Source organism: Scleropages formosus, chromosome 15, assembly GCF_900964775.1.
Source record: "Scleropages formosus chromosome 15, fSclFor1.1, whole genome shotgun sequence".
NCBI classification, from domain to species: domain Eukaryota; kingdom Metazoa; phylum Chordata; class Actinopteri; order Osteoglossiformes; family Osteoglossidae; genus Scleropages; species Scleropages formosus.
The window spans coordinates 5,211,900-5,356,078 of NC_041820.1; the positions used below are offsets into that span (position 1 = coordinate 5,211,900).

General features: G+C 41.6%; 3 protein-coding genes across 5 annotated transcripts; 1 reads left to right on the forward strand and 2 right to left on the reverse strand.

Moving 5' to 3' along the window:
* Positions 1-49,609: 49,609 nt before the first annotated feature.
* kiz (kizuna centrosomal protein) lies at positions 49,610-80,035 on the forward strand. Of its 3 annotated transcripts, XM_018753368.2 has the most exons (16): positions 49,610-49,727; positions 50,498-50,560; positions 51,410-51,572; positions 53,733-53,813; positions 55,773-55,979; positions 56,172-56,343; positions 56,490-56,787; positions 61,692-61,811; positions 62,620-62,784; positions 64,414-64,564; positions 65,398-65,563; positions 67,181-67,243; positions 68,654-68,749; positions 69,005-69,086; positions 78,315-78,349; positions 78,731-80,035. In XM_018753368.2, the coding sequence occupies exons 1-16, from the start codon at positions 49,663-49,665 to the stop codon at positions 78,823-78,825; spliced, it is 2,022 nt and encodes a 673-aa protein (XP_018608884.2). In that variant the 5' UTR covers positions 49,610-49,662; the 3' UTR covers positions 78,826-80,035. The 3 variants fall into 3 exon arrangements, with proteins under 3 accessions (XP_018608884.2, XP_018608800.2, XP_018608968.2); XM_018753284.2 differs by having other exon boundaries at positions 55,773-56,343; XM_018753452.2 differs by lacking the exon at positions 51,410-51,572 and having other exon boundaries at positions 49,715-49,727; positions 55,773-56,343.
* A 23,710-nt stretch (positions 80,036-103,745) lies between these two features.
* On the reverse strand, positions 103,746-106,301 carry nkx2.4a (NK2 homeobox 4a). The gene is made up of 3 exons (XM_029258648.1): positions 105,617-106,301; positions 104,452-105,202; positions 103,746-104,244 (listed from the first exon to the last, which is right to left on the reverse strand). Exons 1-3 carry the CDS (start codon positions 105,984-105,986, stop codon positions 104,061-104,063), a joined length of 1,305 nt encoding a protein of 434 aa, XP_029114481.1. The 5' UTR covers positions 105,987-106,301; the 3' UTR covers positions 103,746-104,060.
* A 29,081-nt stretch (positions 106,302-135,382) lies between these two features.
* nkx2.2a (NK2 homeobox 2a) lies at positions 135,383-143,288 on the reverse strand. Its single transcript, XM_018731226.1, has 3 exons — positions 143,225-143,288; positions 136,704-136,962; positions 135,383-136,026 (listed from the first exon to the last, which is right to left on the reverse strand). The coding sequence occupies exons 2-3, from the start codon at positions 136,957-136,959 to the stop codon at positions 135,470-135,472; spliced, it is 813 nt and encodes a 270-aa protein (XP_018586742.1). The 5' UTR covers positions 136,960-136,962; positions 143,225-143,288; the 3' UTR covers positions 135,383-135,469.
* Between the last annotated feature and the right edge of the window lie 891 nt (positions 143,289-144,179).

Consider the following 144,179-nt stretch of genomic DNA (forward strand, 5'->3'; position numbering starts at 1 on the left):
TATTTCACACGAGAAAGACTACTTCTCACTAACCATTTTGTGATGAAAGTAAGAGGCACTAGGAGTTCACATACTTTCAAACAGCAATGTATATAGATAGAGAAATACAGATGGAACAAATAAATACAAAATTAATAAGTGTGTCTTTCTGTGTATGTATATGTGGTAAGTGGAGACGGCTGATGCTGTGTATAGAAACAATATTGGGTTTTACACTTTTTCCTTATTGATTTCAACATGAACCTGGGAGATTTGGGGGGGCGGGAGAGAAAGAGAGAGAATACAGCTCAGTTGTGTCATACGAGCATTTGTTTAATGAAAGAAACTATTCATTGTTTCTTGCTTATCTATAGAGCAACTGTCACGTGAAACCATTACATTAGAAATAAATTGCTTCATTGTCATCAGTAATGTCTCAGAATAACCTGAAGTTTAGGAACAATAAACTAATAAACTGCCATGTATTGTAGCTGGTCTGATTTTTAAAAACAAATAAAATGAACCAAACACATAAAGTAACATAAATAAAATAACTAGAATTTTTGCTAAAATGATGTTTATATACATTCCCATATATACACTATACAAATATGAATGTAAAATAGATATATATTTCATACATCAAGTTAATATGTGTACATATATACATCCCTAAGATGAAATGAAAACTCGAGGACAGTGACATTTAATAGTACAGATCATCAAAAAAAAATCATAATTTCTAAAAACCAAAAAAGCTGTTTCTACATTACTGACGCGTGTACAATTTTGACTGCATGAGGATAACTCGTTTTATGTTAATGCTGCCAGAATTTTCAAATAGTGAATCCTTTGCTCTACAACCACTACATTAATTTACCCGTCCCTACATGTGGGAATAATAAAAGTCAGTCTTATGTGGATGACATAGACATACATCGCTGAAAAGACTCCGCCACTTTGTACTTTTGTTGTGTTACACTGTAATTACATAGTAACTGAAAGAGATCATTTCCAACTGTCCATACAGAAGAAAATATTCATATTACAGTTTTCTGCTTATTTCTCTTTAAAAATATCTAAAGAAATAATTTATCTCTTTAAAAAAAACAGTGAAACTAATTTACTTTGAAAGATATTTCTAAAAATGGTAAAGAAACGGTAACGAAATGTATACATAAGGTGAAACAAACCTACTCATCATGAAACCTACTACAAACCTACTACTCAACATGAGTCACTAAAGACCCGTAAAGCAACTAAAAGGTCTGTCAGATGACCACCGCTGTCCCCTTTGGCAGGGCAACATCCCTCAACTCATTGGCCCTCCACCCCATTGGTCTATGGACTCAAGAGCCTCCAACCTATTGGTCTACGGACTCAAGAGCCTCGACCCAATTGGTCTACGGACACAAGCACCTCCACCCCATTCATCCGCTACATCAGGACCATCTGCCTTACTGGTCTACAGCTGCAGGGCTCTCCACCCTACTGGTCTATGCCTTGTGCCTGGGACTCGGCCAGAACCTTCTAGGGTTCCTGCTCACTTTTTCTGTGCAGTAGAAGAAGCTGAAAGCACCATTTATCATCACTTGTGTGGGCAGCGTTGCCAAGGCAACACTCAGGCTGGCAAATGCCACTGCTCAGAATACAAATGAGGCACTTGGCAGGACTGTTTGGCGGGGACGATCGAGGCGGCTGTTGTCGCCGTGCTCTAGGAGTCTGCTGTGGAGGTAAACAGTCGAAAGGAAATCAATTAAGTGTTTCCACAGTGTTTGGCAAGGGGTCTAATCTTCTGTGCCACATTTAAAATAATACAAAATCTGCCTTTAATCCCCTCTGCATTCTACACAACAGACGTGATAAGAAAAAGACAAAAAATAATAAATAAATTTAAAAAACGAGAAAATACATGCCAGAACAGGACTACTTTCACAAGACCATAATTCATATAACCCAGAATTTACTTCATCTGTTAGGGGTCTCTAAATGATGGTTTTTAAATACGTTTCCTAAACCTCACATTTTAATGTGACATTTTATACAAAACCCAACTAAATATTTGCCCATTTCTGAACCCTGCGAAACCCAACTAAATATTTGCATATTTTTACACCTGAGTTTGAGGATATGGGCTATAAAAATGTTGACAGCAGTTCAAATTCAGACTGCATGAAAATAACAATTGGGAAGAAGCACATCATTTTTTTTTCATTTTTTTTTTACAGTTTTACTGTAAATGGATATAAAAATTTTGTGCCATTTTAATGAAAAAAATTCTTAACAGTATTCTGCACCAACCACCGCAACTGATAATCCGTATTCCAGGATTTGGGTATTGCTATAATAGAACTTAATTATATTTGTCATGGGGGATTTGCAAATCATCTCCGCCAGGGACTGCAAACGAGGTGCGCAGACAAAGGGAGGTGCACACCCGGGGAGAGATGCGACGGGTAACCAGCCCAGGGTTGTGGGAGGGGGGAAGACCCTGCATACCCTGGCATTCCAGAACTTGCCATAGGCTTGTGCTCCAAGCAGCGCCCGGGCCATTTTCACCTGGTTGACCGCAGCACCTCTCGCCTCCTCTGCCGGCTGAAAAATGCGGTGAATTATTTGGGCCGAGCGCAGCGTCCCTGCTCATTACGTCCCTTTATTGATTCAGGCACTTTGATCGAGCCGGGCCCAATCAATTCTTCAGAGTCGAGACGGGGGTAAAATCATTCTCAGGCAAACCCCTTCAAATGACTTGTCATTAATTTGCCTCTTTGCTGGCACTTGTTTGCTCAGAACGAGATGCGTTTGGCTGTCTCTGTCTATTAGCGAGGTTGTGCTCTTGGGATTTTCATGGGCCGCTAGGCAGAGGGAGGGGGATTCAATACACCATGTTTGCTCATCCTTACAGAGTCACTTATTAGCACTAATTGGGAGGGACAGTTCAAACAGGCGCAGCAAGTGCCTGCCACGCGAGCGTGACATGGGTGCAGAGAGCGCGCCGTCGCCCGGGTCGGGCCTTGCCAACTCGGGCCGTGCGCTCGGCGTCTTGCGCTGCGCATAGGCAGGTGCCCCCCATAGTTCGATGCGGATGACCCAACTGCTGGCTGCACAGGTGGACGGACGGATGCGCAGCTGCCCGAGAGCAAGGGAGCAGCAACGCAGGCAATGACGCATACAATCGGAGTCATTCCGTCCCTCCCCTGCACTCATCCTCATCACATACATGCACAGGATAGAAATCACAGGTCACGCTTATGACGTGACTGCTGACTCTCAAAATGCCGTATTGAACCTAGAGCCAATAATAAACCATCTAACTCACACTGAGCCCTTTGATCTCCGTACAACCCTAAAGTATGAGTTCCAAGCAGTAAAATGGAATAGAGGTAAATGCTAATTTCAAGGATTATTTGAAAGCATAATAGCTGTAATTATATTCTGCACAAAGCGATTTAAGGTACAAGCACCAATTAGAAACCGGTCATTATCTTCGGCGTTTGAAACTTTGACTGCGGTAGCAGGCCGAAACAGCTTTGGGCAGAGAAGCCAGCATCAGCTGCAATTACAGGAGGGGTCCGCTTGTAATTGTGGGCCTCGAGGCCCACGGGGACATCGCAGTCACCAGCACTGTGTTGATGGGGAGCTCAGGGCAGAAGTCAAACCCAACGGTTCTCCAGAAGGTTCCCAAGGAACAGAATCCTGCTCTTCTGCCCAAGGAAGGGAAGCGCTTCTTAACCCAAAGCCTTTCAACAGTTTCATTACGCCTTGCGGTGTGTTTCTCGCCGCATCACCATGCTGCCATCCTGAGCGGCGACACTGCGTACGCTATTGCGCCGTGCGCGGAGGCGTTTTCCAGGGATTGTCTTGAGCACTCTGCCAGAACAGTCCTTCCCTCTAGTCGCCTGACCCCGGTCCCCTTGTCCCCACATACTTTGTTCTAGTCTAAGCCTTAACATGTATCCACTGAAAAACTGGGTAATAAATCAACCGTTAACACAACCATTTCATCATATTATTTGCTCACTTTCCTCCAAAAGATAGCATCGCAGTAAGCGCTGCTATCTTTACAGCTGAAGGTTGCAGGTTTCAGTCCCACCTCCAGCTGTACTATCCTTAAGCAGGGTACTTACCCTAAATTACTCCAGTAAAATTACCCAGATGGGTAAATAATTGCAGGTATATGAACACTGTAAGTCACTTTAGAGAAAAGCATCAGCTAAATGAACAAATGTAAATGTGAATTGACAGCAGGCCTATGTTCCATGTGTCCGAGATGCAAGAATTACTGGGGCTGAAATACTCGGTGCACACACCTATGTCTTTAAATGTATACAAGCAAGGCCCAACATTTCTCCTTTTCAAATATTTATCTTCAGCTATTAAAGAGAGTCGTGCAACGTCTACACACTTCAACAATGGGTCTCCATTCAACAAATGTGTTCAACTGTAAATCATTGTATATGCATTTAGTTAATTTACCGGCTGACACTTTTCTCCAACGTGACATCACGGCAACTATTTACACATTTATATGGCTCGGTAACCTTTACTGTATCAATTCATGGTGAGTACATTGATCAGAGGTACTACAGCAACAGACATGATTTGAACTGGATCCTTTGAATGCAAAGTGGCAGCTCTAAACTGGTACGCTATGTGAACCCGTAAATCAGTGAATTTCATTATTATTATTATTATTCTTATTATTATACAGTTTTCATGAGGAAATACAGTGCTATCTTTATAAATGTTAAAATGCTCATTTTTTTTAAAAAAAAAAAAACCATAGTAGTTTACATTCTTAGTGACTTGACAGCTGAGTTGAAGAGCCCCACATAAATGAGCCCAACACAAAGGGTCTTGCTAATAGATGTTTAACTAAACCCCTTCTTTTCAGAGGGTTTGACCTACGATTCCTAAAACACAATGTGAAAACTCCCCAAGGATTACTGGTGACCCAGCGGCGAGCAGGCCAAGCAGGGCAATAAAAGATCCTGCCATCTCGCTGTCTTGCTCTGGGGAGGAGGCTGTTGTGCGGGGAGGGAGTTCATGGCGGTGGGTGGAGACGGGCAGTTGTAACGCCATCTTGATGCAGCATCATTCACACCCACTAAAGCTGCACTGGGCTCTCTATGTATTTTAATTAGGCTTTGTGTCTCCCTCACAGATGCCCGGCGCTGACAGGGGACATGTTTGCAACATGGCCGTCTTTGTCATCCGGTCCAATCGCATAATCTACCCGTTGGCTCGATTTATGCTCCTGCCTGTGTGTGCATGCTTTAAAAAAGAAAGGAAGGTGCAGGAGTGCCGTACGGCGCTCGGTTGCCATGCTAACCAGACGAGGACTGTTGTGTGCATGTGCTATTGACAGAACCCCTCGCACGCGGCGGTCCGTGTGAGTCAGCCTGAATGAGGTGGCTACTCCTTTAACTAAACTACTAATTCACAATTTGCCGGGGTCATTTTAAGACAGCGGTCCCGGAACAGAATAATTGTTCTTAAGATGAAACCGCCTTTCATCTCGCGAGCTCGAAACAATCGTTTTTGGTTTTAGACACTGCCTTTTCTTTTAGGAGAGCTCCAATTGAGAACACGTTGAATGTATTCAATACCGAACGAGGGGAAAATACAATTTTTCCGCAGGGATATTACAGGCAGCGTCACACAATGTAAGGAGTGCTGGAATGGAATGCAGATTTTATTTTCTTAGTTACTGACCTTGATGTAAATATCTGGAGAGTCAGAGACTCTCCAGTCACCATTGTTCTGCAGAATAGAATGTTAATGGATTGGTGTGCTGAATACTAAAATGGGGGCCCGCTTTCAACACGTAGTCAAACTGCCGCAGCATGTCGAGTGTCTTGGCCGCGAGACGCGCTGAAATCCAGTTTAATCGGATCGGTAATTGCCAAACGGCACCAGGCTGAAGCCGTTCCTAACATCTCCAGCAGGGTGGGCCTTTTCTTCCCTTTCCTGCATTTGAAACCATCCTTCTCGTGGCGCAAAATAAGGAAGGGTTGGGGGGGGGGGGGAAGACAAATTGACACTAATCAGTGCCGTACAACATTGTTGATTATGGTGCACAATGATGCTTTCAGGGCACAACAATTTGGGCCGGCGGCTCCTTTCGGATGCGGAAGTCGTTCATTTGGTCCGCAGACAGCTGCGCGGCCCGTTTGCCTTTGACATTTTTCGATGGTTTGGCATGCTCCGGTAGTACACACCTCTCCGTAATTGCACATACAATCTGTCATTGTATCAGCAGAGACCGTTTATGGTCACGGGGCTCCTTTTTCCATCCCCTGCCAGCGGGTGACGTTCCCTCAGCTCCCGGGTCTAAAACAAGCTCACTTATTTGCAATCACCCCCTTGCTTAATGTAACGTTTTTCCAGTTATTCCAGCGGAAATATGGAATGACCAATGATCAAAATGAATGACAGCAATCGATCAGTGGTGGTCAGACAGCCATGAATACCAGCTTTTATCACTTCAGGCAATATGGAGAACTATTGCATATTTAACGATATATAAATTCAAATATGTCTATTTGAATAGTACATTTAAAATATATATATGAATACCCGGAGCTGCAGTCATAGTGGAATGTGAAGCTGACTTACTTGCCAGAACTCCTCTCTGTCTAATCTTAAATGATTTGGTGATTTGCCGCTGCATAATTCGAGAAAATAACTAAAATTAAAATCATGTACACACACATACATTATAACGTTAAATATATTTACAGCCACATCTTTCAGCCACTATATCGGATTACTGATATTGTTATTATTATTGCAAATGCTACTCATGTATTTATTATTAAAGATGTTATATCTTATTTTATCAATCCGTACTCACCGTACGGATTACGAAAAAGCATTTAAAAAAAGCATCAACACCTTAAAAATTAGTGGATGCGGCACAAAATTAAAAAGAACAAAATAATATTATTCAGGGAAGCTGAAAAGCAAACAATTCACATAACTTTGATTAAAAAAAGTAAAATGTTAATGTTCTACATAAGGACAAATTTGTGCCAGATCTGCTCATCAAGCACTTTCAGAATGTGAGTGTCGGGAATGAATACCCGGCGCCGGAGTCATGGTGGAACACGAAGCTGACTGCTTGCCAGGACTCCTCTCTGTTTGATCTTGAATGATTTGGTGATTTGCCTGTGCGTACTCAGAGATAATAACTAAAATCATAAGTGGCTGCAAATTGTTCTCTAACTAACCCCGGAAAGTCAACCGTGCAGATGTGTACGTAGTTTTCCTTCGGCAAGAAGAGGGGAGAGAAGGGGGTGCCGTAACGTGCGCTGAGGGGCGCGTTCGTTCGCCAGGCGCCCGAGGCCCAGCTGGGCGGAGCCGCGCCGTGGAGCCGCGCCGTGGAGCCGGCGCACGTCGCGTTCACGTAACGAATCTGCGCCATCCGCTCGAAGCCCCGGAAGCACGAGACACTCCCACACCGGATACTGGAGTGAGCTAATTACCAACATACATCTGCGGAAGTACTTTTATGCAGCGATAATTCGGCACCGTTACAGCGCTGCTTACCTGTCGTGCTCCTTGAACGTATAGGAACCCTACAAGAACAGCTGTTATTCTTGTATAAAATATTAGAATAAACTTATTAAATGAATAAATGATTATGATTTACACACCTGACTACTCGCCTACTTGGTTTAACCAGCGCAACTTGGGATTCGCTCATTTTTGCACCTGCACTACTTCCATGTTTCTACTACATGCCTGATTTAGTTGAAAGCAACATCTGTAACTGGTCATTTCACACCTGTTATGTCAGACGAGAAACACCACTTCTCATTAAATAACCATTTTGCGGTAAAATTAAAGGACACGGGGGGGGGGGTTCACATACTTTGAAGCAGCGCTCTAACTAGCAGACTGATGGGATCTTTCGGGGCCCGGTTTGGCTTCATAGGATACGATCGTAATCCCCACCGCTATTACTAATATTACTATTACTATTACTAATCCCTGCAGGGAAAATCGCGCACAGAGCAGCTAATGAGGACACGTAACGACAAGGCCCACAGTTATACCCAATTCACGCACGTGTAATTTTTATTAAATAATTACTGATGAAACGGAAGACAAGAAGCAGAAAACCGGAAAGCGTTCAAAAAGCAGCTGCCGAAGCACTCCGCCTTATTCGTGCCGCATTTGCATTTTCAAAGGTACCTGACATCTCCGTGCCTCGCAGCCGGTGTGCCGAGTCCTCTAAGCAAGGGCAAGACCGTCTCAGCGTCTGCTGCAAAGACCGCGGTTCAGACCCCATCTAAAGACCAGCATGAGGCAGGAAAAAAGTGGCAGTCAAGTTTCTTCGCTCACCCTTGCCGTACTATTGATTTTGAAGAAGCTATGGGGAGAAAAAAAGTGTTAAAAAAAATAAAGAAAATAAATAAATAAAAATCCTGAGGACTCTCTCTTCCCTGCCTTTCTGTCAAGTATTTCTTTTTGACGTACGTGAGGTGCGTTCAAAGGGAACGCGTTCCGAAAGAGGGCAGGAAGCAACGGAGGCAGGCGCGGACGGGAGCGCGGGAGAGGGGGAGAGAAGCCGAGGCGACGCGAGCCCGCTGCTCAGCGGGGAATCCTGGGCGGCGGACCTCCTCGGGGCGCGGCGCTCCGGGCCGTGGCGCCGGGCCCGGTTCGGCCCGGCTCACCTTGAACCCGGCCCCGTCCTCCCTCTCGGTAAACTCCTTCCCTCTTCGTTCTCCCTAAATTTTGATTTCGCAAAAAACCTGAATGAAGCTGAAGTGTATTTAAAAAAAGAAAGAAGAAAGAAATACGTATCGGACGCCAACATCTGAAGATGACGATTAGCATGTAGAAATTAGCAACTCGAATTAAATCTGGACGTCTTACAGGCGGCCTCCTTTCATGCCTTTCCTTCCCTTTCGCGCTCTTTGCTGAAAAGCTAGAGGTCGACGCTTTGTCCCCAAATCGGTAACTATTTGAAGAAACAGTTTCTCCTCGGCTCTTCCTCTCAGCTTGTTATGATGTGTAATAAGAACAAGAAAAGGACACCATTTAATTGTGCAGAATATGAATAGCAGTATTTGGTTAACTGGTTTCAAAGGAAGCGGGTTTGAAGGAACTTTCTCCTTTCTTTCCACTCGCGGGTTTTTTTTTTTTTTTTTTTTTGGTTATCAAGATTTTTTTTCTTCCGTTTTTTAAATTCAGAAAGACGGTTTCTTTGCTGTATTATCTTATGTATTCAGCTTTCAGTTCCTCTTTTCGCCCAGATCAGGCTGAGCTTAATTGGGCTTCTTCTTTAAAGTCTGTAGAGCTCTCCAGCAGCTTATAGAGACGCATTTAGGGGCTGCTCATTTGCCTTGAGTATGTGTTAGATGTACAAATATTATTTACTTTTATAATCAAAATCAAAAGGCCTACTGCCACTACTCTGTGCAAGTTATCAACTAGAGAAATTTCAACCATTTCCTTCTCGAAAATCCTACGCAAAAAGTACGTTTTTTTTTTCAAACCACATACAAGAATAAGGATTTAATGAAACATATATTTATGTTAATCAGCGCTATACATTAGTTTCTGTTTGGTGTCACACAGACAACCATAATTAGACTGAGTTGCTGCAGACATTGGTAATCCATTAATGCGAATGAACTAAAGCAATGATAAAATTGATTTGTTTTCCCTCCCAGCTACAAATGCTTTAAATTAAGGTTTGATTAAACAAAATTAAGTATTAGTGCTCGTCAGTGTTTAATTGAAAAATAATAGCTGTAAGCGTGTAACCATGGAATATACTACTCCTCACATAAAATCTTTTTAATTAGCAAACTGTGCTGAATAATTATTTTATTGAGTCGTTTAAATATCAAAAAGCAGTAATATATCTCAATTACTGTTCTTAACAGAACACAGTCCATGCAATGGAGAAAGGGATTTTAGATACTGAATATTTAAGATTGTTATAAAAACATTACAATGCAGCTTCAAAAAAAATCTATATGTATACGTATATCTCAATAAAATACTTCACCTTTACCACATATTAAAAGTGTATTTTTTCCACTGTTGGTAAAAATGTACAACCTTCATTTGAGGCTTCGGCTTATTTATTTGTGCCTTCCCAGCAGGGCACGGCTGCCTCGCTCCCGTTCCCCCGTTCGGCATCGTCGCAGGATGAAAGTGCTCCTAAAATGCGAGCGCACACAAGCCGATGTGTTTTATTTTGCCTCTGACACTTACAGACACAGTGTGGATACAGCCAATACTGGTAGACAAGGAGGGCTACTGGCTTCCGCCGCTCCTCCGCGAACAAAATAAAATACCGAAATTAATTATGTATTAAGAAGAATAAAAAAAGATCCCTGGCAATCTGCATAGCCACCGAGAAAGAAGCCTGGAGTCATTGTTAAGTGAATGATGCCAAGTGAAAGTGCTCAACCCTTATCTTGCCCATAACTTGTTGGCTTCTTTTATAGCGAACATATGTGCGGTTATGTGAAGTGCCTTCCATACAGCGGAACCTCGGAGGATATTTAAGATGGTGATGGTGATACTTTGTCCCTTAACTTGAGCTGGCAGGCAGACACCTCCTCATTAGTTTTTGTCATCCATCGATGAATAAATCAGACCGCCTTGATAACTCGCCTTATCTCATTAGGTTGAACATCAAAGTTAATCAGAAATGTGAATAGTAATTGGCGGGACAGACAATGACATGGATCATGGGGCTTCTCGGTGCATGTCATCTTGAAGCACGGGCAGGCTGGCTGCAGCAGATAGGCTGAAACAGGAGAGGTGGGGGGACAGAGGGAGAAGGAAGATGGGCGGCGGCGCAAGCGTGTGTGCGTGCGTCCGTGCTCGTGTGTGCGTGCGTGAGTGAGTGTGCGCAAAAGAGGGAGACAGGGCGAGAGGGAAACAGGCATAATGGAAGAGGCATAACAAGCAAGCTGCTCAGAATTAATGAGCTTACCCAATAAGAAAAGAATAACCAATCAGTGTGTGTTGGGCAAATATAATTTAGGAATAATTGCTTGATTGCTTTTCTATAGTAGGCTGATTTGACCACACACAAGAACTGAGAATTAAGATGTCAAGACAAGAATTAATTTGGCTGTGGAGGGCACGCAAATTCTCCCTCTCCGCTCTCCACCGGCCCGGCACGCCGTTATTGGAGTTGTTACGCACTAATGATGAAAACACAGAGGTAGATTGCGCATTCATTTCCCTGCCTGCGTTTTACATAAAATGTGGCATGCCCGGTGCCACAGATGCGGCCCCCGATATCATGGAACGGTTCACGCACGCGAATGCGTATAATTGGCGTTTTCCGCGTGTCCCACTCCAAGGCGGATAGCTGGCTGCCGCTGATTGTTCGTTTTACCTCTTTTATTGATTTCTGTTTCTGACAAAGTGCAATCTTGTCATTTGAAACTTTTTCCATTTTTTTCCAATCCACAGAAATGTAAGTTTCATTCATTCATTAATTCATTCAGTGTTAGCTGTGTATTTAATTTTTTTGTCATTTACCAGCATAAGCCTATTTTGCAACACTTGTAATCTGGTCGCAAGTAAACAAACTATGTTTTCCAGGACAAATGAGTATCTCTCCTCAGAATCTACATCTGTGAATGGCACAGTAATGTGGGCGCAGATCAGCACTAATGGGTGCGTCGCTTTTACAACAGCAAAGGCTGTTTAAAATAACATATGACCTGAACAAATCACCTTGAAGCATAATCAATAGCTCGGTCAAAATAGCAGGCTGATTACAGTGATCACCTTGACTTTCCACGCCTTGCCCATAGAGATGAGTCTATTTAACCTAAACTGAGTTATTAATTTTCATTACATTGTGAACCACTGGCCAAAACAAGGAAGTGTATCGAGTCTTTGGGCCAGAAACAGTGGACAAATGCAAAATAGAGGGGTAAATAATAATCACGGTATCCAATGCAAGAAAGATTCTACCATCGGTGTTGACGCGTCTGAATTGGGCTCGAGCAATCCCAGTTCAATTTATATTTAAATAAGAGATAGGCCCAAATGCGAACACATGCATATGAATATTTCCATATATTTGCTCCCACATGCGGATGGTACTTAGTTCCAATTAGGCTGACAACAGCGCCGCTGCGACGGAGGCTGCTCACAGTTTCCTAGTTATCAGTTCTCTGCAGGTTCAGCTGATGTGTGTTTATTTTTAAATGTGCCATGTGCGTGAGTGTCTGTGTGTGCGTGTGTTCGTTCACGGAGTCGTGGTGATTGGGCAGAGTCAATGAAGGAGATGCAATAAGAGGGCCGGTTCTGTGGGGTGGAGGTTACCGCCACCCTGGGTTAGCCAGCAGCATGACGGGGCAGGTGTTCTACCGGAACCCCTGCTTGGACCGTCGGAGCAGCCACAGCCACAGCCACAGCCACAGCCACAGCCACAGCCACAGCCACAGGGAGTGGGTTGAGGCCGTGGTGCAGGGGTGTGTGTGAGAGAGAGAGAGAGAGAGAGAGAGAGAGAGAGACTGATGGGGGGGCTACAGACAGAAGGTAAATTTGCTTTGATCTGCATTACACCTAATTGAGTCACAGGCGATGTCTCTATCCCGGCATCAAGGAATTTGAAAATGTTAGATTATTTCGCTGGGGATTAAACCTAATTTTCGTGTGTTCCGCATTAACCTATTAGGCCAGCTCATCTGCATTGCTAATGCACTGCGCAGACAGCTGTCACAGCCGAGGAAAAACATGATCGCGCAATCCTTGAATGTGTGATTCCGGCTCCGATTAGTGGGGAGTGGAGTTCGCTGAGCCCGAGTGATAAGGCTGCAAAATTCCCAAGTTGCCAATAGCTCTGAAAATTATCAGACTGTAGGCAAAGGAGAAATTGTGCCTTCCAGCTCATAGGCTTCAATCCAGGGCCAGCCTAGACTGACATTATTTAAAGCTATGGAAATGTACGCAGCCTATCTGGCTGTTGCAAAAATAGGAATTTTTCCTTCTATTTTAGAGAATGCATTTTGCGGGAGGGGACAGCAGAAAAAAAGAATCGACATTTCTGAAAACAGCTAAAATTTATTTATAACTATTTTTTTTTATTTTTTTAAACTATATAAATAAACAAGTAGGAAAATTACCCACAACACTGTACTATCCTGAAGGCTTATTTTTGGGGAACAATTTTTATTTTTTTTTTTTCCCACTCTAGGCTCTATTAAAACTGCTTTAATAAGAGGATTTCTGGAAAAAGTGCATTACTCTAAAAAATATGGAATTTTTTTTTCCCCCAGTATGATGACTTCATTGCGTTTTCAGCAGTGGAATTGGCCAGCGTGTATGAATGTTTATGCGTGTGAGCATCTTCGAAACAAAACACCGACACAGAAAAGGTTCGGGCGCCAGAAAGGAGGGGTTGAAGGGTCTGCAGCACCGTGTTCCCCCTGGATATGTGGTCTCCGTGACGGACAGCGCCGCGGCCGTGCGTGTGTGGCTGTACCAATGAGGAGGACGTACAGCTGCTGAGCACCTACTGAAATTAACGCAAACATCAGTCAGGGGTGTCGCAGCACTTCAGGGAGATACTGCAGCATCGGTCTCCTTCCTCGTGCCTCATGCTGTGCGTGCGCTGTGCTCTAACTACTGCATATTACTGTGGCGTGTGCGTGATCTCATGTCCCTTCCATGCAAAAACAGCGAGGCACTTTGCTTAACCTCCCTGTCAAACGTTAAAGGTGTTTACGAGAGGCCTACAATTACACAGATTTCCCAATGTAATATTGCACGCGTTAAATTGTGAAATCACTTGCTTTGTTATTGTCACAAATCAAGGTCTGTGCCAAAAATGCAATGCAACCAGCCCTGCAGGTGGAGTCGGTTTCTTCCTTGGGTTTACCGTTTCATTGTTTACGCTACATCACCTGTCCTCTCTGGGGGAAAAGTTATAGATACATGGTCCCCCACACCCATGTGATGTTCACAGACCATTAAAAGCTGCAGCTTTGCCCCATTTGAAGAATTGACTTGTCACCCAACACTGCTCCTTAACCTGAATTCGGCACTGAATGGAGGAGTCACGGAGTAACAAGGGCGAAGCGAGATTCAGCACGGCCACCGCAATTCGACTCGCCTGCTCTGTCTGCGCTCCTCCCGATCCTGTGGCCTTTGTGGACATTGTAATGAGCGCTCACATAATCCTAGGATTTTCCAGGGACCGACCCCCGCCTGCCCCCTCTCTGCCCGCTCGCCGGGCCTGCGGTCTGCCTCGACAAGGAACGCCAGGGGAGGAGGGGCGCGGGGGGGCAACAATGACACATCCCCATGAGATGCTTAAATTTAGGGATGGTTTGGGGCTCTCTGTGATAGAACTAGTAACCCATTTAATCCTATTAGAGCCACCCAACAAAGAGTAAATCTGGTGGCTAGCAAGTCAGGGAGACACTGTGGATCACTGCTGCTGGACGGATTTGAGCTGCTGGAGTAATGGAGGGTTTGCAGTGCAGGCTCCAAGATGACAGGCTGAGAAAACAGAAACAAAAAAAATGTACAGGAGGAGGAGGAGGAGGAGGAGAACAAACTGCCAGCAGGAGGTTCCCTTCTCGAAATATTGACTCCCGAGAGGAGCATGGACGGCAGGTGCCTGTAAGGATAGCGCAGCAGCCCAAGTCGAAAAATGCTGAAGCGAACACGTTGAGTACGAAGAGCAGGAAATAGTCCAGTGCCTTGTGGATTCTGGCACATCCAGACACTGCTACACACATGCACACACACACACACACACACAAAAAAACAAGCAGCCCAGGGGGCCTCAATGTGCTTTTGTTTTGAGCTGATTACGGGCCCGATGTGGGCCAAGTGTGCTGGTGGTCTTTCTCGTTGCCCCTGGGATGGGCTGCTTTTCACATCCAGTGTGGCAGCTTAAAGTCCCCCATTGTGACAAATGGGGGGGGGAGACAGGACTCTTACAGAAGGAAAAGTGTTCTTTTAGCCCAAACGAAGCAGGATGTGACTCTTTAAGGGGCTGAGGGGTGTGAATAGACAATGAGCTCCCTGAAGAAAGGACTTCTGTGTGGAATCACTGATACTGCGCTTCCTTGCTAGGTGTGCGCTTTTTCTCTTGCTCCATCACATGTCATACTCTCTCAGTTAACCTAGTAAAATGTCAACAGTTACCATCTAAAATAAACAGGCAGAGCATATGCTTATTACAAGTCATTGAGACCTGCGGGGCAGCGTACATCCATGGAATTAAAAAAAAAAAAAAAAAGAAAGGATTTTCAGGTTGTCCATAATGGTGCCAGTGTCATTATTTAGTAGTATTAAGACGGGCATCTTCGTTCCCAAAGCTTAGCGGACACAATAGAGTACCGTCATTCAACTTCTGTCTGTCTCGATGTTTAAATTATGAGAGGGCAAAAAAGGGCCTGGGATGAGCGCCATTGATGTGCCACTCCTTGTGAACCTCCTGTGAGGTCTCCGCATCCTGCTCCCTTGCGTGCAGCTTTACCTCTGACCAGGGAGCGCTGCAGGGCCGAGTGAATTCGTGTAAAGACGTGACCTCTTCCTTAGCGAGCGCAGCTCGTAACCGCTGACCTAAAAGCAGTTCTGCCCACCATCGTTCGCTTGTGAGGTGGCGCTGAATGTATAGTGTGCTGTGATACGAGAAGCAAATGAAACAGCACTTAATTTATTTTTTTTGTCATCCTCCCCCTGTACCCTCGCTTTACTTTATATAAAGCTGCAGTCTAAGGGATTAACTTTTAAGTATATTTAAAGCAATAAAATAAATTTTACAACAGCAAAACATTTTTTTGTTATTCGTCTGTTTAAATTTTATTTAACAGCAACCCTTATGAAGGAGAGCGGGCAGAAACTGACTTGGAATTTATAACTGGATTTACACAATATATCCTGCATCATAATCTGCTTATTACAGTGCTTGTAATGCCTCTCTAAAGTTTTGAAATGTTTGATTCAAATGTTGATAAATATTCAGCTCTTTCTATATTTCCATAAAAAAAATTCCTGCTCTTTTCATCAGTAAAAATAAATAGTAGACATCCACTTGATTCTAATAGAGGCTAGTTTGCTGTTTCAGAGACCTAATGGTGATATTGTACCAGTGAGTGTGGTATTTTACTATGCACATTAGTAAATGCTCTTTGGTGTATATATTTCAAAATGTTCCCTGTTGAAGCACATGAGAGGAGCGGGCTTAGTTTACTATAATGCAAGGTACACTCGATACCAGCCAGTAAGGACTGCACTACCTGTGCTCTGAGCTATTATATTTTGTTCCAAGAGACTACAGGACAGCTATTAAATCCAGGAAGCAGCAGTTATTATTTTATGGATTCAGTTTTTTTGGTCTCATACAGGTATTTAATGCATGACGCATTTCACAGGCTCGCTCTGTTCACCTGTATGTGTGGTGGTTGTCAGCCGCCCTGTCCGGGCTACATTAGGAAAGTACGCCGGTGCTCGTTGCAAACAATCAGCTGGTATTTTCCCCCCCCAACTGCTGTGTTACCGCTGTCACTGCCTTTCTGTGGGTCACAAAATGCACTTGACAGAAAATATGCAAATTGAGTGGATGCCTCTCCTAGGTTTTCCATTTGCTGTGTGCATAGTTTTTTTTTTTTTTTTTTTTTTTTTTTTTTGGAGGAAGAGGGGTGCGGTTATTATAATGTCATGTGTAGGATGGAACCTGCTGCAAGTCTCCTGGGATAGGGGTGGTTTCAGAGGAAGTTTGTTGTTGATGCTTTTCCCTGTGACCACAGAGGCAGTGGTGGTCTGTCTTGTGCAAAGCAACAAAATATGACACATACAAGTGTATGCAATACAAGTATATCCTCTGCCAAATCCTACGAACACAGACGTGAGGCATCGGTAATATGAAAAAATAAAAAATCCTTTTTGACCTCAAGCAAATAATGGACCAATCTTATTCATAATGGGGCAAAATGTAGAAAAGACATTTTTACTATAAAAGTGTAAAACATGCATTCTGTTATAATTCAATGTATAAGTCTATACTTAAATCAGTGTTGTAATGCTCTGAGGTGCCCTGTTGTGCTACACAACATCCCGCCACAAAAGGCAGTTCAGCCACATCTCATCTGTCATGAATGTGAGTGATGTCTTTATTTTAATTCTCCTATTCGCTGCATTGTTTTCCTTTAAAAATGGCAAATATGTACCCCTGGTAATATGATGGTTATCGCCCAGCTTGCATATAAAACTATTAAACCGTGACTCTAAAACACACTAAATCATATTATTGTCGTGGTCACGCTCACTTGGTTCCAGATAGAGATTATTTAGCTGTCAAGGACAGTGCAACGATAAGCTGATGTTTGGTCTATAAATGAGCAGTAATTAGGAGACTACATATCCAAAGATGGGCACAGACATCTTCATTCTTCCTGGAGAGGATTAAAATTCTCACCTGGGCTTTTGCCACAAAGCCCGTCCGAGAGGATTTCGGGTGTTTCAAGCTCAAAAATGAATACTTTCCCTGCTTTTTCTTTCTTGACGGAGGATGGATCTCCGTTCTCCAGCATGCCGCACGGTGCTCTACGTTAAAGAGGAGGCCCGAGCATCAGCGGTGACAGTCTTTTAAAGCGCTTAATTTTCACCGTTGTTTACCTTCATTGTAACCAACAGACATGCACAAACATTAATGAGATTAGGAGGGAGCAGCGTGCAATACTTATTAGGCCTAACAAACACTTCTGGGCTTAGTGCGGAGAGCATAGGGGCCACACCGTGCCCTCATGGGCAGAAACAAGCTCTGCTGGAGGGACAGATGTGTCAGACATGCGTGATGAGGCGTTTGCGGAGGCAACGGAGAACTCTGCGATAGCAGGGAGAGTGAGAGTGAGAGTGGGATGCGTTGGGGTGCGTTGTTGTTTTTAACTTAAACAGGCACAGCACGCGGGAATGTCTTGATCTTTGATGAGGACCCCTTTGTGTCATGCGTTAACCTCTATTAGGCAGGATTACCAAGACAGAGGCGTGCTGGCATTTTCCTAAGTGTCACTGTGACAGCGTCTGGAGCCGGAATGGCCGCCTGTCACTGGGTGCTCCGTCGCTGGCTCTTTCTCCTCAGAGTGTGGACTAATAAGCCCAGAAATTACAATTGCCTCCCTGCTGAATCCCTGATAGGCGGAAATAATGATATCAGTGCCCCGCTAATCTTCTTGGCTCCACGCTTGGCATCAGCCTATTGAGTCACCTGTCATAGCTGGCTGTGATGAGGCGAATTTAATCTCTCTGTCCGTAATGACAATAGGGGCATTTTAATGCTAGGAATGATATTTGTCAAAGTTTCTTTTTTGTCCCCCTGTGTTTTAGCAGGCAGCCAATCAAAATATTTTGTGAAATATTAACGTTCCTAGCTTTATTTACTGACCTTGACACGAGGTTACAGGATGTTTCCGTTTTTGTACCGGATGCGGCCTATAAAGTTGCATCCCTCAAAATTTGAGAGTTCAAAGAATGAACGAGTTACAGTTTGCCGAAACTAAATAAGGAAAACAATGACTTCAATTAAGGTTTTTGATAAGGCCTTTTTGGATGACATAGCACAACTCCTGTCCTTTGACATAATCACTTTAAAACAAAGTTTCTTGTCCGTATTCATGACTATTACTCAGAAAATACTAAGTGTAACATCAGTGGTTTGGCAGAAACTTCATTACAATGCAGCACCCCAAATGAATGCTATTAAGAGACACAGTACACAGAGTAAATACAGAGTAACAAAACATGTCATTTCCTTAAAGATGGCAAGTGAAAGACTGAAATACGAGTCCACATACTGAAAAACATAGATTTTTGACTCATTTTAAAGACAGACATAAGAAAAACATCCAGCTCCGTTTTTAGTTTTTTAGGGGGTACAGATGAAGAGCGAGAGGTAAAAACTTCACACAGGAGTACCTGCACTGTTATTAACTGCTGTCTATTATTCATTCTGGTTGTTTCGTAAAGATTCCATTACTCACGGGATGCTGGGCTCTGGACCAAACAAACACACAGCCAGCCAACATTTTCCTTGATGTTTTAATGAAAAACACATGCAGGCCTCAGAAAAATTCTCATTGTAACAGCTGCTGTTATGACAGTGGAACATGATGCTTTTTTCGGAGGAAAGTTTACAATTTCCAGCACAATTTGCTTTTTTCTTCCATAATATGCACAGAGAAAGGCATGTCCTTAGTTTGACTCTACTGTCTCCAAGGTTGGACAATGCCTGCTGTAAGGTGGAGGCTCTGGATCAAGGAGAGGAATTAATTTTAAATCACATGTTTTTAATAATGGACACGTTCAAGGCCATCTCTAGGTGGTGACTGACTGCGTACACTAGCTGCGGCTCTCCAGGGACTGGAATTTTTCTTTTTTTTTTTTTAAAAAAAAAGAACAAAAAAAAAACATTGTTCTGCTGTATCGAGAGCACAGAGCAGAAACGAATTGACCCGCATGGCACAGAAAGAACCACTGAGAGCGTTTAACTAAATGTTTTTGAGAGTCTTCTGAAAGAGGTGCCTTTCCATTTACAGACGAGTACTAAAATGATTTGTGCAGCTTAAATTTCGCTTTAAAAATTTTCCAGATATAACAATTTCTTTCGCATTAATTCACACAATCAAAACAAAGCAATATTTTCTACAATTTGGGAATGAGGACTCTATGCAGACACGACACGAGCAAGAGCACAAAGAAGAGACATATATAAAAACGTCACTTTTTTTTATCCTTCAGTGTGCATGAGCCATTAAATAAAGGTCTACATACTCAAGCCATGAATGCAAATATCAACTTGTAAAACTGGAGAAATTAACAGTGAAATGTATTCCTAGAAGGTTTTTCCTCTCTGAACCCTCTGTGAAAATATGAGTGCTTCCTGTTACGTCAAGTCTCTTTTTTTTTACCGTTGTCAAGGATGGATCATCTTCAGCACAACTGCACCATCAGATAAATTACTGCTTCCCCTAGCTGTCGGATTAGCGCTGACAGAACAATCCACACTACATTATTTATATCTGCGCGACAAAGAACCGTTTAGGCACCGTGTATGTTCCGTACCAGCCGGCTCTATCCTTCTTCAGTTGGTCTGACAGGAGGACATGGATTGGGAAATGAGCACTTTCACTGTTCCACACGCTGAGAGTACAACTTTTTCATTTTTTAATTAACACATATTTTGTGTTTGTATTTACTATCTGGACTCTGGAAAACTAGTAAACAAGGACTTGAGTGATTAAATAGCAAGGTATTATTCAGTGTAATCTACATGTGAGCAACAGTACAAAAGCAAGTGTTTCATATTTATATGATTATTACAATCTTGAAGTTAAAGTCACAGCTGAATATAGCTGGTTCCAAAGAAAAGAAATAACGGATAATTTATTTTTAAAAAATCAATATATGTCATAATCTGCTTCGTTTTGAGGGTTAATGATGAAGTCCAAGCAGGGGCATAACAACAATTGGGGAGCCAAAATATGTTAGCAATAGTACAACATGAAATTGTACACAAAAACCAGGAGAAGGACCACACTCCCCACCCACCATGCTCATGGCTCTAAGCAAAGTTTATCCAACATTTTATGTGCACACCAATGCTTTAAAAGAATGACGTTTTAAATTGCCACCAACAAAAACATGAGTGGTAAAAGCTGAGTTGAGCTATTTTTCAGGTGCAACAATCAAAAAAAAATTTAACATTTCAATCATTCTTTAGGACTATGTATAGAGCTGCATAGATTCTAGAAGATCACATTATATTTCCTAAATGATGACTGCAGTGGCTTTACTGGTCTTAAAACAGAAGGTCCCACATAGATTATGAGTATACTCAACAAGTGAGCCAGAGAGTGCACTATGACTTCTTAACAGGAAGAGATTCGACCGATTTCTTCGTATTTCAAATGATGTGTCGCGTTGGACATGCACCCTTGTGGCAGCACCTTTCCTCCTTTCTCTGGAAGCCCATGGTGAGGTCAACCATATTGACACTGGGGAACCAAGTGCCTTCAGCATATAGTATTCACTTGCACACAGCCGCAACAAGACCGTGAAAGGATGTCTACAGCCACCAGAGGTGAACAACTCGCCTTTGAGTCGTGGTGATCCTCGTAACCTCCACGATAGATGGTACAATATAATTATACTTTCTCTACTTCATGTTTTGACGGGCTAATTTCTTCTCCTCCCCCTGACCATATATACACCAAAAGCCTGCGCTGAGCACCAGTATACCGTGGTCTGCGAATGTGGAGAGACTCCAAGTAGGTTAATGCCCGTCACTTCTGTCGGGTTTCTCTCACTTTATCAGACGCCGAGGATTACTGTGTAAACTGGAGTGAGCTGAAGATTGTGTGACAGTGCCGACAGCAACGATAAAATTCTTTGGTGGTTTCAACCAGGGAAACCTGCAGCCTTGAACAAGGTGGTTAAACCCAAAATATTCAAGCGACTGAGTCAATAGTTCTTTTCTTGACTTTCTCTTGAGCACAAGTACAAGACAGCTGTTCTACATGCAGTGTATTTTGTGTTCTGTTACCTACTACATGCAAAGCCACGCTGTTCATCCCTTCTTGGGCAACAGCTGTGACAGATTTTTGTACTCACTGTATGTATATATTATCATGTTACATGACCTAACAATTTTGTCAGGAATCAGGAGACGCAAAGATCTCAGCAATAGCACTCTAAGGAGACACACAGATATAGGAGGAGATGCATCAAGCTCGCATGGACTTGAGACCCATAGACCCTTATTACATCTCCGCAAGTTACGCAGACACCCATGTATATATAATCAGGCAGTGAAAATATGGTTATTAATAATGGATGGATCTTAGTTTTATCTCCTGATATCCAAAAAAATAATCTAAATATAGTACTACATTACAGTTGTATGGGGTAAACAATATTTTCACGGACCGCTTCCTTTTAAGAAAAAGTGGTTGTAAAATTACGTATTAGTAGAGATGCAGATGAATGCTCCTAAAGCAAGGCAGCATGCATGCACTAGCGCACACACACACACACACACACACACACACACACACACACACACACAGTCCTGGAGCAGAAGGCCACATCTCTACAGACTTGCATTAAATATTTCACCAGAAGTGATTGTCGGCTGTCATTTGGCTCTCATTTAAAATCTGTTTGGCTTCCCGAAAGAAGAGCATTGTTCCCTTCAGTAAAGGCGGCTGTGCTAATGAGAGCGGTTTAAGAACGTCATTATATTTTAAGTATCGTTCGGTTGTTCACAGCAGGGAATGTCAGAAATCTCAGTAATCTGTTTTGCCGTTTTCATATTCAAAGTGACAGCAGTGGCTGCTACTTTAATGTCGAGAAATTAGTACTGCAGACATCTTTGGTGTGTGGAGAAAAAAAAATAATAAACAGTAATGAAGGCGTATTAAGTGTGAGTGATTTGGTGGCGCTTCGGCTCGACTTCCGCCTCGCTCGTGTTTGGTTTCATTCGCGTTCGTGTCTTTTCAGAAGTAGTTCTGCTTCTCGAACAAAGGGGCTGCCGTATGTTAAGTGCTTTTCAAAATCACGAGCGTTGCAGACACAGAGGGGCTGCAGCTCATGAAAAGGGTGTGAAATAAAATGTGGAAATCAATTTCACTGTTTTTTCCTCCCGTTCGTCCTGGTGACGGCGGGCACGTGCTGCATCGGTGTGCGCATCCACACATTTATCGCGTGTACAAAGAAGGGGGTTGAGAAGGCATAAGAGTGCTGCAATGGCCTGCGAAAAAAAACGTAGCCCGTGCGGAAGAAGAAACCCTGATGACAGCGTGATATTTACACAGCATCAGGGGAACAGAGCGTGAAACATGGATGCTGGACACTATAGCGAACAACTAAAAAGGCATGATTTAGACAGTATTACAATTTGATTTTAAAGTGTTCAATTTCATCTTTATATGGAAACACAGAAAGCCAAATTTTTCAGTACACAACCTCGAAACAAACCAGATTTAACAGAAGAAAAGATTTTTTTTTTAATTTGTCTAATCCTTTATTATTCCTCATTGATCACATTTCTGCATTGTGCATCTGCCTTTTTATGACCTGCATAAACACAGAACATTTGAGGGACTGTTGTGTTACAGAAAGCGTGGATATCAGAGAAGGAATGGGTAGCCAGAGAAGAACTTGTTTGTACCATGCTGTCCACACCATCTGTGGTCACAGAGAGGAGCAAAAGCACACAACAGGATTAAAAGGCCAATTTATTTGTGATTAATGTCTGCAATATACATCAAACCCCTTCACTATATATTACAGTACTATAGGGGTGTTCAGCTGTTGTATCCTCTCCATCATGAGAGAGAGAAAAGAAGGGAGGAGGGTGTTGTCACGACGCATCTTTAACATTTATGTTACCAATACCATTACCTTCATATAATAAGATGCTAAAGGATGCGACTTAATTCCTTTTTTGGGGAAAATTTTCATTTTATTTGACTGAAGCATGGAATAAGATCAGAGCAATTGAAAGGCTGTGTCTTGAAGATGACCCAGCCTGTGAATAAAAGGAAACGCTCCTAGACAGGTCCTTGAGGTCAGCTGGGCTACACTCCTATCATGGGTAACTTTCTTTGGTGGCACGGTCAAATTAAATAAATACAGAAATAAAGGAACAGAAGAAAATACACACACACACACACAAAAGCCCTTTTTAGACATCCCTGGGCACCTATTATATTTGGCTACATTATGCCAGATCAAATTGCTACTGATGACCCAGTGATGTCTTGTTAAGTGACATTGTTTTCCCTCAGATGCCTTTGTCTCTGTTTTAACGAGAGACAAGAAAGTGCGGCCCAGGGTCTGCGGCGATCTCCCACGCCTCTGCCTTTGGTTCTTTCCCTGCACATTCTGAGACACTCGGCGGGCAGATACAGCCCGTGTGAACATGCCAGAGTGGGCCTGCTCAGCAGGGAGCGGCCTTTTGATGAAGACCCCCTGGGAGTCAGCCACTGAACTGGCAGTGCATGTCACAGATGCGACAGCTTTCATGTAACAGCTAACTTTTCCTAATTAAAGTAGCCGCTCTAATTAAGCACCATTATAGGCGATATTTTGTTCGAAACGACGAGCGGCACAGGCACCGGGTAGAGCGGATCAAAGATTTAGGGAATGGCGATTAGGAGAGCCGGGTTCCGCTGCCTTGTCTGGGATTTCGGCTCACCTGGGTGTGGGAGCCCGCAAGCGTCGCAGCCACGTGTCCCACCTCATTTGCACCATCGCCTCCTCTGAATGTGGAAACATAATTATGAAAGTGGAAAAAAAATGTTAAAGAAAAAAAATCCCACAATTAGTGAGGCAACTCCAAGCACAAGAAATGGAAATTAGTCACAGTGTAATAAATTAGCCTGTGCATACATTACATGAAATGAAGACCCTTGGGGCCTTGTATTAGCAGTCTTGGCTGTGCACCCTCATCTATCTAAATAAACCATTCACTCCTTGGTTATTATGTACCAGTGGAAAAAAAAAAGAAGGAATTTCCCCAACTGCAATTTCTAACAAATCAGCCGCACACATAATTTAAGCCAAGGTTTTTTGGACATGATGTACATTATCCTGTTCTTACACGCTTTTAAACCTGCTCCACGTTCGTGCAACTGGAGAACCATTATATACTTTTTAGAAGAAATTAGTGCTGCCATTTTCCCCAGATTTTCTGCAGACTGGTAAAAAACGTGGAATTATAACTGCTTACACACACTGTGTAAACATCTCCATCAAAATAATACAGCATTCAGCGATGCATTGTAGCCGGAGTGCTGCACCGAGAGTCGGCAAATACAAATTGAAAGGCACAATGCTAAATTGTATTTTGACATTAAGCTTCATTGGCCTTTTGAGGGAGAAAAAAAAAAAAACATGCAAAGCAGCACTGCCATTTTTGATGAGTCTCATCCAGTGTGATTATTCATACTTGTGCTTCTGCTTGAATTAAAGCAAGAGTGTTGGAGCCTGTTAAAGCTAAATACTTGAATGGCTAGTGAACTCTCACCTTCGCTTGCATCCATTTAGTTTGCAAATGAAAGCCAAGTACAGTCGGTGCATGCCATAATGGGCCTTTCTTCTTTGCGGAGTGTGGTCATTACATACTAATTTCTTCTGGAAGCTCTTCAGGAATTTAAACACTTGGCTGGAGCAGGCTTGCCTCGTGCTGAAATGCCGAGGCCGGTAATGCCAGCACGCAAGGTATTAGTGCGACGCGTCCCCATGCCGAGTGACCGTAATTGTGCAAAACAGAAGGGGTTGATTACCATTTGTTGCTCTGCCTGCTTTCTGCTAAAACTGATTAAATCATTATTTATTTGTTTCATTTTCCATTTTAGTAATGTGTACTGTGGGTGACATCAATGCAAATTTTTGTTCTGCAGTGGGTGAACTGTCAATTTTTATAAACAGTGACTGTTAAATATGCCGTGTATGCATACGACAGCTGAATACTGCTGCGCAGCAGAGAGCATAGTGCTGAGAGCCCCCGCCCTACACCTGAAGCACCCAGGTTCGAATCCCACCTCCTGCTGTAGTACGCTTAAGCAAAGTAACAAATTTCAGCTGGTACAGTTGAGTTGGATCTTTTAAATACAAGCGTTCATTAACTGCACGATATTAACCAGCACTATTTTTTTTTTTTTTACTTATGTCCACACAGCAGCAGACTGTGGATTATCAAACTTACATGACATCACACAGTTTTATAGTTTGGCATCTATGATATTCTTTTCAACCTTTGTCTCAGAATTTGAGCTGAGCTCCATGAGCACACCTATTTTGTCCAGTTCAGCTTTTTTCAGACTTCTGGGTTGGCTTCAAGGGTTCAAGAAACTAACTTACCCTGTACACTCAGCCCTCATATAACAACGTCCTGTACAAGGGAAAAACTACAACAGCTTATAAAGACACACCCCTTTTTCAAATAGGATATTATTATTCAGTAAAGCTGCATTTACTGGATAAACCCCACAACCCCATAGTGAATGAGTAGATATTGATAGTGAATCGATGAATGAAAAAATATTAGTAGAGAAAGTATACAATTGTAATTATTTTTGTTACAATTATAAAAAAAGTTGGTGTTATTGTTATGCATAAAAACTTTTGTTTCGGTATTTTACTTAATTTTATGTGACATTATTTTTTCCATAAAAACAATAGTAATTAAAACTTCACAACAGGAACTGTCCCATTAGGGTAATTTCAAAGAATGACTTAACCCAGTTACGTAAAGAACAGGTGTACAACATGTAGTGACCAGCAGGAAATTTGCACTAATTACTATAAACATGCTGAGTGAGTGGTGTTTTATGAATTAAGATGATTGGCACATTAATGATGTTCGTACCCTTTATGTCAATGAGACAGACAATACCAATGTCCATAATCCCACATCGTACTGGAACCAGATAACATATTATTAAAAGACTACATTTCTAATGATATCATTTTTTCTAATTTCTATTATCTCCAGATTTATCCTGAATAATTAACAAGGCAAGAGTATCATAGCCAACAGAGACCTAATTTTAGTTATCAACTCCACTATATACCTGCACAACAGATGACATCAAATTACATTTATGGGGGTAAAAAAATGTGTTATATGTAGATATTATTTTAGAAACTATAACCAAAACAATGCTGTGGTCTGATAATTCTTCAGATGGAAGTCAAGATCACCTCATCAATTTCCCATTCTCCTATAAAGCACCAGTCCCTTTCTGACACGTCTGCAGTATCACCTGAAATTCTCCTCCAAGTAAACACTGATAGTGCAACTTGTCAGTCTGCCATGTCTCCATTGAGATGTCAGCTCAATCCTTGTTTACACTCGGCCTCTGCGTGTCATGACAGACTCAACCCGTGCCGACAGTCTCCTGCTCGTACCCGTGCTCTTCAGCTGGACTATGCCTGGGCAAAAAGCCAAGCACGGCTCTTCTTTCTGCGGACTTTCATAGAAAATGCACAATTACCAAAAATCCAACACTGAAAACCAGAACAAAATGGGGAGGTGAACAGGATGCCGGTGGGGAACTTTTTGGGATCACCATGGTCTGAATGTCACCCCCTTGTCGTCCTCCTCTCCTCCCCTCTTTCTTATTCTCTGTCGGTATCTCCCCGACCTCCCTCTCTCCATCGCTCACTCAGAGAAGCTGTCAGCGTTTTCTTCCTCCTTCCCTCCCTTATCCAGGTTACTAATCCCTGCCAGTGAAAGACTCCACTAAATAGGTGCAGTGAGAAATAAAAAAATAAATAAAATAAAATAAAATAGCAGGGACAGGCAGAGCCATTAGAGCAGAGTTTATCAGAGTCGCTCAATCTGTTATCACTGCTGTCCCTCTGTCCCTCTAGTCAGACTCCCTCCCTCCTTGTCACAGAGCAGCTGATTAGAGCGTGCCTAGCTGAGCGCTGCCTGCCTGTCCGCTCGCCCACCAATAACCGTACAATTGCCTGTGTCTGCGTGTCTGTGTGTGTATGTGTGTGAGTATGTATGTGCTGAAGACAGTTAAGAGTACAGCCTTTTCTCACATTTTTTTTTAAACCTGCCCAAATGCACACAGGCACATGCACCTATACACAACTCTACAGGCATGTTTTCCAAAGCTGCTTGAGTGCTGAATTCAGTCTGTTTTTTCATAGGTAGTGGAGGCTAAGATAGAGGGAGGAAGAGAGGAAGGGTTTGAGAAGGAAGATACTTGGAAAGGGAGGGGGGTGTGCTTGAGTTTACCCAAAGGATGAGAGTCACTGGATTGAGAAAATGTGTGCCCAGTATATTAATTAAGATACTAATGCCTGCAAATCAATCCACCTATAACTGGGCATGCATCTGTTGGCTACACAAACTCATTTTTTTGTGTTTTTTCTACAGCCAAATCGAGAAAGTGTCTGTGCAGTGAGTGATCCTTTTAGTTCAAGAGAGCAGTAGTTTTGGAACTGAAGAGTCGGGTCAAGTGCTGGAAGGTAAACACGGAGGCAAGACATCTTTCTCTCCACTTAGACTTGATATTCAGTCCCAGCAGAGAGATGCCGGTTTTGACCAAGTAATCAGCTTAACCGTATGTGTTTACATTTATTCATTTAGTTGATGTTTTTTTTTCCAAAGCAACTTACAACGTTAAGGTACTTATTATTTTACCCATTTGTACAGCTGGGTAATGTTATTGGAGCAATTTGGAGTAATAACCTTGCTCAAGGGTACTGAACCTGCAACCTTTGGGTTCAATCGCAGCAGCTCTAACCACTATGTTCCCAGCTGTTTAACAGTGCAACTTACATATAATAATATATATATATAGAGAACATTTTACCAATTTACAGTGTCCTAAGAGAGTGTCTTACATGGAATTCATGGCACAAATACTTGATGCCTTAATGCAAATATTTAGTGTATATGCTGTCAACAGAAGTTCAATAACAACATGGTAAAACAGGATCTTTGCAGCAGTTAACAAGGTGCTAGTAGACCAGCCCACTTTCTCCAGACACACACACACACACACACACATATCCCTCCACCCCTCTCGCTCGATGACATGCCATTCTGTGGATAAGTGGCCCTCCTTTCTTTAGAGAATTAGGTGAGTCCCGTTTTCAGCCCCAAGCAGCACGAGTCACACCACCCGACCCTGAGACAGCATACCTTTGTTGCCAGTAGGGGCCGTCCTAGATGGCCATTTATGACAGTCAGCCAGCGCACTCAGTGAGGCTGTACCATCAGTTCTTTGGTCATCCTGTATTTTGTGGTAGGAACACTGAGTTTTTGGTTTTCCCCTTTACATACAGATATCTGCCTACAAAGAATATGTTCATAGGACAAAAACATGCAGAAGACTAATCAGGCTCATATCTGTCTTCTTATGATATACCTTCCAATAGGAAAAATAATATATAACGGGCATTAGGTACAGGTCTGTTCTGTGTAGAATACATTGGGCAGGTGACTTGTCGATGTGTTGTAAAGACCTCCACCATCTCCTTTTGTTCAACTCACTTAATAAATGCTGTTTCCCCCTGCTGCATACAGCCTTGACACCGACAGCCACCTCTACTGTCGCTTGTGTTCGTTTTCTGTGAGACTAATGGTCTCGTGTGAGGATTTCTTTCGCCTGCCTCACCGTAGCAAAAGAAATATTTTCAGAGCACCTGTACCTGTGGTGCCATTCAGGACTAATGAATGTTAAATCAACGTGAATGTTTGCGGAGCAGTGCATTTCCAGGGCGCAGGCTGTGACAAATAACGAGAGGCGGGTCCTTGGAACCCAGCTAAATTTCATTAAACGTTAACTTATCTTATCTGTTCCAACAGAGGGCAGCAATAATAAACCCTGACAGGTATCTGAAGGTATATATTTGGACTATGTACAGAGAATTGTGTGCTGTTGCTGAGGCCAACACTGGCCCTAAAGAAGCAACATATGTTGTGGGCTATTAAAAAAAAAACTAAAACAGATGTTCGGTTTATAAAAGTATGACTGGAGACGTGCACACAGCTTTCACACAAGAACATCAAATAATTTTTTTTTTTTTTAAATCAATACATTGGAGTAACTGTGCAATGCAGTGTATACAGTGTGTGTTACACTGAATCACATCTTCTATTCTTTTGGATTAACTGCCAGATGTAATTCAACATATGTCAGTATGCTGCATTGTTAGATGTCATTGAAAAGTTATCCTTGCAGCACAAAGAAGAACTGTGATTCCATAACAAATTCAATTTCCATCTGGCTTTAGGTGCTTAGGTTTACAGTGCACTGTTAAATTACATTGTATGCATCAACCAACGTGGAAAAAATAAAATTCTTGTCGGGCGACAGCTGGAGCCACACTGAGGCTTTTGCACCTCTTTTGAAGGCGTTCACAGCCATGGTGAGCCCAAAGTGCATTGGATAAAGAGACAGAAAGGAGAAAGAAATGTGGATCTGAGACGAAAGTCGCAATAGGTTTACGTCTCAAAAGGACAACTGCCCAAGGCCAACGTTAAAGCATGTCAAAATGTGCCTGGAGAAACAGTTCATTGAGTCCATAGAACCTTGTCCACCAAGGCCACCAGGTTTGAGTCAAAGATATTTGGAATGTGGGGGGAGAAAAGAAATAGTTACAGCCACAAAAAGCCCCTGAACAGGGCATTGTGAGGGGCTGAAAGGCCCTATCTGCGCCTGGCGAGGCTCTCCCGGCGTGCAGGAGAAAGACGGCGGAGTAAATAAAAGCCAAGGGTGAGCATACAACGCTACCTGCATGAATATATACATAAAAAAAAAAAAAACAGACACTATAACAGTACACATTACATACTCAGATGGATTGATTCATATGAAAAATACACTCCTATATACTTCTTTTAAATGCGGTAAGTCTTTTTACACACCGAGTGATCATGCACTTGCACAAAAACGGGTTCTAATTAATTTTTTAATAGCGCAGCAAAGGAAGATGTGCACAACCGTGTTAATTTAATTAATGTGCTGCTATGTGTACCTTGTAGGCAGCACTGACATGGCATTTTTATGTGGGTGGCAGGAATATCAAGGTTTTTTTTTTTTTAAACTGATTAGAATGCAGACGTAGGGAGGGAATGCGGGCGTCTCTTCCGACTCCAGGGGATTGCCTAAGGATTGTGCAGCCTAAACTGGGCGATCTGGGCAACGACATACAGGCTCCCCAGCAGAGCAAGGCAGAGGTCCCAGATCTGTGCCCTTTCATGTTGTATTGTGCCGCGTGAGAGCAGTCAAGGGGCTCCTCTGGCCGAACCGGCCCTTCGGTACGAGTGGGTGCAGCTGATTGCCACATGCCCACAAGTGTGGCTCCACTCAAGGGGGGAATGTTGTTTTATCCACTTTTCTGTGGGTCTGCGTGTGTGTATGTGTGTGTGTGTGAGAGAGACAGAGAGATTTTCAAGTTGGAGCAGGGAACTTTAAGCTCTTCCACAAACATTCTACAGAGACGACATCTGCCCCCTCCCATGACAGCTTTCTTTCCTCACTGTCCATTAACTGTTTGGCCGGGGCTGCTTCTCAAGCAGAAGCACTTCGGCATCTTAGAGGAAAACACAAGCAAACACGCTTTCCACTTCTGGCTGAAAAACCTGCGACAGCATGAAGGTATTACAAAACAGGGAAATGTATGAAAACAGCTCAGCTGAAACGAAAATTCTCCTCATAAATTTAACAAGACCCTCTTTGTTCAGAAACCCAAGAATGATCGCAGGAATATTCTTGGGTGTCACAGAGGTTGTCGATATCAGCTTGGTCACCACCATCTTCCATGTGATTGCTAACAATAACAAAGAAAGGATAACAGGCAAAATTCTTTCAATATAACATTTACCACTGTCAATTTGCTATCGGCTATATTTAAAAAATAAAAAGCTCAGGTTTAGGAGCGGTATGGAAAAAAAACTGTATGGAACATGATGTAAAGTGTGCTGTTTTGTCTGAGGAAAAAAAGGGGTTTTTCTGTGATGCAGTTTAGATGGTTCTGAAATGGGGCCTGTTTGACTGCACAATGAGGGACGCTGCGCTTAGAGCAAAGAAAATCCATACTCTCCAGACACCTGCTCTGCTCTGGAGAATCGCAAGATATTGACCTTCAGTTCAGGCAGCATTCAGAGCTGATGAAAAGAGATAAGCACTCTAATCTGCCCGTCGTCTCAGGATACTCTTTATTGACTAACTGCCACGCACTTATTTCAGCTTGGGCTATATTGCAACAGCACAGCAGATGTGATACATAAACCTAATAGATGTTTATTTGGAAGGGCTAATATGAAAATTGCCGCTAAAGACATCTGAATCAATTTTCAAAAGCAAACATAATTGGATATTTCAGTTTACTTATTAAATCTGAATTGGCTCAGGTCTTCCTGGCTGACAGGAAGGAATTCTTTTCTCCTAGGTTGCATTGTGTGACATGTTATTATGCTCCGTCTCCTCTGTCAGCCTAGCTGATTTAACAGATTACTCACTGCAGAGAGAGCCTGCTTCAGTGACGTGTTTCTGAAGTCTACAGGCGTGTTTTTAACGGTGGCCCACAAGCCAAGCAGCCTTGCAGCTACATTGCCACCCCTGTCTGTGCCCTTTCTGCATTTTCCTAGGGCAACGCCCATAGGTTCGAGGTACTTGATGGCATCTTGGGGTGTGACACAACGGATGCTCGATGCTGCCCGTCGGCCTGCGGGGGATGCAGGGGAAGGAGTCGCTGTGCCTACATTAAACCTGCTGCACAGGCTGGGATCAGCAGGTACACCATGCAACACAATTAACAGGAAAGTGGGTTTACCAGCACGAAGACCAGAAATGCATAAATACATTAAGACTCAAAGTCATGTTCACACATTCATATACATACACACACAGCCAGCGAACCAAGTCCAGCCATTCTGACATTTATATTTACATGTGCCTTCACTCTCAAGAATATATCTTTAAATTCAGCTGGAGCCATAAAAACACCCACGTCGGAGGGAAGTGGCATATTTTTATTTGAGTGACATTGTCTAAATTGAAGTTTGACACTCTTCACCACTCTAACCTTTATGCAAATGTGAAAACATCTAAATGTGATGGACAGAATTCAATTAACTGAGATGACAGAAAATAATCTACTGAACTGAATACATCAGGCAGTTGAAAGGTAACATAATCATCAGGGTTTCAGTGGCAGGGGGGTTGGTGAGGAAGTAGATATAACCTATTTCCACCCGTCTTCTAATGGCACAAGCTCTATTTCTCCAAAGCGTAGTCTCCAGTCCAGTAAACTCTTGATCTCAAATGAGAGACCTGAAACACTGTTGCTAAGCAATTAGGGGGCTTCATTGAGCAGCTGATTCCCCCACGCGCCATGTCCATCATTACAATTTTGCCTCACCTAATAGACTTTCCATACTGATGAACAGCGGCTCACTGCGCAGAAGAAAATGGGTTTGGGCCGGACTACAAATTAAAGCGTCGGCACGTCTGTTATTTTGACAACACCACGTTGCTGGCGCGGAGCAACTGTTGTGGGTCTGGTGACATTTCTTCTTCCCTCAGTTCTTCCTTCAGCTTCTACAGCTTGACTGCCAGGTTTACAAGACTGAAGCTTAAATTAGAACACCTCAAAAAAGACATTGCTAAATAAAATTGTATGATTACATTAATCAAATTATCCTAAACAGAAAAAAATAGATTGAAATATAGCAGACCTAGTTTTTTATTTCTATTTTTTAAAGCTGTTTCATGTTTTTAAGTATGTGTTTAGTAATGTCAGTGTAGGAGTTAACATTTCAAGCACAGTAACATACAGAAACTATAATATACAGCTTCAAAAAAAAATTTCCATAAATATCACTAGTATAAGTCACGGGCAGCCCTTTAAAGAGAGTCGATAACATGCAGCAGGCCAGGTGGGGGCGCTCTCAACCAATTTTTGAATCTATTTAGCATTTAGTCTATTTGTTGGTCAGTGGGGCAGCTGCAAGAGGTAAATATTTTACACACACCAATAGTTTTTGGCAATTTTCATCAAATTATGTAAAAACATCATACTGTAAATTGCATAAATATACTGTTGATGAATTATTGCATAACTTAAAACCTGCTGTAATTACATTATAATTCTGGACAGATAGAGCAGGTCTCTACTCATAATACAACAAAGAAGGTGGAGAGACCCTCTTAAAACTCTTAGGGTACATGTTCAGTGGCGCACAAAGAACAGGTACAGTATAGAGAAGAACAGATACAGTACAATGAACCATCCAGTTAAAAAGCTGTGGACAAAAAAGTGTTTCTATGTGAGGCTCTTCAGTTTGTCACTGGGACTCTACAGTAGGGAGGGGCATTTTCAGTCCATTGTGGCCCTGCTCCCAATCTCTGCCCATACCCGCTGCGCTGTCCTTCCCTGCACACTAACACTAGGTGGCCCTGTCGGGATACATTTGTAACTTGATTGTCCCAAATTTTTTTTGTCTCATTTCCATAACATTGAGTATACAAGGCAACACCAAGTCTTACTCAAGAATGATGTTAAAAAATACTGAGGTTTCCTGAACACCCTGTCTCAGAGAGTGTATCCTTGGCTGCCCCTAGCCTTTCTTTTTGGTCCATGCATATGTATGAAAACATCAAAAATCCATGTGACTTGAAGTTGAAATGAGCCAAAGAGCTGAGCAACTGCACACAATACACACACAGATGCCTCCATACAATACACGGCACTACAATTCAACTTGGACTTGGCCAGCATCTCTCAAAATCTAACGTAATCTAATAAAATCCCTTAACTTGTACATTAAGTGCACTGGGACTGTGTTAAAATTAAGAAATTGGGTAGCTGTATAAAGCAAAAGCAAAGCTGATAATTGCTGCAGCCCTGAATATTGCAAATGCTGAAGAAAATCAATGATGATAATATACAGTATGTTTGCAAATACAGAGAAAGTTCATCTATTGAAAGGTTTGGCAGAATGTCAAACAAATTTTCTTCCAGAACTCTTGCATCAGCACGCAAAAATTTTAACAAGGGCTCGGTTTTACAGTGTGCCTGTACTTGTATTTATAATGATTTTCCAATTATAAAAACAAAATTCATTAAGAGGCAGTTTAATTTGCATTTCTAAATAGATTTAATCAGGTATATAAATGAGCCACAAAGAAAAATAATGCAGAGTAAAACATACCCATTATAGATTAAGTGATTTCTCACTATATTTGTTACATATAATGTAAATTCCATTAGCCTTCAAACCTGGCTACAGTATGGCATTTAATTAAATATACCCTTTCAAAGAAACCCACTGCAAGCAATTTGGAGTGTAGCACATTTGAAGCTTCTGTGAGGTTACTAGTGCTTTTAACCACTGCTTAAAGTGCATAGACTGTTAATTAACATATTTAGAATTAAGTAGATTTGCTGTGCACTAATCATTCTTTAATTCAGTAAGAACTATACCCCTTCAACACTGGACAGTAATCACAGTCGCAAGAGCCCCAATATTACATAATCACTAATTGTATTCTGAAGGAAAAAATGAATAATTAAATAAATTAGCGAAGGCCCATCGATATGAATTGTTAACAGCAGGCCAGCCCCGCTATTTTCCTGTTTTGGCTGCAGGGAGATACAAACATCGAACCATCTTCGGACCACATTTAAGGAGAACACAGCATCTATACGCCAAAGTGAAAGCATGCACAACAACTGAAGCCATTAGCTCAGGGGGTTTACCTGGTCTGAGTAACCAAAATTAACGCAATCAAACTGCTTTCTGTCATGCCCATCAGTCTAAAGAGCTAAATCAGAATAAGATCATTATCATTCTGCACCCACTGCAGCAAAGAACACTGCAGTAGCTAGCAGAAAACTTGCAAAGTAAACTCTCTAGGCATTTTTAAGTTATTCAGCAATTAAAATCTTCTGCATTTCAGGATATTAAGTCATTATCTTACTGAAACTGAAATAAAACAGATTTGCAGCTTTTTTTATCAATAATATTCTGATAATACTTATTCATAAAAGTTCTTTCGACCCTGAATTCTCCGAGTCAATAGTTTTGAAGACAATCAAGACAACTGCAAAACACAACAACCAGCACAGAGTTGATGAAAAGGGAACAAAGGAATACATACTGTTATTTTGATTTTATTAAAATAAAAAAAAAAAAAAAGGGGAAAAAAAGCGATACTCCAAAGTCAACAGGAGATCCTGACTGACTTCATCACCCCTGGATATTTGTAACAACCTCAGTAGCTGTGATTTACGCCTCAGGTATAATTAGGAGGTCCGGCCTGGCTGCTGGGAGACAGAGAGAGTCAACACTCCAAGTCTGTCCCCTCCTAATCCCAGGAACCCTGCTTCTGCTGACTTGAGACCTAATTTGTTGCCTTTACGGAAGTGCCAGCTATTGCTCCAGTACCCTATTAGCTCCACCCTACCGCTCCCCACCCACATTGAAACGATATCCATACTTCAGTCGTGCACAGTAATCTGTTACTCTGTACTCCGTCTTTTCTGAGCCATTCAGTGCGATTCTGCTGTGCGCATTTCACCCCATGGCAATACAGACAGGCAACACATCCCACCACCCCCAAGCCAGTCTCAGCAGACACACAGAACAGCACCTTGTATTGACTGTATCTGACCAGGGAGCACCTCTCTTGGATACCAGCTGTACAGGGGCAAGTCCACCCAGCTGACCTCAACTGGGACAGATCACACAGAAATGTAAGAGGGTGGGAAACATGACTGGAAAATAATGGCTTTAATCAGCCCACTGCTTCTGTGCTTGAGGAAAAATTGGTTTCTTAACTTGAAGGTTGAGAAAATAAATAGGTACAAAAACAGACTTTTCTTGATATGTACTGAAGTACCTTGCAGCGTGGCCTCAGTCGGTGCCTGGTCAGTCCCACACAGTGGCAGGCAGCGACTGTGCCGTGGGGCTCAGTGAGGCCTAAGAACATGAGCGTGGCCCAGAGCACAGCAGGTACACTGGACTGCAGACACATTTCAGAGCAACATCTCCTCTGAACCATGCCTTCTGTGGCCTCCACGCTTTGACGCGAACACTAATTAGGAAGAAAATACAGTGCTGCACTGCAGCATGGTCTGCTTTTAATGATCTGTTTCCTGGCAGAAGACGGCAGAGTTCTGCATCACTTCAGCCTCCCTTTCCGTTTCTCCCCGTGTACAGAGCCCAAACCGGGCTGCTGTTTTGGGAAGGCTGAGGACGACAGCATTTTTTAGCCCCCTTCACTCCATTCTGCTGCCAAGTGGACAGGCATCAAGGTTCATGACAGGTCTCATCGACTGACCTTCACAGAAAAATGGCACGCTGTTTGAAAATGCTGTAAGGGCCTGGTAATTGATCTGCACACGTTTGAAAGAACAAACACCACAGATAACCACTTCTATGGCAAAAGCAATAAAACCACTGTTGCTAAAAATCTAATTTCAAACAGAATGAAATACTAATTGTGTTTCGGAAGGGAAAAGTACTTGCGAATGTTTAAATGTCAGACTGAAACAGAACTTATTCCATAGCAGTTCTGGAGTCCTTTCTTGAAAACACTCAATGTGTTAGATGCAACTAATGACTAAGGGAGGAAAAAAAAATCAGTAAGGCAACTTTTTTCTTCCATTGAAATTAAGCAAAAACTATTTGCAGTAAACCCTAAAAGAGCTTTATCTGAAGATATCCAGTCTTGGAAAATATTCATGAGGAGCTAAATAACATTTTTGTAGGATTAAAAAAAAAACAATGAAGAGGTCAGGAGTGACCAAAAATGTTGCCATTTTATTGAAGACAAAAGTGTGTGTGTGTGTGTGTGTGTGTGTGTGTGTCCTGCAATAGACTGGTGCACTGTACAGGGTGTACCCTGCCTCATTCCCTATGTGTCCAGGATAGGTTCCAGACCACAGGGACTCTGTACTGGACAAGAGATTATTGATAATGGATGAATTTGAAAAATATAAAAAAAATATTTGAATGCTATTTGAGTTAAAGAGAGCTCAGCCCTGCACTGAAGTTAACATTGTAAGGTTGACCAACACTTGACTTTCCTCAGAAGTTTAAGTTCCAACATTTTGCATATTAATGTAAAACCAGAATTCCTGGGACGAGTCTTGCGGAATAGTCTTAAGTGTAGCAAGGCAGTTGTCAAAGAAAGGGAATAAGTATGGATATTCACAGGAACAGGCCCTGCAGGGGAGCCATCTTAAGAGTATTTATCTCATGTACCTTGGCAGAGGGAAAACAGACACTTCATAGATAGATCAGCACCTCATTACCAATAGAATAAGCCTGCTATTTTCCCCCCATGCCCCTTCTTGTATGAGCTTAGCACTCCATCATGATGACCATTGCTCTAGAGCCTGAGATACAATCAGAGGTTTTGGACATGGGGGATGGACAGAACCCAACTGCTGTCTCCTGCCAAAAAAGCACTGAGGAAAGGAGGTTGTAATGTTGAAACTAAGAATCCCAGGCCCCAAATCACGATAATCTGCAAAACCAACCAAAACACCCGAAGTCCACAAGGGTTGAAAAGTTACAACAAAACAAGTTGTTTGCTGACTGACACGCTTATTTAAAACAAATATAGAACACAAAGTCTGAGCACGAGTAGGGCAAAATGGCAAATCACAAATGCTGCACTAATGCCGCACAGTAGTGATGGCTAGGACAGTCAATGGCGTCAGATCAGTATATACACAGGTATCCCCCGTAATATGGACCTAATCTGTTACTGAAAACACTCCATATACCAAAAGTTTATAAACCAGGCGGTCCTATCCCATTATTTTAAACGGTGGGGTCGGGGGGTGGGGGAGAAGTGTTCCTGAATTTTACAGGCATGCTAAAATTTCCACAGACACCCTCCGAACACTTAAAAACTGAATCAAAAAATAGTAATCAAACATTAGGATAAGATATTAAACATAGTAAAGACAGAAATTAACAAAGACTAAATTAGGGCAGAAATTTAATTTTTTTTTTACTAAACTACTGTACCAAAGTGCATGTAAACATATGAAAAACACATACAGTAGATTTACATTTATTCATTTAAAATAAAAGGGAAAAAGATCTCAAAACTGCAATAAGTTCAGAAAATTATTTTTATTTTATTTGTAAAATTAAGAGGAGGTTATATGCTGTTAAAAAGTCTGTGCCTCATTGGCTCATGACCTCTCTATCATTGGGAAAAGTCTGACCCAAACACTGGAAAAAGTACCTAATACCAGGCCCAGTCAGTCTGTAAACTGAAAATGGATAGCTTTTATAGGGTCATTATACTGAAAATATGTAAACTGGAAGTCCGTATACTAGGGTATACCTGTATGTATACACTTGCATGCTAGGGGGGACAAAAAAGTTAAAACAAATATTAACAAAATAAGCAGAACTAGGCAGCAGATACAAGACTCACATTGAACTAGCATCTAATGTTTTCTTATTTGCAAAGAGTGGTGTTTCATCACAACAAACACTGCTATATTATTTACCTCTAGTTCAGGTGAAAAGTCACAAAAAGCAGCACAGACTACTGGAAATTATGGTCTTGAAATAACTGCTAAACATGCCCCCCTTCTTGTCATTCTGCTACTTACTAGAACCAACACTAATATGAAAAAGCCATAAAAACAGGGAGAAATCCCAATCCTATGAATTAGTGGCACAGGAAGCTCTAAATCTTCTGTTTTATTCATGAACGTGAAGACTATCTGAGCACAGAAACCCCTAAGGTCTCCCTCCGCTTTATCAAGGTTAGGATGGGTGATCCACAAGCTTCTGTTTTTTTTTTTTTCTGTGACATGCCAAAACAACACCAAATTAAAAAAAAAAAATAAATAAATAAAATAAAATACCTGGGATTAAGTGACAGCAATTCTCAGACTCATAAATGACAGCCTACATATTGCCTGTGCACTAAATGCAGCCACAAAGCTGTAATAAACATGCCTTTATTCAAGTCACGGAAGGCTGCTTTAACAAAAAATGTCAGGCAGGTTACATTTTTGGCAGAAAAATTGAAGCAAAGTTTGCACTTCGGCTGAAGAACTGCATTGTTGTTGATAATCCTTTGAAAATTGAAAGGAAGGGGGGGACACTGGCTCCTAAATGCATGGCAGTGCCACAGTATCAAACTCTTTCTATAAAAGCTATTGTAACCGACAGAGAAGTTTGATAGCAACAGCAGGGGTCCACCAAAGGGCCCCCGGCAGGAATAAGGCAAACTACTGAAATCCATCCTAGAAAGGTTTGCTTTTCCACTTCATACAAAACTTTTTAAAAAAGCTATTGGCAGTTTATTGTTACAATGAGTCAGTGAGTTTGTACTTCTGTCAGAGTAATGACAAGAATGCCCCAATAACAATTAATTTAAAACATTAATTATATTTGTGAACTCCATGCAATCTGAAACAACCGGCACAACGAAAAAATAAAAATGGTCATGTGGTTCTAGCAAATGCATACAAACACACAGACAAGATGCCGGACTCATGAACCTGAGTGAGACCTAATAAGCCAGAGAAACTAACTCAAATGACTCATTTTGCAAATGAGTGGTAAACCAATTAAATTGGATACTTGCCATTATGCTAATAAACAGCCAATGATGACAGACACCAAATCACAGTGATTGCATGTTCCTCAGTGGGATGTCACAATTTTACATTTTTATACTTCCTTCCTTCCAAGATGGCCAAAATATTTTTCACAGAGAAAACAAACATTTTTTGTGTTTTAGTAGGACGATTATGTCAGTTCTTTGGGCGAGAGTATTTTATAATTGCCTCCACAAATTTAGCGACTCTGGCTCCAGTCATTACGGGACCATTGAAGTCCAAATGAGTGGAATTGTTATCTAAAAGACGGCCTTTTCCTGCTGTGAAACTGCATTAGATCCAGACAGCTCATTTCCATTCCCCCTGTCATCTCTCTAGAAATGACGTGCAGTGCTTGAAACTGTTTATTTCCAAATTCAGACCTCCTCCGCAGCAGCCATCGGCTTCAATTACCAGTTTTCCTGAGCGGCGCCATCAGGCAGTCTGACACTGAGGTCCAACCTAATTCCCACCTTCTCCAAAGTCAAGAGCATAATGTGCAGATAAAAAAGGTGGAAAATAGCCTGGCCTTCATTAGCATGCAGAGTCTGGCTGTTCATTTGCTTGCCGCGAATGAAAGTTCTGACACTCGGCGCCTTCTACAATATGAGAACAGTCCTCTTCAGACTATATGATGTCCTTACTGTTAGGCAAAGGTCACTCAGAAGGCAGACACCAGCCTTGCTACCTGCTCCTCATGGCCAGGGGTATTGATTCTGGGAACACCTCATTACCTGCTGAATCAACATATTATTGCCATGTTCGCCGACTGAATTGTTTACAAGTGTCTCAGCCACGGGCAAAAGCCTCCTCTGGCGGGGCATGATCGCACTCATTAGTGCATGACCTGGCAATTACGTGTTATCCGATATGCGGCGATCTGCCCGGCCGTCTGACTGGGTCCACTGGCCTGCATCGGCCTGGGCCCATTACAGCTCCTCTCTCTCCCTGCTCCCTATGAATATATCCATTAGCCTGCCAATGTGTAAATTGTTTTCACCTGCACTGCAGGCAGACTGGCGGCCGGTGTCACCACGATTTCCTATGCATGAGCTTTCTAATCAGTTCCGAAGGAAAACACGATTCCCCCGGCTTCATGTGAAAAAGACCTGCACAATCTGCAATCAATATGCATGTAGCATTATTGGGATATTGGGGGGACGATTGTGACAGGGTTCATTATAAAAGCAGCTTGCCTGGTGAAACTGCAATGGCTTAATGTAGAGACTCAGGGCTGTGGCTGATCCTCTCTGGCTTGGGCCTCGCAGATGGGGGTTCAAATTGTGAGTCCCCCATATCATTCGAAATTGAAGGATAATCTGACCCCAGGAGACAAAACACACGGAAGTACGATTTCTGGTGGTGGTGTCAATCAGGTGTGACCCTTAGCTGGTGAAAGGCATGTGCTCCCTTGCTCAAACAAATTAAGGCTGCATGTTGATGAGATGCCACCTGACCTGTGTGCGTGTGTTTCGTCTCACCCCCCCAAAAGATGGGGTGAAAATGTCAAAAAGACAGTCTTGAATTAGGCAATATTGTTCATGCACACGTATTGCCTTGTGGGATTAATGGACAAACCATCCTAATAGCTGTAAAGGAGAGCAGAGCAAGTCAAAATGTAAAGAAAAACAAAAATTATTTGAAAAAACAAAATTTCAAAGACTACTGTATTTTAATTCCAAGTAGTATGAAACTAAGTAGTAAAGCAGAAATGCTCAGATTATGACTAGAAACTTCTGTTCGAGGACTGTTATAGTAACACAAAGTTTACTTTCTCTTCTGAGAATTCAATGGAAATAAAAAAAGCAATATTTCTGTTTCTCATTGTACACTCATATGCTGAACCAGTGGCTGAAGAAAACAGGAAGTTAAAAAACCAAATACTTGCACCATTCACAAGAGCAAACATCATGACATGTGGCATGTCTACACAGAGGCCAAATCACACCTATCTTTATCTACACCAGAGTGTCTATCAGTAGGTAGCTGTCCCTCACCTTTGTGTGTGTCTGAGCCACACACTGTCACCATATCCACCAGTGTCAACAATGACGCTGCAGTCAGCTGTCACTCAAACTTCCAAGCATGGTGTCTGTCCAAATGTACTGACATGCTGTCACGTACCTCTCCCCCATTTGGTTCACCCGACTGCTGCCTTGCAGATGTGGAATAAATCCACGGGACACAGTCCGATGCTTCACGTCAAGTAAAAACACAGAAGCAACAGAAGCATAGTTTGGTGATTTGTTTTTCCATGTGCATTTATAAAGCCTCCTATACATTTCCCAGACATTTTTGCAAAAAGAATCCTGTTTACTGGAAACAAAACATGAAAGTGCATGACGTCTGAAATAGTCTTATCCACTTACATACTTGCAAGTTTTATTGGAAGCATTTATTCCCACTTCTAGCACCTTCCATTGCAAGATGTGACACTCGTAAAGGGTTACCAGATGGAGCAGTGACAAGAATACATTTCAGATGCGTTGGCATACAGAGAGCTGGTGAGGGGCTCCTGCTATCTGCTGACTCTACCTCTCTGACCTCAACCGGTGGCACTACCCTCCTCTCCTCATGAGCACTTAAGTTACGATTGCTTAGTGCAGAAAAAGCAAGCTGTCATTTTTTTTCCTGTACTCTGCTATATGAGATGTGCTATGTACATTTTATTGGGATTTGTAACACAATACAAATGATTCTTTAAAGAGGGAAAAGCACCATTTGGTGCTATATACGTTAAATATCATGGCTATTAATATTGGTTGAACCCTTTTATAATCTCATCTACAGAGAAGGATTCCTTCTGAAAATTTTAAAAGGTTCAATCACACTACCTGTATAGACATTCAGAGAAAAGTTGATTATTCTGGGTTCCAAAAAGAGCAGACTTTTCCCAATCAGTACAGTGCACCAGTTTAAGTAGCTGTAGGTATGGTAACAGTGTTTATTTGGTTTGACTTCCTTTCAGCATGGATGCAGAGACCAGAAGTGAAGCATGGCTTCAAGACATTTAGAACACAGTACAAAATATTGGTCTCGAGTCTGCTGGGACCAGAACTATTACCTTTACAGGGAGCCTCATTAAGTCCACACATAAGTTTGTTGCACTGTAACAGGTATTTACACCTAAGAAAAATACTGAAAAAAGAACACCAAAACAAAATCACAAATATTCAACTTAAAATAAATGCAGTGAAAAGTACAATTTACATTCACATTTATTCATTCAGCAGACATTTTTCCTCAAAGAGACTATAGCACGCCGGGGCGGACGCAGAGGGGGGAGGGGAGAGGGAAGGAGTCGCACATCTGGGGCTAATAACGAACCCTATTTCTGCCCCTGTACCCGACAGCGAGGGAGAAAGATGGACAAGGAGACTTAGAACACGTACACCGAGCATGAGACAGTGACTACCTCACCCAGCCCTGAACAAACCCAAAGATCCCCCGCCATATCAGTTCCCGGTTCCCCCCTTTCCTCCCCTTCCTTCCTGGTGATCCAGTGTCCTGTCGGTCTGTCTCAAAGGACCAATGTACAGACACAAGAGTACACACCTGAGGTCTCTGGTGTCTTGCGTCACAGAGACTTATAATGAATGTTGTGCAATATAGCTTTTCGCCAAAGGTTACTTAGAATGCAAGATACACTGCAGTACACTACACTACCTACAGTCACTCATTCATCTATACACCAGAGCAACACACTCTCACACTCTCTTTAACACACACAGAAGTCAATTTAGAATAACCAATACGCTTGAAACACACACCTTTTGGATTGTGGGAGGAAACCCGAGCACCCAGAAGAAACTCATGCAAACATGGGGAGAACAAACAACTGTTCATACAAATGCCACACAGACAAATTCAGCTGCAGCTTATCCTCAGTGACAATTGCTAAATAGCAATTTCCTGTTTCACCCACTTTCCAGGTCTATTCACCATTCAGTATGTTTCACATTAAGCTATTCTCTAGTAGTTAGATGTAAACGGCTGGCAACTTACTTCATTTTGAGAAGGTTGCCGTACACTGTGCATGTTCAGATTATCATAACAATAGACAGAATCTTAGTTAACGGAACATATTAGTGTAAGTTCTGTATACTGCCAAATGTGAATCACAGGGATGCATTCAAAAAAATTATTATGTTAATTATTAAATCAATGCCCAGTTAACAGATAATGGCCAAACATGTTTACTATCAAAAGGCTTTATTTCCAATGTTTATTTTCTGCATTTCCCTATTAATGGCCTGCTAAGGGCTTTCACACTTACATGTTATCAGGCAGACTTCAGGGAAAGGCCATCGTCTTTTTCACCTCATGCTTTTAACAGAGTGCTTTCAATTCAGATCAATTTAGCACAATTAAACTGCTTTACATCCACTGGAGCATGTTTTAGTGGAGCATCAGAAATTATTCTTTACAATTAGGTACGATGAAAAGATCCACCGTTGGGAGTCCTTTGTTTTCAAATTAAATTTAAACCTCTCCCATTCATACTCTAGAAAAAGAGGCACGATCAATCTCTGTAAGGACTCCCTCATTTGGAATCATCATCATCTTTGGATCATCCAGCAAAAATCTAAATTAGCAGCAATTAATGTTCACCTGTAGTGTTGGCTCAGTGTGATGACATATGTTTCTGAGACACCGCCATGCCCAATTCCTCCCAAAATCTTAGCCTTTGAGGGTTAGATTTCGGAAAGTCACCCTCATCAACATCCACTCCATATTACTTTATTAACTTTACTTGCCATGAAATTGCAAAAAATTGGATTTTGTACCTTTTTATCCACTTGACAGCACTTAACTAATTGCTTTTACCCCCCCCTCCCCCTACACCAGACTGTACACGAACTGTTTATATATTACTTTCAGAATGATGAGGGCTATAGTGTCCATCGTTCCATTTACATAGAAGAACTAAATTCCCTTCTGACCTGAATTTAAACATCAAACATTCACTTATGAAGCAAACAGGTTTATGAAATAATGCACCCATGCATGCTAAGGTGGATTACTTAGTACTGGATCAGAGGAAGGGGCAATCAGACTTCCTTTCTTGGTGCCTATCAGTCTCCTTGGTCACCAATCAATCTCCCTGGTCACCACTATCCAGGCAAGTTAGGTTAATAATCAGAGAGCACTTTTCAGCTTCAAGGTTGGTTGACTGGACGGACGGACGGACGGACGGACGGAAGAACATAGCTCTTTTATGGATGTTACAAATTTTAATTATTTAATTAAACAAAAGAATAAAGCTTTTCAATATACAATTATTGATATTACAGAGTCATAAAATACATATTACGTATTCATAAAATGAAGGCTTTTCATGCAGGTTTACACTAAAGTTGGATATCCAAAGTTGGTCTGAAGGAATAATTTTCTAATTATTCAATTGCTAGTGTTCTAAATTACAATTTATTAATTACATGAATATAATTTAAACAGAATATGTAACAAATAAGGTGAAAAAGTACAATTTTTTTTATATTTGGCAACATTAAAGAAAACACATAACCTATTTCTAACAAATTCTATTTTCCCTAAAAAATTTTTCCCCACTGTGTACTATGCAGATGATAATTAAGGGAAAACTGTAATTTATATTTAAATATTTTTCCCTTCAGGAAATTGGAATGTTGCTGGAAACTGAGTGTTTCTGTATATCTGCTTATATCTTTTGAAATAATATGAATGGCAATTTGTCAAAACAAGATACACTTCCATTCACAAAATAGATTACACCCTACTCTATGGTGAAAGCAAAGGCCATCATCACTTCTGAGTATCACAGGGATGCATGTGATGTGCAAGACATGTGACCACATCTTTCATAACAGTTCTTAAACATATTAAGGCCATTCCTTAAACAGAAACTTTAGATAATTTCTCTTAAGCAATGTTATATTGCATAAGTAAATTTTAATTTGAGAAAAGGTGCTGCATTGATGTGTGAGCCTAGAAAACAGCACTGGCATATCTCAAGTTGGTGACACTGTTTATTTTCTATTTATTAATGAACGTAAAATAATTAAATGAAACAATGCAATCGGATGGATCCCATCCTCTGACCTTTCCAGGACCCCAGCAGTGAAATTATCCTCCAACTCACTCTCCTGCTATCTCTCCATTACCTCCAAAGTATTGCCTTTCAGCACTCTGCAACGCAAACAAAAAGATCAGCAACAATATCAATTAAACATGCAGGAGGGGATTCATTCCACAACAAATAGTCCCACAGAGGGATGGTGAATGGGGGTGATTAGCATGTGAAAAGGAGAGCAAAACTCTGCAGTTGAACAGCTAAAGAGCAATTTGATGGGGCTGGGATAAGGGAAATTGCTTGATTAGGGTCTGCCTATGGAAGGGGGGGGGGTTGACAATTAAAGCACCTCAGCTGTGGAGCATGGCAGGCAGGAGGAGTGTGACACACTAGCAGTCAAAACATGACATTAGGGCTGACAACGCTGACCTTCTGTAATGCAAAGCAGCTCTCATGGATGTTGCCGCACTTATGAAAAATGAGCAAGAAGTCAGTGAGCTACACCTCTGTCGGACCCTACAGAAACTCAACTTTATCACGGCTGATATTGGCAATATGTCAATTACAAGATGCACAAACAAGAGGTGTGTGATTTGTCCCATTGTACCAATGAATGCAAATCCTGTGCTCTTGGTCAGGAAAATTGCACTCAGCAAAAAACAACACACAATTCCTCTCACCTTGTCATAAATGTGGAGAAAGCCACATCTGTAAAAGACTGCATGGGCACAATTTCTGCTGGAGTACTGGATAAGAGGTTAATAACAAATTCATTGCCTACATGGTTTGTGTAACTTTATTGGCTACCTGTACCTTTCACTGTAAGACTTACACATAAAGTTACTTACAATGATATTAGAATAATGGGGGTATACTCAAGTCCATAACATTTCCTCACTTTTATTATTAATGAAGGCATCCAAGAAAAAAAAGACATATTCCAGAGAACAACTAACTTTCACATGGAAAAAAGTAAATCCACAGAGATATGTAATATATATCACCAGTTTATTATTAGGTTGTAAAAATTGTATGGTTTCTACACACTGCCTAAATTATTACCATTTTTATATAAAAATGTGACTACTGTCATACACAGGTGTGTCTATAAACAGCAAACAAAAACCTGCTCCAGACAAGAGTTGATGTGGTTCCATCTGCCCTTGAAGTAAGGGAATTTACATAATAGTGAACAGCTGGCAATGAGAGCAAATAGCAGCTATATATCACCTTGCTACAGAACCATGGATCTGCAAGTTTTCTAGCAATGAGAGCACAGTGAATGTGGCCTCCTCTAGCTATCCAAGGACAGCTAATAGAGCGCATTGAAATTAATTAGAGAGTCAATAACAACAGTGAATATAAGTAATTGGTTTTGTCTGCGGCATCTGGTCAATTCAACTCACTTTGATTTTTGAATTAAATGTCTTCATGGTAAAAACTACAATTTTGGCTAATTTCCAAAAAGGGACCCCTGAACAAGAAATATTTGAGAGGTCTATTAGATTTTAACACATGGAGCTGGATGTAGGGCTAACAAAGAATAAGCATATACTGTGCAACTGTGTTGTACAAATACACTTCAAGTATCAAAATGCATTGTATGACAATTCTGTTCACACAAAAAATTTCTTTTTTTTTTTTTATTTGGTTAAATTTGATTTACATGTTATAACTAGGCAATATTATTTTTAGATTAAAGGTTATTTTTAATGAAGCATACATTTAGGAAAACTTTAATATTACAGTTTAGGTATATTAAACAGGTAAAAGCCTGTACTGTTCAGACAGTTTAGTATCACAACTACAGTGAATAGCTGGACTGATTGAACTCTGCTTTCATGTGATTTTACCTGAAGACAATTGCTTTTTCTATTACTAATTATTTTATTTGTTATTAAAATAAACTGAGTTATGGGGATAAGTAGTAAAATTCCTTTCACAACTCAGAGGAACAGTACTGTAACTCTGAGGGTGTTGCAGGCAGACACTTTCAGCTGCATTATATATTTTGTTTCACTTTTTTTAACAGAAAAATGTCTGCCTTAGCATTTACTTATTTAGCAGATTACTAATATTTGGCTGTCAACTAGAGTAATTTTTACTATATCACACACACACACACACACACACATTTTCAGAACCGCTTGTCCCATACGGGGTCGCGGGGAACCGGAGCCTACCCGGTGACACAGGGCGTAAGGCCGGAGGGGGAGGGGACATGCCCAGGACGGGACGCCAGTCCATCGCAAGGCACCCCAAGTGGGACTCGAACCCCAGACCCACCGGAAAGCAGGACTGTGGTCCAACCCACTACGCCACTGCACCCCCTCTTTTACTATATCACTTAAAGATAAGTACCTTCAAACCAGGGGTTGTAAGGCAGATACTCTAATAACTAGTACTTGTTGTGCCAGAGTTTGCTGTCCATCCCTAATATATTCTAACAGCTATTTTTAAAGTGAGAACTGTCACGGAGAAAGGTAAAACAGAGCGAGTAGCACTGACCTGGGCTGTGCATTCAGATGTGGGTTCAAATACAGATCAGTCTGTGTGGACTTTGTACTTCCTGTCTTGCTGTGGGTTTCCTCCGGGTACTCAGGTTTCTTCCCACAGTCCAAAGACAAGCGTTCAAGGTGAACTGGTGTCTCTAAACTGCCTTTGGTGTGTGTGTTACATTGCTTGGCTGTGTAAATGAGTGAATGATTGTGGAGAGTTTAGTTTGTCACCTTGCCACTTAGCCTAATGTTTAAACAGGTAAATCACTGTAAAATGTTTTACCCAACACAGCAGGGCACCTTGGACATAGGTGTCTACTAAATAAAAGACTAAGGCTTATATTAAAAATGAAGGAACTATATAGAAGTTAAAGCCAGGAGGAAAAAATACCTTGTATTTGTGCCGACGCCAAAAAAGAACTGAGAGGAGTCCATGAGAAGTTCTGAGACAGAAGCTACCGAGAGAAAAAGACAAATTCATATTAATAGTTGCACGTTTCACGCAAACATTTTACAAAGAGACGGCAAATTAATAACATAAAATCTGATTATCAGTGACTGCATGTTTTTTTTTCCCTCACTCACTGGCTTACCGCTTAGTTTTAAACTATTATTTGTGAGCACTACAAATAGAGTAACTTAAACGAATTCTTTTAAAATTAAATCAGCTTATTTCAAACAAAAAATGATTAATAATAAATATATTGCAACCGTCTTAAAAGACATGAGGAGAGACACTGCTTTTCCAGCGAAAAGCCAATTGACTGGCGCGTGAAAGGGGCCTTTTTCGCGCCATTCGCTTCGCTCGAAATTTTTAACGTGGTGCAGTCTGGGAAAAAAATAGACTGGTGGTAAACGGCACAGCTTCCAGAGTACCGTATACAAGCAACCGCGCCGCGTGTCGGCCGCTTCGTTCCTAATGATTCGGCGCGGTGCCTTCTGGGAAACGGTTCTCGTGGCAACCGGTGTGGCGTCTCGAACGGCGCGGTCCCGAAGGATGTGCAGAGGCGGTTTATGGCGTTGTTTGATGATCACTACTTGGAGAAAACCGGAGTCCTCCAGGAAAGTCTCTATCAAAGGTAATTTCTAATTTTTTTGCGGAGTACATGAAAGGTTGTGTTTTGTGAAGCTTTACGAGAGCTGTGCGAATTTGCTGAAGAAGTAGGCCGTGTTCGAGACCCCGCTCTCGAGTTGTGCTTGTTGCGGGGTGATGTTGCACCTTCGACGAACTGCTTCGTGCCGTGAGAGTCTCCGAAGCAGTTCGCTGGAAAGTCCTGTTTAGTCCAGCAGCCGAAACGTTTGTTATGCAAAAATTTCGGCCGTGTTGGCGGTTTCTTTCTCTGTAGTATTAAACGTTTCGTCGCATTTTATTCTGTTTTCCCTGACCGCTGACGTGCAAAGTTACTAAACTAAGCTTTCGATTCGTTACCTCCAGAATGCTACACTCCCGATGAATTAAATAAATTTAAAAAAAAAAAAAAAAAAAACACGCGAATGAACGTAAAACTGCGAAGATTATGCTTATATTTCTAACTAAATTAAATAAGACACTTTGCGCTCGGGACGGGTCCTTCTTGACAGCGGGCAAAAATTTAATTTTTAAAAATCTGGGGGGGGGGGAAACCCAGAAATCATTTGCAAATTTAAAAAACAGTTTAAATTAAAAACGTGTCTCTTATAAATAAGGGACACTTTACACCCATCATTGACCTTTCCTTTGGAGAAAAAAATACAGCGCACAATAAAATTAAAATAGGGAAAGTATTAGTTATTGTCGTATATGTACAATTTCAAAGAGTGTCTCAGAAAACAATAACATACCGTTAAAAGACACGTGACTCATTGACAGTGAGAAGAGGAGACTGGAGCTGGAGAGAGAGCTCTTCACATATCACACCTCTGAGAAACACAGGTAAGTTGTCACCTGTTCTATCAATCTCTCTCATATCTGGCAGCAGCAATAAATATAACCACCATAAACAATACAGCATTCTCTTGTTGCACTTGCACTATATGTAGTTACATTATGAGAGATGTTTTGTTTATTTCACTGATGTTTGTGGCTTTTTTTTTGGACACCAGTGTTTTGCTATTAATATTATTTGAAGTCACATGTGAGTATATTCATACCTGGCGGTTTTGTCGGGTGGTAGTGATTTAGTATACCGCTGATAGGTGAATAATTGGCTCATTTTAGCAGCATTTGGGGCTTTCCGCTCCATTTTTCCAACTACGTGTCCATATGTTGTGTGGAAGACACTTGACCTTCAGGAACTTTTGTTTTAAAACAATTAGTGAAGTAACTTTCAGAAATGATGTTTGCATCTCATTAAATGTTGATATGATGGTACTTGGTATAAGTGCTTTGAAACCTTTGTTTTTTTTGTATTAAATGATATGCATGTTAGTTTCCATTAGTTACTGTTAGTTTCCCATCCCTGGTGTAAACAAACATTTCAAGTGTTGCTGGGCAAGTGAATGTGATTTTTTTTCCACTGTTGTTACAGGTCAATATGAATCAGCTTGCGTTTCATGGATACAAAGGAACCGTAGAACTATTATCTAAATATTTGGGAAACGATTATCTTTGTGCTCTTTGCAGTGTTCTTTTAAACTCGCCGTGGCTGTTTTGCATTGAAATGAAAAATGGGAGGATAATATCGCTGCTCTGGATTTGTTTTGTTTCCCCCCAACTAGGGCGATTTTTAAAAAAAAAAAAATCTTTTTTTTTTTTCCCCCCTGTGTCTCTCATTGCTGTTAGCGCTCGAGTAAACAATGCCAAGCTGTGCGGTTACCTGAAGAACATATGTGAAAGAGAGAAGCAGGCTAAAAAAAGAAACCTCCAGCTGCTGAAAGATGCAGAGTACGTGCAGTTGTGTGTGGGAGCATCCCCCCTAGATCACAGTACACTCCACCAAAAACAGGTAGTGTGGCAGTGTTTGTGTCAGTGTTGCACTGTTGTTTTCACTGCTGCCACAAAGAACACGCATGCTGATAATAGACTTTTCTCCTTTTCTAATTAGTAATCGTAGTTCATGCTTAAATTACATCTCCTTTCTCTATCCTGCTGTTTTTATCACCTTTTTAAGTTGAGCACCATTACATATTTATGTTTCTTTCATAAAGACTGTAGTGGTGTAATTTTATTAGGAGGTACTGTACAAGAAATGGAACATAAGCTATCAAAACTAGATGTAATCATTTTATCTGTATAGAATTTGTGTGTGTGTAACGTAAAAGAAGAGGAGCAAGATATTCTAAAGACGCTATAAAGGTCGTAGAAGGGAGTCACGCAGCATCCGATTTGAATGACGGCGACTGAAATCCAGTGGTTTACCAGGCATTTCTAGCTGCACCTTATGTTGATGCGAAACATAACTATACGCCACTGTACTACAGTGTTTACTGAACCTTTTTGTGGTAACATATACAGATGCTGTTTGTAGCTTTTTATAATCTGCTCATTGTTCGGCAGATGCATGTATGACAACTTATGTACTGCTGTGAGCATAGAGCAGAAATCGCAGAATAATTTTAAACATGAATTTTTCACATAATTTATAATTCCTAGAGGTTTGCAGTATTTTCTAATCTTGGTTTTCACTGATGCTCAGCTTTATGTGACCGTTTATCTATGTACTGCTTTGATTTTGAGAACTCTACAGTTATAATCTGTTTTTTGAAATTATAATATAGTTGGGCAGCTTAGTTTGCATGCAGTTAAAATCACTTCTGTATCTTTCAGCAGAGTTCTGGAAGAATTTACACTTGTTTGCCTTGTTTAACAACGGCAAGCACTTCTTTAATGGCTCCAAGCAAAGCGAAAGAACAGATGGAGGAAAGCAATTGTCATGCTGATCATACGCTACAGCTGAGTCAGATCACTTATCCTTTAAAACTGAACAACAGTGCTCAAAAGCTTAGTATCAAATTAACAGAATCGGTTGATTATTCCCTGCCAAAGTAATTGCCCAATATTGAGACACTGAAGTGCTTTAGAGATGAAGTTTTTTTTTTTTTTTTTAAATTTAAATTCTTTCCCCAAGGAGTTGCTTAATGTTTGTGTTAGTTGTTTTTTTTTTTTTTTCCCTTTTCTTGTTCTATTTAGCTAGTATAATTTTCTTTCAACTGTTTCATCTCAAGAGATAAAAATATGAAAATTACACATCATACATTTTAAGAAAATGAACAGCTGGACTAGTGAAAATGGAACTGGGAGCCTACCTGTCATATTATGTCATGTGCTCAATTGTCCAAGTCACCATTAGAAAGAAAGAAAAACTGTTGTTTAAAAAAAAAAAAAAAGAGAGAAGTATTTTTATGATTAATATTTATACAGAAGATTTTCAGCAAGACGGTATCATTACATGCCAGTGGCTTTATCGAAATTTATTTGTGTTACTGTTAGCATATAATGTCATTGTCACTGGTAAGATAGCGCATACTGATATCTTAAAGTGACATGTTAATAAAAGAATGAATAAATGTATATTTGTGGGTAGCAGGTATTGTCTTGCAGGAACGGCACGGTTTGTTGGAGTTAATCCTGCTCTTCTTAACAGCACCAGTAGACTGTTTAATTGGAGTTTGGATTAAGGCAGTCAATGTGGCTATTTAGATAATTGATTAAAACAGTTGGCAGTGAAAGTGAGGGATGCTCACTGGGAATACCCATGTGCCACTGACTCTTATCTGAAGGCGCTCAAGATTTTATTATTGTCAGTGCGTTTGCTCCGCCTGGTAAATGCTTATGCTCTGTTTGTTTTTGCAACTTTGATAAATCTATTCATTGTTTAGTTTTTTTTCATTAATATCTATCCTGTGTTTTCATCATAGATTAAAATACTGCTGTTACATCCTTTTTTAACTATTTGACCCCCCCCCCCCCGCTGTAATTGCATGTACCTGCTTGATTAATGCAAATCTTATTAAACATAATTATTGTATTATGGATTAAAAGTGAAACAGGTGAACAACATGGTTTTGTGTTAGAAATGTATGGATTATTTTGTGAAATGTATAGATTTATGTAGAATGTGAAATAAATGAATTTCTAATTTGAGTGTGTTCATAATTACATGCAGGTTGAATGCTGGAATAAAATGACACGGCTTTCAGCACTGAGGAAAAGTGAAAAAGCGTCAAGTGCAGAAAGTGTTTCCAAGGTAAATTTGACATGATGGTCAGCAGGAAGTACGAAGTGTTTGAAATGGAAGAGAAATTAATCTCCTGTATCTGTTAATCTGCTTTATGATCACACTACATGTGTCGGGTAATAGTATTAATGATACTGTGACATTTAATTTCCAGCAGTCATTTAAAAAATGATTTTTATAATTATCTCTGAAAAAAATCTAAGGAGCATTTGTGATCTTTTATATGTTGAATGGAGGAAATGTAGTATTATATTGAGTGCATCATATAGTGCATAAAATTACGTATTTGGAAGGTCTCTTGTGGTAATGGCTTCCCCCCCGATCAGAAATTTATTGAAATGAACCTGTTAGCCTCATAGGTTCTCATTATTATTGTGTCAGTTTATTCTGAACTCTGGAGACCAGAATTAAAGGTTCTTTTACGGTGAGATGATGGTTTGCCTCATTTTAGATTTAAAAGGAAAAAAGTATGTTTTTAAAGGGTGATGCATTTCCCCAGCGGGGTCAGGGGGCATGTCATCCTCGTAGCCTTATTGTGTGGAAATGAACGGCAAAGGTAGGAGTGACCAGTCTGGTTGACCGCAGCTTTATTTTTCACTCCCCGTGTTTCCAGAGTCGCAATAAACAAAAGTAGCTGCAATGGAGAGCGGACCGCGTGGGGGCCGCGCGTTTAGCCATGTATCCGCAATAATGCAGGTGTGTAATCCTGCCTGGTGCATCTGTACAAATGATGTAGTTCAAGCCCATGGCTGCTTATTCCATCACTTAAAGCAGTTAAAGCTCCTTTAGATGAAATGTGTGAGGCATCTCGTAATAAGTTGGAGCATGCTGTCTAGAGCAGTCACTTGTGACTGTGTGCAGAAACCCCCCTCAGCTTGCAGATATTGTAATGAGCAAAATGGTTCCATCGCTCCATTATGCATACAAGGCATTGCTGCCAGTGTGCATGTCCCTCAGGCTGCGGCATTCATTAAGGGAGGCTTACCGGGCCGAAAGCTGGAAACAGATGATAACGGGATATGATTTTCATATTTAATACATTCCTTGGAAGAGCACGCGTGTGCCGCAGATTGATAGAAGAATCAATTGCTACTTTAGTGAAACACTTTCTACTTTGCCCTGCAGCTACCGATGGAATCACTCAGCCAAGAAATTAACTTTTCCTCCTTTTACCTACTTTGTGGATCTGCTGGGCAGGCTGCTTGGTTTACAGTGAATGTTATTAAGCAGCTAACTGTTTGGTATTTAAGACTCTTATCAGAAAAGAAACAGAAGCTATGCTTTTTGTTATTATGCTGGGTGGAAGGTTTTCAGGCCCCCCGCCCACCCCCTGCCTGGTGCCATAACAGACATAAATCAGAAGTTGCGCCAAGGATTGTTAGTAAGATTAAAAGTTAAAGCATTGATCTTAAAACATTCTGCTGAAAGGAGGTTTAGAAATGAAATCCAACCTTGACCTAAATAAACTGTATGCATCTTTTAATGGGGAAAAGTGATACTTGCTGAGAGTGAAGGTGGATTTTTAAAAGGAGCACTATAACGTGAAACGTCAGCGCTGAATGTGAGCAGATATTCACTGCACAAAAAGGTGTTGATCTGCAACTTAATGGGCAAACTAGATAGTCAGGGAAGGGAAATGAATGAATAAGACTGACATTACTGTAACAATATGTCATTGCCCACACCTTTTCATGTAATTAAGATAGTTTTCCAGTTCGTTTTTCATTTTAAAGCAAACAGAAAAGAATGTATTTGAAATGAGAATTTATTCACTTAGTCTTTTTTGTCAGATTCCGTTGTGTTCTTTCAACTGAAACCATAACGCAGAGTATAACATGGAAATATAAAAACATGCGTGATGGGATCCAAACCATTTAAACTCTTTTGGAGTCATTTACTTGCTGCGCGACCATATAAGTCATTGAAATGTCAGTCGGGTTGAAATGTTTCCCTTTTCCCTCCTTTCAGGGAAATGTGGTGTTGCGCCCACCTCCAGATACATCTTCCATACATTATATGAAAGACCTGTTCCAGCCTGCTGCAGTCTTCATGGGTTGCCAGACCTCCGCCGGCTCCATCGCTGAGCCTCTGGCTTTCAGTACCCAGCTTTCCCAGCCACCGGGACCTCTTCCCAGGCAGATGCCGTCTTCATCAGAGCCGTGGGGACACGATGTTGTAAGCCTTTCCAGATTTCTGAGGCAAGATGCCTATGCCAGGCCGGGTTCTTCCAGCTTTGTTTTAACTGGGAGTGATTCAACCACTCGTCAGGGTGCAAGTGAGAAAAACGAGAGTGCTGCACCTTTAGTGTTGACGAACCCGGTGCCGCACCAAAGCATCGAGGCTTTCATACCTCACGTGTCCTCGAAGGTATCTCAGGATAAGGAGGAACCCCAGTCCATGGCTAAACACCAAGAAGCTCTTGATGTGAATGATCCTGTAAAGGTCTCTTCGATATCTGAAATCAACAAAGAAAATTCCAGAAGCATTCCTCAAATCCTGTCACATCAGAATGGATTTGAGAAACTTGACGAATATACAGGTTTGTCTGGTTGTTCAGTTTCATGCTTTGCTAGGAGTATTTGTCAGCACTTCCCCTTGCTCTACTGTGTATCTGCTTTATAGGTGGTGTTCCCATCATGAAATTTGCAGTAACATGCAGTGACTTCTGTTTTTATTACCCCCCAGAAAGCGCCAGTGGCGCAAGCAGCCCTGGTGTGATCACTGGGAATGCTGCCGATGCCAGCAGCGAGCTTCCTCTGTCCCACACTGAAGATAAAGGCCCTGCTGTATATCCTGGGGGCCGCACACCGGAATCTCCAATTCCACCTGTGACCTCAGAGAGGGAGATGTGCGATACCCCCAGCATCACTGCACATGTCGGTACTGGCACAAAAAAGGCAGGATCGCAGGGCACAGAAGCGTTGCAGGGTTGCAGCGAAGGCTTTTGGCAGGATGCCGCACAGCTGGAAACATCTGCAGAGCAGTGAGTGGTGACTTTCTTAACTTTTGTTTGGCTGTCCTTTTGGTCCACCTTTGTTACAAAGTATTACATTATTATCTTACAACACTATCTGGTTGTCCTGAAGGTTTTGGGTCCGAGGTGGTGGAAAGACTTTCCTCTCTCACTCAGAGCTGCTGAATCCTTCTCAGTATTCAGGAAGACACATCTCTTCTGAACCCTATATCATCTTCTGATTTCTTATCTGCACCATGAACTTTCAGTACCTGATGTGTTTTAAAAAAATATTCTCTATCAATTCCATTAGTATAAGGTGTGCCGGGAAAAAAAATGGTGGCATTCGACCTATTGACTCTACTTTGAGAATCCCGTGTCTGCATTTATGTCTCTCCATATGTTAGTGGAATGTACCTTTGTTTATTCTGAGCAGTATGTTGCTTTGGTAAAAATATAAATGTAAGTATTATGTTGGGAATTACTTTATACTATGAATAAATAATCACTTTACACAACTAAACTAGTACAATTAAGCAATGTTTATTCTAAGTGGTACATGCAGTTTACCCTCCTGCATGGGCAATGTTGCCATTACCTATGAATTTATCATTTAAAAGTCGTAGTTCTTTGGCATCAGAGGCTGTACTGTCTTATCTTACTGCCTTCTTTAATAGGCCTTCTGCATTTTCAAGGTACTTTAACTAGCTTACCCAAAGCTTACTGCCCTGGTGTTTGGGCACTTGTATATCTTACATATAAAGGCTTTTTTTTTTTCTTTACTCCTGAGCTTCTCATCTTCTGCTTGAATAGGCTGCAGGTCATGAGCGATTTGGCAGAGACTATCTACATGTGGATTAAGTGCATCTTCAGGGGCTGAATTTTGTGGTTTTGATTGTGCTTGCCACCCCGGAAAGGGATAGGATTGTATTGGATGTGTATAATTTTAAGATGTTTATAAGGGAGCATTTCACTTTGTTCCCTTTTGCATGTATTGAGTATGAATTATGCGGTAAAATATTTTGGTATTTTAGAAATACACAGACCGAAGCATTTTCTCCCTTTGATTTATTTCTAATTTCATTCATGGTCTTAGGGCAGCAGGCAATGTAATGGTTAGAGCTGCAACTTTGCAATCAGAATTGTCTGGGTTCAAGTCCCTGCACCCACTGTAGTACCCTTGATCAATGTACCATGAATTGATATGGTATAAGTTATCTAGCTGTATAAATTGGTAAATCTTGAAGTAGGTTATTATGCAAAGTTAACATTGTATGATCTTTTGGTGAAACGTGTCACATATGATAAATAACAAAGCTAGTAGATGTGTTAAACTTTTAGGTGTTATGTTTTTGCTTTTACAAATCAGGGGTATTTATTGATGAGCTAAATATGTATAAATTGTTTTGAGATCCTTTGGCAGAGAGGCATGCTTTTTATGGCTGTTTTCTCCCCTCCCAGTCTCCACCCAACCACACTAAATACCTTCTGCTCCACCCCTTTCCCCCCTTTCCCCCGATTCTCCACCCATTCTCCCTGGCCTTTCAGGGCCTCGCATGAAATCATATTCTTCTATCCTTTCAGATCTGCAGTAATTCAGGCAGAAGCTCGTGATTTAATATCGCAGTGGATTTCCTATATTTTATTTATTTTTTTAATAGAAAATTAACAATTGAGCCAGACACATTTATTTTAAGATAAAACATTTTTATTTTTGACAAACAGCCTTGTCTGCTTAAATGTGAAAATGTGACCTTTGAGAGACTTCTTTGGGAGAGCGCGGCACTCGCCATTGTTAGCGTGGAGCAGGGATGCGGGGAGGGGGCGGGGGTTGGGGGAGTCGGGGGGCTTTGATGTAAAGCCTCCCGGCTTCGCTGTACGTGTTCCGTTGCGCAAGGTCAAGGTTAGTGTTTATATCGCTCTTCCCATTCAGCTTGCAGGAATCAAAACAAGGCCGCGCGACTCATTAAATTATTCCATTATAATTCCTTGCGGCGTGACCTGGGTGAGGAAGCTCTAAAGCGCCCCGCATGTTCTTCGGCCCCCTTTCAACAAGGGCCCGAGTTTGTGCTTTCAAACAGGTTGGCCTGTACACCCATTCAGCCTCGGTCTGTCCCCGCGCCTTTATTGGAGATGCATAGTTTTGACTAGTAACATTATGTGACTGTTTAATGGAACTGAAATATAGGAATGACCCCCCTACTCCTTATCATATTTTTAATGTGTGCTGGAACATAATCTTGCAGAAATTATTTCTTTAACTTGTATGTTTTAAAATGAATGGATTTTGTTACTTGATGGCTTAGAATAGTACGTTTTGTGTTGCTGTACTGCATTTACTATCCTGTTGTATTTTATGCCTCGTCTTACATCCTTCAAATTCTCAGTTTACTATTTTTGTAAATTGTCCTTATTTTATTTCAGTGGTAGGGTTCTTTCCTTTGCCTATTAAAATGCAATTCATTGAATCAGAAGATTAGCCTGGTGCTCTTAAAAATGTTTTTTTATTGAGTACTTTATCGGTAGGATTCAGAAGTGTAGCCAGATTCTTAATTGTTAGTCATCTCTGTTTTTACCTCTTAACATACAGCATGGTACAGTAATGCTGTGTTAGTGTGCACATTTTCTGGGTTGTGACATGATCACTGCTTCCAAAAGGCCTCTATTTTTTACCTGTTTGAATAATTGTCGTCTGTAGACTTTTCAAGTGATACTTTTGCTCATAGGGAACGGGACAGGTACAAAATAATACTGAAATTACTGCAAGATTACTGTATTACGGTTTTAGTTTGCCTCCTGTAAACCTTCAGGACAAAAAAACGTGAGGAGGGGGAGGGACCTCGAACCACCGCCGTATACCTTTTGTGACCGTTTTTTTCCCCTTAAAAGGAAGGACGGCCATCCTTGCATCTGCAGACACGTCGACGAACGCGAGGAACAAAATGCGCAAAGTGACAGGAAATGTGTGGTCAGAGTGTGTGCGGTGAGGGCGCCGGTGGCTCGGGCCTGCCACACACAACACATTCACGTTTTAAAGGTCCCTTTTGAAGAGCAATGACAAATAAAGTGGAGAGAAAGATGATGACTATTTCAAGGCCCACAGTGAGGGGAAAAAAGGCAGAGCTTTTGCCCATGCTACTTCAGCTGCATTGAAGAGGACTTAGCGCAGATGGATTGTGCACTACAGAATGTCATGGATATAATTCAAGCTGCCAGCTTAATCAGGATGTTACCAGGAAACAACCTGCAAAAGAGAAGGACCAATTGTTTGCTGACCTCTGACCTCTCGGGCCCATTATAGATTGTCATAAATTCTTTTTTGCCTTTTATGTTGGGGGGCTCAGGATCTCCTCTGGGTTTTGTGGGGAATTCAATGAGGGCCACCCAGCGCGTAATACTCGAGAAAGACAGAGGTTCACAAAATACATGCATTAGGCATATATTTTCCATTTTAGAATTGTCAATGAGCAGATTAAAGGTATAAACCTGCCCCCCCCCCCTCCCCGTCGCTGTTTTAGGGAAGCCGTGGTACCCGGCGTTCGCAGATACTGAAAGTTGCCTTTTTGCGCAAAACTGGGAGGGAGGGAAGAACTGAATGTGTACAAATACCTTTCGAATGTTTATAGGTGGACATGATTCACACTCGTGAAACAGAGGATGTGGAAGGTCCTGCAGATTTTGTCCATCATCTGTCTTATTAATGTACAGTACATTCATTTCCTGTAGTGTACATAACATCATCATTTAAATAGTGTAGTATAGGTTGACTCAAGGGTGGAAACTTCTCTGAAGTCAATGTTTTGGGAATTGGAGACAATGTGTTGTTTCATGTACAAATTTTTGGCTCTCACGTTTTCTTTGTATTAAAAATTTTCGTCAGCTAAATGAAATGACAAATGACATGATGCGTGTAACAAAGAATTGACTTTTTCTTGTTTTTAAGGTACCCTCTGAATGTACCGTTAATACTCTGGTGACAAAACTGAAAAGTCCCCCCCCTCATGTATGCTACTTTCATCTTTTGTCATGGTAATTTTGGCACCATGCAATTTTGTCTCATTGTGAATGGATGTAAAACATGACACAACTGCAGCTATTTATAACTGAAGGATCCTGGCCTCCCAGCCCTTTAATACCACATTCTGATATTGGCAATACCAACACGCAGAAGCAGGGTTGAATCTTACCCTATCTAGCGTGTGTTCTCAAGTTCATGTAGGAAAACAGCCCAGCAACACATCTCTGTAAGGGGAATTTTATGTACATAGCACCCCTTTGGTTGGGCTCTTTTTGCTCCAATTAAATTTGCAGACTTTAAGCATGTTATCCTCCCTGGCCTTTGACATTGTAAGAACTTGTTCCTTAACCCTCCTCTCGAGTGGTGCTATTATTTACTTACTAGTCATCCTATTCCGGGAACAGATAAACTCTCAGTGGCGTTATTTAATGGTAAAGCAGATTATGGTTTACTATTATGTCGACAGTCTGCGCAGTGCTGAATGATCTGTGTTTCGCATACTTTTCTCATGCGTGCATTCACACTCAATGAGATAACTTGTCTCAGCCAAGCGTCAGAGGTGCTCGATGTGCCTTGATGCGTCAGATAATGAAAACGGACACATGGCTGTCCACATGAACTTAGGATCTGGAGCCGTCATTATTTTGCCTTTTAGTGCATTGTGCTCTTATGTGAATAATAGTAGTACTGTGTGAAGGTGCGTTCCGTTGGACCGCTGAAAACCCGACCGAGTCTCACAGTCACTTGGATTGACTTTCGGAAAAACGCTGTTTGACGACAAGATGGAAAGTGTGGGAAAATAAGGAGAAGTCAGTCTGCTTTCTGGGTTTAGGGCTCTACTCTTTCAACCTGTGCTGGAATAAATGCTGTTCATAATTGCTATTAAAAATGATTGTCTTCCCATGTGTTTTTGCAGGCTTTCCTTGAAGGGATTCTTTCATTTACTAAACAGCATTGAAGGGAGACTTAATCAAAGGGAAAACAAGCTGTACAAGATCTCATCAGTCAGCAAGGAGAAACTCAACAGTTTGATAAGGTAAGTGTCTCTCTGAAGAGCTTCTTTATGTGCTGTTACAGATATGGCGGTTGTCGACTTTAAGTGTAATGTTATTGTGACAGATGCTTTTTTTCTTCTTCTAAAGGAGGATGCATTTAATTGGCACCTGTGGTACTTCATGCTTTATCCAGCTATGCAGTGGCATAGAAACTGTGCATTGAGATTGAAAAATAATGGTGCGTGATAAGGTCTGGTGCTCGGTTATTGTTAAGCATCTCCATTATTATCTTTAGATGCACTTTCATGTTTTGAACAGCTTTTTTCTATGTTGTTGCCCACTGTACCTTTTTTTTTTTTAATTTGACTTTATGTATTAAAAAAGAAATGTATGAAGCACTATATTGAAAATGAAGATGTTAACAGAGGATTGACATTGCCTTCATTTCTCATTGATGTAGAAGTATTGAGCAACACTGAGGACAACTGCCATTGTGTGGGTGGTGCAGTTAGGACAAGAGAGGAGAAATGTCCTGGGCTGTTGCCTAATTATGTGCTTTTTCCCAGGGCAGAGAGGCAAAGTGCTGGGTGTGTGTGTGTGTGTGTGTATATGTATATGTGTGTGTGCGTGTGTGTGTGTGTGTGTGCGCGCACCCAACAGTTTGGGGAGCCATTCCCGTCGTGGCCTTTACTATGCGTTTTTTTTGTGCAGCAGCTTTTTTTTTTTTTTTTTTGAAGATCAGACCTGACGTGTGCATTGTGAATGGCCGCCTGCGATCAAAATCTTGACCAGCTCGGCCGAGCCCCTGACTCCATGGAGATGGCTGACACGGTACTATATATCCCACAGCCTTTGTAACGGTGAGGCTGCCTTGAATGGAGAGGACCTTGAAGCATGCGGAGCAGTCGTCCTTCACCAGTTTCAGAGGTTGTCATGGAGCATGTCAAAAGGATGCCTATTACGGCGAGATATAGTTAGCGCTCACTGGATGGCCGCCGACGGGAGGAGAATAAGGTATGGCACTCTGTGTTAACTGGAGCCACATTCAGGTTTGTCAGTATTTATTTAAACTGCAGTGGCGCTTTATTATGTTCTCTTGGAACGATATGACATCTATCAGAAGCCCTTTACATCAATAGCTTTTTACTTGCTGGAGGATTTATTAAGGAAGTGCTAATGTCATCAGAGGATCAAGTGTGTGTGACTGCCAGCTGAAATTAAATCTAAAGATGAATATTTTTGCCAAACATTAGAACTGCATACGTTCTTAACTTTGTTTTGGAGGGAGTACTATGTTAAATGTAGAACAACAAAATGTAAATTAAACAGTGGACATGAAACTAAGCTGAAAGGTTGTAAAAAGTTACTTAAACTTCTGAGCATCTGGCTGACTTTATTTTTATGTAACAAAATGTCTGAACATACCGGTCTCTTCTTCTGTTTACCTGGAGATGTTTTCAATCCACGCAGCTCTGTAGTTGTTCCGGTAATAGATAAACCACAATGGTGAGCTTTTGAAATGTGAGGGACAGAGTTCAGTACACAAATCTCGGATTGCTGAAAGGTGAATTACTCTCTTTATTACTCTGAATTACGGAGGTATTCCTGTTTTTATTTTAGTCTCCTGCAAAAGGAAGGAAAATAATGCGCTATTTTTGAATTCTTTGAGCGTAGCATGTTCACGCTGTGGATCAGCTCAAACTGAAAGGTCATTTTGGTGATCTCGCGACAATAACGGTGTACTGTGTGCTGGAAATAAACAACGTGCTCTTTCTCTCGTTGCTTCCCCAATAATGAAGACTCTGTCCTTGGAGGAGCCGCTACAGACCATATTGTCTAGTTGTAATATAACTATTACAATTATTACATCATCAAAAGCTTAGAGTTTGGGTGATAAAAGTTCTGTCATCATCTTGTGTACAGTAAAATACAGTAAAGTTTTCAGATGTATACATTTATAACTAATACTCTTTATATTGTTTCGGCTATGGTTTCTTACCGCAATATGTAATAATTTCATCCATAGCCATATTTTTGGCTTTTTCTACTTGGACTCATGAGCTCCTATACAAAACAAAAAGATTAAAGAACGGATTTAGTGCATAAACTTGTGCAGTATATTTATACTTTCTTGATCATTGGATTATCATGCTAAGCTATAAATACAGGCAAATGTCTGAATACAACATTATTTGTATGAACTTTAAATCCAGTATGAGATTTTAAGGATTCCAGAGGTAATCCCTCCACAGAGAATCATTCGGCGTGTGTGTCATAAGATGGGAAAGAAACTCTTTTTAATGAGGTACATGACTGTGTTGATCCACTTTCACACAAATACCGTTATTAAAATGTTATCCAAACACAGAGAAGAGCATAAAATCAGAGGTTTAGTGGTCTTCGCTGCTAAACGGCACGTGTAAATTGGATTTCAGCAACTCAGTAAGACAAGACATTTGCAATCTCAAGGAAAAGCTCTCAAGTTTAAATCTCTTCTGCTTCCTGGACATTGAGTGGAGTGCAGTGGGTCAGATTAGGAGCCCCAGTCGCATCTGCATAGATGCTCATGTCTAAGCAGGCTTTGCACTTGCATGTCCACAGCACTGTATACTGTCAGCTCATGTACCCCTGACCACTTTGCAGGTCCCATTTACCCCCGGATGGGGCACTGTTGTGGGATCGCTGGCTCCAGCACGTGCTTCTGCTGGAGAGCAGCGGCGTCCTCACTGCCAGCGAGGTTGTTGACCTCTTCACACCTCTGTTGGTTCAGACAGATGCTACTTACGTTGAAGAGGTAAACCCCTTCTCAAGAAGAGGATGTACCATCTAAGATTTAATTTGAGGACAGTGCTGTTGTGTACCTCCACAGCAGCTGATCTGAAGTCAAATTTTCCTTGATAAAATGCAACTGGGGGGGGGGGGGGGGGGGGTACTTTTACGTGCCAAGAAAATGTTGTGAGCTCTTTGCTGGTGTCAATACCTACTTTGAGACCTTAGCCAAGGGTAAATCATATATTATTATGGTCTTTTCACCACCAGATTTACATTTTGTAAAAAGTCACATTTGATGGGAGCATCTTATTGGTGAGTCACATGTGTTATTAGCAAGAGTTACCACATCATACAACCTGTGCACGTCTTCAAGCGAGCCAAACGTGATGAGTAAAGCTTCGATAAAAACAGGCCAGTCTCGCAAGCGTTTATTTATATTTACATTACTTGATTTGGCAGACGATGAGACAGAGATGCAGACAATTGGATTTAAAGTCTCAGTTCTTACTCTTCCATGTTGTACAGAACCTTTCAAAGTTCTTTTTTTCATATTGTGTCCTCTTTGGAATAGTAACTTTGGTGATTCTCCTCATTTTAAGATATCTTGGTATGCATTTATTTTTAAATTAGCTACTTTCCTTAAGAGCTCAGTTCAATTTCTGAAGCAGTTGAGAAGAAAAATTAGAAGTTCAGATCGGTTGATATCTCTCTGGTACTATGGTACATTTCTGTTGCATAGAGCCCACCATTGTTGGCTACATGTCAACATAACAACTTACCTTGAGAGGATCTATATTTGAGATTCATCCAGAATTGGCAGCAGTAAAGATTTTTCCTATTTTTTCCTGACTGTAGGCCAAAGTGCTGGTGAAAAGACTCTTGCCACAAACTCCTGAAGCAAGCCTGTCTTTGAGGGGTGAACAGTCCCCCAATGACCTGCCCTCTCTCTTCAATGACAGTGAAGAAGTATCTTTGGTCGAACCTGCAGATCTGCTCAGTTCCACAGACACTCGAAAACAAGGTGATTAGCATGACTGGTTTCTTCCAGAAACCAGTATGCTCATGTATCATGTTGGGTGTGAGAGCCAGTTTTTTTTTAAATTTTTTGTATTTTCCTCATTTCCATATATCAACAAGTGTTAAGGTTTTTCAGGCTAATACTATTCTTGATTTTATTTTCATCCCATGCATTAGACTCGTAATGTGTTGTTTTTTTTTTTTTAAATTACATTTACATTTATTCATTTAGCAGATGCTTTTCTCCAAAGCAATGTACACCTCATAGAAAATACAATGTGTGCATTACATTAGCAGAAAGAGAGACATACGCTCATCAGCCAAAATATTAAAAGCACCTTCCTAATATTGTATAGGCCACCCTTCTACGGCTATACAGCACTGTGTGTTGTCACACCTTTCTATCACGGCCAGCATTAAAGTTTTCAGCAATTTGTGCTATAGTAGCTGTTCTGTGGGATCGAACCAGATGGGCTAGCCTTTGCTCCCTACATGTATTGATGAGCCTTAGGCACCCATGACCCTGTTGCCAGTTCAGCCATTGTCCTTCCTTCCACCACTTTCAGTAGGTACTAAACACTGCATACCAGGAACACCCCACAAGACCTGCCATTTTGGAGATGCTCTGACCCAGTCATCTAGCCATCACAGTTTGGCCCTTGTCAAAGTCTCTTAGACCCTTACACTTGCCCAATTTTCCTGCTTCCAACACCTCAAATTCAACAACTGACTGTTCACTTGCTGCCTAATATATCCCACCCATTGGTGTGTGCCATTGTAACAAGATAATCAATGTTATTCACTTCAGCTGTCAGTGATTTTAATATTTTGGCTGATCGGTGTTGATGCAGACGTGATTCTTAAGTGCAGTTAGTTTCTTTCTTTCCACTATATGAACCAATGTTCATCACATGAATAACTGCATAAAACTTTATCAGAATAGCCACGATTCCTGATTACCTTCCTAGTAATGTATATTATTTTTTAGAGATGCATATAAACATTTATGTTACATTACAGGAGTAGTGGCGTAAAGGTTAGAATTCATGAAGTGTTTCATTTGAGGGAAAGAAGTAAACCCAATTCAAAAGGTAGTTACAGGCAAATCATAACCTTGGCAAAGCCTTCAAGTTCCTCAGGAAACTGGAATTAATAGCAAGTTCCACACTTAGCTGGGCTTAATGCAAAATGTGGAGAGTGTGACAGCATCAAATACGAGTCTTTCTGAGAATGACAGCACTACGGGTTTGAATTAGCTTGGTTGAAGATCAATTCGAGCATATTGGTGAGGTTGTTGCAGCCAACATTACTCCATTTTACCATCCAGCTGTCACTGCACCTGAGCTGAAATGAGAACAAGTGGTATGAGAAAGTTCAGAAGGAACTGGCAGTGTAGTTTGTATCTTGAAATGCCATTTTTGGTGAAACCCAAGCAAATGATCCCCCCCCCTCCCCCCCCCCCCCCTTCAGCCTCAAAGAAGAAATGGCTTTTTTGTCTCATGGTGGCTTTTTGATGAAACTCAAATTCAGTCTCCCTCGGTCCTGCAATTCAGATACAAAGTAAACTCAAAGTCCCAGCCTTCTCGTATGTGAGCTTTCTGTGGGCTTTCTTTCCTTACAGAACTACAAAGTGCTGAAGAGGACAGCGCCGAAGAAGGCTTTGTGAAAAGTATTCCTATTAGAGGTAAAAAGGCAGCACGTGTCCCTGGCGTTCGGAGTTCCCGCGTGGCGTTTGTTTTCCTCTTGCCGCACAGGGTAATGGGTTTTTTAAATGAACTGCCGGCGAGGATGATCAAGGTGGATCCGGGGTCAAACTCCCACCTGAAGAGCCGCGTAGCTCCTCTAATTATCTTGGAGACGTGGTGTGGATTTTCAGCTGGTCAAAGCGCACCAAAAACAGATAATTTGTGCACTGCAAGGCTGTCGGTGTAATTGTTTGGATGTCGGGTATAGTGCGGGATCTGTCATTGGCTCTCATTATCTCCAAAACAATGCTGTGAGGCGGCAGACTTAAAAAGAGTTGGGAAGAAGGCATTCTGGAAGCCTGGTGGGCTTGCTTGTCTCCACCAGAACCTCAGAAATGTAAAATAATCTATTAGTATACTTGGCCACTGTGTTTGCAGCCCAGCCTTGTTACAGGGAGGCATTCCAGAGCATCAGCCAGCTGAAACAAGTAGTGCAGCATCAAATTGAAACTAATCAAAAGCAATAAAAAAGCTGCTCCAGGTAAGAAAGGCGTGAGGTTGTGACTAGTGGAGAGAGGGTTGTTTTTCAAATATACAACAGGCAGTTGTCTTTCTGCTATGCATAAGGCAAAAACTGAAGTGTAATCAAGTACACTGCTTTACTTTGTACTGTACATGAAACAGACATGGTTTCCTGGACAAGCCGAACAGTCTTCATGAGGAGTCTCTCATGTACACCTTTGTGTGTGGTTACCGTACGCCTTTGACGCAACACTAGAACTCCAGGGAGAGGACAGGTATATTTGTGGATAGTGTGTGGCTGCCACAGAGGGCATGTACGTAGTATTTGTCAGGGTGTGTGAGCGTGTGAGGGAGAAGCACATGGTCCAAACACAGCTGCTAATTCTAAACCCTTACTTGGTGACTCTCTATATCTATAGTTTTGATGCTAGTTCCACTCCCTCACTCACTGATTCTCTATATCTATGTTTCTGATGCTAATTCTACTGTTACTCAGTGACACACTGTTTAGCTTTGCTATTGGCAATAGGGTGAACCATTTGCTGAATGCTGTGCTACATTTTACTTCTGCCAGACTTTAGGCCTGCGGTCTGAGGAGTGGCATTTTCCTGGTTTTCCCATAATTTTGTGCATTGTCTCTACCCAGATCTATCCATCCATATTGGAGGATACAGAGCAATTTCTGTTTTGTGGAAACTGTTGCGCTTCCAGTGAATGTGTGCTCCTAGCCTAAATCAACAGCTTAGCATTTTACTCACTCTGTTCACCCAAAAGCCTCAAAGACTCCAACGCCATGTTGTGTTGTCTCATCAAACAGAGAGGCTCCAAAAGTTGGAAACGGAGGCCTTGGGTAAATATTTGACTTGGGCATTTTGTGTTTTGAACAGAGACGAAAGCGTATCAGCTGCTTAAACAATCTGCCACGCAGCAGAGGCGGCTGAGCTCTGAAGAACACGATGATGGCTCGGATCTGGATCTGTCAGGTACTGAAACGTGAGCTCGCTGCTTTAATGCTTCACAGCCTAATCATTATTCCCCAGGGGGCATATGTTTCAAAGCTGCATAAAAACACTGATATGCTTATAAGATAAAAAGAAGATGAATTGGATGGGGGGGGAAACAGTTTTTACTTGGGCTTATTTTTCACAGAAAATCTCAATTTGAGGATGTTAAAATACACCATGGAATGTATTTTTCTGTTGTGCATTTCATTAATCTTTTTTTTTTCATTTTTAAAGGCGAAAGATGCATGAATAGTGCTGGCAAGGATGTTCTCACAAAAACCAGTCCAACCCCTCATCAAGAAGTCCATCAATTCCGGTAAGAAATGTAACGGCGTATGCAGGTGACAGAAAAACACATGGTATTTATTTATTGTGAAACTAAGTGCTGGCAATGAGATGATGCTGTGCGTCTCCTTCTGAATCTGTTGTGAAGTTCCAGTCCATTGTGGGGCCTCAGGGTAAGTGCCAGCCAGTAGTCCGTGAGAATGAATAACGCCACTATTTGTAGTGACCCTGGCCTTAAAGCAGAGAGGTCACCTCATGGCTTTCATCCATCAACAGTTTCAACAGTTTCCCACTGATGGCGAGGGTTTCTTTACACAGGTTCAGGCAGTTATCTGTACTTATGATCTACCAGAGACCCTGCAGAGGTGTGCCATTGACATGAAAATGAGCGATGGGTTCTGAAGCCATCAGATCATTGACAGAGTCTCGAGAGGGTCTGGTGTTTAGGGGGACCTTCTTTCTGGTGCTAGTCTCATTCCCTTTCCGCCCGATGGGTACATAGCGCTCAAGGCCTGCCCTGCAGCGTGTTCTCAGGAGACAGCATGGTGAAGGTGAAGATACTTTTTAGCTGTTGACACCGTGTAGAGGCTTTGGCCCAAGGTTTGGGTATGAAGCTACTTCATGTGACAGTGAACCATAAGCTTGGAATACCTTTAGCAGCTCTGAAATGCTTAGAATGCATTCCTTACTCCGTTTTTCTTCTTTTCAGTTCTTTGTTTAGTCTTTTACCCACAAACTACTGATGAATACTGTTGACAGCCCGTCAAAAGCTAATCTGTTTAAATGGAGGGAATATCTGAATTTTCAAAAGGGCTTTTGTGTTACAGGGTCACTTTACAGTTCATTTTGTCATTGGAAGCCTTTTGTAGTACAAACTATCGCCATCCATAAACTGAAAAGCTCTGCAATGTCCTTATTTTAACCATTGGTTAAATTGGTTTTTAACGGTCCTCCCTCACTACTAGTATACCAGTTTCTCACTGCAATAAATCAGACTGAAAAACAACACCATACAAGGAAGGTCTTGGCCCAGACCTCAGAGGTTCAAGTAGCAAAAATGAAAGTACTTATTAAAAAAAAAAAGGTCAGAACATCTTCTGAATATTTGTCATTTGCATGCTGTGATTTTTAAATTCCACTTGATCTTGCTTTTATTTGTGCACTCAGTATTTAAGCAATTTAATGAATATTTGATAAATGGCTGTATAAAGCAGTGCATTCCTGCCATATATTGCATGATTCGTGCATTGAGCAGCGCTCTGTAACTTGCCTCCATCTATTGACATTATAAATGTAACCCCTATGAAAACACTTCTTTTCAATTACTCAAGATCAAGACATGCTGCATTGATGTTGGGTAGTGAAGATCATTCTGCTTTCTGGTGACTGGCCCTCTGTGTACTGGCCAGCGCTATTCCCAGTTGCGCATTATCCCCGACAAAGAAATAAAAAGTGCTCTCTGACAGAAGGCTATTTCCCTTATTCACTTTCCCATTGATTGTTTATTTTTTTGTATAACCATTTCTTTTTAAATGAAAAATTTTCACACCAATGTGTCAGGGCATAGCATATGGGCAAGGAATGTGTCCTAATTGTTCAAAAAGTAATGTAACACAAACCATAATTATGTCCAGTGTAACGTTGCTGTGAATATATACATGTTGAAATTGTGATAACAGATAGCTTCTGATACTTGACACGAATCTCATCAGGGAAAGGTGCGAGCTCTTTCGCCGCGTCTCCGGAGAGGAGAATATGGAAGCCAGTGGTATTGTGCTGCGCCGTATCCCTCGCAGAAATTTTTCACATGCTTACGTTTAAGCGTTCCACTTACTGCAGTCACTTCTTGCGCTTTATTGCATCTACAAGTGGCCTGGATCGCCCTGCTCTTGAACGCATGCAGAACGCTGCCTGCACTCACTGCCTGGCTTCTTCTTTTATTATTTGCTTTATTTTGTCAGCGAGCTGATGAGTGACATCAAAAGGAGGCTCCAGCCGGACCCAAATAAAAAAAAAAAAAAATGGCCACCTCTGTTGTCTTACAGACAGTAATTACGATGTGCCAGTTAAGCCCAGACTACAGCTGAGGGATTGTAGTTTAAAGCAGAGGCTTTGGTGCAAAAAATGCATTTATAGCTCTTTGTGTGGTACCTCATTATGTGTGGGCCCGATTCATTAAGTAATTGGTTTGCAGTTGTTTACATGAGTATTAAGGCTTTCTATTCAGCGGCCTTTGAGAGATACATTGTGCAAATGTTGCATGTTATGAATGCAGAATGAGAGGCAGGGGGCCAGTGCTATTGGCCAAACACTGCACTCGGCTGAAAAGCAGGAGAAAAGCATTGGACACTGCTTTGCATAGCAATGACTCTATCTTAATAAGCTTTACACATTAAATATATGCAGTCTATACAAGATGCAAAGAGATACTCTTAACACATTTATATGTGCTCATTTCACTATTATAGCATTGGAGAGAATTGAGGTCTTTCATATTCAGCTTTTTTTTTTTTTTTTTTTTTTTTTTTTTTTTAACCCTCCAGCACAATGTTTTTCAGCAAGATACTTTATAGAATGTGCTGTTTATTGTATTATAAATCACTGGGGGGAAGTAGACAGATCTGCAACAGTTTATTAAGGATTCATTCATTATAAATCTTTTGCTGCCATTGTGCGCCGTAAAGCAAAATCATTTTGTGGTTGAGTGGGGATGAAAGGCATAATGTACGAAGGAGTGAGTCTTAATAAGCAGCTGCACTCCATGTAAAGACCACTTGTTCCCTTTTGTGCGGAGGTGCATGCCGGAGCTTCCACTTGTCCAAGAATCATTGTTCCGGCTCTACTGTAGGCATCTCCGATGGGGCTCCTCTTGTGCTCCTGCTGTTTTCGGCATGCTTTAATAGTAGCGATAACGTTTTTGTTGTTGATGCGGATGATGATGTGGGTGATGTTGACGTTGTGTTGAGGTGACGTAATAAACAGACAAAAGTTGATCTGTGGAAGTTTTATTTTCCGCCCCCCCGGCACACTGTTATCGGTTCATTTTTTTTCTGCATCTCTGACCAGTTTGACAAAAACCTCAACTTGACAATCGGAGCCCCCCCCCTTCATTCCCTGCAAACAGCCAGGGGCACCTTGGGGCAACTGGCCACCAAGCACTGCCCACCGAGGAGCCTCAATCGGAGGCCAGAGCTCGGCTGTGGAGCTGCGAGGGGAGGCGATGTGTGTGGCATGGCAGGCAGCGGCGGCAGCAGTGAGAGCAAGCAGCCAGAGGAGGTCACTCTCTTTCTTTGTACTCTCCTCTTCACCATTCTGCCTATTTTTCCCATCTGTAAAAGAGAAAAAAAAAACAAAAGCAAAACCTCATAAATGTCCCCACGTGGATACATAGACCTGTGCTAAAATTCACCCTGTCTTTAGATGAACTAATATTACGTTCAGACACATCTGTCTTAATGAGCAGTAGCCACTTGTACTACTTGACTTTGTCCTTTAAGTGCACAGTATTGCAAAACCATAACAATGTGTAAGATGCTTCCCTTTAAAATTCTCTGACTGTATCAAAAGTATTAATGTTTTGCACATATAACTTGTTTGAATTTGAACTTGACAGGTAAGCATTTTGAATAAATAAGGATGCCAAAAGCCCCATTAATCATACATTTCATGAGAGCCACTACAGAAATATTTTACCCTGTAAGATGTGCAGAGCTTAAAGAGAAAGTTCCAGTCATTAAGCTTATTAATGTATGATAATGTGAGCTCTTTTTTTAAAAAAAACTGCATTAGCAAGGTTATAGAAGTCTAAAAGCTAAACCCCCCCTTCACTGAACACTTGGGTCGATCGGTATCTGCTTTACGAAAGCAGGTCTTATTAGGGTAATTGAAATAGAAAGGCACGGCGACTGCGGCCCTAACCAGTGTCGGCACTGCACAGGGAAGGGATGCGCCTCTCCACATGAAGATGCTCCAACAGCCTTTCAGTGGCAGCTTTTGACCGGCAGCGTGCAGGTGGTATGTGGGACCAGCAGAGGGCGCTCACACTTTGGGAAGCAGAAGGGGGGGAGGCAGGCCATGGAGGCGAGCGAGGAGGGGCCCTGCTGCCTCCTCCCAGAGACAACCCCACAGAATCCTCCGTTTCCACACCTCCGTCCAGGTGGTCCAGAACCATTCCAGTACGGGTCCTACCTGGGCCGGGATTAGGAGTCCATGGGAGTGGTGGGGTGGTTTTCTTTCTATTTGGTCCCATGCTTGTGGAGGGTCTTTGCCATTAGCAGCTATCTGCAGGTGTAGGGGGAAGGAAAAAATGATAAATGAAAGCTATCTATTTCTATGCAGTATTCTCAGCTTCTTTAACTTTTGCCGAGTCCAAGTTTATTAGGTAGCGGTGAATTCCGGCCCACATGCGCCAACTGCTCAGTCCTACTTTAAAGTCAAGGTGCAGTGCTGATTTCTCAGTTTAATGTTTCATAAGAGTGCAGCTGTGAGTAGTGGAAGCTGCACCACCCATCTGACAACATATAGACTTTGATGAGGACATACAGCTGAAGTGTTCCGTGCCGTTAAACCCAAGGAGTTCTGACCAGATGACTGCTGATCCCGGTGCCGCCTAATCGGAATGTGCTGGCGACAAGGAAGCCGTTGAGATGTACCCATATGCACTATCGCGCTCTGAACTTTCATTGGGGTCTTTGTGGATTCCTCCCAAATTGCCCACACCGTGTGTGAGAATCTGTGGGATCGCCCCGCTGTACACTGGCATTCCATTCTAGATGCACCCTCCCCCACACCTCCATTTCCAGGATAGACTCCAGACCGCTGCAACCCTCCACTGAACACGTGGTTATTAATCACGGCTGAACAGATGGATCAATAAATGTTTTCAGTGGTATTATGTAGGAAAAAAAATCATCCCTATAAACATACGAGTTAATGCTATAGTGCTGCACCTTTTTGCAGACCACTGTTTTGAACACGGTAAAGTATCGCCTTACATTTTGTATTTACAGTATGTCTCAGAGCGAATGTACGGAAAATTATTTCTCCACCCCTTTAGATGTCGCCTGGGCATTCAAAGCACAAGAACTTGCGTACATGGTAAAATGTGTACATTGTGTGGTAATTTCGAACTGGAAATATTAGAGATCGGGAAGGATTACAATAAATAGCACATCCATGGCATGGGCCAGGCAGTCTAAGAATAAAAAAGGAAGGACCATTTTGGTTAAAGCTGCAATTTGCATCATATTACAGATTACATTTTGTCTCTTTTGTATTGGGTTCTGAAAAATGGTCATCATCACAGTCTTACTTATTCAGATCATTGCCTCAATTAAGTCGAACCCAGCACAAGGTGAACTGGCATAAATGTTTATGGAAATGGAATATTAGATTGAAAGGGTCACTGGCATCGGCGGCTCTCTATGGTAATAGCGCAGTCTTGAAATCAGCCCTGTACCTGTCTGAAGTGGAACAGCTGATAGATCATTCCCGTGATGTGCAAGTTATATAAAAGAATAGCCCAATTTTCCGTTTGAAACGGGTATTTATTATTATTGTTGTTATTATACGTGCAAAAGGGTAAAGCTGCAGCCGTAAATGTAATAATCTTTAAAGGGGAGAGCAAATTGCTTTTTCCTTTTTATGTTCAGGTGTATCTACCTGTGTGGTTACACGTAAGGATCGTTTCGGTACACACGTGACCCTTTTCAACATGTTTTTGGCCCATTTGAACAAATACCTGTTGTGATAAAGGTGATGCAGCAGTGAACTTCTTGCACTAGCTTTCACCTGCTAGAGTTATCTACTTGTTAATTGTTTGCAAGGTCGCGGTGCTATAATTTTCCAACTTGACATTATTCGATGGCAGATGCGTAAAATCACACTTTGAATGTCCACTCTGATCAAAACGCACAAATGTATAATTTAACGTGGTCGATGGTGTCCGCATTTATCTTGGCTGAAGAAGACCGAGGAGCTCCTACTGCCGTTCCAGCCATATTGAAGGCGTTGTGGACCATCGCGTGAAAACTGTTACAGCGGAGGGTTGCAGCAGTGTGGTGGCCTCCAGCTCCAGGGTGGTGGGTTTGAAAACAGACCCAGCTCCATCTGTGTGCAGTTTACATGTTTGTGCACGTTGGGGACAGCTGGTATTGTAGTGGTTCGAGCTGTTGCCAGAGGTTGCTGGTTCAAATCCCGCCTCCAGTTGCAGTCCACTCAAGCAAGGTATTCACCCCAAAAGTTGTTGCAGTAGAATTACCCAGCTGTATAAATGTGTGAATAATTATAAGTAGCCCAACATAAGTCGCTTTGGACGAAAACGTCGCATAAACGTCGTGTTTATGTGGGTCTTGCTATGTTCTAGGTCAGGTGAGCTCTACTCTTACTGTTGTTACTCTTATACTGGTGTTCTCTGCTATACCTGCAGTTCCTGGGATGTTCTTGCCGAATCAACACAACATTTATGGCACAGACGCTCATTAACAATGGATGATGGATCAATGACTGGCCGTGGTTAAACTTAAGCTAATGTTGTACTTTTACCTTCGTCCATTTACCTGATGCTTTTCTACAAAGCAACCTGCAGTGTTAAGCTTACAGTTGTTTACCTATTTATACAGAAGGGTAGTTTTTTGCTGGAGCAGGTTTAGGGGAAGTCCCTTGATGAAGGGTACTACCGCACAAGCTGGGATTGAAACCTGCCACCTGTCCAGAAGCTGCAGCTGAAACCAGTTTGTCACATGTTGGCTATAATGAGGGTAAAATGCCACGTATGGTGAAAACCAGATGTTGAGCTATTGGCTTGTATTAAATGATTGATTAGATGTGTAAAATTCTACTATTGTAAATTCTTAAGTTGAATTTAGAGATGGGGAAGTTCATTATTCATAAAGAAATGTGTTCTTCATCATTCCAGAAAAAAAAAAAAACTTTGCACAATAGAAGCAGTCCGTGGGAGGAACTTGACGGAGTTTGACCAACTTGTGATCCGTTGAACGACTCCTGTTTGCGTCACACTTAATGACATATGAATCTGTAGAAAGAAAGCCTAGATTCAGAACTTCATTTTTCTTTTTTGTGAAGTTTTTTGCACCAATTTTTGAATTCAACATGTGTGGTATGTGAGGGACAGTGATATTATTACCTGAGGACACACCAGGTGAAAACGACTTCCTGCTGCCAATTGCCCTGTCAAACCCGGTGAGCATGTTGTATTTGAAAAACTGAAACCTGAAAAGGTATCTGACTAAACAATTACAGTCCAGTATTATTGAAAAGCACTTTTGGTCCATTAATTCATTTAATTATCATAAAGGAGTTGTAACTGCATTAAAAACACTTTACATTTCCTATTCATATTTTATTTTTATTTTTATATTTATACACTGCTTTTGACATTAAATTTAGAGACTGGGTGGTAGTGAGAGTGATTTACCCATTGTGCGCCCACATCTTCAGAACCGTTCAGTACACTAGCTAATGATGGGATGCCACTGGGGGAGGCACCCAGCAAAAAAAAAAAAGAAAAAAACAGCACCACTGCAGGCTGGGAGGGGAAGTGCATGACCATCAAACCCAGTTAGAGCTGAGTTTCTACTATGGAACCGCAGCAGCCGTACCTGACATGTTAAACACGTGTAACATATCAAGAGCATGAAGGACATGTACGAAGCTGAGCTCAAACCCAGTGCCCAGTGTAGTCTGAGAAGTAATCAATTTTTAATTCAAATTTCAAAAAAGAAAGTTAGGACAACTATCTTTTAAACAGGGCTGTAGGGGCAGCTGTTAGTGTAGTGCTTAGAGCTGCTGCCTTTGGACCCAACAGTCACAGGTTCAATTCCTACTGCCAGCTATAATATGATTGAGCAAGGTACTTACCCTAAATTGCTCCAGTAAAATTAACCAGCTGTGTAAATAATTGTAAGTGGCTTAACATTGTAAGCACTTTATAGAAAAGTTCCAGATACCTGTAAACAGGTAGTGTAGTGGTTTGAGGGGTTACAGCTGCTACCTTGTATTCAAAGGACCCAGGTCTGAATTTCACCTCCTGTTGTAGTGAATCAAGGTACTCATTCTGAATTGCATCAGTAAGTAGCTTAACACTGTAATTTGCTTTAAAGGAAAGTATCAAATAAATGCAGTTTAAGCAAACAATCTTTACTGCTTTGAAATTGACTTGGAAAACCCATATGAAGATAAGTCTGAAGAAAGTATTGTTTTGTAAATGGATCAAATTAATTAAAGTAATTATGCCAGAATGTTAGTCTTTGAGATAGATAAAGCAAGTGTAAGTCCTAGGAAGCTACTCTGCTGGTTACGGCTCCAAGTCTTGCCGTAAGGTTGGTGGTTGAACTCCCAGAAGGTGCTTTACTGTTTACCCTTGAGAAAGGTACTTACTGTGAATAGCTCAATTAAAACACCCCGTTGTGTGAGGTGACGAACTGTAATAAATGCACTGGCTAAGCCACAAAGCAGCTGACAACTTCGACAAACTTTGCTGCATTTTCACTTCATTGGCTGTGTGTTTCGCTCTGAATGGCGGCGATAGGAGGGAGGCGACTCAGGCAGGAAATTTAATTTGTTCTCAGTCTTCCTGCAAAAAAAGACTATTGCTAATCATTTGGGTACACGAGAAGCCGCAACACGGTAGAGATGCATTGAACAGTCTGAAAAGACGCAACGCTTACAGTAAGACTACGTTTGTGTATATGTAAATTGCTGTGACGTTTTTTTAGATGCTATGAAAACCTCTATTATACTGTGTAAAGGTGGGGGGAGGAAAGGTTATATGGATATAAGATAACTCATAAGATGATGGGGTTACATTGTGCAGTTTGAAAAGAGTCTCTGATGTAAATTGAAGAGGAGGCCTTTAAAAAGTAGATCAGGCTGATGCATATGCATCGAGGCACATCAAAGCTTCCTTGGCACTTGTGCATTTACATAGAGATATTAGCGATGCTATGGGAACCCAGACACCCTGTTCTTAGAACACTTGTGGGGAAAGAGGGCCTTGTGGAAGCCCTTCAGCACCATTAGAACAGAAGTCAAGCCAGTTCCTTTTGGTACCGAGTCCCCATAAATGGAGCTTAATGTTTAAATCTTGTTCTCTCGCAATTGTTCGGCTGTTCTTACTCGCAACACTTCCATTTTTTGGTAAGGGTGTGGGATTTATGAAATGCTGACACATTTCTTTTGTCCACGTCAATTGTCTGCAATGGTTCCTTTAACCGCAATGTTTTGTTTTGTCCTTTTGAAGGGCGGAGAGAATGGTTCCTGCTGTGAAATCGAAAGGTGAGGCAGTGAAAACACTCAGCATGTTCATTTTCAGTTACGCAAGGAAGCTTTTAACACTAGGTGGAATTAGCTTTTTCGTTGTGTTACACAGAAACAATAGTCACTGAGCACACAAACGCTTTATTGCTCGAGAATAATGTTTTCGTCAGTGTTAATAATAACAATAATGTTCCCTCGTTGTTTAGTTTGCCTTTACATTTTGCTCAGTGACAGAATTGAAACTTACCTCTTTATCATATATTAATTATAAGGAATTGCATGCTTTTCCAGTTTCAGATCTGTTTTCTTTTGTTGATGCTTGAAAATATTTATTATTTTGTTACCTGACTTGATGTACTGATTGATACGTACTTTGGGAAATGTCTGTTTCATCTTCAGCTTTTTGGGGAGAATCTGACGACAGTGGCAGCGATATAGAAGCCGCGCTGCGTCCAGCATCTCGCCACGACGACGACTTTGATTTTTCAGACTGATTGGAAGAGGCCGTGAACGAGGCTGAACGTTTGAAATGTTCCTCATGCAGGAATGTGTGTCATCAAGTGTTTACCATTAGCATTACAAAACGTTTCTCCTCTTTGCTGCTTTTTACATGTGTCTTCAAGTAATGTTTACGTTCTGGTTTTCCCTCCAATTTTCTGCTGTTTTGAAGCAGCAGATGAACCAATAATATCATGAGCAGTGTTGAGAAATGACACGGAAAGAGAAAATTCCTCAGCCTGGTCACTCTATGTTGAGTCAAATTGCAAATCGACATGCTTAAGGAATATTATTAATGCTTTTCATTTAACCAATGCTATGTTAAACATTTGTGAAGGCATGTCATTCTCTGCAGAACTAAAAGCGCTGGCATCCAGTGCATCAGCGTGATTCCATTAGTCAGCTTTTAGGTGACTTTATGTGCCTGAGCCGTCTAAAGTAGGACTCTACAGTCATTACCAGTAATGGCTGCGGGCTGCCTTGACCCAACACGCAAAGTGTACGTGTCTGGATAATTTTGAGTTTGCTAAAAAGCTCCCCTCACATAATATCCATGTTAAGGAGCATGTCAACAGACACTTGTGCACGCCGATAGCTCTGTGAGAGCCGAGTTATATTGTACTAATATGTAACAACACAATAAACATTTTTTAAGAGAACTTTTCCTGATCAGTTCGTCCCCGTGAGACAGTGTTCACTGGAGTTGTGCTTTTAGCCCTTTGCTTGATGCTAGCTGGGAAATCATTAAAATCCATGGTAGGAATTTGCCATCGCTGTCAGATTTGCTGCACACTCTTCTCATTTTTGAAGGCAAGCACTGAGCATTGAGGGGTATCATTAGCGGGAATATTACTCCAGGAATACGTTAACAGAACAAAGTTCCTATATTGTCGCTCCAATTCTTGTAGATTAAAAAGAAAAATCTAAAATTACTCGGCTGATAGATCCGCAAATAAATAAGAGTGATTTGCATTTTTACCACATTGGTTTGCCCAACATTTTCAGCTTGAGGGGCAATTTTGTAATCATAGTGTATGATAGCGGACTGAAAATGTTATGCTGCAGAATTCCTCGCTCTGTTGTGAACTAATTTTACATTCTAAATGTATATGTCCCTGATATAATGTCTCATTTACCTAATATCTGTTGATGAACAATAACAGCAAAATACAGGGGCAAAGGTTGAAAATGGACAGAACAAATGTAATAATATCCTCAATTTAAGGGATGCCCATTTTGAAATGGTTTAGAATGGTGTGAAATGGAGAATATTCAGTCTCGCTGCATTAAGTGATGCTAATACCTCTGTGATTACAGTACAATACAGGGTTTTCAGCATTGCAGCAGAAGCTGTTTTAAAAGGATTTCTGTATTTTGGTAATGGTTTCTTTTCTTGCAGTATATCATACCATACCCTTTTTTTGAAATAATGAGGTCTTTACAATAGTCAAATATTAAACAAATCGATAACTATGTATGCAACTGTATATAACTATATATTATTGAGTGTTGACTCAGCTGTCCTAATGTGTAGTTATAAATGTCAGATGTATGCATGCAAGGTTCTTGTGTGCTCTGATGTCCCATGTAAGAAAGTATGCTTTTGTTACTTGATTGCTTTTAATTCAAAAACATTTGAGTCCTAATCAAAGAAGATGGCTTTGCCATACTGCCCATTTCAATATTCAAAATAGCAGCAATTTTCTCTTATTTATATGAATTTATGTGCCTTTTTGGTTGTCCGTGATACCTTACGGTGTTTTTCGTGCAGTCTCTAAATACTGTTCTAAGAGGGGGAACCTTGGATCCCTCTATGGATGGCATCTGGTTCCACGACACGAGAGGAAGTAAAAAGCCAAGATTTAATTTAACCGATTAAATATGGAGGTAAGTCTGGTTAAAAATGTCATTGATGAATCACATGATCCATGCAGTATGGGAAGTTCCCATATCCATATACTATGGTGTGTCCCTCCCCTGGGGACAGCTGGTAGCATAGTGCTTAAGAGCTACTGCCTTTTGGACCTAAAGGTTGCAGGTTCGATTCTCACCTCCAGCTCCATTACCCTTGAACAAGGTACTTCCCCTTAATTGCTCCAGTAAAAAAAAAAGAATAACCCACCTGTATAAATGGGTAAGTAACAAAGTAGCTTTAAACATTGTAAGTTGCTTTGGAGAAAAGCATCTGCTAAATGAATAAATATAACTTGCTGGTCAGGAATAAATTTGTCTTACACTACTACAGCATTACAAAATCCCAGTATAAACTTCCCATACTGCAGTCATCATTTGAGTTACCCATGTTGTTTGTTTTTAAATGCCTTTTAAGATTAATCAATATCTAAATTAGCTCTTATTTAAGAAAAAAAACATCACATTTAAGATGTTTCATGTTGGACCATGAATGTGAGAACCATCATCAACATAAAATGAAATATGGGATTATAATATATAAAATAGATGGACATGATGCAATATTTGAACAACATGAATGCTCCTCAAAACTTTATTGGGAGAGAGAGAGAGAGAGAGAGAGAGAGAGAGAGAGGGAGGGGAAAAGAGTTGTTTATTTATTTGCACAGTTACACTGGGTACACTGGGCATTGAAATGCTTGTGATGAGGCTCGTGTTAGACGTGAACAGACATGAACAAACATATTTAGACAAAGATGTGCTGCTAAGTAAGGCAGTACTAATAAGTAAGGGAGATGTGTACACCCAGGAACTTGTAGCTCTTAAGTCTGTCCACCTCCACCCCATTGATGTGTATTGTGCTTTTACCCTATATTTAGAGGGGCACTTCTATTTCCAAAGGTTTTTGTTGCTCAAAATGTTTTAAAATGAATGTTGTGTCTCAGTATATTACACTAAAAATCTGCTGGACCTTCAGATGTGTATATCTAATTCGATACAAATGCAACATGAATTTATTATACATTTGGATGAATAAAAATCTCGGAAAATTACGTTTACATTTACACCCGTTTTGTCACTTAGACTCTTCCGATAACCAGATTTTCATAAATGGTGATGATGAAGATTAGTGATGTGCACAGCTTCCCTTCAAAATACTGTTTTGTCCTTCAAAATATTTATCAAAACAGTGAAATGTTCAGATGGCCTCAAAAATGATGACTTGCATACCTTCATCACAGTGGTGTTCATTTGTGTTGCGTTAACAAATGAATGTGCTTAATCCAAGACCGTGCAATTGCGTGTTTATATATGTTGCAACCGTCCCGTCCTGAATTTTGTGAGTGCACACATTTAAACCCCTACTGGAGATTTTAAACAGTCAATTGTGTCATTTGAGTGGGGTGGAAGAGGTTAATGTTTCTGGGTTTGATAATTAATAATTGGGGTAGTTACTACATCAGGAGGCACTTGACAAGATTTTACTTCCCACCTGCTTAGTTGAAGCACTGTTGCCTCCCATAGACTGGGCTGTAGGTTTGGACTTGAGTTTGGACCCAGTTCACGCTGCGTATTCTGAAAATTCTTCCAGTGTTTATGTGGGTTTCCCTGTGGGTGCTCTGGTTTCCTCCCACAGCCCATCTGAAAGACATTTCAACTGGATTGGTGACTCTTAATTGCTCTGTGATGGACTGGTGTCATGTTCAGGGTGTGCCCTACCTCACACCCTATGCTTTTGGGATAGATTCCAGGTGATGGCGACCCTGCAATGGACAACAGTTGTCAATATTGTCAGAATAGGCTTGCTGCCAGCCTCCTGGATGTGTTCCAGTGGTCGGGGACTCGTGTTGGAACAAGGGTAAAGAATCACCTATTTCTGACCTTTCCTGATGTTACAGTGCTGGTTCCAGCGCAAGACTTCGATGATACAGAGTGTGTAACCTGGGGGCAGACAAAACATGTAAAGGTTCAGTGCCCACACTTACGCAAGACCAGATGGTGAGTTCTACATCTTTGCAACTTTTAATGAAATGTTTCAGCACAGAACACATGGCTACAATGTTTGATTCTACAGTTACAGAGAGTGACCGTAAAAGAATCTTCAGCATCCTTACAGTTACTGGAAACAATACAAGTGAAGGATAAATAGCTGTATTGTAGCTAGAGAAGCATCGGAAGGCCAGGTGGGTGTTCAGACTCCTGTCGACAGACAATAAAATCTCATTTGTTCTCTTCAGGATCTCACAGCATTTATGTATTTTACCAGCTCTTACAATTCAAAAGGGCTTTTTTGGCCTGATTAGAAAAAATGCAGGTCTTCAAATTTTGCAATATTACAATACCTGGCAATTTTGGAATTTCTGCCTGTTGAAATTCAAGTGCCGTATGAAATCTTCAGCTTTTGGCAGTGGAATACCAAAAGAATATAACAAAAGATCTGGGCATGACCTAGAACAGGTAGTCTCGGGAGTTACGCAGGAGTTACAGCACAATTTGTACGTTGCGTGTTCCGCACTTCCCGTTGTTTGTGGAAGTTCTCAATGGGTCTTTTCTGCCCATTTTCATCTTTGTGCCAGTGAATAAAGCTGATGAACAAGGTCATTTATCTTCTGTTTCAAAAGAATTGCAATGAAATATTCATGTTGACATGGGTGCTGAGAACAACTGCGTGAGCGTGTTGAAGAAAAAGACGTCGTCGTGGATTAAACTGCCTTGTGTGTGTGTGTGTGTGTGTGTGTGTGTTTTTTTTTTTTGGACAAGATGAACCATTGTGGACTGGTAAATGTTTTATATCTAAACTGTTATTTTCTCCGGAGTGTTTCTTTTATTAGGGATTTAGTTATTGGCTCGTGGGGGGGGGTTGGAGGGAAATAAAGATTTACCCTGGAATATGCCATCTAGAGTAAAGTGAAAAGTAATTGTGTTCTGCAGTGATACAGCAGAAATTGGGCTCTGTGGCTCTGGGGAAAGTTACCTCCTCAGGCCCTTATTGGAAAAGAGCGACCTGAGCACGGGGGCTGGGACATTACGAGAAGAAAGCGCAGCGCCTGTACAATATATCTATCCATCCATCCACCCAGTTTCTTGCCCAGTTGTCCTACTATGGTCAAGGTGGCAACAGGGGGAGCAGAGAGGCCCAGCCGCCCAGGTCCCCCACAACTTCCTCCAACTCAGCCCGGGGGATCCCCAGTCGTTCCCAGGCCAACTGTGAGATATAATCCCTCCAGCGGGTCCTGGGCTGACCTCGGGGCCTCGCCTCGGTTGGCCGTGCCTGGTATGCCTCCAAAGGGAGGCGCCCAGGGGTATCCTTATGAGATGTCCGAACCACCTCAACTGGCTGGTGTGTGTAAAAAAAAAAAAAAAAAAAAAAAAAAAATCACAGTGTAATAAATTCACTGTAAACAATATTCATTGACCACAAATATCAATAACTAATTGATTATATAACAGCTGTTCTGTCCTCGGTTTAGGTAGGGTAGCGGGCATTGCTGACAGCATAGTGGTTAGAGCTATTGGGTGGGGGCCTGAAGGTTGTAGGGTCAAATCTCACCTACAGCTGTAATACATTTACTTTATTAGAGCCATTTTAAAGTAAGTATCCTGCTCAAGGGTGCTACAGCTGGAATTCAAACCTACCACCTTTGCTTTCAAAGGCAGCAGTTCTAACCACTATACTACTAGCTGTGCCTCGTACCCTCGAGCAAGGTACTGACCCTCAGTTACTCCAATAAAAAAAAAAACCCAGCTGTGTAAATGGGTAAATACCTGTAAGTTGCTTTGGATAAGTGTCAGCTGGATGAATAAATGTAAATATAGACCAGGAGATCTATGGTCACTGGACCCCTATTGGGGTCGATGGATTGTGGATTTGCTTCGAGAATAACACTGTCCATGTATATTTTATGTCTTAAAAAAAACAGAAACTGGGGCTTGTAGTACATAGTTTGTGTTTTCTCTTAATGCCGACTGGCTGCTGCATTCACTGTGTGTCATGACAGATCATCGCCCAGATTCCATCCCATCAATGTGATTTATCTCGCCCACTTCCAAATAAATTAAAACATCTTGCACTCCACCATTAAATTATTGCTCGATTCAGCAAGTATCTCAAAGCTCCCGAGAACAATGGCCGGAGCTGTCATTTGCACATGAATGATGCGTGTGAATGAAAGCGTCGAGTACAGAGGAAGGCCTGTTCCGCTAAATGCTAGCCGAGAGGTCTCGCCTTTTTTCATGCCCAGGTGAGATTCTCGTGCACAAAAGGCGAAATAAAAAAAAAGAAAAAGAAATCCGATAACATGGATGTCCAAGACAAAATTGCACAAATGTTAGACAGTTTAAACAGACCACATGAAAGAGAGGTTATGATTTGAACCAAGTAGGATATATTACATTATACATAATATCCTACATTTTTTAAATATTATACCGTTTTACCTGTTTTGCTGGGAGTTCCAGCGGCGGGACAGTTGTGTCCATCACTAGCTCCCTACCTGGTTATCTGCCCTCTGCCTTTTTTGGGCTGGTGGGGTCACTAACCCAGGGGGGCAGCAACACTTTACAATCTTAAGGGTCAAATCCCTGTAGTGCTCTTGATCAAGGTACTTACAGTAAAAAATTACACAGCTGGTGTAAAGGGGAAATCCAGCACAAGTAGTGAATATAGTGGATGAATAAAAAATAGAAAATAAAATAAATAAAAATAAATCAGTGTTTCTCCCCTGAATCCCAGTGCCAACCAATCCCTGGTCGGGGGGGCTGGAAGAGAACGAGAAAAGCAACCGAGACGCCGACACACACACACACACACACACCATGTCACACAGCTGTGTTACAATTAGCCACTTTCATTACAGAGCAGCAAGGCGGCCTTAAAGGTATTCCTGCGATCCGTCTCCGATTTTTTTCACCCCCAAGTAATTAAAGGGCGAATGTTCCGCAAATTCCTGCAAGATGACAAGCCAAAGCTGCTAAATCCAAGTAGGCAAATTAGTATTCATGAAGGTTTTCCTGCCACAAGTCGGTCCCCCCCTCTGGGACCGGGCGGTAGATTGGGCGGATGGACAGTGTTCATCCTCGATTATGTGAGCAGAATGCTACTGTACCGGTGGAGCGCGCCTGGGCCCCTTTCTTAGGGTGCGAATCAATTTCTCTGACCCACTAAATGGAAATGACTACAGTGTAGTTCTTTAACCTTGTGCATCAGGAAAAAACCCGATATCCCACGCTGGAATGATTTCAAGCTGTTTCAAATATATATATATACTGTATACATGTATATAGACTTCCTGTATCCGTTAATAACCATTTACTGCAAAATTATGCATTCACTCGGATTCAACTGCAATAAACAACCGCTTTAATGCACTAAAGTCATATCTTTGTTTTGCTAATTAACCAATTGTCAGACCCCATCTGTAATTCAAACATTTTTTTTTTTGGCTTTTAGATGCAAAAAAGTGGGCCTTCATTAGTACTGTAACCTAGGCTGTATTCGGGATACCCTTTGATGTGCTGCTGCTCTCTAGCAACAACCCTATTGATCCCAGAGTTCATTTTCATTTTTCATATTTGCTGTGAAATAATGCATTCTAGGCCTCTTCTAAACAGTTGCATGAATCCAGATGTCTGCCACAGATTGATTTTATCCTTTTTACCATAATTCCGATGAGCATTGCCATCATGGTTCACGGCTCATTGTTTATGGATGTGTTCATTTTTTAATTTTTACTTGCTTTACTCATCTCATCCTCTAATCCGGAATACTACAGCAATTAGAACATTTCTTGCTCATTTCTACCAACATGACATTTCTAACACACCTTCCTTATCGCACCTCCTAGTCCCATCAATAGTATGTTAAACTCAAAATCGTTTACTCAACATGAGGTTTTGTCTAACACAAAATTATATATAAACCTTTCTTGTACTTTCCCTCAGTGTTAAAAAAAAATCTTTTTTTATTACAGCAATAGCAGCACAAATGTTTACTCAACATTTCAACCTGTTTTTGTGACAGTTTGTTTATAAACAGTAATTATTAATGAACATTTATTCATTTAGCTGATACTTTTCTCCAAAACAATTTACAATGTTAAGGTTACAATTATTTACCCATTTATACAGCTGGGTAATTTTGCTGCATTCTAAATACCTTACTCAAGGGTACTACAGCTGGATATCAAACCTGCAACCTTTGGCTTCAGAAGCAATAGCTCTAACCACTATGCTAGCAGCTTCTGATTTAGAGAAGAATCTTTCTTTTAATGATTTTTTTTTTTTTTTTTAAAACATCCCAGATTATTTCAACACAGCCTGGCTTTAGTTTACCTAATATAATAAAATGGGACACAACACAGTCCCAGCCCAGGAATTTTGCTCTGCCAGGTTGAAGTGCCCCAGTGAGACAAACCTATATGAAAGGTGATGTGGAAATGCAGATGGGAATCATTAGGCTGCAAAGTAAGAAATGATTCGCTATTTTATTTTATGGAACAAAGACACGTTCTGAAGGCGGATTGAAGAAGCCGGTTACTGAAATATATCTAAAGAACCGACAAAACACAGAAACGCAGATGATGATTAAGCAGACGTTCTGGAAGTACGCAGCGAACAGAGAATTTTTAGTGTCTGTTGCTAAAGAAAAATCTTGATTTAATTTTTCAGAGTACCTGAACACTCCCTGGGCTTGAGCAAAGCAAGTGTTAACACAGGTCTTGAGCTTTGGCGTTGTGCTCAGTAATTAGGGCTCATCGCCAGCCCACCCGCAGCCCTTCATGATGTGTGTCTTATTGGCGTGAGCTCAGCAATCTGTCGCAAGGCAGCGCCACTCCCTGCAGGCGGGCTGTTGCGCCGGCACCTTATGTTGTGCGCCTAGCGCGCGATCTCGGAGGAGAGCTGCCGAATTTATTCGTCACGGAGCTCTGCGCCGGACTCGTTTCCTCCCGGCTGCCGGGCCTCTCGCTCTTCCCAGTTCTCCGCCGTGCATCTTCTCTGCATCCCCGTGGAAGTCCTGCTCCCTCAGGAGAGACAAACTCCAGTTCTGGTGCTGCAGAAGCACAACTGTACAAATCACGTGTTCATATCGAAAATGACATTTTCGATGATTTACGGAAGTCTATGAAGTCGGTGTATCTTACTGCTGCCGTCCGCACCAGAAGCTTTGACTCAAGTGGCTTCCGCTAGAGAAGTCAACATTGACCCAATCATAATTCTGAGGAATTTCAAACGACTTCATCTCCGAACATCACGTTTCTGGAACTTCTTGCTGTTTCATGACCACCCCTGTTAAACATTTGAACCTTCTGCCCTTGTGCTCTATTTCCTCGCATCTCTATATATTTACATTTATTCGTTAATAATTAATTGATGTCGACATTTGTTCTCCAAAGCGACATGCACCTCACGGAAAGTACAATGCGTGCGTTACATCAACACTATTTGTGCTGCCTTGGTACAGATACCGTCTGTGATCCGATTGTCTTCTGTTCCTTTGTAGCATGATAAATACGTAAAAAATAAATAAAATCTGCCCCCAGATATAAATAAAACTCACACCAGGTTTTTGGTTAAATATACGGTTTTAGCTAGAACACGGTGCAATTTACCAGCGTGCAATTACACCGTCCACATGCAATGTATTTCATCCGGGTTTCTGCAGACTACCCTGGGAAAAATCATGTAACGGTTGCTATTTGGTCCATCCGAGCGACAAAAGCAATATTACTGGATTCTCTCAGAAGTAAATCTGCTGATAATAGAGATGTTAACAGATGATAAAATGAGATTAGCCAAGACACGGCGAGGCCTTTGGATCGGATCATTATTAACGCGCTCCGTGCTCGGAGAGCAAAGCGTGCTAAATTCTCCTCACCAGGGGAATAGGGTTCATCCATTAGCATGAATGGGAAATGGTAATGCAGAATTCTGCTTCTCTGTTTAGGGCCACTGGTCATGTATATTCACAAGCAAGCCCTAGAAAATGCTTTGGCCCATAACAACGTTATTTATCATGTGGGGACAGAATGCGTTGCTATAAAGTTCCGAATTATGCATGTATATTTCCAAAGGAATCGTCCGTTTGAGTCATCTCTTTGCTGTTTTAGGTATTTAACGCAAACCCGGTTCCGCTGGCCGTGCTCAACGTCACCAGGACCTTTTCGAACAGAACCGGTGTTACTGCTTTCGAAAATGGACTTCTCATCTCTGCCTCATACTTCGGTGGGACAGCGTACAATCATGTTGTTAATTTACAAACGATGGATTTTAAATTCTAGGCAGACATCAGGATGATTTCGAGACGAGACGGGAAAAAATTCTTACTGCGTACACTTCTGTGTTGTTCATAAACTGAAGTTGAACGCGGGTGTCGAAATATGACATGTTCATCTGACATTTGAAGGGCCGGGAAGGAACGCAAAAAGGCAGAGCCGAACCACAAGGTTACCGCGCTGGCGCCTGGGGGTCCGGTTTTCTGCACAATGGAGATTAATTCCAGTCAGGCGAGGAATCAGAGGCCTTGGTTCGAGTAAACGTGCACTTCTTGTTTCTAAATTCTTTCGTCCATACGGTGCTGCTTGAAAGTGTGTGAACCCTGTAAGGAAGGTCATTATTCTTGTATGAAATATTCAAACAAACTTTCAAAATCTCTATGTTAAATTCTAAAAGAAACTTATAAAATGATTAAATGATTATGATTTACTCCCCTGATTCTACATACCTACTTGGTTCAGCCAATGCGACTCGGGCTTCGCTTCTTTTTGCGCCTGCACTGCTTGTGTGTTTCTACTCACACACAATTTCCTCTAAAGCAGCATATGGAATTGGTCATTACACACCTATTATGTCACATGGGAAACACTGATTCGCACTAAATAACCATTTCGTGGTAAAACTAAAGGACAGACTTTCAATCAGCACTATATATGGAGGTGTTTAAACCCAGCCCCCAGCGGTCACATCTCCCTGTCTCCCCCCTTTTGTGGCCTGATGGGAAAGAATAGCTTTGCCGTCCACCTTGTTGATCAGGACTAACCCCTTACAGCTGCAGCTCAATAGCGTTAAAGCGCCAGTGGTTGCAAATTAGATTAATTAAGGGTTCTAAATAGACAGACTTCGGTACTTGAAATTCTAAACTTCAGGTTAAGGATGTAACCCCTGTTCCATGGAAGACAGAGTAACTGCTAGTATGGGATTTATAGCGCCGATATTTCATCCTTAGCCATAACAGGCTTTGATGAGGGTACAGATACGCACATCTTATTTTTAATAACCACCTTTTAAATTTGCCTGCGGTTTAATTTCTCCAAATTACAGCGACTCCATAAACTGAGATTTCCCACCCCGTAATAGAAGGAGAAAAGACATTTATTAGGGGGATAATTTCTTAGATTCTAAATCTGTATGAAAGACACAACAAGCTTGTGCTCTTACTGACAGTTGAGCGGAATAGTACCAAGGTGTTAGACTTCAGAAAGTTTCTCAGACTTAGTGCATCATTCAGATGTACACATTTATTTGATGTTTTTCTCCAAAGCAACATCAATCTATCTAGAAGTATTTACCCATTTATACAGCTGGGTAATTTCACTAGAGCAATTTAGGGTAAGTACTTTGTTCAATGGTACTACAGGTGCAGGTGAGGTTTGTACCAACAACTTTTTGAGCCAAAGGGAACAGCGTTAACCGTTCTGCTATCTGTTACCTCGCCTGTACTTTTACTTTCAGTAAGATCCAATGAGCAGAGTAAGAGTCAGGATTTACTTCATCATCATCACCGCATTTTTGTTTAAATGCGGTGATGATGAAGTAAATCCTGACTTTTTCCCCTTGATTCTTGTACATCTCCTAAGCAAGGGACTCTCAGCTTCTGAGGTGCAATACTACACAGTGGAATTATAGACACATTTTGGAGGGAATACGCTAGAGGTTGAACACTGGGTGGAATACCCCCCTGCCTCCCTCCCACCTGCCGCCATATTTCACCTTTGCTCCTCTAAGTTGCACTTTCACTTCTTGATCATGAAAAAAATGTTCCAATGTAACACCCTTTGTTTTCCCTCTTAGATAAAGATGTCCTTTATCTACTTGACTAAACACGTTAAAAATACGTGTGACCCCATGCGCCAAACATATCTGTTGTGTACAGTCATTTTCTGCAAAAACAGTCATTTTGACTTTGAACTTAGTTGACGTCGGGCTGGTAAAGGGCTGCGGCTTTTCACGTGCGGGTATCTGTGTTTCGTTGCTGGGTGGAGGATCAGCAGTTCACTCACAGATGTGAGAAACAGGAGCAAAGAACAGCAGTTCTGTTTTCACTCAAACTGGTCTTGCTGGCCACGCTCAATGAATGTGCGACGACGGGGCTGTTGGTTCGGCCAGTGCCGTTAGTCTTTGTGAGGAGTTCCTCCCAAATTCAAGAAATCAGGCTGTCGTCATGACAACAATGACCGTAAACTCCAGTTAGCCTGTGTATGTTTGCGAATGCTTGTACTGGGTTGGCACCCTATCAAAAGTGTACCCTCCTCACCCCTGCTCTGTGGTTCCTGGGGTAAGGGTCTAACAGTTACTGAAAATGCCTCCAGCAATTCCCATGTATTCCCAAATCCCATTGTGAACACTGTGTAGTGTTATCAGCTCACACCTTATGCACCCAAGGTGACTTACACCGCTGGATACGCTACTTACAACGAGTCACTCATCCATACATCAGTGGAACACGCCCTGTCCGTCACTCTCGCACTGGGCAGTATTAGTCACCGATCCACCAGAAGAGCCAGTCTTTGGACTGTGGGAGGAAACGAGGATCCAGGAGAAACCGACACGGACAAAACGTGCAAACTCCACATGGACCGAGCAGGGATCGAACCCACACCTTCTCGTGCCACCCAGCTAGTCCTGCACAGCTGCGCCACCCAAACTTGTCCTCTGTCTTACTCAGTGTCCCAGCAGGACTCTCAACGACCTCACAACTACTGAAATAGAAATGATGAGTTTCCCCCCCACCAACTATTTGAGAGTTTGAATTGCACCACCCTTTACCTGGATTAAACACTTAGCCGCCGGTCAGAGGGCCTTTGCACAAGGTGTCGAGAATGGAAATGCGGTCGGACCACCCTGGAAGGACATTGCGGTCAATCAAAGGCTACCTTTCGCCCCTCCTTCGCGCCTTCGGATGTTTCCGACGGTAATTCTCTGATTTGACTTTGATGTGCCAATTTGCAGCTGATGAATAATTGTCTGGTTGCTGATAACTTGTGGGAGTCAAGTGCATTCTGGTGGCACTCGATGCAAATGGGATATTTGGTTTCCGCAAATCAGTGCGGGGCCTTCCCCGCACGCACAGTTCACCTCTGTGGGTAAACTCACCCATTAGCTGTGTTTGAAGAAGCTATTTTTGATTAGTGCAATCAGTAAACAGCAAGGATTCTCCATGATTGTCCTCCTGATTAGATGAGTTGTCACTTGAGAAGTTCTAGGAGATTTTAATTTATGGCCTCATAGTCCTGGAAAGTACAGTAATTACCTTATTCATTTTCTGCAGCTCAGCACTTGGATAAAAATTCAGACGCATTGTGAATTCCGGCAAGCTAATTTGTCAAAATTTCCCACTGCCTAAGTAGTGTCTCCCCTTTGCGGAGCCAATGTCAGACGCCTTGTTTAGGCGCTCGAGAACAGAATTAACATAAACCATCTACGTGTGATTGGAGGCACGGAAACATCCTGCAACGAGACGTCGAACGAGAAACGTGTCGCTTTTTCCCAGACATCTGGAACCGAAACCTCTTTATCAAAATGTTTAGAAAATAGAGAAAATAAAACACACTTGAAAGTGCTTCCTTTTGGGTCTTCAACAATATTTAGTCAACGATGCAATTTAGTTTCCGCCACGGTTTAGAGAAGGAACTTGCGTCCTGAAATAATAATTCTTGAAAAACAGATTTTTTTCCCATCATTTTCCCATTCGTGGCAGGTTGTCATTATTATTTATAAAGCGCGCTTTTGTTACAAAGTACAGGTTCTTATGTGAATGATCACTTCAGATTAATTTGTGCAACAAAGCTGTGTCTTTATAATTCCCTCCAATTTGTGAGTGTTTGTGCATAGGCAATTAACACCAGACTGGTTATAATAAATAACGGCAACTTAGGAAGCCATAAAGTAGGACATTTATATGAAAAGGTGTAGGTGAAAAGGCAGCTATTGTTTTCAATGTGGACAAATTGATGTGTAAAAAACCTGCCTGAGAAATTCGAATGCTTGTTTTTGCCTGATTTCTGTTCTCAGTACTCCACATTACATACAGTACACACACACACACACACACACACACACACACATTGTCTGAAGCCACTTATCCTGAGCAGGGTCGCGGCAAACCGGAGCCTAACCCGGCAACACAGGGTGTAGGGCTGGAGGGGGGAGGGGACACACCCAGGATGGGACGCCAGTCCGCCACAAGGCACCCCAAGCGGGGCTTGAACCCCAGACCCACCAGAGAGCAGGACCCGGCCAAGCCCCTTGCGCCGCAGCACCCCCCCCCCCCCCGACACACACATACACCGCACAGTATATACTGTATATTCATACAGCTCACACACTCCCCTAGTAAATGAGCCACATTTCAGTGTTATTACAATAATTCAGCGGCAGTGGGCACGAACAGTCTCAGTACAGAAAATACATAAAGCTCAAATCGGAAAATAATTTAATTAACCTCCAATTTCTGTCCAGTCGGTTCCCCATTAAATTTTACGGTTTACTGGTAAACCATGGGTCATTTGTCAAGAGTAACCTGTTTGTGTACACAGGGTGAAGCCATTGTGATCCCGCTGGATGTATTTATTGCACTTTTTTTCCATCTGTGTGACTTTTTCCTATATACTGGAATGGTTGCAAACCTGGTGTCGAAGTGCGTTATGTCTTTTTTTATTTTCTTTAATTAACAGCGGAACAGAACTGGGTCTCAGCAACACAGAGACAGAATCGATATACTGAGAAAATACAAACACACATTGATACATGTGAACAGACAAGAGTTAGAATATAACAGGGGTGGTCAGGTAGCATCGTCTTAGAAGTTCCAAAAAGGTGTCTAAATTTGAATTAGAATTACATTCATTAATTAAGAATTAGCATTACAGTTAGAATTATGATGCAGGTCCAATGTCAATTTTTCTAGTGGAAATAACTTAGACACTGAAATCAGCCACTTATTTACGGAGGGAATGTCTGGTGAAGATCATAGCAATAATATTTGTTAAAGTGTCTTTTTACCGCGGTGGACAGTTGTGTACTTGCATCAGTCGCAGCAGGAAAATGAGGAGGGTTAGGGCGATACCCTTCTACACGGGCTGCCGTGGTCTCGGCAGGGCAAATGGGCTGATGGGGCAGCCGGCCCTGGGTGCGGCAGCCTGCCGCGTTCCCATCCTGCACAAAAGCTTCCCCGGGATGCTTTGATTAGGTGTGACGGATCACTGAGAGCATTTTAAACCGAGTTAACTTTCCCTTTTGAGGGGAACGCCAACCCCCGCCGAGCAGAGTCAAAGCCCGCTGTCCAGCACTTCCACGGCATCGTGTCTCCCGGCAGCTGTTCAAATCAGGACAAACAAACAGGGCGGCCTGTGTGTGGAGGACGACGGCCGGCGTCTCTAAAACATGTCATTGTTCCCATTGTTAGCCGACCGTAATTGTTCAATTAACATGTCCTTATTGTCTGTCTTATTGCCGTCGCCTCTGAAAGGCCCATCATTAGAGCTTTAAAAACGCTACGTTCATAGACGCATTTGCATCTAACTTTTCATCATGGGATAATTTTATATCCAAGGAATAAAGTGAAATATAGCTTGTATGTACAATTTTCTATTAGAAATATTTTGTATAAGAATCAGACTATGTAAATGCTGTATATATTATAAGCATATATATATATATATATATATATATATATATAATTTTTTTCACAGTATGTATGTGTGTATGATTACTTCTATTTTCTGTTGTATAGCATATGCTGTCATGGAGCATAAATTGTCCTCTGAGATTAAAGAAGTTTTGTTCCATTCATTCATTCATTCATTCATTCATTAATTCATAAACTTTTTACTTTAGTACTTACTGTCATTAATACACACATTTTTTTTCTTTAATTTCCATCATGTTATGACTTTTATCCAGAGTAACATGCGTGAACAACGCAGGTTCTGGTTACGTAGTAACTTATGCGCAGGAGAATTGTTGACCAGATTATGGAAGCAGCCGTCTTGCACCCCTCTTCCGAGACGAGTGGGAGCAAACACCAGGGATTTTGTTGTAATCCTGTTTGTCCTCAGTCACGTGGACTGCAATCTATTGATTATCGACCACAGTTTGCAGGTTTATTAAGGAGACAAACAGCCGTCTAATTAGGGCTCAGTGGAGGACCACGTCCGTGTGACAGCTTGGGCCAAGACGGTAATTGGGACAAAAGTGGGTGGTCCATCTTTGGTTTTTGGCCCGGTCTCTCTTTAGGGCATTGAACCCCCCCCGTGCTGTTGGCTGAGGAGATTATGAAATAGGGAGTTTGCTAACACTCCTGTGTACCGCCGTGGCTTAGTGTGCGAAACGGCTTCTTTTAAACGTTATCTTTTCTCGAAGTTAATCTGGTTCCCGCTCGGAGTCTCTTTGTCTGTTGTCCTTGTGTCAGTTCGGTCGCGCTGCCCCGGTGGCTCCGGTTCGAATCCCCATCGATGGGCCTACATTTCTCTCAAGGGAAAATCCAATGTATCCATTTATTCCTTTCAATCTGACAATAAGTGAAACGTCCCGAAAATTCCAAAGTGGGTCCATAAGGTGCCGGGGTTTGGTTTCCACCACTGAGGCTCGATCCTAATGTGATGTTTACTGGGAGGATGTCAGCATCATTTACCTCGTACAGGTAAATCGATATCAAGATTAAATCAGACATAGTTACAAAACTCAACGCATACTGTGTATAATTTCCACATGAATGTGTTTTCAATTGTAAAGTTTTATCATTATCAAGATGTGGAAACCAAGCCACCCCCCCAACATGTAGAAGCCATCACCTCTCCAACGCCCCTGCGCTGCCTTCATTTGAACCACTCACCAAACCTGCCCCTATAAACAAACATGCCCCAGACTCGCAGCTGGCCATCGCCTTGGCAACGGCGGATTGGGAAGAAGCTGTTTGCTAGTTAAAAAGTGCAGCTTTGTGAAGGCTGCCGAGGGAGGGGTCCAAATACTTCACCAATTCACAATGCAGCCCATTGAATGCGCGTTTCATTTTTAGACAGAGAACACAAATGCCGCGCACTTGTGTTTTCAAAAATCCTTGTGTGATCTGAAGCATCTGTATAGTGACATGGACTTAACTTCTTTCATTTCGTTTCATTTTATTTTGTTTCATTTCATTTTCACAAATGTGTCTGCAGGAGAAGCCCCTTCTAGTTCCGTGTCAGAGGGATGCTTTGTAAAACAAGAGATGTTGCCGAAAATTTCAGCTTTATTTAATAACCTTTCTTCCCAAAAATTTCAGTGTGTTTAATTATTTCCACACCGGTGTGGACTTGAGCAGCTCAGCTCAGCACTGTACTGTGCGAAGCTCCGCGGCACTAACTTTAGCCCCGGTCTGGCCTCCTCAACGAGTTCCCATAGCCGTACATCGGTGGCTGTGCTCCGTAAGTGGATGGGTTTGGAGTGGATTGAGGGTTTGATCTTTGTGGCCCCAAAGCATATTTCACCACGGTGCCATTTCGTTCGACCGCTCGCCGCCGCACATGGCAGGGCTGGGATCTGGAACAGAATTTGCCACCGTCAAACACTCACCGCTTTGTGGCCGAACCTCGAAGCTCAGGGTGTCTTCACCGCAGCGCTCTTATTCCGCACGTCTTTATATTTCTATGATTCCTTCTCCCTGGCCCCCAGAAAATGCTTTTCTCAGAATAATTTCATCTTGTACTGAGGTCTGGTCACCACGAAACGGCAAATGTTGCTTGGTTAAATTACGAGACGAGCTGTAAATCCAAAGGTAGCGAAAGGTAAGGAAAATGTTGCATACATCTGCGTACTTCTCAATTAAAATGTAGAGCACGGCGCTTGAGCAAGTATGAGAATGTGAAAATGTGTTATTGATGGATTTCTCTTCACTGATTCAGGGAACAAGGTTTTCTTCTGTGAGAACCTCCCCCGTAAGTACAGCAGTATTGTTGGAGGTAAGAGAACTGCTTTACAAACTGTATCCAGGAGGCTCCATATGAGGCTATAAAACCTCATTTAAAACAGTGCGGGAATTGTACTGCATGTGCTGCCACTGCATTTTTGCTTTATGCTTGAATTCATTTCAACGCACTGTTTTTTGCTTGAGTTAAGTTCTGTCACTGTACAACAGCTTATGAATGCATGCCTACAACGGAGCGTGTGTATTTGTGTGACTGTGTATCAGTTATTTCAGTCCTACAGTGACATTGATTTCCAGGTAAGATGTTCTTCTGCTCACTGAAGAAAAGCAGACTGCTGTTTGCCGGGAAATTACAATTCAGGCAATGTAATATTGAGTAATTGAGTAACATTTGTTTGGCTAGATTTTTTTGTGTATGGTAATTATGTTTTTTCTTTTCCAAAGTGAGTAAATCAGTTTGGTTTACATAGACAGCTATGAGCAAAGAAAAAAAAACTGATCCAGGGAAGACAGGTTAAACATGGAACGTGGAATATTTTAGGAAACAGCAGAACAGTCTATAAAAAAATATTTTTATTACTTTTAAAATTTTAAAATACTTCTATTTTACAGTTGTTTTTCATTTTACTTGCTTTACTTTTTACTATTCATGATGTAACAGTGCAACTAAAAGTTTTTCTTTTTTCTTTCTTTACCACTATAGTTTTTTAATGCAGAAACTCTATGAAATCCTGAACTACATCATATAGGTTTAGCCATCATGCTGTTGCATTGACAGCATATATACATCTGTCAATGAAAACTGCACGAAAAATATATAACTGCAGTTTAATTCCAACAAAGGTGTGCACGACAGCGTGAAGAGCTGCTGAGGCAAGTGGAAGGGTGTATTTTTAATTTGAAAGATAATTTCTACTCCCAGGTTTGCACTTTGAGTTGTCCACATTTTCCTGCTTCCTTTCAGTTTTGCACTTTATATTTGAGTAAGCAAGCAATTTCAAAGAGGAGCCTCAGATCTTCATTAGATTTTGGGCAGGCTAAACAAATTTCTCTTAAGGAGGTTTGCAGAACTTAATGAGGCATAACTAATCGTGTTCTTCCATTATCATTTCCATACTGCGACTGCAGCATCCGTACAAACCAGCCATTGATTCCTGGTTCAAACCTCTTCAAGTACTAATCAGCTTCTTTTGGTTCAACTTTTCAGGCCTGACAAACCTATTGTGGGCCTGTGTCACTTTAGGTCAGTAGTTATTAGTGGCAACTGAAAACAGTTTCTTTAACTACTTATGACCGAGCGGAATTAAATGCATAAGGAACTTGGAGGGGGGATTAAGGACTCCAACACTCAGAAACTGCAGGCCTTGGGAAGGATGTGACATGGTTCCCTAATCAGGGATGGTACACTTCCACCCCTTCCGTTTGTATTTTTTCCTGCACCAGAGCAATAACATGGACTTCGCGAAGCAGCTTTGGTTTGTACGAAGGCGCACATTGCTAAAAAATGGTATTCATGGCAAGCGACAGAATTAGACAGTTTAAGCCTTGCGAAGTATGTTACTGGCATTGCGGCGCTGAGCTATCTTCGGACCAAAAGAAATGTTTAGAATGTGGCTGGCCCCTGCTTATTTATTTCATGGAAGTCGGTTAGGATGAGAATTGCTTTCCGAGTCCCGTGACCCCCTTGAAACGTTTCTCATTCTGCTTGAGGATTATTATTTGCAGCCGTTTTTCCCATTTTAAATGACTGAATTTGCAGAAGTTTTCTCTTCCTCGGCCTAGAGTCTCCTTTGATCCTGAAAGTCAGCGGCTCCTCCGGACCACAGCACCGCATCAGCGCTGGAGCGGAGCGATAACTTAATATTTCGGGATGACAAGCACTGATATACTGGATTTTTTCCCCTACTCTCACATTCTCAGAAATGATAGGACATTATACTAATTAAAATCTCATACAGCCCCTGCCAGTCCAAAGCATCCTTCTGCTCTGCATTGAAAAGCACTGCTAGTCTTTTAATCATTTATACATGGAGCAAGACTGAAGGAGTATCCTTGGCTTGAATTTCACAAAAAGGGAGGGGAGTGGGGGTAGTTGGTGGTGGGGGTGAACAAGAGGGGTGGGGGCATGGAGGCTGGAGGTTGCACATGGCACCTTTCTCAAATCTTGGGTAGTTGCCTGTTAAGAATGAGCATATCTCTATCAAGGACCGATCTTGGGGGTGACCCTGTGGAATCGTCAAAGGACAAAGAAAACTGTGGCTCGCTGGGAACTGTCGTCATCTGGGGTTTTAGTGAGGTCAACTCCTTTGCTGTTAACAGGTAAATAACTAGGCCTATTGAAACGGTCTAGCGCTGCGTAGAGAAGATATGAAATGGTCTGATTATAAATTTTTCATTTCATTTATGCTTTTACTTGTGGAAAACATGAAAAAGATTAACATATTTACGGTTAATTCAATTAAATATGTTAAATGTCAAGGAAAGTTTTTGTTCTGCTGTTTCATATTCGCCTTAAAAAAGAGAAAGACACACAGAAATACTACAGTATTATGTTATAATTTGCTGTGCCTATTTTTTTCCTGTTTTTTTTCCCCAATGCTTGTGAAAGGAAATGCTTAGCAATAAAAATAGCTTTTTGCTCTGAAGGTGCTGTGAAATACTGTCAGACAAAAAAAAAATGTCAATATTTTGAAAATTAGTTGGTTGGATTTTGGTTCCATAAAACTGTGTCACCCAATGTCAGTCAGTGTGTGCCAATTAGTACTTGTGTGTTGCTAGGTCACCATGGTCAATTGAAAACTGCATCAATAGAACTTGAAAAGGTTCCTCTCCGATCAGACCTTCTGACATATTAAGTAGAATAAAGGATGGGAAAATACACACAAGGCCCCAACCTACATTCCAGCTTGACGATAAGAATTCATTTGTAACCTGCAATTAACTGGAAAGAATAGACTTCAGGAAATTTGGGGCATTATTGAAGGTAGTCTTTCTGCTTCAGCTCCAGCATTTTCTCTGTGGTATTCAGAAACCTTTCTGTCTCTCAAGAATTATTTTTGTCGCTGTTAATCTGGTCTGAGTTCCAGCTTCGCATGGATTTAACATGCCTCAGATGTGTGTGTGTGTTTGTGTGTGTGTTTTGGCTTAGGGGAGGGGAGTTTGTTGCCCTTAAACTCCCGTTGTGTCATGTTGCCACCTGATTCCTGGGACCTTTCCCTGATTTTTCAGGCTGCCTGTTGGGACTGCAGTTGAAACAGGGAGTACAGCCATGAAGAAGCTCCTTTAGCAAGCTAACGCCACCAGGGGCTAACAACGGAAGCAAACAGAAAGTGAAATCCAACAGCGGCGAATAACCACAGCTAACAACTTTAGCTAACACGAGTAGCTAACAACAAGAACAAAACTAAAGGAACTACCAACGGTGTCAAATAACAACAGCTAAAACTATATTTTGACAGCAGAGTCTAACAAGTGTGGCTAGCTACCGAAGCTAACAAAAGTGACTATCAGCAATGGCTAATAACCACAGCTGTCAACCTTAGCTAAGGACTGTGGCTAGCAAAAGTGGCTAATAACCACAGCTAACAACTGCGCTTTCTAACATGCTAACAGCTACACCCAAGAGCAGCTGATGGGGGCAGGTGATCATGCCCGACAGTACCTTCGTCTTACTAGTGGCATAAGGGAAAGATTTCAGTTGAAAAAGTGTCAAGGAATCAAGGAAGCAAATTAACAAATAAAAACACCGGAATTTACACTCTTTGTTGACTTGACGTACTTACATTCCAGCTGTTTCTGTTTAATTTTATTTTATTTCTCAAAGAACTAATGTGCAATGGACCTACAAGGAGCTGTGATCATATCTGGAAAGCTATGTTTGTATTCAAGGAGATTTTTGAGCGAGAGGTCAATGGAGGGTGAATGATTTGATGTAGACATGATGAAAGTATATGCTACCAGATACAATTTTGATCTGAGGTCAAAGGACGCACAGGTATCTGACATCATTGCACAAGATCAGGTGTCAGTGCTTTCATATAAAACTCAATATCATCAGTCCTCATGGTCATTTCCCGCTCTCCAAGCAAATCCAATTGTTAAACCGATCTTTCGTTTTCTAATAGCTGCACAAGGAGCAGTAAGCAAATAATGACATCCATGTTTTCTAGTGGTGCAAATAAAGAATGAAGTTTGCACCACAGCAATTGTCAATTTATGCCACCCTCCTAATAAATTGCCTTAAAGAGGGGTCAAATTTTTCAGCCACTTTTAAATGGGCTCTTCTGCATCTAAATTGTAGCGCATGCAGTAAATGCTTATTGCCATTAAAGTCAATGAATGTGAAAAATGATGCTGGAAGCTTGCAATTTTGTAGTGTTCTGTAAACGTCTGAAATGTTCAGCTCGCCTGCAGATGGTCTGGATGCTTTAGAAGCCCAACTTTCAGAGGATTATCGCTTATGAACTACCTGTGAAGGACCAAAGAAACTGCACCTTAAAGCAGTCAGAGACACAAGACACAAACTTTTTAAAAACACCCATGAATTGTTCACTTTAAGTAAGTTCTGTTTTCACAGTTCTTAAAAATATACAAAAGGATATTATCTTTTAAATGGGCAGCTTGATGACTTTTACTGGGAAGGAGAAATTCTTCTAAAGAAAGATGTACTTAATTTAAATATACTAACAAACTAATTTATGTCAAAAAAGGTACATGGGTTGGATATTACGCCCGTTTAATTATGTTATTAACATTGAATATATGTTTTAAATAGTTGATTATATAGTTGTATTAAATAGCTGAATCCTTATGTTGAAAATAAAGCGATGGTTCCAGTGTTTATTCCAATTTTCTAAAAATATTTTTAGATATTAAGTATTATAATAATATTTTTATTTTATAATGCATTAGTTTTGGATATAAACTTTATGCATGATACTGGTCTCATTTAACCACTTTTACTTTAGAAACTAAGAATGAATTTATCTGTTTTACTTGGAATGTTAACTAGTTTAAATCCACGGTTTTGGAAAGAGCTTTGAGAGAGAGAAAAAAAATACTATTAGTACCAAATACAAAAAAAAAAAAAAAAGTAATTTATTATAAATTCCTGGCTAGCCTGCAGTTAACGTGTGCTATTAATTAAACACAAGCTAGTATAATATTAACATTTCTCTATTAAACAATTTGACAACCATGCTTAATAAAAATATAATGTTATACAACAATAAGAGAACAAAATAGTGTGACATTTCAGCCTATTTTCCCGTTTGTCAGTGTCCCACCTGAATAATTTTATGATTATGTCTGGTGAGATAAATGCAAACAAATATTAACCTAAGTTCATACCATAATTTGTGGGCTTTATTTTGAAATCCACCGGAGCAAACAGGCTATTACATGCAGGACAGAATAAAACCAAAAAGTAACTCAGAAGTACGTACTTATTTAATCAAATTTACACTTGACACCACATGGACCGTTTTTAAAATGCGCCGAGTGCTTATTAAATTTGCTCTGTATGGACTTACCAGCGGTAGCTCTTATTATTTTTCCTGGAACTAAGTCAACAGAAAATAAGCTTTAACAAATCATCTCTGGACATAATTTATGGGAGGTTTGTTGGATTTCTTCAAATTCCTGACCAAATAATAATAGCTGGTGGCAGACCCCGACAATTTTTTTTTTTTTTTAAATTCCAAAAATACGAAATATAAAAATGTTTTAAAGGAGCGAAAGAGATAAATGTTTAAAAAGTACCTGGAAGTTTGAAAGAATGTATCAATTTAAATGTGGCTCTATATACATTTGAGGCAATTGTGTCCAAGATTATTACAAATTACAACAAATGTGAGTTACTGGCAGTTATTAAGAATAATGTTAAACATATCCCCCCATGGATTCCAAAATATTCGATGATATAATCAGTAATAAAAGGTACCATTACTGTAAATGCATTTTCCTCCGCTAACATTTTAACTATAATTTGGCTTTAAATATGTTTCAACACGTTCCATTAATTCAAAAATCAATAGTTCAAAATAACTAATTACAAATTCCATAGAATATATACATATATAATGTAAGAGTAACCTCTGGCTATCTGATAGCAATCTGTTGCTTCTGATTCCCTTTTCCATTTTGATTTGACAAACTCTTAGTTTATGTAGCGACAAATTTCTTTTAACCTCCGTTAAAGAAGCTCCATTAAAAATTAAGTTCCACACATTCAAAGTCGCATTACAAAAGTGAACATATACTTATCCTGCATTTTAATTGAAAATATATATTTTTTTGCTTTATTTGCAAGTAAAATGTTGCATCTCGGTGTTGCCGTGCCTTAAAAATCCGGTGAGCCTTCTTCTTACTACAAATACATTTCAAAAACACGCGACGTCTTAATGAATTAATAAATCTGCTGTGTCCTTCATACATGACGGGTCACACATTTGGGTATTTCTCATTAAACACAAACAAGACTCTATTAGTGCACACACGTTAAAAATTACTGCTCTAATGCAATTATATTTGGGAGCCAAGATTCCGCAGCCTCTCTTGTTACTCATTTCTGGTTACCGGGCCGCACAATCGTGCGCAGCGCAGCGCAGCGGAGCGGGAAAGACGCTCAATGCGCGCCAGCGACCTTGCGTTCCTCCCCAATGTGTCCCCTGTCCTATTATAATAAAAAAGCTCTCCAGCTCCGGATCCTCACAAAAAAAAAAAAAAAAAAAAAAAAAAATTAATTCCTCAGAAATAGCTTGCACTTGAAGTGATTTATTGTTAACGTTCAATTGGTTTGAAACATATACAGCAGCCGTCACGTGTTCCTTTTCTTTTTAACTTACAAAAAAAAAAAGAAATAAAAGAACAAACAAAACAAAAACAAACAAACAAAAAGATTTTCCGTAACAATTATAATACATGTAAACCAAGTCTCGTGTATTAGTCCAATATGCAATGACTACTTTCATTTTTTTCTACATGTCTAAATTATTTTACAATACTTATATAATAAAATATTAGGTAAACACTGCGATGAGTTTGTGATTTAGTCCATTTTAGGGTTGGAGACCGTAATACCCACCGCCCCCCCCCCGCTCCCCCGTGCCTGGTCTGCACCCCCCTCATCCCTCAATGTCATCAAAAAGTGGAGCAGCATTCCTGGTAACAACATTTACTACATGAACATAAGAAGGAAGTCCCAGAAGTGAACGACGCAAACGGTTTCACCCTTTCGACCTCAGAGATGCCCACAAAAGGGTCCCCAAACGGTGCCTTTGCGTAAAAGCGTGGCCGACCCGGTCCTCGTGGGGCCCCCTCCTCACTGCGGGACACATCAGCATGATACACATTTTATTTGCTCTTGGCTCAAGTCGCATTATCGTGTCCTCGGCGCAATATATATATAAAAAAAATAGTAGTAGTAGTAATAATAATAATAATAATAATAATAATAATAATAATAATAATAATAATAATAGTAGTAGTAATAGGAATAAGAATAAAAAGGTGAGGTGTGATTTGGTCCTACCACGTTCTGCCATAGAGCAAGTTTGAAGTGACCATGTTGTTGGTGTAATCTACAGCCGAAGTGTCCATCTGCGCCATGCTGCTCATCTGACTGTGCAGTGATGGGGGGCTGGGGGACATCTCCTCCAGGTCCTGGGCCTGCACCAGCGCATTCACCTGTTGATTTTGGTGTTGGCTCAGCACGTTGCTGGACGCAGGGATCACTATAGTGGAGCCGTTCTGCTGCTGCTGCTGCGGTTGCTGATGCTGATGCTGGTGCTGATGCTGCTGTTGCACCTGCTGCTGCTGCTGCTGCTGCTGTTGCTGCTGGCTCTGCGTGGGCGTGTTGCTGCCGTTCTGGCACGGCTTGCCGTCCTTCACGAGCACGGGAACGGCGACGCGCCGCGGGGACTGCTGCGCCTGTTGCTGCGCCTGCTGCTGCTGGCACGCGCTGCCCTCCTGCTGCTGCTGCTGCTGCTGCTGCTGCTGCAGCTGCTGCGCCGCCTTGTCCTTGGCCTGCCGCTTCATCTTGTACCTGTGGTTCTGGAACCAGATCTTGACCTGGGTCGGGGTCAGGTGAATCATGCTGGCCAGATGTTCCCTCTCGGGCGCGGACAGGTACTTCTGCTGCTTAAATCTCCGCTCGAGCTCGTACACCTGCGCCTGCGAGAAGAGCACCCTCCGCTTCCTGCGCGGGGCCGCGTGCAGGGGCGGCATGCTCTTGGTGGCATCCGCCATCCCCGTCAGAGTCCCCATGCCGCTCATGTTCATACCTGTGGAAGGTCCCATGAATCTAGAAACTTAAAAATATACATACATACACGTGCATTCAATAATGAGCAGAGCGCGTAAAATCCGCATCACTGAAAACTAAGCTACACGAATATTATTCCAGTGCGTTGCAGAAGGAGTGAGCTCGCACGTTACTGCACAGTGCAAAATGTGGGGGAATGCCATGTTTTAAACAAAAATGCCGCTCACATGTGATATTTCTCAACTCTTTAAAAGAATTGATACAACAATTCTTCCCTAGGAGAGCCTCGGTCGCAGAGCGGCAGCTCATCATGTGTCCACCTCGTGCCAGCGCCTTATTAACCGGCCACGGCGTGATTAACTAGAAGAATATTTTGTATAAATCTACGAGTGTTAATTAATGCAGCAACTGGGAGTTAAATCATCAGCCTTACTTGTGGAGTATCTCGGATCAGGGTTTGCGCCGTACCATCCAGTGGCCGCCGCGCTGCTCCGCATGGTCTCCTGGTAGGACGGCAGGTCTCCCATGTTGCCAATGCCCCCGTTGCAGTATCCCCCCATGGCACCGTGCGAGAACTGGGACACGCCGTGGGGCATGTGGTACGTGGTGGCCACGGCGGCGTTGTGGCCCATGGAGTGCTGCTGCATGCCGGGCTGGGACACCTGGGGCTGCCGGTAGGGTCCGAGCGGGGAGGCGAGGTTCCCAGCGCCGTCCATGCCTCCGAACTTCTTGTAGGTCTCCTCGATGGGGCTCAGGATGTCTGTGACGGAGAAAGGCGTCGTGTGCTTGGGGCTCAACGACATGGTTCGGAAAAAAAGCAGGTGGATCTGGTGGAGCAGAGCGAAGCGCGTCGTTGAAGCGCGAGGCGCTCTCCTTGGCGGCTGTCGACGTAAGAGGAGTGCTTGTGGGACGCCTGAGATCCGATTGATCGCCTTGGAGGAGGAGGCGAGCCCTGGGCGCTCTTATCTCGGGTTTATTGTAGTCAGGCGCCCGGTTTACGACAAACACGGTGGGCGGAGCGACGCCCCAAACGAGCAAACAATGGTCATTGACATTTTACCAACATAATTGAGGAAAACGCTGTTAGTTTCGCATTAGGACAAGAATGATGACTACGACGAAATGCCGCATTAGCCGAATTCTGCCCCGTTCGCAGCAGCTGTTCATCTCCATTCCGTCAATAAAAGGCATTATTATTATGGAATTCATTTCTCTCTTTTTTTTTCTCATCTGCAAAAGCCTTGCGTTTTATACCTGTGGGTTTACATAACTGCCGAGCGCAGGGTTTGCTGGGGGGCCAGTCGAACTGTTGCCCCGCTTCAGTGGGGGATGCCATACTTTGTGCAAACTTTGAGAGCACTTTGACCAGACATGAGCGCCACAATGGAGGTTCTCCCTCATTGTATAACTGCCTAATTTATGCGTCTTAAGCATCATTTTGTTCCGACGGAGGGGTGGTGGGGGGGTGGCACTTCCAGATTGGCTCAAGGTAACGCAATCCTGAGAGGATAAATAAATCAGGGTAGGTATCTTAACTTGTAAGTGCTTTCTGGTCAAGCCCAGCAGCCATAATACTACTACTACTACTAATAATAATAATAATAATAATAATAATAATGATAATAATAATAATAGTGGAAGCGGACTATTGAAAATATCCACTGCATTTTGTTTCATCAAGTTTCATTGAATTTTTTTCTCTTATGTTTATGCTTCCTCAGAGATGTCTATATTCCATCTTCTGTATGATCCTCGTCTGACACTAAGAAGTGTTAAAATGAGGTTACCTTTCAGTCGGATACGCACACGGGAACTGGACTCTAGCTGTGCGGTATCTGTGGTCCCTCTGCAGCCTGTCTCTTTATAAAGAGGCCGAGCCCCCCAGTACAACGCTGACTGACCACCACTGTCAGTAGAAAAATCACATCATCCTCACCACAAATGTGTGAAAAAACAGACCACCTCGATCGGAAAGTGTTTCTGAAGATGGATCAATAAATGTATCTTGAGCATGACACATCATGACGGGTCTATTAGTGACTTTCAATATTACCCTGCTGGTATATTAATAAATCCAGTGACTGGTCTAACAAAGAGAGTGTAAACTGCACTGATATAAAAACTAACTACTTTATGTGTTCTTCTACTGTTCTTGTTAAGTTTTTAATAATCATAGTCACAGTTGCAATCCAAGTGTATCTTTTATTTTTCTTGTTCTTAATCTGAAAGCACATTGTTTAAAGGTGAAAGGCAGAACCCTGTTGTCTTTTTTGAGTTATTTGGTAACTTTCCTATTTTAACACTTCAAGTATAACATTTATTGTTTCATTGTCTGCGAAATGTACAAAAAATGTCGCGTGTTTTCAGCAATTATTTTTTACGAATTTAATATTTCAGTATTTCATATTTCAATATTTCAGGTTTCATTTTCTTCCCTGTCCCAATCAAATTGTTTTTCATAGTTCCTTAATCAATTAATAAAGAAAGAGGTGCATTCACAAATGAATTAAATTTTAAATAAAACATTCATTTCACAATTCCAACATGACGGCACTTTATTATTATTATTATTATTATTAACATGTGGATTTTCTTATTTGACAGTGGCTTATCAAATGATTAGTCGCCAGATGTATAAAGAACTGTGTGTATGAATGTTTTTTTGATGTTCAGCTCAGGCTGTTTCTTGACCAAGATGAAAATACGAATGTTTGACTTGTATCAACACTGCAGTACCGTACGGGGCTAAAGGCGGGTGCGGGGCATCTCCTTCCGGCACATGGTCCAAAACACAACGAAAGTGAGTATTAGATATGAAATTATGCTGAAGGACAGCGTGGCGCATGGAGGGAATACTTCAGCACATTTGTGCCAACAGCCTCTTCGCTCTTTGGTAAAACACAGCAGAAACAGAGGAAGCGCGGGAATGGTTCGATTTGCGGGAGCATCCCCGTGGCCTGACCCCCTGCCTCTCTGCAGCCCTCCTTACGTGAAAACATTGTCATAACCTAAAGGAAACGTGCCCCTCCTTGCACGCTCGTTGTGATTAATAACGCGCCGCGCTCGTGTTGTTTGCGCGCTCCCTGGCGCGCTCCGGTTCCACGGCGCTGGTGATTGTGTTCACACAGAGTGGGTGGATGTGTGTTTCCAGTTGTTTAGAGGTGTAATTAGGCAGCCAGGCTTCGGTCACGCTGCTTAAAAGTACCACATTTCAGCAAAGTTCAGATAAACACGGTGTGACTGGCAGTTTACATCCTGCCACCCCCCCCCCCCCCGCCACGCCACCATCCACCACCCCTCCACCCGCAGTGGGTGACACACACCGTCCACCACTCAGGGCTGTCAGCCTCATAGTGTGTGTGATGGTTCATCTCGCTCACCTCTTTCATCATTAACCCGCAGTGTGAGAGATGAATCATCCTTGGTTGGTCATGGTCATGGTTGGTCATCCGACTTAACCGGTCCAGTCATGCTACTCGTTAGCGCGCTGGTCCTGCTCCCTCGCAAAGGCTCCAAAACGCACTAAAATTAAACCACATTTCCAGAGAACTGAAGAACATTGCGATAAGAATTTTCCCAGTTCACTCCAGCAGTCCAAGTTGGCTCTTCTCAAACTTCTCACGCTTGTTTGACTCCTTCTAGGAGCTGGGTGACGGTTGTGGGTCGAGGGGGTGTCCATAGGTAGCTCGAGCCACGGCACCTTGGGGGCCGCACGCGGGTTGTTTTCACATATGCAAATGAGCGCGACGTCTCGAGCCCCGCAGATTATTTACAGGGAGACCGCGAGCGCAGGGGCCACGCAGCGCGGGTCACTTGGGGACCGTGGAGGACCTCGGCAATCCGGCTCCCTCCGGCTACGCTGCATGGGCGCCTAAAGAAAAGTCAGACAGGTGCATGACAGCACTGTCCTCATGGGTGTTTTATTTCTTCACTGGACAAATACATATTTGTAAATATCCAGAGGAAGTAAAGATGAGGCGCACAGCAGGTTCTTCTCGGGCAGCGCGCTGGAAATGACCCGACAGATGCGTTTGACATGGGGAGGGTGATGAAGGTCGGTCCTCTTCCAATTTTTTCTCTTTGCTCTAAATCTCTCGGGTGCTATTTTAAACATTTTCATCCTTCGTGTAGTTCGTCTGAAATTTCTGCGGCTTGCCTAAATTACACTTTAAACTTGGAACTAAAATATGTCGCAGTCACTTAGTTGTATTAATTCTGCTGGACGAATAAGGAGATTAATCCAAGCAAACAGGGATGAACACGTAAGTTATATAAATTCTTCTTATTGTTTTTTATCTTATAGGTTTGAACTGTGGATGCAGTGATTTACATTTCACTAGAAAAGTCAAATGCAATTATGTTGTCGGGTGTGAAAAATACACCTGGTTTCAGAGACCAAGTTTTTAGTCCTGACTTATAAGACAAGCGAGGAGATGTTTTAGTGTCGGTGTGAGTGAGGAGTTTGGGGCCAAAAAGTTAAATATCAAACACCTTCCCCTGTAGATCTGTTATTCCATTCAATTACATGTGCAGGATATCATAAAACATTAGAATTCGCCAGGACCCGATTTACTTGCCACAGTGCAGTTTTCAGGACAGGCCACTGTGATTTGAAGTTCACACTGAATAAACATTTCAGTCTGATTGCAAATTATGCTCAAATAATTGAAAAAAATAGATCTAAAATGGAAAATTACTCTCCGAGGCTGTTATATGAAAGAAGTCAATGTTCGAGTATACCCTGTTTAATCTTTAAGACAGGGATCTTGAAATTTCAGATATAATCAGCAAGAAATATGACTCACTTTGAAAAAAAAATCTTCCCCTTTTTTTTGTTCTGCACCATTTTTCAGTGAAGCTTTTAATCAATTAATGTTTTCGCACAATTAATCTTTTAATTCGGAATAACCCTACAGGACGGAGAAAGACAGGTGTGCCGTTTGACCCGGAGAAAGAAACATGTTCAAAGGCAGAAGAGTCAGTGTTCCTCGCCAGTTTTCACACTGCTTTATGTCTCATAATCAGAGACTGCAGGTAAAATAATTTTTAAGTAGTGCTGTCCTCCCATGCAGCGATGAATATGATCGAACACAGTTTTTCCACCGCTACTCGGACAACTCTGGGTAAAACGGCACGTATTGCTATTTTTCACAGGTTTTCTTTGTAGTCCTGCTCTGTAGAAAGGAAAAAAAATGAGGTATTGCCCGGCTGCCTCGCGCCATGCCATGTGTACTGTTATAGTGCACACAGCTGGAATGTTGCAGGTCTGCGTTTCAATCACGGCAGCTCAACCTCGGGCCAGAGATGCAGTATTAATATTGAGGTGTGAGCCAGGAGAAACGCTTCTTTGAAACGCACCCAAGCACCGTGTCTGGATAAATGTAATTGGGAATAATGTTCCATCAGCCCTCTAACTGGGATTTTGTGTGGCAGCGCTGCGGTCGCGCTGGCGCGCGCGCACGGTCCCCCGCCGCGGCGCGCGACCCCGTCCGTCATTGGCGCGTCTCGTCTTTCATTTTATTAAGTCATCATCTGCCCGTTCAGTTTGAACTTCTGAGTGTTACTTCATCATGTTGTGTTAACCGCAATTATTTGATGCTTTCGTATTTGGAAAAGGACACATCGATCCCTCCCTCCCCCGGGGTTCTCATTCCACGCGCACACACACACACACACACACACACACACACACAGAGACAGATGTGGAAAGGTCGGTGAAGGCCCTTGCACTGAGAAATGGGGTTCTGAACCCTCCCTCCAAACACACACCACACATGTAAGTGAAACAAATGCGCGCGCGGGTCAGTTGGTCGCCGCACGTGACAGCCGGACAGAGAGGACACTCCTGGACCCCTAGGAAATCCCCACCGAAAACACACACACACACACACACACACACACACACACACACCCAACGCACAAGAGAGCCAGAGACAACGTGAAGAAGAAGAGACACGTCCACGTCTGACAGGACTCTGCGTGTGGGTGTGTGTGCGCGCGCGCGCGCGCGCGTGTGTTTCTATATTTTTGAGTGAATCTCCACCTTTGAGTGTGTGAGCCTGCGTACTCTGCTCTTGCGATTTTGAAAATATTTTAAAACCAGAGTGGTGCAGTGTGTGCTACTGTCCATCATCTGCGGAGGTGGTGTGTGCTGCGTAGTATTGGACCAACATGACGCACTAATACTAAAGACCTGGATCTTCACACATCTCTACACACATCAGGTCTAAACACGTCACCTACACGCATCACATCTCCACGAGCAGCACGCGCCGTGCTCTATCTATGTCTGGACAATAAACAATATGTCAACAATAATTTTGATACATTAAAGTACATTAACGGGAGAGGCGCGCAGCGCACAGTGTCGGGGGGTGGGGGGGGCACCTCTTTTCTCCGAGTCGTGCGGGCGACTCGATCCGATCAGGGGTCTGCAGAACCCCCGTGCGGTGCACGTGCGGTCAGTGTTTTCCTACATATGTATTAATAATTTACTGATGAATTGATTCTGTTGAGCGTTGAAGCGCAAATCAGGGCTTCAGGCGTCACCTTCATCCTCAACATCAGTCATCATTTTAACAGCGCTCTTAATAAATGTGCGCAGCGGACTGTTTAAACTAAGAGTGGGAGCTAAAGGATTTTATTTCACACTAAATGTGAGGTCGGATTTCAAAAGTGCGGGTTTATTCCCGCTATTCGGACGGGTACTGAGAATTGGTCCCGCTACTGAGTACTGATCCAGTCAGAATAAAGAACTCCTTCATAATCTCCTACAGATGCCGGTCATTGGACTCCACTGTCTATATAATTCACATCTTTACATTAAAGATGATTAATTTTTTTTAATGAAAAATACCAGCTGAAAAATGTTTGCCCCACACATAACGAAAAAATATTTTGTTACGTTTGCAGGAATGTGTAAGAAAAAATATTTGCTGCAGCTAACTTCGTTTAGATCGTTACAAAAGACTGCCGTCATATTAAAATACTAATGTAGACTTAATAACATTAAGCAGATAAAATAAACCGGATCGAAAATAATGTTTCATTACAGGTCGCACTAAAAAATGTTTTCCATCATTAACTGTATTACTGTAATTGCATTTAGAGGACATTTATTTAATTGACATTTTTCTCCATAGCGACTTAGATTCATAGGCAACTTCTTCTTCTTCTTCTTCTTCTTCTTCTTCTTCTTCTTATTATTATTATTATTATTATTATTATTATTGGACTGTGAAAGTCTACTGCATAAAACATTTGTTTATAAAATATTGTGTTATGACCACACACACACACACACACACACACACACCAACATACAACACACATCTACACAGCACACTGTCACTTCTATTTTAGTGTTAAGATCTAGGGCTGTAAACAGAAATTGACATGGATGTGTGTTCTAATAATATTTCATTAATAATTGCAGAAGAGTGTTTAGTAGGACTTTCCTGTACACCATATTTCAATGAACAAAGGTACACGTTACTGCTCAATTGTGCCTTCACATATTGTGTGTTATGGGATTACTGCTTCCCCTCAGTATCACTGCAGTAAAATATACTTAGGGAAAAACACATAAAATAATACATATAGGCTTTCTTTCTCTTAAATATTCAGTATAAAAACAATTAAGCATAGTGTAGTTTGCTAGAATTATGAGCGCTCTTGGTAGAGCAGCTCATAAAGGCCTTTCGTTTTGCTTGGGAAATTTCTTTCAGTTCGCTCCTTAATGTGTTTTCATTTTTCACGGGGTGCAGTGTGCAGCTTAAAGAGCTTTGCTTTTACACCGTTTTAATGAACTGTGATTTCGGAACCTGCAGGCCTCGGTCTCTCTTTCCTTCCTCCATCACAACCAGTAGTTTAGTTTTGCCGGAGTCTGATGGTTCATAAATGTACGTAGCTCGTGCTGTCGAATGTTTCTTTCGGATTTCTTTTTTCACTCGTCATGAATCGGGCCCTGCCGCCTGTCCTCGCAGCAGTACTTGAAACAGCGGCTACCTTCCGCCTCGGAGGTCAAAGGTGCACCCGAGTGCACCAAGTATGCGATAAGCCTCTTGAAGACCTTTTTCTTCGCCCCGAGTTTTCATTCACCCACAATTAATGTAGCTTAATGGACGAAATGATGCTAATAGTTTGCAAAAAACACGGGACAGTGGAATGAGTGTGGAAACAGAGGATGGAAGTGGAAGAGACGCCCAGTGCAACTTGAAGAAGGTGAAAATAGAATCACTTCTCATCATGACCACTACACATGCGTGACTTTTATTTTTCTCCGCTCAGTTCTGAGGAGCTCGTTTGGGTTTAAAGGAATCTGTGGCAAATTTAGGAGAGAGGGAAACAAGTGAAGAAAACCTGCACACGGTGCAGTTTTAGGATTTACCTGAACTGATGTAAGTATCTAACCTGTCTAAACAACTGTGCAGTTAAATGTAAGAAATAATGGAGTTTAATCTGATGTTTAACAAAATAAGAAACTTTTTGAATTCGAAGGATTTTTTTGTTACGTTTTCACATCCCTTCACCTTTCTACGTTCTCGCGATTTCGTACACTTGTCAAGTTCTTGTCTTTATGTGTTTATGGGTCACACAAAATTGCACTTTTAAGTATTTAATGCCATTACTAATTACATTACTGTCCTCCATCTCTTCTCACATGTCCTTGGTTATGGGTACAGCTCACATGGGAAATTTAATATTATCTTGAAAACATTTTGCACAATCATTTAATGATGTTTAAGCAATTTGACATGATGAAAATATTTGTTTACAATGACTGTTTTTGTTAATATATATGTTTTATTTACAAGTAATTAATTTTCAGTACAAGGTGTAAAATTAATTCTCTGTGAAATTAGCAACATTACTACTGACCCAAAGGAGAGTCAGGATTTTTGTAAACTACAAAATCTGTATTAGATTCATTGTTTTAACTAAATGAGTGGAAATATTCACATTTCATTCTGGGATTTTCATTCCATTTAATTTCAGTCTTTTGTTTATCGTCATCCAAGATTCACTCGCTTGAGAATATTTTGAACGTAATCTGACCGGAAATTTCACATATCTTTTTGTAGCCATTGTGATTGAAGAAATATCTATTGCTATCATAAGTGTTTTCGTTTCCAAAGTTTTTTAAGTCAGGCATTATTCTTCTGTATAATGACCGAGATGAAAATCAAAACAGTGGACACATATTTTAGGGTGCAGGAGAACTAGGCACTCTCCTGGAAACACTGTCTGGGTCAGATGCCGTGTGAGAGTTTTAAGCATAATGGCTCCAACAGCAGGGCCACAAAGAACAAAGATACTTGTATTTCACTCTTTATACCCATAATTGAAACAACTGCAGTGGAAAAATGCCTCTGAAAGTCACTTACTTCATCTCATTGCCTTACTGTTAATTTACTAGTTTTGATGAATCTGACACTGGAAAAAATAGCATTCCACCCCCATTAAGAGCTAATTGCAGTCCATATTTACAAATTAAATTTTTCAATGAGAGGAACACTTAGCATGACTTTTTGAAATACTACACTGATTAGTTTTTGCATGGTATGGTTTGTCTTTTTTGGACTTGCTGCTGAATGCAAATTCTTCTTGGGGTGATCTGAAACTTGTTTTTTTTTTTCAACCACACACTGTGTTATTATTGCACAGATGCAATATCTTCTAGCTGGAGGACCTGAGCAGATGACAAGGTGCTCTTAGTCTGAAACAAACTGCTCTTATCAGAGCTCCAGCTCTGCTCTCAAGTCCCCTTATTACCGCAGTACTAAGGCTCATAGACAGCTCACTCATTCTGGGACATCTGTACATTTCAGTCTGTGTCTCACACACATCTCAGATATGCTGTACAGGATGAAGAAAAAATCACACACAAAAAAATCACCTTCATTTAAGAAAACTTAAATACTGGAAGAGTTTAATCCACCCTTTTTGCCGTTTCCCTTTTTAAATTCGGTTTCCTGTCAAATTTCATAGACTTCTGTCTTTGTTTCAATGCATAGTTTAGTGCAGGTCAGTAATATTTCACTGTTGAAAAATGACGTGAAAGTTACAAATGCACTTCACATATTAATACTTTACCTGCATATTACAATAATAAAAATGCCGAAAGACTATTTCAAAAGTAAGTTTGATATTTTTGGGCTAAATAAGTTCTTTATGCCTTAAAGGGAAAAATAGGAAATACGTGAGCAGAGAATCGCTAGAGAAGTTAGATTTACGAATACAGAAGAAAAGCCTGCCTTGTTGACTCTTACAACACGCATCAAATATGTCCAGAAACAGGACGATGCTCAAAAATGAATCCGCGACCCCTGTAAATTTGACGGAACTCAACATGTTGTCTTTATACAGAGAAGAAGCATGAGCAAAGCATCTCTGAGCATCGGAACTGGCTGAAGACAATCTTATCCTGCTTCTTCAGCAGCACCTCCACCAAGAATCCCTGGACAGCGGAAACATCCCTCCATGACTGACCAGGGAGCCTCCAGAGTCCTCACTGAGACATCAGAAGTAATTTTAACTTCTTATTTATTAATTTGGTCATATTCCTATCACTGGAATATAATTCACATCAATTTGTTCTCGAAGATAAATTTATTTAATAGTCTCTAAATTAATCAATCAGTGAATCAAAGTGTTTCATATCTGCTCACACATGGTACCTAAAGGAAACTCAGTGCTGGATGAGTTAGGAAAACTTTAATACGTTCCCACCTACGTAGATACATATATGTGGACACATGCATAGACATATGTCAACATACATATACATATTTTTGCTCAAAGTTGATAAAAATAGGGGGGTTCGAAACTCTGTTGAAAAGCTCCATAGAGTGAAGCCCGACTAAGGGATGCATCTACTCTTGTTGACCCAGTCGGCTCGGCCTTTCCTTCGAGATCGAGACAGGACCATGGTAAAATGCTCTCATTCGATTTTTGGTGCCCCAAATTGAAATTTTAACGAAGATTAAAGCTTGCAAATCATGATCCCGGATACTGGCACTCGCAAGTTTTTAAATTAAATTGGAGGCCGTGATCATTTCCTTTGCTAATCATTGAGTTTGAGACTCTTGCGATGTTAGTAACCCAAGAGGAAAGCCCAAAAAACTGAATCCTAAACTCAGTCTTCATGTCACACATTGCACTGTTTGTATTTTCATAACTCCAGATTTATTCCACACAAATGCGTTAATGTGACTTATGGAATTACTGAATATTAATAGAAATAATAGAAGAAATCAACGTTCGTATGTTTTGAGCGGAATGTTGCTGCTCGCTAGGCCCGGTGTGTACGTGTGTAAATGTTCAACGCCTCAGATGGATCGGGCCCCTGCTTGCGGAGAGGCTCAGGTTTTAGAATACTAAACATGTCTTGTGTTCTGGGCAGCTTTCTGAGACTGGCGGCTCATGGACCCTCATGTCAGGCTGCCCAGCAATATTACCAAATGCAGCCGCTAAATGCGGCCGACTTAAATATTCCATTCCCTGCCTGATCTCACACAAATTTGGGGAAAAAAAAACTTAATCAAAATGGCTTCACTCGTGGAATGTTGGCAAATAGATGTTATCTAAAAACAAGTGCTTTTCGTTGCCCATGTCACATTCACACAATGCCAGGAACTCAATTTTGCTTGTTTTCGCGCACCAGGCTAGAGATGCAAACCTAATCGAGAATTTCAAAGTACTTTCGATGCCTGGCTCGCACATTATGTAGAGATGAAGAAAACTTTTAAATGGAATGACAGCAATACAATGAAGGCGAACGGATCATGAATTTCAATGAGATGTTTTTACCTGTATGTTATTTATTCAGGGTTCAGCTCCCATGTAGCTTTTACGAGATAAACTACACATTGTAGCTTTATTTCAAGGAATCAAAGGTTAGCCAATATAATTACACAACACAATGAAAAGAGAAGTTCAATGCTTTAACCTCTGTTAATGTGATACTGTCAGTCTGCATTATCATATTTGTTGATTAAACAATGATCGGATAAATTTTTAAAGGAATAGGTACCTGCCCGATATTTCGGTGAATTGTGTTCTTGACTAACTGAATATTTCACGTATCTACAACAGCATGACTTCACTCGTTTAATATCCCGCGTAAATGTGTTGTGGTCACCGAAATTATTTATGTTGAGCGTTGCTTGTCTTTCGAGCTGCCTATGCTGGATTCTGCGAAGTATAAGGTTGTTTTGTTTTTAAATTCACGTGTTGCTTCCGCTAGCTTCATTTGGATAGCTAAAGCCACAGTTTCTGATTTATTACCCAAGTGCACACAAATTTCTAGTATCCACGAATAGAAAAAAATGCAGGACAGGGACTTGAAAGCAAGACATCAACTAATCGATGCGAAAAAGAAAAACGTAAATGTCTTTTCCAGGGGCTGAGAAATTTTTAGAAAACTAAAAAGTCCTTTTTTTGCTGTAATAGGGAGCCACCAATTTTTAAAATATTACGTGTAAAAAAGGAAGCAGTGCTGAAAAGAAACAAGACGTAATGGAATAAGAACAGAAATTTTCCAAAAACAAGCACTTTAAACCCAGTTCATTTCATTGTGCTTGTATTTTTAGCTAGACCTAAACATAAGATATTTTGTTTTAGTTTCATATATTTATAGTATTATACATAAATTGGGCGAGTATAAATGTAACAAATACAGCATGTAGCATGTGCCCTTCAATAGGCATAGATCCTCAGCACTTAAATAGTGCTGCGGGAGATGAGCATAGAGCTCCATTAAACTAATACAGCATTTGTGGACACTTGAGCTAATGAATTTTAACAAGTATCACTCTTTGTCATTAGTTGTGCATTTTTCTCATAATTTTAAAGTTTGACAGTAGGTTGGCAAGCTGACAGAGTAATAAGGAAGGTCCAGTGCCAGCTGCTCTACTTACTATGCCAGTGTTTGGGTAACTGGGCTTGCTATTTCCCATCAGGTCTAATGCAGTGCCATTGTTTCTACAGCTCGGGACCCTGAGCTCGCACCAGAGTCTTCTGAGCTTCGAGAACTAGTCTGAACCAGAGACGAGATGAAGACATTCGTACCGGTCTCTGCTGTGTGTTTCTGTATTACGCACATGTTGCTGTTGGTAAGAGTCGCACAACTTTCCTGTAGCTCCTCTGCACTGAAGGTCCTGCCAACGTCAAAAGTGACACCTCATATCCCAGAACTCCCAACTCCGGGAGGAACGTCCTTAAATTTACCCTGCGGAGGTGAGTAAAAGTGTAGGAACGTGAGGCTGTCTATATTTGTCCGAAGCAAACGCCACTGTTGTTGGTGCTTCCTGTTTCGTTTCAGTTGCAGAATTTTTTGCAAGAACATTTCTCTTCACTGAGAACAAAACTGAATCTACGTGAATAATACACATTTCAAAAAAATAATATGAATGACTTGAATAATAAGAACTCTTATTTGTGCCTTGCGTGGATGGCCCCGTGGCGATCGTGATATAACGAATCCGAAGGAGCTGATGCCCCTAGATGCAATATCACCGCAGGTGTCATCCAGTTATGCTGCCAAAACCAACCAATGAGCATAGGCCTCCAAAGCTGGACCTGAAGCAGGGAGGCAGCCGAGGTTCTGGGCCCGTGTGCCTTTTGTCCACTGCGATCCCAGAGTAGGCCCATTGTGCGCGGTGAACCCGGCCTGGACTCCCATCCCACCTTCTTTGTTCCTGCCGGCGTTCTGCTGGACGGGGCCCCATCAAAGTGCCTTCAAGAGCATCGGCACGGACAAAGCAGCCTGAGTCCGTCCTCAGCCCCGCAGCGAGGTCTCATTTTGGGCAATCGGTGGATACTTTCCACCGGGCCAAAGGGAAATTTTAACATAATTTGCGAAGGCTGATATGTCCTCAATAAGACGCCTTACATTTTGAATATACTGCTGACTGCTTACAGCTCCTAAAATACTAATTTTATTATGATAATTAACGCCATTATCACCATTATTGTTATTATTATCATTGGTTTTCAGCTGATGCCTTTACTCCTGGTGACCTACAAAGTCAGGATAGGTATATTAGTTTAAGTTTAAGAGTACAGGGTAGGAGTCACAAGATAAAAATCTTAGATGAGGTAAAGTACTGTAGCTAACACAACGTCAACAAATTTGACACGAATAGAAACAATTGGCAAGATCAAATTTAACTAAATTAAACCATTAAATCAAACTCCAAAATACAATGAATCGGATGGGCTGTTTTTGCATAACGCAATCCATATGCTTTGTTATCATATTACAAAAACATCATGTTTAATTGCATTTTGTCCCTGGAGACAAAAACAATGAGGTGATCTTCCACCATAAAATAATTTTTCATAAAAGCGCTGGAAAAAAAGAAGAAAAAAAAACTTCATGCACCTGCCACTGCAAGGAACACTCTTAAAAATAAAATGATCTTTATGAAGCGTAACTGATTCAGCGTTTCAGCAGGGAAACATACTGTAGGAAATAAATACAAATAGATGGCTGCCTTTTGAGAACACATAAGTGTCCCATATTTCATTTTCATTCAAATGTGGCATCAAATTAGCATTCAAAGTAAAGATGTAGTCAGTGAATAGTTGGTAAAAGAAAAAAGTGCACTTAATTGTATAGAAAAATAAATTAGTTTTATTAACAAAGTTCCTTAAAAAGAATCTAATTTGAATGCACAATGGACAGATAATTAAAGAGGCGCTCAAGGAAGAACATGAATATTTACAGATATGAATATGTTTTTTTCCTTGTCATTAACAAAGATGCGAGCTGAACGAAAAAAACACTTTACTTCTACCGTTTGTGCATTTGCATGAAATGTAATTTGATGATATTAGTACAAAACTGCAACAGTAACAGCAATTACAATTACAATGAAAAGAGTAAACAATAATGACTATACTAACAACAACAGACAACAGTGAAATAAATACTATTTTAGATTTTTCCTGTAATAATTTCACCATAATTACAGGTATTTTCAGCTTCTAAGCATTTCTTTAATATAAGTTTAAAGGTAATTTTCAAAAAGAACTCACATTGTCTTTTAGTTTATATGAAACATGGATAAGAATTTGTAATAACTGCCTATTATATTTCGAGATACCAGGAAAATGTAAATAAAAATAATAGATTTACTTAAAAAGTTATTTTTACTCTGTCATAGAATGCATATTTGTTCTGCCTTGTAAAGAGGCCTAAATCTCGGGAAACAAAGCAGCACAAACAACAGGAAAATATTAAAGAAAAGTTTTGCTAAAGCAAAAATTACCAAGGAACAGAAATGAGCTTTTTATATCTTGCACTTTATTACTCCATAACCACTTTAAGATGTGACTTACATTTCCTTTGAACAAGCCAGATATTCCACCCTTGAAAAAAAAGTCATGACGTCAGTTACATTTTATGTTAGAGACTATTTTGATATCAGAGATATTAGAGAACTTTTCTTATCAAGACATGTAAATGCACAGGAAAAAAATAAATCATATTGTTTTGGACCAAAATGTTAAGAAAAAAGTTTGGTAAGGATCTTGTTTTACTATTTGCTTTGATAAAATGTTTAAATAATTTTGTGCTATCTAATAACATTTCCTAAAATAATGGAATCATAATTATCGCATTATGATGGTCATAAGGACTTTCCCAAATGGTCTTGACCTATTGGTGTTCTAGTTGCCACCATCACCTTTGGCAAAGAGAACATAACAGGATTTAATTTACATCAATGAATGTTGGAAGTTATCTGAAGCATAGAGAGCTCGTTTATCAAATTTTTCTTTTTTTAATTGTTATTCTAAAGAGAAAATGAAGAAAAGTTGCACTTGGCCCTCGCTGGCATAGCTACTGTACATTTCCTATGTGTGTTACTCATTTGTATGTCATCTGTGGTACAAAAGAATGAGTTGAATAAATAACATTAGATTTATATTTACATTTATTTATTTAGCAGATGCTTTTGTTTACTGAATTCCTCCACAGAAAAAAAGAACTCTATGTAGTGTTCTCAGCCCACACACCTTATTCACCGTGGTGACTTACACTGCTAGATACCCTCCTCACACTGGGTCACTCATCCATACATCAGTGGAACACACTCTCTCTATGTCACTCACACACAAAATACTTAAATTACAGGAGTGAATTTTAGGAAAAAAAATATAAATTTAAGAATCGGCAGAATAACAGCTGTTAAGGAAACGTGTTTTTCAAGAAAAATTTAAATTTCTTTTAAGTAATTAAGTAAGGCCTGAAGTTCATTTTTGAGAGTATTGTTTGAATTCAATACAGTCTTTTAAAGGTTCTCCCAAATCCCAGGTCACTTGACCTTTGCGGCAGGAGCGCACGGGAGCAGAAGATGAACAAGACGTATGGAAGGAGGATGGAAGGACTGGCTGTGGGGATCATGAAGGGTGTGATGGAGAGGTGAAGGCTGGTGTGAGCCAGCAAGAGGTGGGGGTCTCTTGCTCCTGGGTCTGGCATTCCCAGCACCGCTTTTCCTCACATCACCAGTCTTGGGATGAACGAGTCTTTGGGTGGAGAGACCTCGCACTCTTTCACCTGCCTGTTCTTCCAATTCAGCTGGAATGTTTTTCCCTCTCACAGAACACCACCAACACACAGACTCTCACACACACCCTGCACTCAACCAGCACCTTCCCAGTTTAGAGGCAGCTGGAGAAAGGTGCTATTGGCCCAGTTCCACCTAGGTGGCCCTTGGTGTCACCGTGAAGCCAAGCATCTCAACCAAGCAAAAGGACATAGATCAGTCTGGGAACCTCCAGCCTTCTCATCATACACAATCATTGTGGATCATGGGGAACCTGAACCCGAATCCCAGCAATACTGGAGAGTAAAACTTTTGTGTTTTAGCACAATATATGAAAGCTGTGTCAAAAATCGTGTTCTCTCAAGAAAGGCAAATAAGAATGGAAAACACATCTAGCCGGTGAAGTTTAGCGATTGTGCATCACACTGTATATGAATATTCATGTCGATTGATTAGACCATTAAAAACAATGTCATTTTAAGATATTCAGACACTTCCATTGCGTCTTGAAGTTCTTGTACTGTGTACCTCCTAGAACACATGAAACTCCAACTTCTGTGTTATTCATTTGCACAGGTTCACAGCGAGCATCAGTGTTGGTCGATGTCCAAGAGCTGAGCGAGGTCCCCACACAAACATGGAGAACGTGCTGAGAATGCAGACGCCGGCCCTTTCGCTCCGACTCTTCACCTGCCAAAAAAAGTGGCACACGGTCATTAGGAAGGTGGATCAGGGGACATTTGGAGAAATCAAATGATGAAGATGTGCGACTCGCTGCGCCCATTTCTTGATTTCGCTGATGATAAAAACAAGTTGTTCCAGAAGTTTGATTTCTGTCACTGCCATTACCATTCACGCAGGAGCCTTTGATTGTCAGCCCTTTCTTAGACCCAAATCCCAAGGGGTATTTTAATAGCAAAAAGTATAGATGTTGGACCACTAACATTTCCAATACTTCTGAAAGTGCAAACTCCCTATTTTTCTCCTACCACTTAGGAAAAGGTGCCGACATCCGGTTTGAGGAGAAAAATCTGGCGGCGAGAAGAGGGGAAAAAAAATATCACTTTAAATTTCAACCCACAAATCATGAGTCACAAAAGTCCTTTTCAGGAATTTATATATATATATATTAAAAACCCTGACAAGCTCTCACCTCCCACAGAAGCCCTCTGCTCATCCTGGAGGCCCTTTAAATAAACAGCATAGTCAGATGCACCTGAACGTGATTGGTCTTAGCAAACACACACTCGTGCATGTGTGTGTGTGTGTGTGCATGTGTGTATTGGACGTACAGGTGTAGCAGGGTTGACTGACAGCTGTGTTATTTCCCGTGCATTTTTCGACTACGGTATGTCTCATGTTTGAAAAGAGATCTTGTTCCTGGGGGCATGGTGTCACCTCAGCAATGTAAATGTGAGTATTTCACATTAATCAGTTTGATCAAGTAAACGATCTAATTTTCCTAGTAAGGAGATGCTTGTTTAGCATTCCTCCGGCTGCGACTCGTTTAAAAGGCATGTTCAGATGAGCCATCGCCCGAGCGTAAAGCCAAGTAGCGGTTCTTACAATTTAGAGCCATCTCAAGTATCTGAGGGATGTCAAGAATATGTCACAATCCATTTATCAAAGCATATAAACACTTAACTCGTGGAATGCGAGGGACGGGGTTTTCTTCGACACCTATCTCTCTGTAGAGGCGAACTCAAGGAGATTGACTGCGTTGTGCCGGGCCGCTCGAGTCCCAAGGAGCGGCGTTGAAAAGAAAAGACGAAGCCTTAGACATTAACACTAGATGACGAGGACTCGCCTTCACCTCCTTTTCTGCCGATGCTGAGGAGCACCTCTGAACTGGGAAGGGAAGAATGCCTCCGCACGCTCGGAGAGCCCAACACACACCAACATATACACTCATGAATGGATATTTTGCTCTGAACTAAAACAAGTCTTTATCGACTTTAGTTTCACAAAGCCACGCTGGTCGGATGAAAGTGTCTCTGGAAAGCAGGTGTTCTCCACGCAGAATCTCTCAACAGGTCTCAGAACTCAACTCTTTCGGACTCACTTCTCCATGATCTTCTATGTGCTCCATACTTGTGTGTTATATTATCTGTTTAATAGTTTAAAAAAAAAAAAAAACACTTTGTTTGCAGGTAGTCGTGTAATGTACACTAGTTTATACCATGGTATCCGACAAAAGGACCCTACTCAAGAATCACGTGTCTGCGTCCAAATGTCTTCTTCTGCTGATGTAATGCACTTTTGTATTGTTCACTGAGATATAGAAAAGTGTTTGCTAAATTAATAAATGTAAATGTGAATGTAGATGCGTGTAAAAGTAGCCCAGCTCATACTTTACATCCATCCCAAAGGGAAGAGGCCAAGATGCCCATCTCCTTCAGCTCTAATGATTTCTCTAATTATCTATAATATAATTACATTATCAGTGTATATTTTATATTCATTTATGTTTTTCTATGTATTTTATTACCTTGCCAAAGGTTCCTGCTCATTGAAGCTTGCATTCTGGTCCAATACCACCTCTTTCTTATGAAATTCTAAATGGAATTATAAAAATATGTCTTATTGATACAAGGGGGTGCGGTGGCGCAGTGGGTTGGACCGCAGTCCTGCTGTCCGGTGGGTCTGGGGTTCGAGTCCCTCTTGGGGTGCCTTGCGACGGACTGGCGTCCCGTCCTGGGTGTGTCCCCTTCCCCTTCTGGCCTTACGCCCTGTGTTGCCGGGTAGGCTCCGGTTCCCCGTGACCCCGTAAGGGACAAGCGGTTCTGAAAATGTGTGTGTGTGTGTGTGTGTGTGTGTGTGTGTGTGTGTGTGTGTCTTATTGATCTGCTTCAGCTGCACTCCCTTAATTTACTTTTCTCTCAGGATGCCGGCTATTTTTAAGTATTAGTAAGAGCAAAAAGTGCTGCAGGCAGGATGGTTGTTTCAGAGCAGGGATCTTTTCAACGGAGCATCACCTACCTGTGTAAGTCAAACAGGCTCTGTCTGTAAATCTCTATGAAAAATGTAATGGGGACCGGGGCAGTTGATAAGGTTGTGGCTGTTGCTGTCAGTTTCAAAGGTCACGGGTTCACATCTCAACTCCTGCTCTCGTGCCCTTGAGCAAGGTATCGGCCCTCAATTGCTCCAGTGAAATTACCCGTCTTTATAAACAGGTAAGTCATTGTAGGTTAACAGTATAAGTCGCTATATAGAAAAACATCAGATAGCTGTAAATATGTAGCTGGCAGTGCTGTCAAGAAAGTGGATGCTACTGCAGAGCTTCATTTGAGCCAAGAAATCTACAAGATTGCCTCCCGGCGTGTGACCACAACTTTTGGACTATGCTGCGTTGTGATGAGATTTTAGATATCTGTGACTACACCTAGTGCATGGAACCAATAATAGAAAATTTTTTGCTCCTGGAGTGAGCTCCCTCTGTCCCTCAGAGCTGCTGAATCGCTTCAGCATTGAAGAAAGGTCTCAAACCCATCTCTTTCAGAACCACTTTTCTCTTGATCTCCTGACAGCTAAATGAGTACAACAGCATCTGATATGATTATCTATGTATTTGCTGTTTGAATGTCCTTTCTGGAGGGATGTAAGCCAGCAACCTGGTATCAGACGAACAAGCTGTGTCCATAATCTCTGTGTCTACAGCGCTTGGTCTTATTTGTTTATGCTTTTTTTTGAGCTGTTTGTTGCTTCAGAGAGAAACACCTGCTAAATGAGTAATGCCGTGTAATCGCATGTAGGTGCAGGAGGAAGAGCGATCGGAGGAGACAGTAAGAGTGAGGTGATCAGTGTATTGGTGTTTTCAGTATGGCTCAAGGTAATGAGTGACGTTTTGTTGCAATCAGTTGATTTATTTAACCTTATAAAGAGTTTAAATCTGGAAATTCTAGTAAAGGTGCACTATTTTGATAGACCACCAAGTTTGAAGAAAGACACCAACACCACGGATTAAGAGGATTCAGTTGTAAGAATTACTTCATGGTGGTCTCACACTCATTTCTAGAGCTTTGCCATAAAATTTTCACCTGAACATGATCCACTGAGTCTTAAAACATCCAGTTTATTTATTATAATTTTTATGGACCTTCATCATTCTTTGCTCTGCGTCTTCACATCTGTTTTGTCTAGGATGTATCATAACAGTATCTTACCAGACTAGGACCACATCTGACCACTGCGTTTGACTACACCTTTTTCACTGGGTCGTGTGTGTCTTCTGTATCACATCTTCTTGGTTAAACTGCAGTACCACAGTTTCCCGGGGTAATTCTGCATTGACCTTTGTTATTCATTTACTTCTACTTTTTTTGACCAAGGCTAATTATATAGAAGAACATAACCATTCTTTTTACCCTCTCCTGCCTCACACACCAGGTTGTTTTGCCTCAAGGGTCACAAATAGCCTGTGGAAGCCAGAAACCAACCAGAGGACGTACAGCATCTAGACAGATGAGCCAAGTCCAGTCTGATCCAGCCAGTTTAGAACAAAAAATGAGCAACCATCATTACCATGAATCAAGAGTCTTGTGATCACGCTCTATGTACACTACATTGACTAACCTGTTATTAGACACGCTGCTCAATCTAACCTGTAATTAGAAATGTCACTATGGAGTGTTTCGTCACAACATGTTTGCAAAAAATATGCTTTATGAAATTAAATTTATTTGATCATTTTGATTAGTATGATTCTGAAATCACTCAGTCATACCCTAAACCTGCCCTGTTGTTTCTATCTATCTATCTATCTATCTATCTATCTATCTATCTGTCTCTTTCTGTACTTTTAAGTTCTCACCATATCCTCATGGGTTTCCTCAGTTTCTCCCCCTTCTATATTCCAACCACGTGCTATTCAGGGAAACTGGTGCTGGAATTTGCCTCTGTGCTCCACTGTATGCCAATGGGTGCCCTGTGGTAAACTGACTGAATGAGCATCAGCTTAGAAGGGGTGACATGGTCATTAATGTACCTTTACGTATAATACTGCAAATAATGCCAGTGATATGTATGGTCCCGAGGTCATTTCTCTTTTGAAGACAATATATCAAAGGCACTGTGAAATTTAAATGGAAAAATACAACTTTCACACTTGTAGTTGCTGAAAATAGTGTATAATCTATATTTTCAGTATACCTATAAACTCAGTCCCCTCCCCCTCCAGCCTTGCGCCCTGCGTTGCCGGGTTAGGCTCCGGACCCCGCTCGGGACAAGTGGTTTCAGTCTGTCAGTGTGTGTGTGTGTGTGTGTGTGTGTGTGTGTGTGTGTGTGTGTGTGTGTGAGTGTGTGCGTGTATATAAGTAAGCAAGAAAAAAAACAAACTAGAAAATATAGAAAAAACAATATATATACTTATAGATATATAGTATGTATAATATATATGTGGGGGGCGTAGAGGTGCAGCAGGTTTGGCCTGTGCCTGTTCTCCAGTGGGTGTGGGGTTCGAGTCCCGCTTGGGGTGTCTTGCGATGGACTGGCATCCTGTGCTAGGTCTGTCCCCTCCCCCTCCAGCCTTGTGCCCTGTGTTGCTGGGTTAGGCTCCGATTTTGCTGCGACCCCGCTTGGGACAAGCGGTTTCAGACAATGTGTGTGTGTGTGTGTGTGTGTGTGTGTGTGTGTGTGTGTGTGTGTGTGTGCGTGTGTGTTTGTGTATAGTATATATGTATATATATAGTGTCTGGTTTCCTCTTTATTAATCCAGAAAGGAAATGTAGCTTTAGTAACTGCCAGGAGTAAAATCTTCTCACCATACTGACACAGGTGAAAAGGTGACTTCACAAAGCATGACCATGGACTACTTTACGTTGTTCTCAACTCATTTATTACAAAAATTGTATTAAAACATCCAAATTGCACATTGAAAACATAGCAACATACTACAGTACTTTCAGCCCATTGATGCGTCCAAACTATTTTGCTGTTGCCTTGAACTGTGGTTGATCAGCAAGCTGTGGCTGTTTTTTTCTGCATCTAGACAGCAGAAATGTGACAGATACCAAAAAGTGGAGAAAGAGGTTTCATGTGAATGGGCCAAATGTGTTCTTTTCAAGGGAGAATGTACCCCAAAATCATAGAGAAAAGCATCGGCTACATCATCACAAATAAAAAGCTAATGAATGACATGGGCACAAAAGAGGAAAGGTTCCAGACAAATCGATAACACATCATCTCTTTAATTAGCACTGATCTTGACCTGAAGTTCTACATGTGCTGTACATGTCTGTAAATGTATGTCCCTGCGATACAAATATCAGTGTCTCTTAATGGGATCATGAGGCGACGAAAGCCAGAGCAGTAGCATCTTTGCTAGCTTACTGAGCGGGCGTACTTCAGAGCTCACAATAAAAAAAATGCAATGTCAAGGACACAATCGTCGGGATGTCAGTGGGTGTTCGGCGTGCGATGAAATCCCAGGGACAGCAGCACTCTTCTCCCACGACAGAAAGGGGTGTCCATCCTCAAATAATGCAGCATGTTGCCGCACATTCAGGGCATCCTGGGTTCGACTCTATGGTGCTTCATGACGTTCAAGGCTACACCATGTTCTCCCCAATATGGGAAGACAGTCTGAGGTCACGTTACACCCTGGACTGAAAAGCAATCTGTGCTAAGACTGCTTTCATAAAACATTTTTATGTCAGGTTGTTACATATAAATGATACATAAAAACACACAGTGTGGCACATACACTCATGTATTCAAATTAAGGCAGATGGTTATGCGCGTGCGGCACGCTCGGGTGTGATGGTCCTGTGTTCGGAAGCGTCCGTGACGGGCTGGGCAGTAGTCCGGCTGTGACCTGAAGGCCTGCATGTTGAAGGACACTTAGAGAAGCTAGAGATGGGCTTCCATGTGAGTCTGTGGACAGAGGAGCACTGGGGTGGGGGGGGGTGGCTCTGTTTTTGGGATTAAAGGTGCACTGTTCGGAGGCTCGGGGAGGTTCCCTGCAGCCTGCGTGAGCACAGAGTCACCATGGGAATCCCGACGAGCTGCGCTCGTGGTGGGCCCTGACACCGGGGCAGCTGCTGGAGAGGCAGAAGAGTGCCGAGTCACGGGGTCTGAAACACCTCCACCCCCACGCAGCATCGTGCTGAGCGTTAACCATCCTTTCGGTACTAGCTGGAGGCGTCCGGGCAAACTGTTCCCAAAGGGACGCACATTTCCGAGAGAAAGGCACGATTTTAGGGATCGGTGCTTTAATTCCCACTCGTTTTTCTTCAACGGTCATGCTGAACTCTTAATTAATACAGAGAGATATTATTTCCCACACCAAATGCATGATACGTACGCAGTTACTGCACAAAACGTTCCCTTCAACCAAATTTGGTGGGCATTTCAACAGAAATGAAAGCAGAAAGTCATGATGAACTAATGTGTAAGTGTGAAATGGTCCAGTAGCTCTTACCTCTTGGACTTCTCTTGGATGCAGCACCAGGACCGCCGCAGCATCATATGTCTGGAGGCGCGTTCCCCCTTTCTTCTCAAACATGGACATGCTGCCAAGCCCATTAAGTGCGGAACCTGTGAGACTGGGTTACCACCAAATACCCTTGACATAACACTAACTGGTGTCAAATACAATAAATGTTCTTCAGAGGACTCTGTGTGCTCCTGGTGCATTTGCACCTTTGCCTTTTTTTTTTACACACCATTGAGCTTTCTCTGTGTACATTTATATTTTAAACAGGTAGGAAATTGAATCCTATATATAATATACATATAATATATAATATATATATATCTAGATGCACTAAATAAGATATATATATGCAAAAGCCCTGAATAAATCAGTATTTTTCTATCCTGACTGTTCACAAAAAACATCTTTTTAAGGTTGCTGGATTCATGTGAGTTATTAGATCATTTATATTCCCTAATTTAAAAACATCTTTTTTAAAATCCCCATTTGTCAGGGTCTAATGAAATGCCTCCAAAAACTATTTTTATACCCTGCTCCATCTTCACACGGTGTCATTGTCAGACCTGGGAAGGTTCTCAATGGGTGGTGGGGTTAAACAGAAAGGTCACCAGACTGATTCTGTCGGACTGCTATTATTAGAAGGACAACAGTTAGGTAATTCTCAGCATTATATGTTATAATGACATCCGAGCAGCAATCCGTGTAACCAGGGCGCCACCTCCCTTTCCAACATCTGGAGAGACCTGCAGTTTGTCCACAATCAGGTCATATCCCGCAGCAGATTCCACAACACTAATATAAAGCAAAAAAAATATATATATATATATAATATATCAAAAACTGCATTATTTAAAATACATACCACTAGTATTTTGTATTGGTTGACATGTATGGGATGTCTAAATATGTGCGACCCTTGAATATTTAACAATGATCAAATTATTATTATTATTATTATTATTATTATTATCTCTGTGCAGATAAAAAGTTAAATTTAAAATCAACAAAAAACCCAGTCGCACTGCTGTGTTCACACTACAGCAAGATTATATGCTTTAAAACTATTTCTTGGGAAAATTTTAGCAAAATCAGGGTGGTAAATACAAAATGAATACCTGTATTTACTGCACAGTATAATGTAAGGAGAATTGTTTCTTTCTTTTTGAACCAGAATTGGTGCTTTGGGCAATTGCGCCCCTCTGCGGATGTTCCAGCCTTACTTTTTACCTTTTCCTCCTTTTATTTCGCCACATCAACCGTTTTTTCGTTTCGTTTCGTTTCACTGCTTAGTTTCGGACTTTGTGTGCTGCACTACGTGGACAATAATGATTATTTCCAGGGAGTTTACATATATTGTTACATTATTGTTACGCTGTTGGTGCATCATTGCCACACACTCCTTTCATTATTGTTACATTATTGCATCGTTCTTACATCGATGTTACATCACTGTTATACTATTGTTACAATATAATTCACTGTCCACAGTAAAGTAGATACGGGTAAAGAGGGACAAAATTGTGTAAAATGGGTCAGACTGCGGTGGGTTCACTGTCGAGTGTTCCTTAACCACTTCTCAAAGTTAGTCTCATGCGGTAAAACCGAAAATCCCCCAGTCCTCTGAAAGACAGACCATGATGAGGCTTTGGGCTGATAAACGCAACGAGCTGTTATGTTATTTCTCTTGTTTCTGAGTGAGTTGCGCCCAATAAAAACAAAGTACGATGTCCCGTTTGTAACATGTCACCGCGAGGGTGACAAGTGCGCTGGGCGACACGAGTCACATTAGAAGAGCTGTGGCGCCATCTGGTGGTCAACGCGCGCAACCATAACAACGCGTCCTTTCAAAAGTCCAAGTGTAATATTTGTGCCGGAGTAGAAAGCGAATCTAATCTGGATCTTATATGAGGCAATAAAAAGATAGATTGTTTCCTTTAAATGAAAGCCCTGGTTATTATGGTTTAGAGATCCTCGTTTATTCGGAGATCTGCGAGATAAGGAATGATTTATGTAGAGGTTCTGTGGGTCACCACAGCAAAGCTCCATCGAGTCACAAGTGCATATTTCCTGAAATATCTCATTTTAAAGCATGTCAAACTATTTCTCCCACAGAGTTCAGCAATACACATCGATCGTGTTCATTTTTCCAGTCTTTTCCTCGCATAACGTGCGCACTAGAACCCAGACTCAGGAAACAGGATTATAGGTCTGAATTATTTAAATAATGTAAACAAGTAAAATGAAATAACATAATATTCTTTGCAATTGACCGAAAAGGGGTCATACACATTTGAACCCTGTAGTGAGTAAGCATCAAATGTCCCCTATCAATATCAAGCGAGAATAACATATTAATATCTATATTGTTATATAAAAGTTTTTTCTTATTATTAAAAAAAACGTTATCAGACGCTTTGCAATATCTTTTTATCAGTTACGGCAGGACGTGCATTTCCCTAGAAAACATATCTATGTAACATAAAAGTAAAATAAATTATGCGACGTATCTCAAAACTAATATTCTGATCTCTCTTTCATGTTTATTGTATTTTTACCAGTTTAGCCCAGTGCAACATAACCTAAAACCAAAAGGCAAATTTGGAAATGACATTTTTTAAAAGCAGAACGAGGGACAATGAAACTGAACGAGCGTACTTTTCCAGCAATAAAATCTTTCCCGTCTTGGAACTTGATCCGCAGCTTGGGATTTAAAACCAGTTTAGTGTGTGTTCCAATTAGACCTCAAATTAGACGGCAAATTATCCTTTTTTTCTATTAATTACACGGTTTGAATTACAGCGCAAAATGTTGCGACATCAGTATAAACCCAAATATTAGAACCCCGAGTTCCTGCTTCAGTTTTTTTTTTTTTTTTAAACTGAAGAAGGTGTTTGCTAAAAAGCAATGAAACAAAGAAGTGTAGGAAAATATTCTGCGGTGAATAAAACTTGTCATATAAATTCCGAGCAATAAATAATTCAGCTCAAACACCTACTGAATCAACTTTGATTTTGCCATTTCTACTGAACAGACATATTTTGCTGTAATATGACAGATGCAATGTGTGCGGAAAGTGCAAATTACTGCTTATATATACAGTGTATAAGTGCATACATACATATATATATTTTTTCCATAGAGATATGGAAGTATGCAGCGAAAGCGACGCAGAGACAAGGAAAACAGGAAACAAGAGGAAATAAAATTAACAGTTCTAAAATAGATTTTTTTTTTTTTTTTTCTTTCCCAGCACAATGGAAGGAGACTTTGAGGAGGAGACAATAATGATTCCCTCAGAGAAGAGGAGCACAGAGAGGGACTGTTGTGAGCGCGGCCGTACGCGGGAAGAAGGACTCCCTGTTACCTCTCAATGGCCTTTTTCTCCTTCCAGCGCACATATAGCGGGAATTTTTCATTCGTTTTTCTTTGAGACAACAATGCTGCGTTTGAAAGCTGGACACAATTTGGGTTTTTGTTGAGAGACCCTTTTCTCCTTGCCTGAGCCAGCTGTCCATATGGAACACAACGTGTCCAACAGGAGCCACAATGGCACCAACTGACAGGCACCGCACACACACGCGCGCGCGCGCGCTCACGCACACACGCACACACATACAATCCGACAGATACTTGTCCCGAACCCGGGGACGAAGGAGCCCCACATAAAGGAGCTGAATAACACCCGACCGTCTCTGACGCCGGTCACTTCGGGTCTCCTCGGCGCTGCACTGCGCTGTGCGCGCACACCCCTTCAATATGCACGCCCCCGACATCCCCGGCCACCGGCCTCTGGCCTTTGTGTGTCTTTTTGTGCGCTCTACTGTATATTGTGTGACGATGGACTGCACAAAAGTGTCCTGCCACAGTGTTAAACGCGGGGGCGGCGGCGTGGTGGTGGTGGTGGTGGTGGTCGGGGGCGGGGGGTTGGGGTGGTTGGCGCTGCCGAGACATCAACGCGTTCCAGGGATTGCGCCGCAATGCGCGCGCGCGCGCGCGTCCGCGTCCGCGGCTCTGGAAACGCGAGGCGCAAAATGATAATAAGGAAAACTATTAATACACGCACGCGCCCCAAAACTCGCAAAGTTTCCGCTCTGAAAATACTTCCAGTAGCTCACCAAATCTTATTCTTAACAAGGCACTGGAGCCCGTTTTGTACAGTGAATCGTGCAGGGAAATGTGGTAAAAGTGGTACAGTATTTCAAAGCATTTCGGCAGTTCTGTCTCATTTAGATACATAGAAATATACACTAAACTCGTGCTTCTCCAACGCAGCCGAAATTCTAATTTCACGCGGTTACTGAGATTTCAGGCGCATTTTATACACAAATATTTTTTCCGCGAAAGCGCAAATTAAAGATTACACACAACTGCTTTTAAATATTGTGTTCGAGGCGCACAAAACGGCCGCGTCGGAAGAGACGCGACTTTTATATGAAGTTCAAAATGAAAAATAAACACTTTTTAAAGCGAATCCGCGACACAAATTATATCACTGGCTTTCGGCGCATTATTATTGTATGTAAAAAAAAAAAATCAGTTTCGGTAACTTTCCTCAACTGAATGTATAGAAAAAGGGAAATTCTGTAAATAATTCTGAAAACGTGTCCGTTTTGCAGTTTGTTCGGGGGTGCTGAGGTGAACATTTATTATGATTCCGCCACCAGGAAAAACGGAATACGATTAATGGTTTTACGTGATTATTATATTTCTGGAAGATTCTGCGCTGACAGTATTTAACGGTACTTAGTAGCACCGGCACGTTTTTCCGCGTCTTTCTGCCTCTTTTGTTCAACACATTTGCGTTCTTCTGGACACTTTGTCCCATGTTCACACACGGCTAAGAAATCTCCGTTTGAAACATGGGCCACTTCACCGATTTCCAGCCACATACCGCTGACTAAAAAGTTTGTAATAAAAACTGCAAACTAAGTCGAATCATCAAACGTAAAGCACTACTATAAAAAGCAAATTCGCACGTGCACTGCACATAGGCAGAAGCAGTGTTATAAAACTGAATTCATCATTAGACACCCACGCGAATGAAAGTCAGCGACAACAAATCACTCTCCGAGAGCCTTAAACTTGTTAATTAATAATAAATAAATAAAATAAATAAATAAATAAATAAATAAAATGGATAAACATTGTTTAGCGCCCCAGGACCATGAGAGTCTTTGAAAAGCACCCCCCCCCCCCCCCCAAAGAAAGCTCCTGAGCTGAACAAGTCCTCTTATATGGAGTGAGTGGATCTTTAACCCGTTTCACAAGTGACTTTATCCTTCTCAACTTTTAACTAAGTATCAAAACAGAGTAAAAGAAGGAAAGGAGCGATTTCGGGATAACGGGATGAATATAGAGCCTTTTTCTTTTATAAAGTGCGCATTTCTCATAATTAACATTGTACTTCACAAATCCCAAACAACACATATTGCATTAAACAACAGCAACAACAACGATAATAATAATAATAATAATAATAATAATAATAATAATCTGTGAGGTATACGAGTTAAGACACGCAACCCAGTCTTAATTTCTGAAACACAGCATTTTATTAAAATTCTTATAAAAATCGGGAAGTGTTCCCACCAACGCGCGTTTAAATCGTTATGCACATAATTATACGGGATCTAAACCAATTCTCTTCACAGTTCTTAATGGTTTTTTTTCCGTTATTTTACTGTATTGTGGGGAATGCTTTTTCTTCCAGCTAAATGCCCTGAAAGTGAACTGCATTGCAAACAGGTACCACCAAATATTTACAAAAAACAAACAAAAAAAATATAATAATAAAATAAGCTAAAAGTTGCCAAGGTTTTATTCATGGCCATAAATATTTTTTTTTTCAGGTCCAATGTAAAATGAGCTGGAAATAATAATAAAAAACTCTGCATTTCTTTTAAGTGGCTTCTCTGCACGTGCTTATTACACGGGTGACGAAAAGGAGAGAGAGAGAGAGAGAGAGAGAGATAGAGAGAGAGAGAGGGAGAGAGAGAGAGAAAACATCTCTACAGCACACAAACATATTTTACAAAATTTCACAAGAGCATCGACATTCTGAGATCTAGGGCCGGACCCGGTTTTCAAGACGAAAACTTGTAAACGTGACGGACACGATGAACGGCCCAAAGAAAAGTGGTAGTTATGGGTGAAGCTGCAAAAAATGCAAAGTCTTTCTTTTTGTTTAATATCTTTTTTTTTTTTGTCCTGTCGGTTTGTTTGTTTGTTTGTTTTTTTCCTTTGAACTCCCTATCGCGCTCTTCTAAAGCGCAGGCAGCTCCCGCTAGTCTCTCCTAGGTGTTCACCAGGTCCACTGCTGGGGCTGCACCAAATGATGCGCTGCGGGGAACTGCGGCGTCGCCGCCGCGCTGTACTGCCCGTTATATTGCATGTGCTGGAGAGACTGGGCGCTATATGCCGAGAAGGGTATTCCAGCCTGGAAAGTGGCCGCCAAGTCCTGAGCTTTGAGCGTGTGGCACGGCTTCCCGTCCCTGACTAACACGGGCACGGCCACCCGCCGGGGGGAGGGGAGGTGGGTCACTTCCATACCTTTCTCGGCGCGAGCTCGCTTCATTTTGTACCGGTGGTTCTGGAACCAGATCTTCACCTGGGTGGGCGTGAGCCGGATCAAACTGGCCAGGTGCTCCCTCTCGGGCGCCGACAGGTACCTCTGCTGCCGGAAGCGGCGCTCCAGTTCGTAGGTCTGCGCCTTGGAGAAGAGCACCCGCCTCTTCCTCTTCTTGCCGGAGTCGCTGCCGCTGCTCGACGTTTCCTTGTCGTTGTCCTGCGACTCGTCGGCGGACGGTTCGGGGGATTTGGTCGAGGAGTCCTGCTGGGAATTAGCCGACAGACCTTGCACTGCGTGGGAAAAAAAAAAAGAGAAAAATCGTTACTGAACAAAAAAAAAAAAAAAAGTTTCTCTCGTTATTTGCATATTCAAATCGACTTGGAACACGCTCTCTCTTTTTTAAACCTCCTTTCCTTAACTTCTATATTTTTCTTTGAAATGCATATTTGAAACAGCTATTCCCGACACATTAGAATACCACTTCACATGCAATCTTTCAGCAGACAATTTAGGGACAATTTTTTGGCTAATTTGCATAATACTCAAAGGAAACACTTAGAAGGATACACTTCCTAGGAGGCTGCGCCGCGCTCCTTCGTAATATGTATCATATCTACGCCGCATCTGCGGGGAGTTTTTGCATGACGCTCGCGCACACTTTTTGGCCATTTTTGAAGAAAATTGATGGGTGCGTTTTAAGCAGGGTTGGGGGGGGGGAAAAAAAAAAAACGAAGAAACCCAACAGATTAACGGCTGCACTTGGAGCACCAGGAATGAAACAGGAATTGTGCACGACGGTTAGGGCAGCCAGCTATGCTCTCTCTTCGCGCGCAGATGATACAACATCCATCTGACTGAACAAAACACACAGAACGGAGTGCTGCTTCTCGGCAGAGGAAGGAAATTAATTTCCATGCGTCAACAGATGAGTTTATAAATTAACTTTGCTTTCTCGGACGCTACTTACATGAATACTGGATGCTGTCCGTGGTGGCAAGCCATCTTGTGTAGGGATTATCACTGTTATCGTAAAAAGGGTTCTTAAGGGGTAGGTTCTGGACGTTTTCTAAAGGACTCTGCACCAAGACCCCGCTGGTTTTTGTCGTCTCCGTCCCTTCTGCATCTTCCTCGGCTCCCGTGATAGATCCTTCCTCATCGTTCGTGTCGGGGAGATCCAAAATGTCCTTCACAGAAAAGCCCGTCTTTGTGTTGGTCAACGACATATTCTGGAAGGAAAATTTACGCAGGGGGAAAAAAAAAAAAAGTTGCTGCACCAGTTTGGCAAATCCGCTGCTTTCAAAAACACACACAAAAGAGAAGCAAAGTTGGGCAAAAAAAGGGGGACCGGTCGATGCCTTCTGATGTGCAGCTACAGTGGTGGAGCAAATGATGAAGAGCAGATGATGACCATCGGCCACCACAGTGGTGGAGGAACCAGGTTCTGTAAGTCCAGGAGGAACGCCAAAGTGGCTCAAGTACTAAATGTGGCTCATGGATACTGTGCTACTGCTGAGTGCTGGATGGAGAGTGGGGGGGGGGGGGGGGGGGGGGAATAAGCCATTAGCGGGTCTGATCAGTCCATATAAGGTTGGTCTCAACACATGAACCTGCAGTGAAAAAGCATTAAAAACGCAAAAGGTTGGACACGTGTGGGCGGGTCCTGGGAGTCAAGTGGATGAAGACAGTGTTTGCAGATGTGAAATTGTGGGTTTTGGGGGAGATCCGAGCCTCTACCATTGGTGCTTCAGAACATGATGAGTGGTATAACGTGTCAATTAATTACAAAGATTGGGAGGGCCCTTTTTTACACCCTATTTACATACAAAGGACCTCCAAAGTAGCTTCATCCTTGGCGCACTCGACGGCGCGTTTTAACAAATTGCGCATGAAAAGCGCTCCCTGTTAATACTCGCCGACGTATGTAGAAATATTAAAGCAATAAGCCGGAAAATTGCTCGTTTGCCAATTGGGGCTAAACTGTGGTTTCCCAGAAAAACCCCTCGCTTTAAAGTCTATTTATTTCAATAATCGTGTCTCGTCCACGCGAAACAGGTTTGTTTGAAATGGCAAGAGACCCAATTCATGTAAAACCTTTTGGGTCAATATTTTGGTTGGGGCTTAAGGACAAGAAGAATACATTAAACATCAAGTAATCGACTCCTGTTTGCTTCGGAAGGTAGTGGAGGGTCCTACCACTGACTGGTTTTCGGAAGCTGTGTTTCTCCCTCCGTGTCTTTTTGCGGAGTGTAAAACTTACAACATGCTCATGCAACCCGAGTGGGCAACATCACAACAGGATCTTAAGACATTCAAATGCAAACATCAGAAAGATGCTCATTGCACTGTCTTCCGTGTATTATAAAGAATGTAAGCAGTGTTACAGTACCATTTGCACTCTAAAATGAAACTAAGTGTAAATTTCCTCGGGGGAAAAAAAAATGTTTCAGTAAAATAAAGAATAATTAACAGCAATCGCAAAATTTAAAACAGACCAAATGCACCTTAAGATTTTTTTCTTCCTCGAAAAGCAGTGCATTCATCAGGAGGACCGCGAGAGCTTAACCTTTTGCGGATTAGTTTTTCATTCATGAAGCTGTTGAAGACGATGAAAAGTTGAAATGTATTTATATTTCTCTGCTAATACAATTCGGTAAGTGAGATTTAGGACTTCATGGCAATTTTTGTTCATTCCGGCAGGAAGATGCGCTGTCAAAGCGGGACATGGATCAGATAAGTGAAGGTGCGTCTATCTTTCTATTTGCATTTAAAAAATAAATGTTTTCCACTGGATCTGCGCTAATAAGAAAGAGATGTATTATTGCCCATCAGTTTATTTCCCTCGGAGGAGTTGCTCCCTCTCTTTTTTCCCTCTCTCTCTCTCTCTCTCTCACACACACACACACACACACACACATACACACACTGCTTCTTTCTCTTCGCCTCCCTGCCTCCTATCTCGTATGTGATGTGAGTGACAATGTTTCACGTTTTTCAGCCAGTTCCTCAGCTCATCCTGGGTGGTCGGACCCGGACTAACACAAATACAAACCGATTGCTAAGCTGCGGACAATGGGGGGGGGATGTAGACAAATGTCCGGCTCCCGTTGGAAGCCTTTGTGCGGCCTCAGTTTTTGCATTTATTTCAGGGGTGAAATAATAGATGATTGACGCCCCCGCACAATGCGCCCTAACTGTTTGGAATAAATCTGAGGTTGTCCCTAGTTGTCATGGCATTCAACTGCTTTCAATGGACTATCTCTTCATTCATTTCTCAGTCCCGCCACAATATTAAGGAAAGTCCTTCATCTTCGCACACACACACACACACACACACACACACACACACACACACACACACACACAAACACACATACACACAGAAAACCCCCCGCACCCCCATTTCTGACGTTATCGGCCACATACATGGATTGTGTCAAAATATCTTATCTTGCGCTTAAGTAGTTTGTCTCCGTCTTTCACTTCGGTGGCTAAATAAACAGAGCTTAAAAAAAACTTTGCTACCAACAGTTTATATAAAATAAGTACCGCCGTGTGGAGTAAATGTTAAACTCAGGGGATTATAAAAATAAATAAACATGAGTTTAAGGAGAAAATGCATATCACTGTTTCGCATGCAATAATACTAAAACTACTATTACTACTACTACTACTACTAATAACAATAATAATAATAATAATAATAATAATAATAATAATAATAATAATAATAATAATAATACCTATTAGCGGTGATAGCCGGGAGTAGGTGGTCTGGGGCTGTAGGTAAGGTCTCTCTGGCTTCCAGCAGACATCCCAAAGGTAAATATTTTACTCGCTGCCGACTGAGAGTTTTGCCCGTGGAATTAATCACGCTGCAATCCGAGCTCGAGCCACAATGGGCTCATTGAAGTGAACGGGGACGAGCGCACTCGGTTGGGTTCTGTCACAGCTTTTTTCTTTTTTTTTTCTTTTTTTGCAAGGTTACAGACTGACCTTCTCCGTCAAGCGGCGTTTCCTAAAGCACATTTTTAGCAGGGACACTTAGCCAGACATGCATTCTGCGCAACTCGTGAGAAAAATAAAGAAGAAGAGGAAAAAAAGGTAAAATGATTGACTCTAACGACCATGAAACAAACAAAAAAAGCTGCATTCTGCGTACATGAGTGTTTGTGTGTGTTTGTACGTGTGCGTGAGTGCGCGCGCGCGCGCGCGCGCGTGTGTGTGTTGCAGATTTAAGATATGTGTCCTATCCAGATGTCAAACGCTCCGTTTAGCCGCTCTCCCCACTCTTCCCACTCTTCCCACTCGAGGCTCGTGAGAGACCGCGGCTCGCGCGCGGTTACTGGGGGACGTGTTTGAACAATTGCACCAAAGGGGGGTCGGGGGGGGGGTTGGAGAAGGAGAGGTAAACGCGCACGGGGGGCTGAGTGGCTCTACTTCACTTGGAGAGCCCTCTCCTTCTGTTTACCTGTTTACTTTCACAGGTACCTCTGACAGGCCCGTTTGTGCCCCTTTCCGAGCGCTCTCGGGATGGCGCGTGGCGTGGCCACGCGGGTTCAGCTCCCCGCAGCTCGAGCGCGTTACACGGCGACGTAAGATACCGAGGGTAAAAGTAAGACTCCCCAGCGGGAAGAACATGCTGGAAAGTCCACGTAATTTAGAAAGAATAGAGGAACTCATGACGGCAGACTGCAGATGAGACAATAACTAATATTCTTAATAATACTAATATTTACCACATGGCAAATATTAACAAACGCGTTTTTATTATTATTATTATTATTATTATTATTATTATTATTATTATTATTAATAGCCTTTGTACTTCGGGTATTTTTCAAGGATGTCTGTGTAGTACAAAACTTTGCTTTATCACCAGAAAAAAGGACAGAATGATGGACAGAACTTCCCTTCTTCGACCTCTCATGAAATCAAAGCACGAGATGTAATAAGTGCAAGTTCACGTAGCTGGATGACACAAGTGGATCCAAACTGCGCGTTCGCCTTCAACAGTCGGCAGGAAGATAAAGTTTAATATTTGTATTTTTCTCTCTTTTACTGGTTAATAAACTGTAATGGGAAGCCGTTAATGAGGCGCGTGGCGCGGGAGGAAACGGCTCATTTTATCATTATGAGAGGGAAAAACCTTCAGTATAAAAACTGACTCGGGAAGGATTCCTCACTATTATAATGTAAAATATATATTAAAAACCAGTACATGGTATTACAGTTCATTTTTGAGCAAATGAAGTTTGGTGATTTTTCTATGCTTTCGTTTAAATCCGCAAACGTAAACAACGCAATATTATATTAATAGCATTAATAATCATAATAACATATGAGATTTTTTCAAGTTTTGACATTAGTTTCTAATAATGATACATAACGTACGAAAGCAACAATAATATCTATGTCTTTTCTGAAAGAACTATTGTCTGGAAATTAAAGACAAGTGATTTTTTTATTCACACTATTAAATAAAGTAATAATCCCGCCTAATAAATCTGGAATGTCAGCAGAAGATATGTAATAGCACTGATTTTGTAATCTCTGAATTTCAGTGTTCCGATCCCCCAGGCTGCCTGACCGCCTTTGATAGACATAACCTGCTTTTTCCTGGAGGTGCTCAAGGAAAAAATAGAATAAACTGCGAGTAAAGATTTATTTTTTTAATTACCATAAGCCTTTAATTTATATCGAGGTAAAAGTATGTTAGTTTGGATTTTAGGACTCGGGGGTTTGCCTGTGGAAAAATCCCCTGAGCGACTTCATTCCACAAATCTGCTTTTTTTTTTTTTTTGCTCCAAGGCAAAACGCCTTGGTTTTACTCCTTTATTCCTTTTTATTCCTTTTCCCTTCCTCTGATGATTAAACATGTCACAATGAGATTAGCCGTGCGCTCCTGCCCCGAGGAGATGCCGCCATCCGCTCAACCACCAGTTCATTTGTAACGCCGAATTTCATGCGGGTTTTTTGCGTTAGAACTCCGCGCTCCTTCCCTTTCTCAGCCTTTCCCTGAAACGAATTGCTGAATACCTTATTATATTTAATCACTTCTGATATAATATGTAAGAGAGCTTAAGGAACCGGCGGTAACTGTTGCGGCGACCTGCTTAAAATTAATTACACAGGAAACCACTAAGCAATTTCCACGCGCGTTTTCATGTGCACGGCTAATTACGAGGAAATTATTCAAAAATAATACAGATGTGGAAGAAGAGAGTAAGAAGAAACAGAGGCAGTTTTGAAGACGATTTTAAAGTTATGTGTGTTTTAAATGTGATTTGTGCTGTATAAGAGCAGCGTGCTGTTCCGTACAGGACGGGATGGACGGTGTTCATTGTGGGGCTCGCAGAGGAAGTGAAAATGACTGAGTTGAGTTGCGCACCAAGGACACATTTGTGATGCTCTAGCGAACTCTGCCGACACAGTGGAGAATCGACGAGTCAAAAGTATTGTTTTAATGGCGGGGGGGGGGGGGGGGGGGGGGGGAGTGTGGGGGGAGGTCAACACAACATGAAACAAACCATACAATAACCTCATCGTCTAATCTGGACGAACCAAGGCATTCAAATTAAATTAACTAAATTTGTAAAAAATATTTACAAATAAACATTTTATAAAAATCCAGGCCTCGTCACGGCTCTTCCCTCTTTTTGGATTTAAACAGATTTGTTGAAAATATAGTTTTTTTGTTAAATCTATTACAGTTTTTGGTAAGTTCATGGCTGACTTGTAGAGCCAGGGTGTTGGGGAAATGTGTGCATTTGCTCGGATTGGGGTGATTCATTAAATATGAATTTTGTAAAACATAAAAGACACCCGCAAGATTGTGCTTTTCTGGGCTGTTGTTACTTTCACAAAGGCAGCAAGCAGTTCGCTCTGTGCAATGCACTGGGAACGGAATGTTAACCTAACATTATTATGTGATACAAAGAGTAGTACCTTACATTACGGTGTATTTTTGGAGTGTGGGAAAAAGCGGAGAAAAGGCAAAGCACTAGTTTATTATTATTTTTTTTTTTTTTTTTGCGAAACTTCATCCTGCGATCCCTTTGTGTGCCCGTGTCTTATCTAGTCTAAAAAACGACAAATTTGGATCAATAAAATTGCTGTTATTTTTACAGGATTTTGCTCTGAGTTAAAAAAAAACTGTTTCTTCCCGAATGCTTGGAGAATTTCGGGAAAAGTGGGACCACAGCAGAGCTCCGAATGTAAAGCGCGTAAAAGTGCGCGGCGCTCCGCGCGGGTTCCATAAACTGTCGCGGAAAAAAAAAGTTATAAAAGTCACATGTGTTTTAAATCCAGGCTCGTGAAAGTGCATCATCCAGGACCCGAGAGGCATCGGCAAGAAGAGACGCTCAAAGTAACAGACAAACCAGCTGAGCTCGGCAGTGATTTCCCCCGAATATCCCCTCATGCGCGTCCCGATTAAATCCCAACCCGAAAGGGTTAAATAATACATGCATATATATACGCGGTGCTCACCTGGTGACTGATGAGAGACACGCAGTGTTAACCCAGCAGGGAGTTAATGAAATATCTCCAAATGGACGTGAGGAGTGCGCGCACCGATAAGCCTGATGCGCTTTATATAGCGAGAACGCGGAGAGCTCCTCTTCTCACACCGTCCAAGTGCGTGTGCATGGCTGTCCAAGTGGCCCCCGCTGCTGCACCCTCGCCAACACCGCGCTCTGTTTGTCTTCCACGGCTATGACGCGACACACACAACACCGGCCATATGTTCATAGGCAATAAATTGGCCATAAGTGCAAACACGGCCGCTCTCCATGGTGCTTTTAGCTCAGTCCACCTGAGTTTCCCATTCAGGCTCCTGTAGGTAAAAAAAGATACATTTTTGCAGTTAGTTCACATTTGTATCAGTTGTGCTGTTTATGTATATATTTGCCCATTTGGCTCCAAAGGTTAAACTGAAAGGTGGACTTTGCGCGGGCAGTGAGGAATCTTCCTTTTTTCGGATGCTGTCCGTGCGCTGCAAGAAGTATGCAACTAATAAATCGTCCGGTAACTAAGAAGCTGCAAAAGCGGAGACACCAGATGTGGCATGTTATTTACGGCAGAAATCCACCCCCACCCCGTTTGCACAAGATAAAAGTGATAACTGTTAGATAGCTCATGGTAAGGAGGATTCGCTTAAAAATGTCACAGCTCGACTTTTGTCGACGGTGTACCTTTCGTTTTTCTTCTTTTTTTTTATTCCGCGCGGCACAATGAAAAAGGAATTTTGGAGCATACAATTATTAAATCACCCAGGCAATCCAAATTCCAGAAATTTGCAGCATGAGTAAATGGATGCTAGTCATTATTTAACGATCCAGGAAGAATTTGTACAGCTGGATTGATTGCATGAGCAACCAACTATAAATGAAGGTTTTTTTTTTTTTTAGACTGGTCTAAAGGTATACTACTATAATTGTGTACA

Bases quoted from the DNA above. Each gene is read 5' to 3' on its own strand.
- kiz (XM_018753284.2), top strand. From the start codon at position 49,663: ATGGCGTTGTTTGATGATCACTACTTGGAGAAAACCGGAGTCCTCCAG. The intron at 50,561-51,409 runs GTAAGTTGTCAC...CATTGCTGTTAG, and splicing joins CACACCTCTGAGAAACACAG to CGCTCGAGTAAACAATGCCA. The intron at 67,244-68,653 runs GTAAAAAGGCAG...TGTTTTGAACAG, and splicing joins GAAAAGTATTCCTATTAGAG to AGACGAAAGCGTATCAGCTG.
- nkx2.4a (XM_029258648.1), bottom strand. From the start codon at position 105,986: ATGTCGTTGAGCCCCAAGCACACGACGCCTTTCTCCGTCACAGACATC. The intron at 105,203-105,616 runs GTAAGGCTGATG...GACCTTCCACAG, and splicing joins TGATCCGAGATACTCCACAA to GTATGAACATGAGCGGCATG. The intron at 104,245-104,451 runs GTAGGACCAAAT...TGTGTCCCGCAG, and splicing joins TTGCTCTATGGCAGAACGTG to TGAGGAGGGGGCCCCACGAG.
- nkx2.2a (XM_018731226.1), bottom strand. From the start codon at position 136,959: ATGTCGTTGACCAACACAAAGACGGGCTTTTCTGTGAAGGACATTTTG. The intron at 136,027-136,703 runs GTAAGTAGCGTC...TTTCCCACGCAG, and splicing joins GGACAGCATCCAGTATTCAT to TGCAAGGTCTGTCGGCTAAT.